This window comes from Microchirus variegatus, assembly GCF_963457635.1.
Source record: "Microchirus variegatus genome assembly, chromosome: 11".
Lineage (NCBI taxonomy): Eukaryota > Metazoa > Chordata > Actinopteri > Pleuronectiformes > Soleidae > Microchirus > Microchirus variegatus.
Window position 1 is genome coordinate 11,334,706 of NC_139812.1, and position 144,179 is coordinate 11,478,884.

The window sequence follows — 144,179 nt, forward strand, 5'->3', positions numbered from 1 at the left end:
TTAAATGGGATTAGCAGGGCTACTTGTGGCTACCACAGCAGAAGAGGTTCTTGTGTCTTTGAAAGTGTGACCTTATTGCCTTCACACTTGTATTTTCTGTTCACAGCTGTGTGAAACTCAAACTGGACTGTCAACGTTTTAGGAGAGCAGCTTGCCAGAGTTGGTTTCACTCTTCGTTTGTCGTTTATATGATAGATCAATAGACAGACAGACATTTAGGCCTCGGGCATGAACTATGTACAGTATACGTCTCTCTGTGTACTGTATTTTATTTATAAATGAGATAATGGACCCGCATCTGATCCTCATAACCTCCATCACACCCCCTCACCCATCCATGACTCCTGGCCTTGTTTGGACATCACAATGACGGTTTATGGTTTCCTTCTTGGCACCTTTCACCAGCACAACCCGGTCCGTGGCCCCCGTATGCCCCTGCAGGCCTTGCATTCACACACACACACACAAACACACACAGACTTGACCTGAATACCAAACCCTACAGACACAGTCATCACTTCTTATGTGTTTCTATTAGTATCTATTCAATCTACAGGAATATAGCCGTCTTGTGTAGGCTGTTTGTGTCAACGCAACCACAATTACAATCAGTGGTGTAGTCTATGTGATACGCAGGTATAACCACGACAAAAAGTCCAGGATCAAGGTATAACGTACATTTATACGTATCAACTGTTTTTTGACAGAATTTATACTGATGTAATGTGTTGTTGTTTTTTCAAAATAAAGAGTAGCGATGACTGTCGTTTTCATTAAAAACAATAAATACAACAAAATTAATCACGTCCATACTCTTTGTAAGTGCTGGTTTGACAGTATCCCCACTAGAGTAGACCACACTACACCACTGATTACAACGTATGTGTAACTGAAGACCTGACAGCCATCACTCCCCGCTGCTCCACCCTCCCATCACACAGCATGTGTTGTGATGCACAGGTGTAGACGTGAGTGCGTAACCAGAGCGACACACCTGGGTGCTCTCTGACATCACAATAACACAAAGGCACACACACAATAAGTGAGACCTAATGTCAGAGATGTATTGATCTCAGGTGTGTGTGTATTGTGTAGGCAAACAGAACGTCATCTGTTGTCATGCTGAAAGGCTTCGCACTGGTCCACCCCCCCCGACCATTAATCTTTCTCCTTTTACCCGAGCTGTTAAGACCAGTGTGTATTTGAGCATGGGTACTGTGGAGCACGGTGTGTTCATGTGCTTCTCACTGCCACTGTGTGCGTGCATCTGTGCTCATATGAGCACATCATGTAATATTTCACTCCTTACCCACAGGGATTAGACCATTCATCTCCCAGAGCCCCTGTGTAGGTGTCACACACAGCGTTAATGAGGAGAGGATGGGAACATGGGAGAGCCAGAACGCGAGCAGGGAAGAAATAAAAATAGATTTTCTTTCTTTTTTTGGACTGCAGAAAAGACCTGACAGTGATCAATACTTCCTGTAAGGAAATTGAAGTATTGATAAATTAAAGATTTTCATGCTGGCATTGTTTTGCGAGGGTGTGGGGTAGGGGCTGTGAGGTTTTAAAAATAAGGTGGGGATTATATTTTGTAGGCCTACAGGGAGACAAAGGGATAAGAAATTATGAGTTTGCTGAGAGCAAAGGCAGAGACTCTTCCCATAACACAAATCAATTTGCACCCGGGTGAGACATTGATTACAGCTGGCTCATACCGTACATGGTAACAGCAGACATCAAACAGACACTGTCAGGCCTGTAAAACAACACAACAGGGGCATTATCTGCCTCTGTGGGTAAGTGTGGTGTCGGTGGGGGTGGGGGGTGGGGATGCAGACCAGATATCTCTCCCCTTACCCAGTTACTCAAACAAGGGGATGGCTGCTAGGCAACCAAGCCACATCACATCACATCAGGCAAGCTGGGAGAGAGCAAGAGACAGAGAGATGGTGGAGAAAGAGCGAAGAGAGAGAGGAGAGGGAGTTTGGAGGCAGAAAATTGTGCTGGCAGTATTACATAAGCCGGCAGCACGGTCCCACAGCTCACATTAATGTGGTTAGGCACTCGGAAGTGATGTCCATTAGTCACAAGTGACAAGGCAGGTGAAGGCGCGGCATCCAGCAGTGATTTTTTAAAAGCTGTTGTTCATAATGGACACCTACCACACACACACACACAACTAATATAATAAGGCCAGATAACACCCAAGAGAGATGGTCTTCAATAAACACTCATATAAAATGTGATGCAACATGTAAAGACACACTGTATAGAAACATGAACTGTCACGTGAAATGATAAGTGAATGTCTCTTCTAGCAGGGTGGCTATATATACATATATATATATATGTACATGTACATATACATATATACATATACATGTACATATATATATATATATATATACACATATATATATATTTATACACATATATACATGTACATATATATATATACACACATGTACATATATACATACATATATATATATATATACATACATATATATATATATACATACATACATATACATATATACATACATATACACATATACATACATATACACATATATACATACATATACACATATATACATACATATACATGTATATACACATATATATATATACACACACGTGTATATATGTATATATAATACGTATATAAATATATACACATACATATGTATATATACATACATGTGTATATATACACATATGTATGTGTGTATATATGTATATATATATATATATATGTAGATTGCTAAATGTATATATATATATATATATATATATACATATATATATATACACACATATATATATACACACATACATATATATGTATACATACATATATATGTATATGTGTATATATATATATATACACATTTAGCAATCTACAAATATATACATATATACACACACATACATATGTGTATATATATATACACATAAAAGCTGTGTCAATCAAAATAAATGAACAGAAAAAAGACGAAGAGGAGGTGTTGTACATAATCCATGTATCTGCATTTCAACATATGTCACAACAACATACCATTCTGCCCCCCAAGACACAAACAGGACATCACTGTGATTCCGATTATTACTCACATTACTCACATTGTCATGTTTTCTTTCACCTGCCATTGGCTGTGAAAGAAAACATGACAAGACTTCAACTCCATGGGAGATGTACGCTGATGCAGAGCTTATAACAATATTGTTTCCCTATACGTCTGTGCAAAAAAATATGGATCCTAATCCTGATCGTTTCCATCCAAAATCGAGATGCAAGGAATGTACAGATTAAGTATTACTGTAATAAATTAGGGTCTGACAGTAATACACAAACACACACTTAAAATAACACAATTAACACTCAAAGTGAAATATAATTGCTTTCACGTCCTATTACAAAACGTCTACCCTTGAAACAAATTCAAGCAACCATAATTTGCTTTCAATTCAAATTTGCGATGAATCATAGTGGAAACCCGGTTGCTGACCTCGTATTTGAAGGGACGTCTTTCTATCCATCTGTCTCGCTGTTAATCGTGCTACTGTCAAACGGGTCAGTTGAGTGGCTTTAAACTTGGCAGGGGTCTTACTGAGGGCACCAGTGTGTGCAGTGTGGTAGAAATGTGACAGATAGATTGTTAAATGAGCTGCTTCCACATGCCTTAAGACAGTCGTGCCAAAAGAGAGGCTACACAAGGCAAAGTGCCATGCATGTGATTCTGAGTCAGCCCGAGATGCTGGTCTTGCACTAGTTAAAATAGACCAAATTAAAGCCAGGGTGTGTCAACTGCCCCCCTGGTGGCTTGCTGCAGTATAATAGAACCTTCCTGGTACATAGTAGCAGAGAGCAAGAAGTGAAATGAACAAAGTTCACGCAGTAAAAACTCATTCTCAGTGGTATCTGTCTTCTCTTCCCAAAAATGTCAAAACTATCCATCAGAGGAAACCTGTCCCACCTAGCACACTTACAGTGTAATTATTCAGGGCAATTCACTTTAACTTTAACTGAGACCACCATCACAGCCCAGACCCCTCATAGCTCTCTGGAGACGATGGTGAAGGGCCGGATGGGACAAGACGCCTCGAGCTCCAGTGCTGTTAAGAAGCAGTCGGGGGCCTGGCTGGCATTTCGAGACTGCAGCGCCTCGCCCAGGCAGCTCCACGCCTCGTGTGAGGTGCTGTGGGCCTGGACTGCATCGCGCAGGACCTTCTCGCCAAGGTGGACACGCCCACTTTTCACAAGCAAACGGCCCTTGATGGACAGATGGATAGGGGAGAAGAAAACGCAGACGTTAATTTCAGATGTCTTGAAACTCTAATTTATAAAACTACACAGTGGTTAAAATGATTTCTGTGGCTGATTTTGGAATAAAGGTATTATAAAGTTATTAAACAGTGCTTTAAATTATACAAGTATTATTTAATTGTTCAATTTGTTCAGTGTAAACTCGATTAATAAACAAAAAATATTAAACCTCAGAACCTCCTCTCTAATGCTTTTTCATTTTCTCTGCCGCAGACGGCGGCTTTTTACAAAACAAATACAAATTGTGGATTATAACGTCTGCTGCCCTGTGGACTCATTTGGTACAAAAACAACAACCATGAAAAAAAGCAATAACAGCCTAACCAAAGTGTTATCCCTAACCGTAACCATACCCAGCCCTAAACATAACCAGTTCCTCAGAAATGAGGTTCTATCTTATCAGGACACACACATACTGAGGCGGCCTGAGGTCAGACAGACAAGCCTTATTATGCTCATCTAGATTAATTGGGCTGGAATTCACATCGCTGTCTCCAGGCTCTGATGCAACTTGCAAAAAGTAACACACACACACACATCATCTAGTTTCCATGACTTCAGAGGACTTCCATTCATTTCCTGGAGACCAACTTTGACCTAACCCTTATCTCACCCTAACCATACATGTCGTCACCTTAACTTGTCATGATTAGCTTTATAGTGACTTCCCTTATTTCCCATGAGGAAGACCAGTCCCTATTATGTGACTGTGTAAACAGATTTAGGTCCCCACAACAACATGAGTAATACAAGGAACACACACACAATTGTATTTTCATATCTTAGTGAGGACAAATGCTTTCCCAAGCCCCTTACCTTAACCTTAACCATCACAAGTAAGTTTCTAACCTAAACCCAAAACCCCAAAATGTCCCTACAAAGATTTTGTTTATGTTTTTGGACCTTGCAAAGATATCAACACTCATACAAACACACACACAAGTGTATTTATGCATACATTTGTATATACCTAGTGTCTACCTGTCTCTACATCTTCATGTCAGTGCTCTCCAGTCTCACAGGTACTACACTGTTCCAGTGTTTTTAGCATGAACACAGTTGACTGTACAGTTAACACACACACACACAAACACACACTCTTCCATGTGTGCAGCAGCATGTCAGGTATGCTGGTAACCATGGAAAAGTGGATCCTTCTGGGTCAGGAGCTCAGTCAAATAAACTCCACTGTGCAGTGTATACAGTACAAGAGGACACCCCTAATACATACACACACACACACACACTGCACTGGCCACCATGTTAACACAGAACATTGTGTTTTAGGGAATAATTTGTTTTTTTTTCTTTTGAAGAATAAGAGAAGAACAATTATTCAGTTTTCATCCAACCTGGGCTCAAATTTAAAATTTGCAGATAGTAGTTTGGTGCAAACATGTGTTAACTGCTTTAGAGCTGCAGAAACAGATAGCCCGTCTCTGGTTTCGAATCGTTAAATACATTCAAGACTTTATCCATCAACTCAGGCTCTCTGTAAACATATCAGGAGAAATCAAAGCCCAGTTTCCACCAAGTGCTACAGTTCGGTACAGTTCAGTTATGTACGTTATGCTTAGGAGAAACTTTAAAAGGTTGGGTTGAAGCTCCACCCTTTAAGGAGTGCTTGGTACCCCCAACAGAAGGGTGCCAAAAACTGGGATGGTACGGGTGACTTATTTTGGTGGTACCAAGCACCCCTTTCAAGGGTACAGCAACACTGCAGTCCTTCACACCCTGCTGTGGATATGCAAGCCAGAATCATTCCAAAACACACCATAGCAAGCTGAACTGCCCTTGGTGGAAACAACACCTCAAATACACATCTATTTCTTTAAGTTATAGACAAAAAGAGCTCTACTGACCCCAAAAGTGCTTCCAATTGCCATGCCAACGTGTTGTCGTAAATGATGCTAAAGATAATATAGGTGCTGTATACAGTACTGTAAATGCAGCTACGCAGTGAACAGATAAACAAGTAGAGACATTAACAAACATTTTTAAATTCCTACCGTTTCTGGCAACGCACAGATAAAAACTGGTGTCTAATGGTTTTTGCTTTAATTACTCGGAGCCATCTGTCTCCAGTTTTACCTCAACAGATCCTATCAAGCTTGGCAGCCTGGGTTTGTTTCTTGTCATGCCATTTAAGCACGAACTGAACTGAGCCGAGCCAAACCGAGCAAGTGGGCAGTGGTGTTTCAAGTTAAATTTAAGCCGGCGTTTGAAACGCTGCAACACACACAACACCCATAGCGTTTAAGTTAGTGCAGCTCGATCGAAGAGAACGGAAGCTTCCTGAGTCATTTGTATGGGAGTAGCAAAAATGATTCTGCCTTAAGTGAACATCGTAAATGTCTCATTAACTCAAATATTGAAAGCTACGGATTGAAAATGAACCACCTAATTCTTGGAGGCACTACTGGAGAACGATTAAGGGTGTAACTTGTTAAGCAGAAGCGGAAGCAGCAGTAAACTACTTCTTTCTCGTGACAAAACATGGCATGTGGCTGCAGGATAGTGCTGTTCCTGTAATGCATGAGCATCATGCAGCTTGTAAAACAACTCATGTAGAAACTAAAACCCAGACTTGGTGATTTTTATCTATTTTTTCATGTTGCTGCAATCAGTTTTTGTACACTTTTTTGACTCTGATCTCAACCATATGTACTGTGTAAAGTGTGAATGAATGTATACGGCGTCCCTGTGACCATGTCGCGTTTGAATGTGTGAGGGGGGGAAAAAACATGTCTGTGCATCCCCGAATTACTTCCCACATACATTCTTACCATTCCTACAGATTATTATTATTAACAGATACACACTGCACGTGGAGAACAGTGCAGAAGTCGCCATGATGCATACACACTCGCAAACACATACTCACATGTAAAGAGAGCAACAGGAGGAGAGGAAAAGGAAAAAGACCACAGAGGACAGGGAAAAAGAGAGCGTGAGCAAAAGAGAAAGAGCTAAAATTGGAGCAATGAACAGAGAAAAAGAGGCGTCAAAGAAAAAGGAAAAAAATAAGTGGGCCTAGATGAGCCATACATAGCAACGGAGGCACCAGTCAACTCCCAATAGTCTGTTTGCAAATGTGTTTTTTCTACCTCTTGTCTTGTCTCTCTCTCTTTCCTTTCCTATCTTCTTCTTCTCTCTCCCTATGTATCGGTGGTTTTTGGAGGTCTTGCTCTACAGAATATAGTTCCCTGGTTGCTAGGCAATCCCATAAAGTGGCGAGAACGAGCAAAGTGTTATAAATAATGTATTTGCATTATCTAATCAGCTGACAACCACCCCCATCCACACTGAGAGAAAGTGAGGGAGAGAGGAAGAGAGAGAGAGTGATGAGGGCATTTGATAATTGGAACGCGATTAATTCAATGAGCACAAGTCCTCGTCCTTGAGAGTACGCATGCATATGTGAAGCTGCATATGAATATTCCTCTGTTCAAGAGGAGGAAAAGCATAGAGAGAGAGAGTGTGTGTTTGTGTGTGTGTGAGAGAGAGACTAAGAGTAGGCTTCACTACACAACAGGACGAATGAGATGTGGAGAGTGTTGGGAGTGGGTCAGATTCATTTCATACCATAGCCAGAAGCAAGGCTGGGCTGTGTTTCAGGATCAGCTATCCATGAGAACAGACAGACACACACACACACACACACACACACACAGACACACACACACACACACACACACACACACACACACCCCGTGCCAAACATACACACATGTCAACCAAACCCTTCAATGGGGTTAAGAGACAGACACATTTGCAAACGCTGACATGGCACATGCTACCAAAGACAAACAGAACAGACGCTTGGATCGAAGACGCGGACTGCAACAAGCAAGACATAAAATATCCAGAAATAGCCACAGTATCAGTTTCATTGCCATCATTAAAAAAATCTGCTGAGCAGTTGTGCACACGTTGGGGTCCTTGCAGAATATTAAATATACCTACTTTAATACCAAGTCTGTCCCTTTAAGAAGGTGGCCTTTGTGATTATTTATGAGAGGAAATGTGGGTAATGAAGTCTGTGAAGAAGTTGTTTTTAGCCGCAGCCGGAGAGAAGTGGAGCATGTGTGCTTCATGTTACTCATCCATATTCACCACAGTTAGTCACAGTCGGAGCAGTGAGAGGGAAGTGTATGTTCTCCACTTCGACCAGACTGCTTGTCGTTACACCACTGATGAGCTAAGCTAACGTCGCTCCAAACGCAACATCTGATGTGTGATTTTTCTCTTTTTTTTAACAGAGAGAAAAACGTGCGTGGTGACATGGTTGCGTCATGAGGAATGAGCAGGAAAGTAAACATCCTGACATCCTATTTGTTATGTTTTAATTTAATTTCAACTCTCCCTCTGAGCCCTATCCTGTCATGCATAATTTACATGGTAATACTGTATAACACTGTCCATTGTGGATGTTTTCAAAATATCAAAACATTATTGCACACACACAAATGTGTTTTTATATCTTAGTGAGGACACCTCATGGCAAAATGCATTCCCTAACCCCTAACCTTAACCCTCACATCTAAGTGCCTAACCCTACTCCTTCCCCTAACCCTGAAACCAAGCTTTAACCTCCAAAAAGGGTTAGGGTTAGAGTGAGGACCAGCCAAAATGACCTCACTCCCTTAGGTGTATAAGTGTGTTGGTCCTCACAAAGATAACCATACAGGAACACACACACACTTACACACACAGCATACCAATACCATTGGCCTATAATGGTTTCCCTCACCATCACACCCTCATCCATCCAAAAATACTCTAAAACCAGCAGCTGACCACAGCTGTGAATCTTTCAGACACACACACACACGGACACACACTTATGCTTATGTCATGCAATTTGATTATGGGCAAGAAAAATGAAACACAAAAGCAAAAACAAGCCTTACACTAGCTTAACTTTATGACAAACCTAAACGGCTCTTCAAAGTTTGAAATACAAACAAAAAAAAGGATCTCTCTAAGTTTTTGGACAGAGTTTCATAGTTGGACCATTTCTCAACAGTTTTATTGCCAAGTACTTCCGTGCAGTGACTTATCAATTTACAAATGGTTGCCTAGCAACTAAAAAGACAAGTCACTGCTCCCAAAACATTTTATTTGGCAAGAAATGTCATTCCCAGGAAGAAACTAAAAAGTTGTTTGAAAAACAATTTAGTTTGTGAGAGACATGTTGTCACGCAGTCTTCAAGATCAACACGTTCATAAAAAAATCTCACAAGAAAAACAAATCGAACGAGAGAAATTAAAGATAGAAACGTGTAATATTAAAGGAGTACTTCTTTTTATACACATGTATAACATATAGTACACTACTACCCCAATATATAGCTATAGCACACCTAAAGCATTCAGGAAAAGTACAGTATGTACTTTGCAGAATAATGGCTGTAGAGTGTAAGAATATCATCCAAGAATATCAGAATTCCCCTCAAGGCAGAGCAGAATAAATGGGCCACTGGCACACAAAGTGTCCACAGCATAAAAATAAACGCATGAAGCCGGAGCCACTGGGAAGCAGCAACTGTAAGTTGTATTCTTGCAGACGGATGCAAGCCAGAAATATGGGCAGTGTTCCAATTAAAATGTCCTGCACACTTAGGCTCCAACACAGTGTAAGGTTGCAACCGTTTACCACACTGCTTCATTAGTGACATCATATAATCAGGTGTAATGGACATTATTCCTTACTAGACATGGCACCGTCACTATGTTGTCTCGAAAGGGTTTAATCTTTGCCTTGTCAAAGAAGTGTGCCTGCCCCACACTTTAGTATAATTGGGGGAATTTTGAATCTTCTTTAGCCCTTTTGACAACTTAGTGACTACTCTATACCAGTCTGACAAATAGGAATCACCAAGAATGTCTGGTCAGATGAGTCCACATCTGTTCTGTGCTCTCTTTTGATGTAATTCAAAATTAAAAATGTGTCCATGAGACAGTAGGTGATGGCTTCTATCAGGATGAGCACCATTATGTACCTCGTAACTACTGTGAGGGCTCTGATTAAACCTCTGTACTGCTTAAAAAAGCAGAATGTCATCAGCATACAAACTGATTTTTGCTTTAGGGTAGTGGTTATCAAAGTCTGTGAAGCTGAAGACAAGGGCTCTATTCAAAAGTAGTTTAAATCCGTTTTATTACATGGGATCCAATCGGAGGGGAGCGCCCATAAAAGGGGGTTGGGCTACCATGAAGGTAGTAAAATTGTACATCTGTGGGGGTCGTTCAAATATAACCAACAAAAACCAAATTATTATAATTTTATTGTTTCAATCGTAAACAATGCAGTTTTTTCAATGTTAAGAGTATAATTTAGATGAACGTGACAAACAGGCAAAAACAATATCGCCTGTGACACAATGACTGCACTTATATCATATTATATATGATATAATGTGTGCTGCTTTTTGTGTTTATGTGTTAGAACGAATAATTAACAGTCTTAGTTTGACGTCAGTAATAAGAGACCCCCACAAAGATCAGATTATAAGTCTAACCCGGGTTTAAATACATGCTCGTCCATTGGTAGCACTAAGGTTCCAAATCTTCTGTTAATAAAAAACAAAAAACAAAAAAACAGTTAAATAACCAGAGCTAAGTTAGTGGACAAGGGTGAATCAAGTAGGAGAGGAGATAGGACATCAGCCAAAACTAGGTGAAATGCAAATACATGACTTCATGAATATGCTAATTGCCATATTGCACTTCCTCAACTACAGTGTACGATTTCACACTTTAATCATAAAGAGTTGAGCCATATACTCCAACTATAATAACTAAGTGAACAAAACTAGGTCAATAGTTAATTTAGTGTAGATTGGTCTGGAAACTTTCTGGAACAGCTGTACGTAGGGTTTATTATATATATATACATATATATATATATATATATATATATATATAAAAACAGTACTTGTGTGCCACTTATATGGAGGATGGCAGTAATTGGCAGACAATAATATCAAAACACATGTGCTCGCACTCTCACATGTATACACAGAATATACTAGGGCAGACAGCTATACTGAGAACACACAGCTGCCCCATAAGAGACCCAGAGTAGGACAATGCCAGCTGGCTTTGTTTCAACTTCTCACCCCCTGGGATTGGTTCTCCCACAGGCCAAATATGGAAGAGACACATACCACTGTTTAACCCAATCGATGTACACACACACACACTGACACACACATATTCTTGTACAGCATTTTTAGCAAGGACTCTCATAGGCATAATGCATGCCCTAGCCTGTTACCCTAACCTTAACCATCAGTGATAATGCCAAAAACAGTAAAGAGGTAACAATCACGTACACACACACACACACACACTGCTAGATTAAAAGCATTAGCCTTATGTGAGCATGCGGTTGTACCACTAATAACAAAAATATCAACCAACACATGTATAGTCACCATGGAGACCAGATTCATGTGTGTGTAAGCAAGTATCAGATTTGAGGGATTCCCCACTCTGCTCCTTTCACCATGACAACAGAAAGAAAGGTTCAAAGGTCAGAGCATCTACTGTTAATCCAGCGGTTCAGACAGACAAGCAGAGAATACGGGAGTGGATGAGGTGGGTGAGTGAGGATCGTTTGAGGTTTTGTGTTTGAGTGAGAGACTGTGAGAGAGGGTCTTCTCTTCTCAGATGAAAGGAATGTGGGCGAGTGATCAGACAGGCAAAAAGCCAGTCTATAAGCAGCAAGCAGTAAGACAAAAATCATGTTCCTGTTTTCTAAAATGTAAGGTTTTCCTAAAACAATTCAACATATTTCTGAAGATGACTGAACTATAAAGTCTTATTGTGAAAATGACCACAATCCTGACACGGTATAATCCGCATGTGGGAGAGGAAGAGAGATTATAAACTGAGATTATTACCAGCCAACGGACAGAGTTAACAGCAAACTCATTTAATAAGTGCTGCTGAATAAGAGTGGAAATGTTGTTAAAGTCACTATTGTATACATTAAAATACAATTATTATTAATTACATAAAATTATGAAGTGTGTACAGCAGGACAGAACTCGCCATCCATAATTACACAACAAAAATAGAAAATATGCAGTCAAGTATTTGAAGGTAACAAAACTGTGTGTTGTTCATGTCTGTAGTAAACTGTGAGGACATTTCAAAACAATTTAAAACCTTTAAAATATTTGTGAGGTCATTTTGGTTGGTCCTCATAACTTAAAGGGGTCTTTTAAGGGTTAAGACTTGGTTTTAGGACATACTGTATTACTGTAGTTGTAGTGAGCATTTGAGAGAAACAGCTGAGGGCTAAACCAATGACATTTCTGCGTAATAATAATAAAAAAATACATTTTAAGGCTATTTTAATGATCTTCTTGTGGAAATGTGACATTATTTTTTCCTGATTTCTACCAGTTCAAATGGAAAAACTTGGATCTTAAAGATTGACTCACATGAGATTCAACTGAGTCCGAATGAGTGTGTGTACTCTTTGTGTTCATATTCTTATTTGATCAGGAGAGCTAACAACTGAATTATTTAGAATTATTTTAGTGGATTTTAGAAAAAAAAATTATGTGTGTACATGCATCAACATGCGAGTCTAACTTACTGTAATGTTTTGAACCGAGTAAAATGTAATTTCATGACCTCAAGTGTATGTGTGCGTAGAGTTGCATAGTGTGAGCAACTTATAGCAGCAGTAACCTGATACCATGATATGAGTGGGACACTCAACAGAAGTGAATTTTATAAATTGTAAGTGCATTTAGCAGCCTCTGAAGCTTTCATCGTCTCTCACCATGTGCACCAGTATACGCTCTCCTGTGGGATGGATGGCCAGAGCTTCATCGTACAGGCCTTTGGCTTCGTCCAGTTGGCCCCGGAGCTCGGCCAGGCGGCCCCGCTGCAGCAACACCGAGTGCGAGTTGGGGAAGATTGCGATTGCTTCAGCTATGCAGAACTGGGCCTCCTTTAACCGTCCATCTGCCATGAACAGCTCTCCTGCAGGAGGAGGATGGGACATGAGGTTAAGAAACAGAGATGGGTGAGGGAGGAGAGAGAATACAGAAAAAGAAGAGAAGAGATGGTACAAGAGTTAGTTGAAAAGAGTATCAGGAAAGGATGGGTGAAGAAAACTGGAATAATCATGGACAGAATGGGAGGACAAATATCATGAATCCCCCTCAGTAGTAAGTGAAAGTAACAGATGACTTGACAGTGAGTTCAAACGGCATGTTAAAATGTAAACTGTGCAGCACTCAAACAAAAAAAACACAGTTGGATGAACGCACAGACACTGGAGGGAGTGGGAGCAAAGGAGTGCCTGGGAAGTCGAGAGAGTCTTGCCTAAATATGGCCATCGCATACTAATGCTGCCTGCTTCCTTTCTCTGCTGCTGCTGCTGGGAGGATGACGACAAACCCACCACACACACATACACACACCAGAGGACACACCCCTGAAGATGGAGCTGACCACTGCGAGGACAGGATGCTGTCATTCATTCTCAGAAGTGGATGGTGGGTTGACACAGAAACCTTGGGAAAGAAACCCCATGACCTTGTCAGAACCACTAGTCCTCATGAGATAGAACCTGCTTTTGAAGGAAACAATTTCAGGGCTAAGATTTGAATGTTTAAAGTTAAAGGTTTTTTTTTCGGCTGTGACATAATGACAGGAAGTCGACACGGTGTCCTAAGAAGAACAGCCTGTATGTGTGTGTGTGTGTGATACAGAAAGATAACTATGCAGTGAGACCCATGTGTGAGTTTGGTAGTGGATGTTGTGTTTGTTTACATGTGTCTGATGATGCACAGATGGGGAACACTTAGCGTAGGCATGTTGCCTCTGCGAGATGAAAGCCAACCATTTGGACTCTTGGTTTCAGGGGAACGAGGATTCATGGGAAAAAGGGATACAGACAGCATTTCCCTTCTGCTCACCTGAGATCTCGGAAAAAAAATTAAAAGGATTAGATCTGTGCTTGTCTATCAGTTTGAGTGTTTACATGCAGCTGAGTGTGCCCTTTTTGAAGACTGAGCGGCCCCCACCCCCCCTCCTTCTGTGATTTCATATGTAGCCAGTGAGGATGTGAGATTGAGGGGGAAGTGACTGATGTTAAGAGGAATGTTGGGAAGGAGGGTGACTTGGGATAGGACATGCGCAGCCTTTAGTGAAGGGTCATACCCCTGGTCTCTTTCTCTCTCTCACGCACACATACATTATTTTGCCTGTTCTCAGCAGAGATATAGAGAACAACCTTCAAATTACACTCGGCCACAAGGGATGGGACCTCTTGGCCCTTCCATCCATCTTATCCTATGCTGGTTTTCTCGTTGTACTACTGCCTTCACTTGAGTTGTGGTATGAATTCCAATTCCCATGCCTCATCCACTCACGCTGAGTGGATAGACGAGGAGTGTATCTCTGTGCCCCTCTCCCTTCATTTCCTGCTAATGCACAGCACACCCTGTGAACCTCCACATGCAGACTGAAGACTGCATCACTGCCATTCTGCCCTTACTAGAGCAGTCGCTGCCTTTTTTCAGTTACAGCACACGTCAGGTAGGCAGTATTCAATGGGACTGTAATGGCTCTGAGCAGTACGTTGTTTACATAGATATACAGCTACATACTTTGGGCTCACCCTAAAATGATGGCAACTGAATTTCTGTGACTGCAGCGTGGCGTGATATTTGACAAAAATCTAGTCTGAACAACTTTGCGATTGCGATTATTTTTGACAGGAAATGCGATTGCGATATGATTCGCGATATGAGCGGGAATGGTGATTTTTACATTATTATTCTCATTTTCATTCAAAAAACATACTTAAAAGGATTAATGTGTGATATTTGTGCAACTCTGTGAGAAACAAAGATGTTCTCTTCAGTCTGTAGAATAAGATGTGAATAGATTAAGACAATAATTCATCTAAAATTATATTTTGACAAACATTTTGGCTTGAACAAATATTGTGACTCCTGCGGTTTTAAAATTGCAGTAAGCTATATTGCGATAAAAAAATCGAAATGTGAATTTTAAAAAAAACGAAGTTCATAAAAATTTCGATTAATTACAATAATCCTTTTCAATGTTTTTCGAATGAAAATCAGTAAAAAAAAAAATCAAAATTCCCACGGATATCGCAAATTATATTGCAATTCCTGTCAAAATTGTTGCAATTAGATATTAATTCAAAATCGTTCAGCCTCACTGCAGTGCTCCAAACATTTGTGCTCACATAACCATCGTCTCACTCCCAAGAGAGACTGAAATCCGACTACGCTTGTAAGCAGGTCAGTAAGGTGTGTGAGAGCTTTTGTAGTAGCCTCTGCACAATACAGTCTGTACAGAGAGGAGGAGTTCCATTCAAATGTCCCAGCACAGAGTCTCACAGCTTTTTTTTGTTTGTTTGTTTGATCTGTATTTGTCTGATGAGGTCATTCCTACAGGATTTCCATCCTTTGTGAAGCCTTGAAGGAAAAAATCCCTAACCACGTGTCTGCTCTGTCAAAAGACGACCAATATGAACAGAGCAAATGTCTTTTACAATGAAAAAAAAGAACAAAATTGTGGCTGTAAACTTTCCATGTTGTTTTAGCATACGTGACAATTTCACTGATTATTTTCTGCCTTCCACTCAATGACCAGTTGTAATATCAGTGCTTACTTGCGAGATACATAGAGCTGGTATTTGCCTTTCAGAAGTATGCCAGTGTTAGGAAGGAGTAATTCTATTCTACAAAAACAGAACATGTAACCCTTTGGTTGGCCAACTTTGGTCCATGGGCCCCACAGTCCTGTCCTAAATCAAGGTGGTGATCGTGGTAATTATAACCCATGGTAAAAGTATGTCCAAACTGCATGTGTGCACAGGTAAGCACAGGGCCACAATCACAGCATAAATGAATGTTTTGTCCTCGTCTTAACTCATTGGCTGCCAATGACTATGTCTATAGAAGTCAATTCAAATACAAACATTCACTGCCAACAACATCTGATGAAAGAAGAGTCTACTTCTTTTGGTAGTTTCGGTGTTTACATAGTCATAGAACACACTGTTTTGTGGGCCTTGGAAAATCAGTCAAAATGCTGTAAAGCACTTGGCAGTATCTCTGCGCTGAAAATGGCTGGCAGCCAATGAGTTTAAAAAACCTGGAGTGAAATGATTTAACACATGAATATTCTGTCCACCTTGCACTTGCCAATGGAACGACCCATTAATTATTCATTAACATTAATAAAACCGGGACATGCAGAACCATGGAAGCCAATTAGTGCCAGTTGTATAGCCACAGCTACACAAACAGTCAGTTAATACACAGGCAGTTCCCACATACTCTCAGTTCATCTGCAAATGAACGGGTACTGTACACCGTGATTATTAAACGTTCATCTGCTGACCCCGCAAACCAAAAAAAGCGTGTGAAGAGACACTGTGTCGGAGCTGCGTGTATCATTATCATACCAGCCTGCAGCCAGATGTGCTCCAGCGTGGTCCAGATGTAGGCGGGTCCTTGGCGACGGGAGGAGCTAAGGTCCGACACCTCAGAGAGCGCCGCCTCCAGCCGAGACAGAGCAACTGACGACGGGCACGGTGAACCTGTGAAGCAACATGAAGATGTGTTGTTTTAATGCATTAATGACCACAATTATTATCCAATTATTTCCAATTAGTCTCCTTACTAGAATAAGACCTGAAAATACAGGAAATATGTATGCAGGACTAAGATATGTGATATTGTTCAGAATGAACTAAGGGCTAATTTATCAAGTGTAGGAGTCCGGCTCTCTTTAACCTACATGCAGAAGCCTAATTAATGTCATTGGTAACACCTGTGTTTGCCCTAATTTTCTGTACAAAATGGCTGCTTTAAAATGGTCTATAATGTCATGGTTTATTCAAGACATGCTTGAGCATTAAACCAACATGTTGTATGAGTTTAATTCATTGGAAGCTTGCTAATATTTAAGACCACGTTTCAGTCACGTCATTCCATTCAAAATGACAAGGATAATAGAATTTGAGATACATAAATTTATAATTTTCCATTAGCAAGGTCAACAGCAGTAAGTAATGGCTTAAGTGTATTCATATAACATTGATAATGAATAAATCTAGGTTGGCAAAGTGACGATATCATCACACAGACATAGTTTTCGCTCTATAAAAGGTCAAATACCCAGGGATTAAAAGTGACCGGCATGTTCACCGTTCTCACCGGTGTTTACCCAAAACAATAGACGACTTAAAATAATCCATTCAGTACGAAACAGTTTAAATGTGTGCAACAGAGGGTCCTCATTAAAAAAAAGACTGAAACCACTGAGAGAGCAGACCAGTGGAGACGTCCTGGAAGTCAGGCAGGGTCAGGTGGATGGAGGATTTCCTGCCTCCGGGGCTGACCTCTGTCCTCTCAGCCACCGGAATGCTGCTGCTGTCATCTGTCTCACTGCAACGCACACGCACAAGTAAAAAGAAACACTCAATTCATGTCAATTAAGGTAATAAAAATGTGATATATGTAAAATATGTACATCACCCCTAAGTATTTAAAGGTCTTATTGCAAAACATTCTATCTCGAGTGTTGCTGCCAAAGTGTGGTGGGGCAACAGTCAGTATTGGCTGCATCATAGTTGTAAATGAACATTATACATATTTACTTAATCAATGATCACAAGGTCATTTTATGATTTAATACAGCACATTTCTTGCATATAGCTCGTTTAATGCACAGCTGCAGATTGTGTGGCTTTTTGAATGTGGGGAAGTGTACAATGCAGAGAGACAATGTAGTCCATGCTGGATGTAATGAGTCTAAGATCTCACACTGGAGGTGGTCCTTCTAAAGTATACGACTGCAAATAGAGCATAATATATTGAAATGTTCACTTTTCTTCCTAATCAAACAATTTCAAGAGGAATTATTTCATTATTATTGAAATAATAATTATAATAATAATAATTATTATTAATAATAATATATAATAATAATTATTATTATTATTTCAAGCAAAATAAACAAGAAGGTCCCTAGAACACTGTGATGGCTGCAGCCACACAGGGTAATGTCTGCCCACACCCTTAGTCATTTAATCATTCTTTATAAGTAGATTTGGTTTCAGTTCAACAATAGTGTATTTGGTTTAATCTTACATTGTTGTTGAATTAAGTGCACACATCAACACTGGGTTATTTATTATTTCTTTTTTCCGAGTTATCTGGCTGGTGGGATGGTGACTGGGAACAAAAAGGGTGGCCAAGGGCAAGCAGCACCTGTATGATGATGTGATGTCATTTTGTTCATGTCTTTGTGTTTCGTTTAGTTTGCCTGAGCCAGTATTTACATTCCCTTTGTGTCCCATTTAGGACGTCTGTTGATTCAGTTGATTCACCTTATCGTTTGACAGTTTATCTGGAGTTATAATTAAGCTGACCTCTTTTAGGTCAAGTTTGATTTTGCTGCTTTTTGGGTAAAATAAAAACCCACCCTCTGTTTAAAGCAGAAATACATTGTAGTGTAGGATGTGAGAATATACAGATACATTCAACTCAAAAAATATTTCATTCTGTGCTTTTCAAGGAAAGCAATGTGTGTAGAAGTATTGCCAGATATTTACATAATTAAGGAATGTATTGAATGCTACTCGGTATTGCAGAAATGAGAACTATGAGGTCCAATATCTTACAAGTACTCGTAAAAGTTAAAATGATGGGTCTCCACCAACGCAGCTGGTTGTTGTTCTTTATTCAGAGAAATGTTATTCCTCCCAGTCCTTTTAATGTTGTGCTTAATATCTGTATTATCAGATTCAACAGGCCTGACTTCACATCAGCTGCAGTGAGTCATCGCGCAGATACATGTTTGTGAAGTGAGCTGTTCCAGGACAAATGGAAATATGTCTGAATGCAATGAGGACCAGGCAAGAGCAAATTAACCTCTGATCCTGCTGACTGCTCTGCTCTCCAGGATAACCTCATCAATATATCAGTGATGCAGAGTAAACGCGCACACACGCACACACACAGTAATTAATGCTGGCAGTACAACCTCACCCTAGAAGCTCCCCCCTCATATCTCAACACACATGGCAGTAAAAACACTTGGGCAGTGAAGGGTCACCCATCCAGACCCACAGCGATTTAGGGCGCTTTCACACCACTAGTTCGATTATTTGATCTGCACCAGGCAATACAATTGTTATTATGTAACATATGACTCCAGTGTGGTCCGCTTTCACACCAGCAAACGAACCAAAATTGGCAGATTTGACATTTCATCAATGTGTCATCTTCCGGTAGAAAAGCGCCACTTTTACAGTTTTTTACTCACTATGGAGCAACACGTTCGCACATTGCTACTTGCTCTGATCTTCGTTTATTACATTCTCTGTATTGGCCATTTTTGGCAAAATATCCAATTTGAGAATGAGTCGTGGCTGCGTCTGGAGAACAATCAGCTGATGCACTGGAGTCGGCGAAGACGTATAGCGCGTCATTTCAGGCAGAGGAGACGCGCTATTTTCATGAATGTGACGAAGATTGCTCCAAAGACCTACAAGGTAGGCTATGTCCATGGCATTTACTGCAGAATATGATTTGGACCCGAGTTCGCGTTCTCACCAGAGGGTCCGCACCAGAGTCTGACATTTGGTGCGGAGTCAAGCGGACCGAGACCCCCTCTTTTTAGCGGTCTCGGTCCGCTTGATTTGGTGCGGACCCGAGTGCGATTGATGCTTTCACACCAACGAAAACGAAACGAACTAGAGTTTTTGGTTCGAATGGATCGTTTGGTGCGCACCAACTGCTGTTGGTGTGAAAGCGCCCTAAGAGGAGCAAACCATTACAGAGACGTATGTTACATGTGAACACACTCACCTGGAGCGACCGACGTCGTAGCAGGTCTGCCAGCGTTGCAGCATCACTTCACAGGTCTGCAGAGCTGTGGCCGGACCGAACAGGGCCTCCTCAAGCTTCACCTTTGTGAACAGCAAACTATAACACACACACAGAGACACAGTACTCAATATTTTAATAACTTTGGAGCTTTTGTAAAGTTTCATTGCCATATTGTGTGTACTATGTAAAATGCCCTCATTGCACAGTACAGTATTTACTGTTTCTGTACCTGTATAGAAGTTGAACTGTAAACTGAACAGCCTCCAGAAATGTTTATTAGGAAACACAGTCAAACCTGGTCATATCGTCTCTGATGAGAACCAACACACAACATGTTTACAATTTGTGGTTTGCAAGAGGCGGAGGCCTCTGCGACCTGACAGTGGCCACTGAGCAGCGGAAACTATAGCAGATATTATCCCATAGTGTTTTGTTTGACAGTGAAAAATATAAATTAAGCAGCATGTAAAAGTGGACATTTGTCCTTCTGTAAGTGTTTGGGCTTTGACAGCGGTTGGTTAAGTGCTTGAATCCCATCAGCATCTATCTGATGCATGAGGACTGAGGTACACAGCGATCAATAGAAAGGGGGGGGGGGGTAAAGTCGGCCATCAACAACAGGCCCGATGACTGTGTGTGTGTGTGCATTGCGGTATGCGAGTGTGCTCATTTGTTGCCTCTTTAGGACCTTTTCTGGCATAAACGCTGACCTTGTCAGGACCAGTAGTCCTCATAGAGACCAAAACCAGGTCCAAATGAGCAGAATGTCATTTCTGAGGAATGCGTTGAAATTCAGGGCTAAGATTTTAATTGTGGTTAGATTAAGGTTAGAGTTGGACAACGTAAGGGATTGTTGAGGCTGTCCAAATGAATGAAAGTCAATTCAGTGTCCTGAGAAGAATAGCTGCGCGAACCTGTGTGTGTGTGAGTGCTTGCTTTGCAGTAAGAGTGTGTTGCAGAGCGTTAAGAGGCCGAAGAGTAATGCCATTGAGGGAGCAGAGTGATTCTGCTCAGCCCTTTTAGTTGAAGACAACTGGTTAAGTGATGTGGGAGTCTCTGGTGTGTGTGTGTGTGTGTGTGTGTGTGTGTGTGTGTGTGTGTGTGTGTATTTGTTTCCTCTTTGGGACTTTTCCAGCATAAACAATGACCTTGTAAGGACCTGTAGTCCTCATGGAGACCAAAGTCTGGTCCTAATGAGGCAGAACCACATTTCTGATGCTCTGGTTAAGGTTAGGATTGGTTTAAAGTCAGGGGTTAGGCATTAATTAGTTATGGTTCCATTCAGGAGTTGGATGGTTGTCCAAAAGAGTCCTAACAACAATAGCTTAGCACATCTTTGTGTGTGTGTGTGTTTAGTAATTGTCAGAAGGGGCCCTCAGAGGATGTAGTTTGCCGTCGACATCACTCTTCCTTCAGTATGACGATGAAGAGAGGGAGAGAGAGATAGAGAGATAGAGAGAGAGAGAGAAACAGTGAGACTAAGGTATTTGCCATATCTGACGCCCGTCTGCCTAGCTGTCCACCGTCTCCCTGTTGTTGAAGGCCCCTCCAATTATTCTGTTCTCTCCTGTCAGAGGGTGAGGGGAGAAGAATGATGGAGGGAGGCAGAAAGGGAAGGACAAAGGGATGGAGAGAGGGTGAGGATCGATAGCAGCGAGAGACAAGCTTGTGTCAGGGGAGAAAACTCTCAGTGAAATGTGCCTCATTACCAGCTGACTGCTTGGTGGACGGATGGGGGAAGGTGTGTGTGTAGGGTGTGAGGAGAAGATGGAGGGAGGCTGGAAAAGAAAATGAAAGTGTATATGAGTGGGAGGAAGGAGGTTGAATTTCTCTGACGTGGATGACAAGTGGTGCTGAGGGACTTTGTGTTGTTGAGGTTACGCCTGCCAGTAGGGGGTCCACTGTAGTGTGTGTGTGTGTAATTTTTTTCGTGTCTCTAGACTCCTTATTACTAGTAAGGCATTAAGAAGCATTTTGAGGGCGTAAATCAATTGTCCATGACAGTGTAAGAGTGTGTTGGTATCATTCAGTAAAAAAAGAAGTGACTTCCATCTTTGTGTCGTGTGATGCTGTGGTGAAAACAGCAAAACATAATGCGCTGTAGATTCTCAAAATGTTGATATTATTCAATGAAAGCTGCCGTCACATTAAAAGGCCTTCTAACCAAATGCATGCAAAGGCAAGATGTTCCTGTGTCATAACTGACATTTACTGTTACTTAACATGAATAGAATGTGCAGGCTATTCATTTTTCTCACATCAAAAATCCTCCAAGAAGTAAGAGAGATGCCATTTGGAACGCTTTTAAAGTCAAAACGTTTTGCATAAAGTGTTAAGATTCACTGGCCTGATATCAAAGGAAAAAATGGGAACAAGCAGGTTGCAACCGAGGATGTGCGCAGGTACTTTGAACTTGCAAAAATAACGACAAATTATTTCTGTAAAATGGAGAGAAAAATAGGAATAAAGACTCGTCACTGCCTCAAACAAAAGCCAGGTTCGTCCTCTTGATGGAGCTGCAGTTTGAGATTAAACACCTCATGTTTGCAGCTAATTTACAGGTCTAATATTTGTTAACATAAATGCTGTGTATATGATTTATTTAAACTTCCAATCTTAATGTTTCATTCTTTCCTGAAACACCCACAAAGGTCCAGAAAACTAGATTCTATCAAGGATAGCCCACTCACACACGACACTTCAGATTACAAAGGCTGTCATTTTCCAGCCTCGTGAGAATAAGCCTAGCTTGTGAGTGGAGTGTTTGAGGATGGACGGCAGCGAACAGTGAACGCTCGGCGGTGGCCAGCGAATAGTAGTGAGTGCGAGCGTAACCTCTGTATAAAAATAGCTAACAATATTCCCTTGGAAAAGTGGTAAATCTACAGTATTACTCACTCTGCACTCCCACAGATCAGTGTGTATTCACATTCTCTACAGGTACTCACACACACACACACAGGTTTGCAAAGCTATTCTTCTTAGGACACTGCAGTGACTTCCATTCACATGGACAGCCTAAACAAAGCTTAATCCCTAACCTGTTAATGCCCACTCCTAACCTTAACCTCACCACAATGTAAATCTTACACCTACCAGTTCTCAGAAGCGAGATTCTGCCTCATTCGGACCAAATTTTCTGTCTCCACGAGGACTACTGGTCCTGACAAGGTCAATGTTTCACACACGCATGCACAAACTTGTGTATGTGCATGTACTTGCTCATGCTGCAACATCCCATTAGATGAATGCAGAATCAAAGGCCGGGATTAATCATTCTCTTGAGTACAAAGTGAAGATCACGATCTCTCTCTCTCTCTCTCTGGTTTGATGTAAATCAGACACTTTCAAAAGTCATAACAGAGCGTTGGTTATGGTATGTTAATGTCAACTGTCCACTGTTGATATAATGTATAATAAATGTGTCATCTCCTCACACCCTTCCCAAAAAACCTCTCTGTTCCTTCTCTCTCTCTCTCTCAAACACACAAAAAACCCTCCCTCTTTTCCCCCACTTTCCTTTTCTTTCCTCCTCTCTCTCTCGTACGTTTGTAGCCTGAATCACATTTCACATTGAAATGCGCGGCTGTTTACTGGGTCATTAAAATTTCAAAGAAAAGGGGGGAAACGCAGACAGAGGGATAAAAAAAGATGAGGCAAGAAGAGAAAGAGGTGGAGATGAAGAAGCGAGAAGAGAGAGAGAAGCAGGGGAAGAGGATGTGAGAGAAAAGGAAGAAGGAGACATTTGGTATGCTACAGCGAGCTGACAGTTTACTGTGGTGCAGAGCATCAGTGGCTAACAAGAATCACACACATGCACGTATACCATGTATATCTCTAATATATATATAGATAAATATAGATATACATATACATACATACATATACACATATATATATACGTATACATACATATACGTATACATACATATACACATATATATACGTATACATACATATACACATACACATATATACATACATCTGCAACATGGATTCCAAAGGTAGCAATATATAGTGACCATATAGTGACCATAATGCAGGTCTGAATTGAACTTTTATTCATTAATAAAGCTTTCACTGGTATAGCAACAAAAATAATATGATTACTATAACACAGAGAGCATTACTCGTCTCAATTGTAACACTATTCTTATGCTCTATTATAACAAACAAACATAGGTGTCATTGGGAAACAATCGTGTTCTTTATTTTATGCATTTGTGAGAATTCTGGGAAGGATGTTAATTGTCATTGATCAATGAGCTACTGAACTTGTTGTAGAGATTAGAGAGATATATGTGGGCTCTTTTGTGAGAAAGCTAATTTCCAATCTATGGCAACAAACCACTCTGCATTGGGGAAAAAAAACAAGTGCTTCTCATGTTCTTCTCACCAGACAAGCTTGTGGTTCATTTTTTAGCCCTCCCTTTCTCAAGTATGTCAGGAAACTCTGGTGGCCTTTGTATCCCAAAAAGGATGTAAAGATTCTTTCCACTTCCTCCCTATGCAACTTTTATTAAAGGTCTCTATAACATTGACAGTCAATATGTATAAAAGAGTGTACTTTCAAAAAAAAAAAGAATCAACGTGCCTGCTCAAAGACATTTAAACAAAACAAAATATAACCACACACATCATTTTATGTGGCCCGTGAGGTCTATGCTGCTGTAAGGTGTGTGTTGAACAAAACTAAAAATAAACTAAATTTCCCACAATGCATGGCGATTGTGAGAAATGACCGTGAGGTGACTGCATCCCGCTACTAGTTTGCAGTCTATTATTGTATATGCATCATGCCACGGATTAAATGCAGATCGCAATATCCACAAATGATCCCAAAATATCCAGGAAGAGAAAGCTTGATGGAAGGCAGTTTCAAGAAAGATGGGAAGGCGAACACATGTTTTTGCTGTAAAGACCGGTATGTCTTTTGTGCTATGAGGCGGTGTCGGTCGTCAAAGAGTACGACCTATGTCGGCATTTTGACCCCAAACAAGGAGCCAAGTATGCCAAAGTTAGCCTTCAAGAAAAACAACAAATTGTCAAAGAATTAAAAGGCAAACTGCGATCGCAGCAGAATGTGTTCACAAAAGCCATAACCAAAAACGATGCGGCAGTGAAAGCTAGCTTTATTGTGGCTGAAGAAATCACCTGTGCTTCAAAGTCTTTTTTTGAGGGTGCGTTTACATTTTGTTACATTTATTCTGTCTAGCAGTTACATCTGGCAACCGTTATGCTTATGATGTGGCCCTCTGTGAACATGAATTTGACACCCCTGACATAGGCTAATACCATGAACAAAAAGTGATGGAGATTTCTCCCACCCAGCTGAAGTCTGGACTACGTCCGCATCCAAAGGTGGGCTTCCCCCCGATCCGCTTGTCCGAAGCCCACAGGACTCAATCGCTGCCACACTTGGAACCTCTAACCCCGCCCTCTTCGCGTCAACCAGGTACCCAACTCTCAATTAAATCAGAGAGATTGCATTATGTACACAAGCGTGCAGAGGGCAAAAATACATGGGACTTGCCAACTCCTCACAAGATTTGGTGACTTGTGATGCACCAACACATCAGCTTTTCTGTTAATGAGATTCTAGTGGCGTATACTACATCATACGTCATGTTTATGTGGGCGGAGTAGCAAGCTTTATCTTCAAAGCATGAAGCGCACACTCTCGCTTGGTTTGCCTGCTGTATAAACGTAGTATCACAAGATGGCGGCTTCCATAAAGCAAGGCCCTCACAAACATTAAAAATGCTCATTCTAAAGCTACACCAGGCAAGCAATTTTCTTTTATTTATGGGTAATGTATTCAAATTAAGCCAAAAAAAACAATTCATAAATAATACACACTGGTCCTTTAAGGGTCATGTGATTGGTCACCTGATGAATCTCCAGAAACCTAACCATGCTTTTAGCAAGTGTCCATCAACTCCTGCGGTAAACACTTGGCTACTTAGCTGCTAAATGTTCCACCATTTTCGCTAACTAGTTTCTCACGTTGCCTGATGTTTTGTGAGAGCAAAGACATGTAAGCACCAAACTAAAACACTGGAGCTTCAAGTGGATACCATTCTGTTTAAAGCTGAAGACGAGTCGTGTGATAATTCAGTGTAGATTTATCATTAGCCCTGACTTTAAAGCAGATCCATGCAAAGACTGTGACTATCAATACATAGTAAATCCTGGAGGTAATGATACAGTAAGTGGCCTTGCAGTTGCAAATCATTTGTAATTCAGCTGTTCCTTTTAGCAATTTATGGCTACCTAAAGCTGTATCTCTCTCTCTCTCTCTTCCTGACTCAACAACTGATGCTGTCTCTACCCATATGACCTCATGGTTACTGGGGCGATGGGGATTCCTGGTGCAGAGAGCATTGTGATTGGCTGAGAGTCTAAAAGAGGTTGTAAATGGGTCAAAGCAGTCAAGTGTCCCACTGGCGGAGGTGTTTGTATTTGTGCGTGTGTGTGTAGAATAATATTTTGCATGTAGACAGAGAGAGAGAACAGTTGTAAAGCAATGATCAGGAAAAACATGCAGTAATGAAATGATCATCTCTCCTGAATCATCTCACTCTGTATGTGTGTTTTTGTTTTTGCTGTCAAACTGTTACTGTGTCATCAGTTTTCTTGTTTTTTTCCATTTTTTTTTCTCCTCCCTCCTGCTTCTGAGGCATGGATGTTAATCCATGCTTGTGTGCTGGGACCATAGAGGCCAACACTGACCCCAGATGGCTGTATTATGAAATGCTTTACTGGCCTTTAAATTCCTCAGAAAGATGATGCAACATGCTTCTATGTTGTGACTAGAGTGAAATAATTAGACTGGATGGTTAATGCTGTCTATCTCTGATGCAACAGCATTTCCACTACAGCTAATTAATGTGTTTTCAATGTTTTTTTATGAAAACATTCCTGAGAGTGGAATAGGAAGATTTTTTTGATTTGATTTTACAAAAAAGTCAAGAATATTAATCTGGAGGGCAACAATAATAATTTCACTGCTGTGCCATTCCTTTGTAAAAAAGTGCTAAAACAACCTAAATATTCCCACAGTATGTGATACTATAATTCATCAAATGTATGCACATACGCAACACAGGTAAATTATAACATACGGTTAAAGAAACCAACCTAAAAGGTCACAGGTTTGAGTTCCTTCAACTACAACTGTAAAGTACACTGCAGCAAAACACTAAATTCCTGCAAGCACCAGACTCAACGTCTGAGTCAGTTTAACTGTGTTTAACCTGTTTAGCATAGCAGACGGCAGGGTTTGTGTGTTGGGACGACACACGAGTCAAGAAAGCAGCACTAGGGCTTAGGTCAGAGCTGCAAAGTTAAAAGGGTAAGAGTGTATGAGGGGCATAGGTGCTGCAATGCAGACCTCCACTGCAACACATCTAAATAAGGCGTAGAGTGTGTGTCTGCTTGGCCTCCAACACATCAGAGCTGAGATACCCAATCCCTACAGAGAGGACGAGTGTTAGGATGGTGCTGCACCACTCACTGGAGCCACCCTCACACTCACACGGAAAAACGAAATGCAAAGTTTTAAGTACAGCGATCGATTGGCACCTTCTCCTCATTTCACCAACACTTCTTCTACCAACATCTTTCTACTGTGCATGTGAGTGGGATGGAGAAGTGGGTTTTTACTTGAAGTTGTCAGGGTGCTGGCTGAGGGCCAAGCCCAGGGTTTCCAAGGCATGACGGTGGTGTTTCTGGGCGCTGAGCAGCAGGGTCAGCAGATGGAGGGAGTGCAAGTCATCCCCATGAAGAGTGAGAGCTGCCTGCAGGGGCTCCATGGCTGCAGATACCTGCCAAACAAACACACGTTCCCACATATAACTTTAAAAGAAAATTCTGCAGTTTTCTAACGATTCTCAGCTATGATCATTTATACCTCATAACATTTCTGTTGTCTGGTCATACCTGGCGTACGAGTGCCAGCTGCAGAGCCAAGTACATAGCAATCTGAGCATCCTGAAGGTCTAATGAGTGAGCTCTGAGGAGGAAAGACACATACCCATGATGTTTGTTTCTTGCATTATAGACTGTATATATGAACTTAATCTTCCAGTTATTAAAAGAGAAGCCCAGGAAGTAAAGTAGAAGTAACTTTTAGTCAACAGGAAGCATCTAAGCTAGTCGCAAAAATAACTTTCTTTGAACGGAAGTCTATGGGGAAATGAGTCTAGGTCTCACTTGATTTATAACATCGGTAAACATTTAATGGTCTCATTTGCTATTTTTACATGTTCTTCAGTAGAACATGATGTACATTTTTTTAAATTGTGTCCCCATTTAGAGGAAAATAGACAATAAAGCACAGCACAAATGAGTATGATTGACAGCTAGTATCGTTCAGTAGGTGCCTGGTTGCAGGTGATGCCTGTGAACTTCCTGTTGCAGACTACAATCCAGTTTAAGAATAATAATAATAATACTACATTTTATTTTTAGGTGCCTTTCAAAGCACTCAAGGTCACCTTGCATGCAGAGTTAAAATGAAGACGTCAAAGAGTAGTTAAATGAATAATAAAAACAAATAGAACATCCATCCATCCATTTTCTACCGCTTTATCCTTCACATGAGGGTCGCGGGGGTTGGTGTGCCAATCTCAGCTGACACTGGGAGATAGGCGGGGTCACACCCTGAAGAGTTTGACAAATATATTGTAATACATCAAATTGTGAAATACTGGGGGTTTTGAAACAAATCAAAGTGAATAGTTTTAGATGGGATTTGAAGGTGGGAAATGAGTCAAAGTTGCGGATGTCTGGTGGGAGGGAGTTCCAGAGGTGGGGAGGGAGAGCGGCTGAAGGCTCGAGACCCCATGGTTGACAGGTGAGCAGATGGGACATGGAGGTGGATGGGTGTATTAGTGCACACTTTCAAGGTTATGGATAGCCTTGAAGGTGAGGAGCATCGTTTTGAAACTGATTCTATATTTAACCAGAAGCCAGTGAAGCTGTTGAAGGAGGACTGATTACTGGAGGGAGTTATAGTGATGATGCAGGCGGCAGAGTTTATGGATGGACTTGGAAAGGGAGACCAAAGAGAAGTGAGTTACAGTTGTCAGTGCGGGATGTGACCAGAGTGTGAACAAGAATGGCGGTACTGTTTTCCATGCACTTCTAACAATTTACCTTTTCAATAAACAATATAAAACCATCATCAAGAGCTGCAACCATGTTATCTAACATTATTACAGCATAGTCAGTTGGCATTTAAAAAACAACAAAAACAACAACATTAAAAACAAATACAGCTGAGCTTCTGCGGATGACATTTGTGGCATATTTTTACAAAAAAAAAAAAAAATCATGACATCTGAGAACCCTTTATTGTAAAGAATGAAAGAAACCAGACTTACTTGCTCAGCACTTGTAGTGCTTTTTTGTTGAATTCGTCCCGCTCTGCTTTGAGGGAAGCTGCAAACGGAGAGACATATTGTACATTTTTAGCTGAAACACAACTTTAAAATGGAAGGAGCATGTGTTCAGCAAGTCACAATTGCACAAACAAAATGACCCTTGTGACCTATATGACTCATGACATATCATAAATAACAGCACCGAGACAGGAGAGACAGCTTGGTTGGCAATTCCTGGAATGTCTGCTGGTCTCTTGGCAATGCCGGTGACATCACTGTAGGTCAGCGGTTCTCAAATGAGGTTCAAGGGAGCCCTGCAGGACCGTGACACACTACTAGAGGGTCTGTAAAAGGTGTCTGAAATAGTTCATAGGTTACTTTCTAACCAATCATTTATCACCATATTATTCCAAGGGTAGCATCTGTACAAGAGAGGGTCACTAGAAGTTTTGTATAACTTTTCTTTTATCCTGTCCTTGGTTAAGAAGAATTTAAGAACTGATACCTCTAGGTCCAGCAAAACCAAAATCATGAGATCTGTTGCATATTAAGGCTGAACAATGTATTGTTATCAAATCAAAATCATGATTTGAAACAATTGCAATTAGCAAAATGAAAACATGCAATTTATTATGAGGGTTAATTTTTTACAGATCAGTCTTTTATGCAAATTGAAAGAATGTAACTTATACATATTGGAAACAGTTTGTACCTCCAAGTTCTTATCCTTGCAATCGTTGTTGTCATGGTAGTAGAGGGCAGTAATGCAGTGAATATTGGACTAAACTTAAGACTTTCATAATACACGATTTTGCAAATCAAATCACAATTGCAACATCTGCCAGACAATTAGATATTTTTGCCCAAATTGCTCAGCCCTAATCCAGTAATCCAGTAATTCATACCATCAGAGGCCTGTAGACTGTAGCAGAGTCCCAGAGCCAAGTAGGCCTTGGGTAGAAATTCTCCAGCGTCCTTCCCCATGGACACCACACTCTGGGACAGAGCTTCTGCCTCGACAAACTGGACACACACACAGTTTTTTCACATTACTGCAAATACTTCTGATAGACAGTAGAAACAAAATTATTCTGATGTTACGCACAAATCCAGACACATCATGTAACCAGTGAACTGTAATATAATATTGTATTTGTCGTTGTCAGGACACATACTACATCAGAACAAGTGCAATACAAGAAAAATGTGGCAGTACTTTTGAATGTATTCCATCGTATTTATAGTATTTAACTGTTTATGTGTACATATTATATAGTTCTTTGTTTCCTTCATTTATTATTCATTCTGCTTACTACCTCTCTTTTTTACTTGACTGTAAAAAGTCTACACAACAATTCCTAGACACTGCAACTGTGTATGCTCAAATGGCAAATAAAAAGCTTGAATCTTGCACATTAAAAATGGACAATTATGTACTGTGCTTTATCCTCTTCATGAGTGTGTGTGACATGAAAGCCTTTAACAGCAGTGAGAGGCAGATGTGGCTATAGTGCAGCAGAGAGAATGTAGCATTGATGGCTGCTGTGCCTCGTGTGAGTTCAGGCCGAGTAGATTTCGCTGAAGGGCAACACAGAGTTTGCTGAAGGACACACAACGGGGCTCTGCTCAGCCAAGGAGAAGTGTGTCACTCTGTGTGAGATGTTGCAGGTGAGGAGGCGGTCGTGTGTGTGTGGGGGGGGGGGGGATAGTGCCTTTGAGAGCATGCCAGCACAACAGCAAGTCTATCCACATCTCTTTCAAGCAACATCTAAAGCAGAACACAATAGCCATGTCATTTCAAACACACAGCCCGTCCTGTTACACAAGAAAGGATTTGTTTTTGAATTGTGTGAAGGAACGCGTCGCTGTTGCCGAGTGAAAACCTTGCGTCTGCAAAACTGCTCTTCAGGAATTTAGAAAAGCAGCTTTGAGCCGGGATTGTCAGTCGTGCAGTTTGTGTTGTGTTGTTGTTGCTGTCATATTATGAGACTGTTTCAATGGGCACAAACACCCTTTACTTAAAGTGCCCGTATAGTGATATGAAAACCTGTACAAACATAGAGATTATTCTCGACAATGAAGACAATGTCTGGTGGAGTTGATGGTGTATAATGCTGGCCCATTTCTGTAATGTTCCAAAGCACTATGGCCACAGTGTCCCATTGTGATTATGGCTGTAAGCTCCTTAGTGTCTCCGGCCTGCCATGATCTCCAGCCCTTGACAGATGTGCTCTCTGCATTCGCCTGGTAGCTCCTCTTTTCTAATCTCTGACCCCTTTCTCTCTCACCCTCTGTCTAACTCAGCCGATCCCTCCACCCTAAATACCACCGTTATACCACCGACTTTCTCCCCCCTGTACTAATCATGAACAGCAGAACTATCCGAGCGGGCCACACTTAACAGTGATGCCACAGTGCAGTAACTATCCTGAGACTTTAACAATATGCACAATGAATTTATGGATTCATGTGTACATATTGAAGTTATACTGTATAAAACCTGTCCAAAAATATAGTTTCAATCTCCAGTCAGTGCACAACAGCAATTTATGACACATCATCTATCAGCTAAAGGTGTGTAACTTTTAAACATAGACAAATGTCTGCGACATTTATACTTTTATTAAATGAGTTCAAATGATGCTGCTTAAGATCCACACAACTCTTTCTTTATTTCTCAGTATAGTTCAGGGGTCAAGTCAATTTAAATTCTGCAACCTTTAGAATGAAAAGAGCCAATTTTGCAGCTTCTCCACCGAAAAAAAATTAATCTGGAGCCGCAAATCCTATTTGACCCATGACCCAATGAAGATAATAACATGTATAAAGACTTTTATACACATATACAATATATATTAAAAAAATGATAGTTTGTTGTGTTTATGAAATTTAAGAACTACAGGAAGAAAACTGTTAGCATTTCATTGCTGTTCATACCCAACCTCTTATAAAATAGCTCATGTCAATGGTCATTTCATTGCAGCAAATAAACCCCACTTTGAAATGGAATGATAAGTCCTCAAAACAGCCTGTCCCAAGCCAAAAAGTTGAAAGATAATGTACATAACTGTAAACATAATGTTATCACAAATTCTCCTCAAGACATGTGGCGTAGCATGGTATAGTATATAATAGGCTAGTAAAACTAAAATCTAAAATATGACATTTTACTGATTAAAAATAACATCATCTTAGTCAAAGACATTGAGGAGAGACACACAATTACATTTAACCCTAACCCTTAGAGCAGCGGTTCTCAAACCTGTCAAGGACCCCTAAACTGACACAAATTAGACCACAGATTCCCATCTTTAAAGATTTACACTGGGCCCATCCATTGACAGTGAGAGCATGTTGTTCAAATTTACTGCACATAATGGGGGGGAAACAAGAGGAAAACGTCCATCAAATCCTCTGACAACTTAATTGTGATAATCACAATTATTATTTTGTTATTTTCATGATTTCTTGCTTATAGACCGTAGACTGTGACCTGAATAGAAAAATAGTATGCCATTTCAAACACAATGGTAAAGTTACTTACACTGAAATGACCCAACATGTCCTCAGCTCTGGAGTGACCCATGAACTCTGACCCATAGTTAGCGGGAGAGGAGTGGGGTGTGCCCGTCACGTCATATGTATTCCACAAGCGCAAATGAATATCCATTAGTTTGCCCTTTGTCGTTTTATTCACGCTTTTCGTCAAACATGACAACACATGGCTTCTCACTAACGCGCAGCGTGAGCTACTTCTTGATGAATGAATCCATGCCACATATGCCGTTTTATTTTCACCACAGGTGAATGACTTCAAAAGCTGGGAATCGGGGAACATGGCAGCAAAGACGTCACTTATGTCCTCGTTAGATTTAAATGAAATGTGTCTAATCACAGTGTGGACAACACACAATACCTCTGCCTTTTGGGTCTCCAGTGGTGAAATGAAGCTCGTCATAGCCGACTGAGAGGTGGCGTCTGAACCAGCTATGGCTAGCTGCTGCCATGTGTCGCTGGTGCTTTTCCTCCTTATTATGTGACGCGACGGCTTTGAGTCCCGTGGTCCCTAAATAAAATGTCTTTTTACAGACTTTCCACATTGCCTCATTTTAATTTTCAGGCTAAATACTTCCTCTTCCGTCTATTTCTCATTAAACGTGTACTTCTCCATCTTTGCGTGTTTAAGCGGCTCACCTCAACCACGTAGGATCGCGCGCAGCCCGCCATGAACGAGCGTCTGTCGCTGACGTAGTGACGTACCGTAAAACTGCTATGAATCGCGAAGTCTCTCATTTACAACACCGTCTTTGTACTAAGTTAATCAAACAAATACAAACTATTAGATGTTTTACGAGGGGCCATTGTGCTTTCCCATCGTCATTAAACGCACCATCTGAAAATTAAATAGCTACATTTACAGTAAATTTAAGACAATTTAACACCTTAATTACCTGGATTTTAATTTAAATTTAATGTTAAGACTTTTTAAGGATGCACAGGAACCCTGCATATTTCACACACAAGTTTGTCAAGGCTTGTAAATACTTGGATTTGATGCACAACATATTAACACTTTTATCGCCTTGATATCTAAATAAGAGGTGTTCACTCGCTCTAGGCCACAGGTTGCGGACCTTGCAGTCCATGCTGCACACAGGAAGTGATTTGTTTTATTTCGTGACAGACACCAGCATCAGCAACACTGCATGAAAGGTTTCAAGAGTGAATTCTCCTATTTAAAATAAAACAAGTCCTTCAGCAGTCTGATCGAATTGATTCTTGCCCCTCCTTCCCTTGTGCTGTTGGTGTATACACACAAACACTCTCTTAGTCAGGTCTGATAGTATTGCTTGACAGCACTTGTTTTCAGATAAAGCACACAGCAAAGGATAATGTTTCATCATTTCTGTTCACCAAAACCAAAAGTGGCAGCATTATAAAAATCCCCATCAACAAAAAAATCACTAAAAGTTAAGCACCGCAGCTTTAACTGAAGCCAAGGGGGCATGTCTAATGACAGAAAATACAAATAAATGTGCCTGGATTACAGAGGTGATTATCCGTAGTAATGCATTCACATGCAGATTATATCTCATTAGATCCAGATGGAGAATGGATGCTTGCTACTCTCGCTGTAATCCTGTGAAATTTCAACCTGCACATGCATCACCGTTTGGCTTTGTGTTGATTTCTGTTGACACAGACTCCATGCTTGTAACCCCTTGATAAAAAGCAAAATCAAAAAAATAAAAGAAAGAACAGCCTGCCCAGTCAAGCTCCATGGCGACATTTTAAGCCATTTACTGTTGAAGATATCAAGATATGGAGGAAGAGATCGTACCTAACTTAATAAATTAGAAGAGAACTAATGTCTTGAGCAGAGAGTGAGATCACACTTATTCTCTGTGTGTTTTTATCCAGCCTTTGTTTCCATAGACAGCATTTGAGTGGCACAAGAAATGTAGATAAACATCATTAAGTGCAGGTAACAAGGGCTGGGTCAAAATACAGAATTGCGAATTTTATGGCCGGGTTCAAATAAACTAGGGAAATTTGGGAGGAAGTTACCTGTCCGAAGAAGAGAGAGTTTACAGCAGGATCATGGTGGAGAGAGCTACGTTAAGGGATGACCCATTCACATTCAATACATAGACTTTATGCACTTTGTTCTCTATGTTGTGAATAAATAGAGAAAGCAAGAGAGAGCAAGAAGACTTTATTCTTGTCTAACATAATTTTTTTGGGAATTTTCAGTCATACTCCAACCTGTTTGCAGCTGTCTTGCTTTACTAGCACAATGTCCTTGGTGTCCGTCTTGACATAAAGTTAAATTACTCACTTCCTGTGTGCAGCATGACACAATATTTAAACAGTGCTACACTGAGAAACAGAGAGGGAATCGAGAGAAGCTAAATCTGGCTTAATTAGTATTGTGTTAACTCATTTAAAAATGGTGTGAAAGTAATGGATTTGGTTGTTGTTTTTTTGGTTAAAAAGCAACACACTGCAGTTTTTTCTTCTGAGTTCATTGTCCTGTTGAAATTATTAGTTCCACTTGAACACAGCAAGTAACTCAGTAATGCTGTAGGATGTAGTTCAAAGTGTTACGCTGAGAGAAATACTCTGGATTTACTACCAAAGACTTCAAACAAGGAGAGTGATGAGACCACATATAGGGTTAATATTGTTCTGGCATTTCTGTGATGGAGAGCTCTATGACCTGAGAAAGGCTCCTACGTTTCTCAGACCTAACCTTTCTCCTCCAGACTCATAAGTGACTTGATGCATTCATTATGATGCATCTCATGGTGACCTGCTAAAAAAGGCATAGATGGCTAGATATCTGGCACTGGCTGTCGGCATCACATTTGTTTTGGTCTGACATGTTTGCTCAACTGCGATGACAAGTGGCGCTCAAGTATTTAATCCTGGACCGTACAATACGGGTGTTTTCTGTTGTGTGTGTCTCACGGACACACACAGCACGTCTTCTCGAAAGGAACACTGGTGTGTGAGCAAGAACAGACATTAACAACAGCTCCACCTTCAGAAATGCACCCACTGAAAATGCACCGCAACATGTATCTCTGGGGAAATGTATTGAAAATGTATTAAAACAAGTACGTTACTGTTATTAAAACTCTGTATGTGCATGCGTCAGGCTCCCAGGCCGGAGACGAAGCTGCATCTGTGTGCGTGCCATGGTTATTGCATATAACTTTGTGTGGGTGTTGTGTGTGTGTGTGTGCGTGTGTGTGTGTGTGTGTGTGTGTGTGTGTGTGTGTGTGTGTGTGTGTGTGTGTGTGTGTGTATTCACCCAGTGCAGCTGACCAATGCAAATTTTAGCAGCCAACAGGGGCAGGGATGGGTCTTCAGGTCTCATCCTAGCACACTCTTTAAATACAGACACGGCACCAACACCCTGAAAGACACACACACACACACACACACACAGAGAAACACACACACGACAAAGTGTGACTCGTTTGAACACAAGCTATTATGTTATTATGCAAGCGTATCAAACACACATCAACTGTCCTTACACAGCCTAATAGACCCATTTAGACACAGAGACACTTAATACATGTAGGTCAATCATTAATGGACCATGTGCGCGCACACACACACACACACACACTGGGCATGCCCCTAAATAGAAGTGGATATGACGACACTGAGGCGGCCCCTTCTCCTTCTAGGGCACAGCCTATTTCTGGAGTTGTCCATTGATCTGCAGTGTCACTTCATCCTGAAACCCAGATTAATTTCATTGTCACACACACGTGGGCGCACACACACATATGCTCTCACATACTTGAGGAAGGGATTGAGAAGAGAGGGAGCTATTGCTTTGTTCCTCTCAAGGATTCCCATCATTACATCATTTATTTAGCTGCAAACACATTAAATATTATTTCCCCTTATTAGATTCTTGGTAGCATTTCTATGAGGTTGATACGATGGGAACTTATACATATAAATTGGTGAATGCCAAAACCAGATTTGTGAAATTCAACCAATGCGCCTTTACTGGCACATTTCAAATTTAAGACTTCGGTATGAATGCAATGTGTCGCATGCCTGGGCACATGGGTGAGGAAGGAGCACCACAGAAGCACGGCAGATGATGGATGTCTCCTTTGGGCGTGGTGTAACGTGGTGTGTGTGAGGGTCTGTTGCTGGTATATAAGGAGAAATGAGCTCACCTTCCCGGCTGCCATGAGTGACAGGCCCAACTGGTGCCAGAGGTGAAACTCGTTGAATGAGAACTTCATGGCTCGCTCCAGACACTGCAGAAGAAGCACACACACACACACACAGACGCGCTATAATATGTGTGAGGTTATGTAATGGTAGTGTGTGTAGAACGTGTAAGCAGGGTTTTTCTGTGCGGAGAAGAAGCACTGAACTGAACAAACACTGCATGTTTACATTGTCCTAACACTAAGCCAGCAGGAAAGCAATTTTTAAGTCAGGGTGATAATGTATTCACTCGTTCCTTCAGTCTGTCTTCTTTACAGAGCCACTGAAATGACAGGCCACTCTCCCTTCACTCTCCGTCACCGCACACCACCCACTCTGCTGTGTTTCAGTACATAATGATGTGATTGATGTGTGTGGATGAGCAGAGGGTGACATGTGGCGCTGCTCATTCAGATGTTGTCAGTCATGCAAAACTGAGCTTAAACAGGAGAGAAGTCTGTCTAATATTCTGAATAAATAATGAGCACTGAGGAGGAAGTCAGCTAGTGAGAATGAGTGATGGTCTGGACTAGGGCGGGGTTTTCGATACGGTTTCAATATCTGGACTGTAATTATGGTAAAGTTTTAGGTTGTTTTCTTGCACTTAAACATTGGAGCAGCTTTCATATGTATTCCGTGCACATAAGACCTTCTTGACGTACCTTCATTCATCAAACAAGCGACAGCTTTTCAAGACACAACACACACACATGTATTGATCCCCGTCTTCCTCTCTCCCTTTGGGGAATGAGCTCCATCTCTTCCTGCACGCCTATTAATATGATACAGGTAATACAGAAGTTTGATACCCAGTCGATACTACAAAGGTATTGAAGTTTCCACACCCAGTGAACTCCTCCGCTCACCCCTACCTTATACTATCTGTGTCAGGAAACTATGGAAATGTTCTTGGAATGCTGTGTTCTTTTTCCACCATGCATAACGCCCCTTGTTCTGCCCAAATTTTAGTTTCATCAGTCCACAGCACCTTATTCCAAAATGAAGCTGGCTTGTCCAAATGTACTTTAGCATACCTCAAGCGACTCTGTTTGTAGCGGGTGCAGAGAAAAGGCTTTTTCTGCATTACTCTTCCATGCAGCATCTCCTTGTGTAAAGTGTGCTGAAAAGTTGAATGATGCACAGTGACACCATCTGCAGCAAGATGATGTTGTAGGTCTTTGGAGCTGGTCTGTGGGTTGACTATGACTGTTCTCACCATCTATCGCCTCTGCTTATCTGAGATTTTTCTTGTTCTGCAACTTCAGGCCTTAACTAGAACTGTGCCTGTGGTCTTCACATTCTTCACAATGTTCCTCAGAGTTGAAACTGAGAGCTTAAATCTCGGAAATAGCTTTCTATATCCTTCCCCTAAACCATGATGTTAAACAATCATTGTTTTCAGGTCATGTGAGAGTTGTTGCCACTCTTCAGAGAAGATACAAACACTTACAACTGACCTCCTTAAATACCATTTCTCATGATTGGATTCACCCGTGTATTTAGGTCAAGGGTCACTGAAGTTACAAAACCAATCTCCAGTTCCAATAATTAGTGCTAAAGGCATTGAAATCAATAAAATGACAAGGGTGGCTAAATTTATGCACATGCCTAATTTGTTTAAATAATTCTTGCAGACTTTCTGTAAATCATATAAACTTTATTTCACTTCTCAAATATCACTGTGTTTGTCTCCTACATGATAAATTTATATGATAAATTTAGCAGAAATTTCTTATCCAAACAACCAATGATTTATAATGGAAAATCATGAAAATTTACAGGGGTGCGCAAACTTTTGCATACCACTGTGTGTGGACAAACCAAATCGTGATATGAAAAGGGTTGTAAAAGGAATTTGGAGCAAGATAAAGACAGCAAAAGGTTAGGGAAGAAGTAGGCAAAAGCCAGACAACGCTGAAAAATGAGAAGAGACAGAAGTAAAATGAGAGAAAAAGAAAACCCATAATCCCCTCGCTCAAGGTGACAAGGACCTTAATTAAAATGTTTGTCAAAGGCAAATCTCTCATTAACAAATCTCATCAACCTCTCTGTCGCTCCCCTCCCCTCAGACCTTCATCACAAGGTGTGTGTCTTGAAGTTTGTGTGTGTGTGTGTGTGTCCATGAACACCTCAGACAGCATGGCATACTGCCCCCTCCTGGCCAGGCCCATAGTGAGCAGATCATAGACAGAGGTGGCATCCTGCAGACTGGCCTGACGAGCCTCGGCCTGGTCAGGCAGACGACTGATCACCGCGTCCCCGCTGGCCTAGATGAAGACAGAGAGACTTAGTGAAGAGGACGAGGACGCAGTAGGAGGATAGGGACGAAGACTACGGAAGGTGTGTGTGTGTGTGTGTGTGTGTCTGTGTAGCTCACCATTGACTCTATGATGAGCAGCAGCAACACTGCTTCCTCCACCACGTCCTGAGGACAGAAGGAACTGCCAGGACACAGGAAACAGGAAATAAGAACAGGAAGTTCAACACATACACACACACAGCTTGCCTTGAGGTAGATTGCCAGGAGTGTCTCGTTTCTGTCTCACCTGTGGAGCTGTAACACTACACGGACCACCATGAGTGTATCACTGTACAATACTATCTCAGATGTCTCTCTCGCTCTCGCTCTCACTCACTCACACAAACACACAAACACTCGTCTCTGTCATCCTTTTACATGCCTCTCTTCCCTCTCAGGTCATCTCCGCGTCCTATTCAAGGACACGTTTACCAGACAGAGGAGGTAATTAATGACGAAAAACCGAAGCACAAGACTTCCTCAGGACGAATTCTCCCGTTCAACCTCCCCTTCTAATCTTAGACACGGATTTAGATCTTCATTTATGATAGTGTGGGCAGGATTAGTCATGTGGCAGTGACTAAGTATGGCTCACAGGGCCTGAACAACAAGCACAGGATACCCGCAGAGTGAGAAATGCAGAGACAAGGCAACAAAATGATCCAGATAACCGGTCTGGTCTTGTTAAGACTGTACAATGGATATTGATGCCCTCTGGTGCCACAAACCTGTCATACAGATGGATGTTTGACCTCAGTGAAATCATGGCTTCCAGTGGGAGCCCAAGACAAATTTAGGGGGCCTAACAAAATCCCAAGTGTACAAATGTTCAGCTGTTTTTCTCTCTATTAAACAGTGTTTTCTGAATCTAAATGGGTGGAGGTTTGTTTAGGTGAGCTCTTTCTTAAGTAGTTAAAATCTGTTTTCTTAAGCCTCTACATAAACTTAAGTAAGCGTTGATAGAGTTCTTTGTTCACAGCTGATGTTCAAGTTGCAACTGATTAGAACACGTCAGGCACCAGCCGGCACGTTCAAATGAAAAACATTGGTTTGGAACCTGAAAAGTTGGTTCTCAGCTGGAACCACATGGGCGTGAGTAACGTCCTCCCACTTTAGTTTCTCTTAAACTAGTTTGAATGTGGGCTGGTTTGCCAGAACCAGAACTGTGTCTGTTTGAAAGCACTATCAGAGTGTTGATGACTCTTTAGTACATAATAATCCAAGAACCATTTTAACAAAGAAAAGATGGACCAGATTCTGAGAACTAATCTGGGTGAAGGACAAAAGTGAAACACTTCAGCTGAAAGTACAAGTAGTGACAAAGGAAACTAAAGGCCACATTATACTTCTCCGACTGCGTAATGCGTTATCCGACTGCATAACCACGGAGACCCCTCAAGCCTTCATAGTTCTCCGTCATGGTGCCGGATACGCATTGCAATTTTCCGCCCGATCAATAGGGGTCGCTACTCAAGGTTGTCTCACATGAAATAAATATTTTCTGTGTCCCGGAACGCAGTTTTAAGATCATTTGAGGCAAGAAATTGGCCATTTAGAGTCTAAACATGTGGTGTGTGTATTAAGATCTGACGTATTTATAGTTTGGCAGCGACGTTGTCATCGGTGATCAGCTCCGCCTCTGTGGATGCTCGGTGCGCACTGTGGCCGGCACAGAGCAGCGTTAGCTCGGCCTGTCCTGAGGACCAATAGCAGCCCTTGCTGTCTCCTTGTCCCTTGACGGAGTGACGGACACTTAAAAAATATTTTGTGCAGCCGGAGACAACGCAGAGACTCTCCGGCCACGTAGAGGGGTCTCCGTAACCTACGCAGAGCACTTTACGCAGACGTATACATTGGGCTTTACACCTGCAAAGACTGAGCCAGTGACAGCTCATCTGTTCAAATTATTGATAAAGACCAGATAAGATATGCCAGATAAGACCAGATAAGATATGCTACCATGCATTACATTAAATAAAATAAGTCAAACAGAAACAGGGAGAACACAAACCCCTCCATGCTGTAGCGTTGTGGTGGTTTAACAGTGGGGTAGATGACGTCTTTGGGGGCAGCCGCTCCCTCTCTGTGGAGCCAGGCTGAAGGTGGGGGGCCGAGTGGGGGCCAGTAGCTGTCTTCACTCACTGAGCTCAGCAGCACCTCTGCGAGCTTCCTTGCTGCAGACTTGGATGAAACCATAATGCAACAATTAATTGATTCATTTCAATGCTGGCTAGATTGGCGTGTTAATGAACTCATGGTTATGTATTGAATCAGTAGTTGTTGTTTTGTTTTTTACCAAGTACCACCTGAGAAAATATTGAGCTCTTGAAGTAACACCATTATCGCCAACGTTAAAACACAGTGGTGTAAATAGGCCGAGAAAAGTCAGCTACAGTCTTTTCACAGGAGGCAGATTTATTTCCAAGATAATCATCCTTTTCTTCCTCATATATACTTCACACACTGGTATAGTGACATTAGATTAAGATGGAGCGAGAGATAAGGTGACTCTTATCATAATTTATTTTTGTATTAATTTAATAAGAAATAATTGTTTTCAATATATGAGACAGAGAGAAGGACAACTCACCTTCCTGAAGCTCTGAGACCCTCGTGACTCCACCACCCTGAGCACCCGACGGAGCTGGTGAGCACCCTGTGCAAGATGACTAACACACACAGTGGGAGTATATCAATACCATATTCATGGTTTAGTGGAAACAAGAGCAGATAGCATGGTTCCTACTGTGTACAGCAGGGATGATATTCCACTTGTTAACTTTCTTTCATACTAAGGGCCACATAAACTGTAAAGTTCAGTGACTCTAACATAGTTTCTGCATCGTATGCATATCAAAAGAATTTTGTTTAAAAATCATCACAAACCCTTTTACAACACAGACTACAGGCTGTGGCTATTCAGCAAGATTATTGACAGTTGTATTGTACTGCAATAATATTTGTTCAGTGTGGTAAAAAACTATGCAACAATAAATAATACAACATTGTTAAAATATGTTATCACCCTAAAAAAAAACAAAAAACAGACAGAATGACCCCCCATAGGCCTGTTGAACTGTGACTCATATTTTTTTTAAATTCAAGAGCAACACTGACTCCTTGTGTTCAAATTTGTAAATGCATCTCTCCTGCACTGGGGCCATGTACAGTATATTACGTATTATGTATATAATGTATTATTATTATTTTGAATATTACTGTATTATTATACAGTAGATACACTGTAAGAATATCTGACTGTGTTAATGGGCTATGTGTTAAAGATGGCATTTAAAGGTGCATTATGTAATAAATCTAAAGCAACTGGCCATAAAATCCTCTTAATATGTCACAGAGTCTCAGGAATAATGTTCATATAACAAACTGAACTCACCAACAACAACAGTACAGCCAAAATATTAAAAAATATATTTTGCAGACTGCAAATCATGTTTATGTTTTGAAATCATGTTTTGGCATGTGGCGCCACCTACCGCCGTCTACCAATCATTGCAGTCAGTAGAGTCTCAGCTGCCGAGCAACCACGGGTTGCCAGTTACGTCAGAAAACGAAACCTAAAAGACCTCTGTATTTTGAATTTGAATGTAGTAACCGTTTTTGCCCTTATTCTTACATATGGCAACTTTAAAGATCACAAATTGTGTCACATTGAAGAATATGGTGAGGATTTTGTTACTGTTAACTGGTAAAGTGGTTTTGGACACTGGGGATGTGTTATGTGTTGTGTTGTTAGCAGACTCACCCCCTGTGCAGCAGACAAAGGTAAGCACTCTGTAACGCAGCCTGAAGAAAGTAGCCCAGTTCTATGTCCACAGGTGGAGGAAATAGAATGGATTTGGCAGTCTTGGTGTGGGGCGTAATTACTGTCTGTAAAAACATGCAAAACAAAGTTTATATTCAATGTTTTCTTTCACTCCGTTTAGGATTACATAACTCACATCTACATGTAAAAAAAAAAAAAAAAAAGTCACCTTATCGAGCTCCTGCAGGAAAGACAAAGCAGCATCGCAGGCCCGGAGGTAACACGACAGACTCTCCTCCTCCCTTTCTAAGAGACGAATCCGAGACACAGCAGAGACCGTCTGGTGGTCCAGAGACAGACCTGAAACACAAGGATGACATCACCACCACATGAAAACATGATCATCTGGAAAAGTTGAACTATTCACAGTTTTTCCTCAGTCGCTTTGGTGCTTTTCTCACACCACTATTAACATTTGCACAGCAGTGAGTGCATTTCTCAAAACAATAAGTGCAAACTGCAAAACCTAGTGGATAACCTGCGAAAGCATGTCACTTGCTCAAAATGGATAGTTCATTCCTCAAAAGCCAGTATTCATGTCCATGAAACTGCCTGTGTCATAGTCAAATGGCTTTGTCATGTTTTCATTACGACAGTTTATTCTCTCAGTGTTTTCCAATGCAACAAAAAAAGGTCAGAACTCGGTGACACTACCTGAAAAAGGTCAAGACAGCAGTACTACATCATCACTACACTGCTGGAGCAAATGAAGTTAATCTTGTCATTGCGATGTTAAACTGATACACTGACTGCACAGTGTAATGCTGATGGAAAAACAACTATATCCGTGTTTATATTGGCTTTTTCTTTACTATTTTAGGTCAGTTCTCTGGAGAAAAATGGCGATTTGATTTACAACACAAAGGAAGTGCACTATTCTGTTTACAAAACAATGACGGCCCACTAGCTATGGTGCTTTTCATGCAGGAGTGCTTATTATGACACAACACAACACTGGCACTTGATAAAAAAGCACCTGCACACACCACTGCATCTTCATGACGGAAAATGCTACGGAAGTAATTTGAAGTGGTTTGTGTGACCTTTTCCACTTTGGAGCCATATCTGCAGCAGTATGAATGGCAAAACTTACCTCTTGATTAAAAACATCAGTCAACACTTTTCTGGGGAGGTCTCAATTAGCTAATGGTCTCAATTAATAGTTTCGGGTGGATTTATCAATAGCACACAATGTGAATTTTATAAATTACGATCCATTTGGAGCAGGGGAATTTGATAACCATTTGCGGGAATCTTCACATTAACCAACCATTTAATGGTTCCCTTCACAGTGAAAGTTACATACAAGTACACTGTTTAACAATAACTTTAATGTCATTGTCACAATTAGCCACACAGGAGTGAGCAAATTAAAAAAATCTGGAGTCAGCCATCATAACAGGAGATGAATGCATGTGTCTGTGTGTCCCTGCTGGGTTGCAAAAGCTGGATTGACTCTGGTTTCAAAGCGCAACACTTAACCAGCTGAGCTAATGAGGATGACACATAACCTAGGCTGGTTTTCTGTCCCAGTCCGGACTTTGGGACATGCCTAATTTAGAGGAAAATGCTCCATCAAGCGCACAACATGTACAGTGAGTGGACTCCGGTGACCAAGTATTGTCCATTTGGTTCCTGGCTGAAACTGATATGGCACCGGTCAAATATCGCATATCTTGAGGCTTCGCAATTTGTTTTGAAGAAAGTAGCCTTGGTCATGTTTTGTAAAAAAAGTAGACTATGTCCACTTTTTATACAAAGTCTATGGTTGTGGATAATAATGTCAAAGTAAATGTAGACTGACTTATTGCGATGCATGTGCAGCAATGTCCCTAGCATCTCTTTATTCATCATAAATGTGACATTATTCTACATTCATTTAGTGCTGTGCAGATGTATGAATACAGAGGAAGTGGTGAATGCCGGTAAAGACGTCTGCTCTAAAATAAACAGATGGAGGAGAAACTTTTCTAGACCTGTGCCTGTGATGCACAGCAGCCTCAGGCCAGATGCCAGTCCTAATTGAATAAGCAGAAAGCATACATCATAAACCAAATATTCCCACAACAATATGCAATACACACACTATGCAAAAAAAAGAACAACATGGGAATGAGCTGTGTAACCCCCACAGGACCTGCTCCATTTCCTCATGAGAGTCGTCCAATAATCCACAGTAAATATTATTCAGTGGGTTTGAAAACAATCAAAAGAGAACCCAAAGCTGTCAGTTATGATCATAAAATTAGCCTCAGTTTAATGAGCATGAGCTCATGTCCGATTATCAGGAAATGGGGAGTGTAATGACATGATGATAATGATGCGCATAACAAGATTCTCCAGAGCTCCAAGGAAAACAGGCTGTGCAATGTGCTTTGACTTTTGACTTTCACAACGCTCCATTAAAACAGAAATACCCAAGATGCTATCTTTTTGCGTATCCCCAAAATCTGATTCAGCTTTTGTGTGTGTGACTGAATCACAGGTTACTGTACGACTCACACTCAGCATCTGTACAGTGATCTGTTTTACACGCGCAAGACTTTATGTTGTTACTTCACACTGTCCAATGAGAACCGCCCAAATGCCTAAAGAGAAAACACAAAGGCTGTCTTTGTCGTTCACAGCGATGGACTCATTTTCACATGTCATCCACAAGCTGAGGTTACATTTGAGTACAGTGGGAGGTTAATGACACAACTATCTGTCTCATAAAGCTGATGGTTTCCAGCTGCATTACATTTATTTCCACAGAATTTCACAGAATTTCATCTGTCAACCCCCACCACGTCCAAACAAGGTCGTACCGATTTTAAGACTGTAATAACTCCTCACAGATGGGATTAGGAATGAACGAGTAATGAATGGAGTCGTGAAAGGAGCTGTTCAGTCTCGCTTGCGGTGTTTTTCAGGGAAACATGGCAGTCACCACTCTGATACCTCTGATTATTAAAAAAAAGGCCCAGGGTGACAGGTAGGAGATGTGCTGTAAATGTTAATTGTACGCATGGGCCACATTTTCTGTGAAGAACCACACATTTCCCATTGGTTATAAATCCCAAACTTTCCGTAGAAAGCGGCATATGCCTTCTTTTGTGCAAAGGCAAACTTTATAAATGAAGCCCCTGACCATTTACTGTATTACAGCAGTTCCCTGACCTCACCGTCTCCCTCACTCAACAGTCTTCACTTTTATTCGTTATTGGGTCACGTTTGTGTCCGTAGACATGTTCAGGGTCGGTCTCTTGGGTCACATATAAAGTTTTGAGGCAATGGTCAATGAATGCCGAAGTAATAGGGCACTTCCTGTTTCGCGGGCAATGGTTGAAATTCACCAAAACTACGATAGTTGCCGTGGCCACAGCCTTTTCAATCCGCAAAACCTGTCAACAACTTTTTTTTACCTTTGATGTGTCTAGTACAAATTCGAGTTTGCTCATTTATGTAGGGTGAAAATGGACGCCAAAATTCCAAATGGCCGACTTCCTGTTGAGTTGAGGCCATGGTTACGATCGCCTTTTTTGTTCGTCTTGGGCTGTAACATCTTCCCACCAAGTTTAGGGCGATCCGGTGGACCTCAATTTTGGCTCTGTTTTAGTCCGGGCACTATGCCAATATCGCAGTTTTGCCAGACCTGACCTCTGTGCAGTTTTAAGAGTTTTCATGCACATTAACCCTAACTCTAAAAAATGACAGCAAAGCCACAGATAGAATAACAATCTGAAGGAGCATGCTCAGGCCTCAATAAACCAAGTGACTCTCTAGGCTTCAGGTACCTTTCATGACAAACGCCTCAGCCAGCAGTCGCAGGTGATATGTAGGCTGGTCATCGAGTGTTAGATCCTCCAGTCCCACCCTGGCACACATTCCCTGAGCGTCCCAGTAGCGGCCTTGCACATAATGCACTTTGGCCATCAACAGCAGAGCCTCATTCAAGAACCGCGGCTGGAAGACAAAACAGAATAAATATTTAGCAGTGGCTGGGGAACACAATGGTGTACATTCTGTCACAACACGCTATCATGTCATATTACAGTAAACAAGCAGGTCTGACACACATAGGAAGATGAAAAACAGGAAGATAAGTGGGCCAGATTGTAGACGCAGGTATGCATGACAAGCAGGGACAGGCAACACGGAGCAAAAGTAAGAAGCAGACATGAAAGAAGGTGATAGGTAGGCTAAGAAACTGTTCAGGAACAAAGAGAAATAGATTGCGTGGCTGAGGATAAGTGGAACTCAGTGTGAAGCAGGCAGGTGAATGAAGACTGAGAGGAAATTCTATTGGCGAGTGAGTGACAGGAGAAAAGAATTATCATTAAGTAAAACTAGACTCTATATAAAAATGGATGTACACCAAAAATCCAAGGCTTTAAATTCCCATCCAAGTTCCACAATTTGACTTATGTCCACTCATATGTTGCCATCCTTTATCTCTAAATACAGCCTAATTAACAAAATTAACATCATATGCCAATGAAGAAGATCTGAAACTATTATATGAGTAACACAGGTTAGACTGACTGTGAGGCGGCCTCGGCTCAGGATGGTGTTGAGGTGACCTTTGGCCCTGCTCAGCCTGGGCTGGGTTTCTTCCCTCAAAGGTGTCGCACGCCGCAACAGGTCCATGTTGTCCTGCAGGCACTCCTCCAGCAGGGCCTCCGCCGTCAGCAGGGTCCCATAGTCATCTGGGGGGGGGGTGAGATTTGAAAAGTCAAAAGCGAGCACATGTTATTGGCACAGGTCTGAGTTCAGGGTCACAGGGGGTCATGTGTTTCTGGAGCCAAAGCAAACCTTGCTCAGTCCATCAAAAGCAACAGTTCCCACCGACTCAGGGGGAGCAGTTCAGCTACGCTACGGCAGTTTAAAGGCTACGTTTAACCATGTCTCACATACTTTCCTGAAATAGCTTGAACATTGTACCTTCATTGGATCACGATACATTTACTTTAATGATAAACTAACCTGTCCTACTGTGAAAGTCTCAGTATCTTCTGTTTAGGTGTTTCATTTTGCGTCGGTGAACAAGAACATTTTTCATGACATTCAGGACATTTTGGTTAGTCTTCATGTTCTGTCACACCTTAGTTGGGCTGTGTGTGTGTGAGTGTGCTTATATTTGTTACCTCTTTAGGTCCTATCCTGGTGTAAAAAGAACTAGTTGTCCTTCTAGAGGCTAAACTCTGGTGTGTATATGATGTGAGCTGTGTTTAGACTCTGATAAACTTGATATTTGGCAGTAGGTTTTATCAGCACAGGCTTATCCCCTCCACCGGAGCTTTTGAATGAATTCAAACAAGTTGAAGGTCAGACTTTGTTTGGACAGTTAAAGCAACACAATTTTACCTTTGTTGAAAAAGCAAAAACAATGTTTTTTTTCCATCTGTGTCATAGAATACTTTGCTTTTCTTTTAGACCCCCATTGTAAGGTATTAGAGCGTTGGCTCTAATACCTTAGTCACATTTATCATGAATAAAGAGATGCTAGGGACATTGCTGCACATGCACCGCAATAAGTCAGTCTACATTTGCTTTGACATTATTATCCACAACCATAGACTTTGTATAAAAACAGTAGACATAGTCTACTATTTTTACTAAACATGACCAAGGCTACTTTCTTCAAAACAAATTGTGAAGCCTCAAGATATGCGATATTTGGCCGGTGCCACATTACCCACAATGATGCTCTGCTTTCTTGACAAAAAAGCTCTGGCCTTGAACAGTATCTGTGACCACAGTTTTCAATGTCACCATATTTTAATGAATACGTCACAAACATGACTCTTTCAAAGTAAGAGCACTGCAGCATTTTGGTTCCGATCAGGACCGAGTCCTGGCATTTATTTAGTTTGAGTATCAAAGGATATTTATTAGTATATTATTCATGGAAAAATTAGGTTGAGTTGACCCATGACCCTCAGTTAAGCAGTATTTGAATTAGCTGGTTCTGGTTCTGACAGTGTGAATCACTCACTATTATTGTTGTTCTTTCCAAACGTACACAGTGCAGTAATAGTGGTTCAGAGTGTAGAGTGTGAATGACATTCTCCCTTTTTAATTCGAAAATACGGAATATTTTGATTATTCACTTCACATCGTTTTTGTCTTACTCATCTTTATGTCTTAACAATGTCAGAGTGCTGTAATACATGTGTGTGTGTGGGGGGGAGGGGTGAATATAATGGATATTTGTATAATGAGTCATTTATAGTGACACATAATCTAATGCTGGGAAAGAGAGGAAATGAAGATAAGGAGATAATTACATGCAAACATGGAGGTAAACACTTTGCTAATGTTTAATAATCCTCTGCATTTTGATGAGAAACACAGATTGCGAGCAGAATATTATGTTTTTTTGGGTTTTTTTTGGAAGAAAACTAAATACCTGCTCCAAAACAAATACTCCAATCAGCCACTTTGATCTTTAATTGTTGAAAATGGTTCAACCCACACATTTCCCCGTAAAAACACAGAGGACATGACCCATCGTTCCTTAGGCGGTAGCCAGGAATGATTTTGGAGTAATTTGCATGAGCTACTGTACATTCCACTTCTCTCTGTTTACTCTGTGAGCCTGATTTACACCAATGTATTACTAATATTACCATAAACCTGACAGCTATGCTATCCAAAGCCGAATACTTTGTAAAAGTAAGAAACAAACGACCTAAAAACACAGTCACGTTAGCAGCTTTTTGTTGTTTTATAGTCAGGTGGATTTTTACCACTCTTACTTAAAACCATAGGACTTAATGACTGATTTAATCATAACATGCTTATGTTGACTTGTCCTGGGTACATTTCACTTAAAGGTGGCTGTGTTGAAATCTCCTTTTCGATATGCCCTTGAACCAGCCATGTATGCTTTATTTGGCACATATCTAATCATCCAGTCACACGGCAGGAACTCGGTGCACTTTACGGAAGAAAGGTGATTTAAGTGAATTTGAATGTGGCATGGTGGTTGGTGCCAGGTATGCTGGGTCTGAATCTTTCATAAACTGCTGATCTACTGGGATTTTTTTAAGAAAAACATGGCAAGGTTTTACAAAGAATGCTCAGGACATAAAGAGAAAATATCCAATAAACTGCAGTTCTCTGGGTAAAAATGCCTTGTCGATGCCAGAGGTCAAAGGAGGATGGCAGACTGGTTTAAACACAACCGCGACTCAAAAAGGAACCAGCAACAATTCCCGCAGCAGAGTCCACAGAGAAATTCTGCATTTTTAGCTCACGGAGACATGGGAGCTCCTGATTAACTGCTGCCTTGTTTGGTAGGATGATGTTGCCTGTGTAAATCTGAACGAAAGGTTTCATGACTTGTCTGGTTCAGCGTTGACTACGTACAACTAGAGCTGCAACTAACTATGATTTTCATGCTCGATTAATCTGTCGATTGTTTTGTTTTTAATCGTTTGGTCCATAATAAGTCAGAAAATGCTAAAAAAAATAAATATGTTGATCAGTGTTTGTTAAACCTGGAAATGATGATGTTCTAGATTGTCTCATTTTGTCCAAAAACTAAAACAATTCAGTTTTTAATGATTTCTTTGTTATGTGGAGCAAAGAAACCAGAAAATATTCACATTTAAGAAGCTAAAATAATCAGAAATCTTGTTTTAATCATGCAAAAAAGCTCCAAATTGATTAATCGATTATCACTGAACTAAGCATTTTAGGAACTGTGATGGAGAACTTTGACCTAACCCTATTAATATTTACTATATTGCTGAAGCTTCAGTTCTAAAGGCTTATGAATAACAACAAAAAGGGCAAGGCCTTTCAAACCCTTGCATTTGAGTCACTGCGCGGCTTCTGAGATCATGAGGGTGATTAGACCCACATCATCTTTCTTCCCAGCACTCAATACTCCCAATATAGTCTGCTTATGCCACATAAGTCAAACTCAAGGCCCGGGGGCCAGATGTGGCCTTGCCACGTCATTTTATGTGGCCCACGAGTGGTTAATAAGTCTTAAAAATCTGTGTTAAAAGAGGTCTATGCTGCTTTAAGGCGTGCATTGACCATAAACTACATTTCCCACAATGCACATCGATAGCGTAAAAGTGACGGCATTACCACCGCGGGCCAGGTTACATCTATAATGCATCATATTTGTAACTTGAATAAGTAATAAATACAGAAAGTGATTTAGCAATATGTTACGGGGTAGTTACCTTTATTTTACATTATATTTGGTTACATGTAGTTACATTGATTCTGTAGGACAGTTACATCTGGCCCTTTGAGGGCAACCATTATGATGATGTGGCCCTCAGTGAAAATGAGTTTGACACCCCTGGCTTATGCCGAGGAGTTATCCTGACCAAATGTCTTGTGTACCTCCCTCCTTTATCACTCCGCTGAACGAGCCTGTCAGATGAGCAGGCACCATGCTGATTTAACACATGGCTGCATGTGCAGGCAGGGAGAAAGTGCAGCTCTGCACTATCAGTCAATTAAGGGCCCCGATCACCGCAGACGTGCAGTCACATCGCCTGGAAATATATTTACTTTGCTAAGGTGAGAGAGGTGGCGGCAGACACATTAGTGACTTACCAAATTTAGGCTTTTTATGAAGCACAGGATGATGAGTGTGTTTGTGTTTCTTTGAGCTGCATGGAATGACTTTGAGGGTTTAAAAAAAGGCAGGCAGTGAATAGTTCACTGGAAAGTCTTGCTTCACATGGGAAACAGCAGGGGGTTCGTCCTATAGGTCTATACATACAATAGGCCTACATGGATACCATTCATCATGCACACAGTCTTTTATTGTGTACTGTAAACATCCAGCCAGTGACATTTTACTCTTGGGAGGCATCTGGCAACCTCTCTGTGACCCTGCTCTAACACACACATGTAACTAAGAACTCTTTATTGTTGTTGTTGTTGTTGGTTTGTGGAATATCCCACTTATTTTAGGAGCAACATTTAGAAGTTCACAGACTTGACTCACAAGCCAATTCACAATATAAATATGGACAAGAGCAAATATGTGCCATTTCTGCTATTTTACTGCCATTTCTGTCTCACAAAAACATACTTTTTTGGAACGTTTTTTTTTTTTTAAATCCTTCACACTGTCTATCATCTGTTGATAAATGTATTTGCATTGTTTCAGTGCTCGACCTATATCAGGCAAGAATGTGTCGCCGAAACCTTTGAAATTTCTTTTTTATCCTGTTCCTAACAGTGAATAGTACGGAGCCCCGAAGTGACATGAGAAAAAAAAAAATGATGAGAAAAAAAAAATGACGGAAAAAAAAACTTGAAGTCGAGAAATTATGAAAAAAAGGAACATTTTATTTTTTGAAACTCTCTTCTGAAAATCTCGACTTCCAAACCCAATATTTAAAAATAAAAAAAAATAAAAAAATGTTTTCATAATTTTTTGGAAACTCGAGATTTCAACTTTCAAACTCGAGTTTTTAAAAAATATTTTTTTGGAAACTCGAGATCTCGAGCTCGAATTTGAAAATTGAGATTTCAAGTTTTTTTATTTTCATTTTTTTTCTCGTCTTTTTTTTTCTCATGTCACTTGGGGGGCTCCATAGAAAAGAAAGGAAAGCATCAAAACAAAAACAATACTGTAAACGGGAGCTCTTTCCTTCCATTTCTATGAAGATTCTTGATTTATTCAGCATCCATATAAATGTTTTTACCCGAAGTGTGTGTAATTTTTCTGTTCCTGCCATTTCTGTAAAACCTAAAATTAATATCAATGTGAAGGTAAAAACTAGGGCTGCACAATTAATCAAAATTTAATCGGCCATATGGCCTCCTGCAATTTTACAAATTGTGGGAAGTGTAATATTTGTTAAAGACAAAATGTGTCAAAATATAATTTTGTTCATATTGAATTTAATTCATGATTGAAATATCATGAATTACTGTCTTGATCTATACACATCTTATTCTACAGACTGAAGAGAACATCTTCGTTTCTCACAGATCTGCACAAATATCACAGTAATTATTAGAAATATGTTTTTCGAATGAAAATGACAATAATTATGTAAAAATGTGTTAATTCCCTCTGAGATCGCGAATCATATCGCAATTATATATTTATTCAAAAATCGTTCTGCCCTATAGTAAAAGCACACATTTTGATATATGAACAACAACACATTTTGCTAACATTATACCTAATCATATATTATTATATATACAAAAAAACCCAGCATACTTATTTGGCTAACCCCCAAGAATAATTGAGAATAGTTGTGGAAACCTGTAAGAACTCAGTCTATGTAGCTGTGAGTCCAAAGTCCAACTTGTACTGTACTGTTCCTCTCTGCTGGGAAAGAAAATCAAGAAAAGTCCACTCTTGAGAGAAATAAACATAGTCTAGGAATTAATTCAAATAATTTATAAACATGTAGAGTGGGAGAGACACAGTCAATCCTAATGTTTTCATAATGCAGTGAATTAAAGAGCATTTCTGTAGCCATTGATTTTTTTGTTCACTTCCTGAAGTGAAAATAACTTCACTGCAACAACTTTTGACAGAATCCTTCAAACAACCTGCTGCATGTTCTCAAACATGACTTCTTTACTTCTGTGGTGACTTCTGCAGTTTGAACCTCCTCAAAACACCTCAACATTTTAAACACCCCCCGACCCCAACTTCACTCCTACGGGGTGTGTGTGTGTGTGGACGAACCACTTGCTCACCGTCTTCGTGGAACCTCGCAGCCTGCATCTGCTCGATGATCGTCGGCATCTTGTCCCACTGGCACTCGGCCCGGCAGCGCTCCACCTCGGTTTCCAGCCGGACCTGGGTGAAGGAGACCCGGGATGCCATCGTCGCTCTGTCCCGGTGGTGACTGAACTCCCCGGACACGACTGCAAACTGAGGAGGGAAATAAACGTGTGTTTGAGTGCGGGAGGATGGAGGGAGGAGGGAGGAGGAGGGAGGGAGAGTTACTACAGTCAGGCACAGGAGGTCAGGGCGAACAGAAAGGTAGGAATTATGATTTTTTTTTTTTCTCCAATTAATCAATTTTGTGGTGTCAACTCGACCAATATTATGTAAAATGACAGTCTAACAACATTTCGCATTTGTTATTGTCTTTATTCGTTATTATTATGATTGTTATTATTCTAGTTTTACTCTGAGAATCTAGGTGTTAAAGTATTGTTTACGGTTACCCTTTCTATTAGGGGTTGCCAGGTCTGTGTTTTTTTCACGGTATTGATCTGTACTTTTGACCTTTTCTTGAGTACTATACCTCTTAGGCTGACACAAAGTATACAAACAAGTGATAATGAAGATTGTAATAAGTTCAAGAAGTTTTTATTTGCTGGAAAGCATCAGGCTCGGCCCTCAACGAGATAAACAGGTGAGTAAAATTCTGCTAGCTAGCTAGCTAAAATCTGTCCAGATTTATACATTAATGATCTACTATACACAAACAGATAGCACTGAAATTCAAATATGCTGTCCCTATGATCCCAATATTCATTTATTTTTATAAAATGAGCTGGAGACAATTCCAGCCAACAAACAGCCAAAGACAGGTATATACAGTAGGTCAATATTGATAATTTGACGACTATTTGGGCCATAAATCAAAGATTTGTATTATATCGTATTTTATCAACACATATTTTGATACATTTTATACAAAAAAAAAGTATATTAAATGTGTATCAATTAAATGGCTAGTACTGGTTGGTTAGTTTGCATGTTTCCCCCATTTGTGTGGGTTCTCGTTCCTCCCACAGTCCAAAAAGATGAGGTTAAATGGACACTCTAAATTGACTGTGAGTGTGAGAGTGAATTTTTTTTGTCTCTCTCTGTTTGGATGGACTTGCGACCTGTCCAGAGTGCAACGCCACCTTTCGCCCTATGTCAGCTGGGATTGGCTCCAGCTTCATCCCTCATGTGGAGGATAAATATGTACACAATTAGTGAGTAAATGCTAGATGGGAGGATTTTTATAGTTCAGTCTGAGGCACACCTTGTGACACCTCCAAGCCCCACCAGAAGGTCACGTCCCACACTTTGGGAAGCACTCGAGTAGTTAATGTTCTACTTTACACCAGCAGCTCCACTGCATGTGTAAACCACTATCTTGCTTACTTTTTCCTACCTGGATGATGCATATAGTAACTTAATGTAATGTTTCAAAGCAGGAAAGAGAAAAACAAAAACTAACATTTGAGTTTACTTTTCACACCAGTGAATTGTCACACAATCAAAGAACTATTAACACGTGGTGTGTTAAAATTCAAGGTAGTTTTAGGACCTTGGTTAAATAGCTGTAAGGGGTAAACTGCTTTTACTGCTATTTGTGTTGTCTTTGTAGACATGCCATATTTGTTAATGATAACAATGTTTGTTATTGGGCTGGCTTTATTACCACCGGACTGTTTTTTGTTTTTTTTCAGGTGTTATAAATATTGAAAATGACTGCACACTTGAAGGTAAAAAACTAGAAGCTTCTCCACTAAATAATATAACCTATAGCTGTCCAAAAGAAGACTCTCATCCCTATTCCTTTCCACTAACTCTTTAACTGGATTAGGTGGGCCTTAAGTATTAGCAGCCAAGACTGCAAAGACTGCTGGAAGTGTGCAACCAAGCTGTTGTGCACGATATTCCGTATATGGTGCTGCTGTCGAGTGTTCATTTTGTAGATGTGCTCAGTGGATTTAAAAAACAACATTTGTAACTGCCTGGCGTGCTCTGATCTGTGTTCAGCAGAATTGGCAGGTCAAACTTGTGGCTCAGTGACAAAATATGACATTTGTCATTCGGCACTGTATAAAGCCCAAGGTTGTACAAAGACAACTCAAATTAACTAACGCTCTTCAAAGTACAAGGACTGATAGGGGAAAGGGAGAATTAACATAACAAAACCACCAAACTATTCCTATGAACCACAGGCCAAAATACACACTACATTGAGATGTGTTTGCTTTTTACTGCAAGTCTATAACAACTACTGTGTGACATCAAATATAACCTCGAGCCTCCGTAACAGAGATTTAGCAGCGTCATTTTCTCTCTGGAAACTTGACATTTGTTTGACACACGTCGATATTCCCCTTCGTCCACAACACCAGCATACATACAGTATGAGTGTAATGTTACTTTTGCTGCTGATCTCTCTCAGTCGCCCTCCCCCTGCTGACGTACCATGGAATGCTTTTTCTCTGTCAAGATAGATCACGGCCATGTGGTATAACGCGCACTGTATGTATTTTCTAGGTATTTCAGTGTTTTCAGTTCATTGTTCATAACAACGAATGTAAATTCCCTCTGCAACCACCCCCTGGCATCGATACACAATCTCGTAACGTTAGCTAAAATGTTCTATTTTGTCGATGAAATCATATATTAGTTTAATTTCGACTTCCGGAAACACACTGTTGAAGTCTGTGGCTTGGAGACGGTGCACTGAACTATCTCGCTTCGTGTGTTGACTCTCTGATTATATTAACCAATCATATTGAGCTGTCGTGTCCAACAGGGGCTACGGCAAGCGGCGTGGCTCTGACAAGCAAGTTGTGACTCAGAGTAGTCAGTTGTCATCTGTTCCAAACAATAACTGTCCACTACACGGAGCCAGGCGAGGAAACGCATTACGTGCATGTAGGTGACACAGTTTATATATTTTTTTCTAACTTAGTCTTTGACAGCTAGTGGTTTGCTTGTCTTCACGAAGCTTGTTTGAAATCTTAGCACAGCTTCTTAGCTAACGCGAATGCTTTAGTTGAAGAATGTATAGAATAGAAAATGTTACAGGAGGCTAAAGCTAATATTTACACAAACAGTTTACCGTTAACTTAGCGACATTTTTGCCTCTGGTACCTTTTTACGATTATATCAACGTTCACAATTTTACATATATGTATGGGTTATATATAAAGGTTAGATATATACATTTTATTTGACCAGGCAATACATTAAGAAATGAATTCGTATTTACAATATTGACATGGCAAGTGACACACGTAACACACATGGAAATTAAGTCTTTAGAAACTACAAATACAGTGTCAAATTGTGGTAAAACATTACCCGACACATGACATTGTCATAAAGAGCAGAGATAATAATAATAAAAAGGCATTTAAAAGCAGAGACAGAGAGAAAAAAACCCCCCAGTTTAAGTGTTTTTTGTTATACGTTTAGTGCAGCAAATGGAAAGTACAGGTGTTCAAAGATAAAACACTTAATCTATTACAATTATGAGACAATAAAGGAAAAAAAAGATAGAAAAGAATAGAAGAAATAGATTGTTCTGTATATGTAATGTGTAACACATGTTACACTGTGCACTGGTCTTTTAACTCCACCTGTCTATCTGTCTATATCTGATTCATATAACCTGATTCAGCATTTCCAACTAGTGAACCAAGAAGAGCATCCATATCTGTTTTATCTGCCCTCTGAATTCACTTCCTATGGAAGAAAAATTGCAGAAAGAGTTAAATATTTAAAAAAAAAAAAATTAATAATAGCAACAGTGTCCTGAGTGAGCCAAATGTTTTGATATATGAATTGTTGAAATCAGCTGAAAATGGACTGGACTCTCGACGGTAATTCTACTAATCTTACCCTATCTTATCTAACACATTTCCTATTTTTCATCATCTATCTATCTCGTCTGTCTTGTCTCTCACCTCCTTTGTGCAGAATGAGTTGCAGAAGATCTGGTGTGCAGATCTGGGGGAGTATGCTCCTCCTCCTGTCCTGCTGTCTGCTCGGTGTTTCTTCTCATTCAGAACACCAGCAGCAGCAGCAGCAGCAGCCACTCATTGTAGAGAGCGCAGCTCACATAAGCCACGGTCACGGCCGCCTAGATAAAAACATGGTGCAGGACAAAGAGTGAGTGACTTTTCCTCATTTAAATAGGTTATCCGCATACACTGTACAAACAAACCGTAAACACAGCCGGCAGCGTTCAAACTCTGCATTGTGCTTTTTGACCTTTGTTCGCCAGTCACATCATGGAGCATCTGGATGGAGTGATAGACAAACCAGAGAAGGAAATGACACCCCAGGAGCTTCAGCTGCATTATTTCAAAATGCACGATTATGATGGAAACAACCTCTTGGACGGGCTGGAGCTTGCCACAGCGATCACACATGTACACAGAGAGGTAGGTGTATTTACTGTGTGTGAACATGAAGCCTATTTACCATAAATACTGATACTTCATTATTATGTTGCAGAGGCTCAATGAAAAATGTGGTGAAAGTCAAGCAACAAACAGATTGTTACCTTATATTGAAACAGGAAGTGCAAAAGTAGTTTGTTTTGATTTCTACTTGTTTACAATTATGTCTCAATTTGGACCAAGCTCTAACATGTGCAGGTTTTCTCATTCTTTATTCCTGTGATTATTTTACTTTTTATTTAGTCTATTTAGAAAAGCCTAAGGCAACATATTCAGAACAGCTCAAAAACCAAAGATAAAATCAGTGATAATTATACAAAAGAAAAAGCAGCAAAGATTCACGTTTGAAAAACACACATCAGCAATGTTTTTACTGCTTATCAAAGCTTATCCGTTTAATAAAATATAAATACTGTAGCTGTCCTGATGAATATAATGTATTGTTGCCACATGGTCGCTCTTGTTGTGACAGTTGTGCTTTCTGTCTTGCGTTCTTCTTCTAGGAGAGAGGAGAGGACAGCCAGCCAATGAAGGAGGACGACCTCATTTCACTCATCGACGATATTCTGAGGGACGACGACAAAAACAACGACGGTTTTATAGATTACGCAGAGTTTGCCAAATCACTGGAATAGGAGTGTCACGACATGTATTGTTGTCCACAACAACTGCAAGGGATCTGCAGAGAGCAGTGGAGTCGTTAGTGGACGTACAAGGAGGCCAAACTGTGAAGCTGCGTTACATAGAGGATATCTTTTTCACTCACAGTCAATCAGGATTTCAATCAGTCAGTTTTTTTTTGTTCTATTAAGGTTTGTCGTAGTCCTTTATTTCAAACTGGAAAGCAGCAGTAGTTGGAATACCAGTGAATTAGTCTAAAAGGGCTAATTCACCCAATTATAATGTCAGTTCTATATTATAGTTTTTCTGATTCTTTGATTCTTGTCAGTGACCTGATGCAGTAAGGCTCAAAATTCCCTGTAATATTCAGCTGCTTCATAATACTGTATGTGGACGACACAGTGTTGCCCACAGGTGAACAGAAGTGTTTTTTTTTTGTTTTTTTAGTGGTGCTACTCTTTAAATTGGACCCGTTTCCATTTCAGACTGTGGCTTGTAAGAAAAACCGTTGGGACCAAATGATTCGGCCTGTGATTTCATTGCCTTCGCTCTTTGCGACGACGATGAGATGAACAGGTTTTGTTCTCATGTGAACAGAAAGTGACCTTGCTCAGACGTTATCGTCTGTGATGTCGTGTAGAGTAGAAAACCTCGTTGAAGTTACGAGGTGGAGACGAAGAGCAACAAAAATCGTGTTACCGGAGGAATGGTGTGGCACGTCGTCACATCACCATCCTCACGTTTTCCTCTTGAGGTAACTCCCCGCAGTAATCTTCAGTCTCCATCTCCTTTCCCGATATTCTGTCAGCTCAGCAGATCCTCACCATTTTACCTGTTGTCATAAAGTGAATGTAAATCAGTACGGTGCTGTGCTGCGCTGTGCTGATTCTTTATCACTGGATAAGCTAGACATAAAGCACACTGGTGGATGCTGCCGTCGCTGCAGCTTCACAGTTTTGTAGGAAAGCGTTTGTATACTGCTCGTCCATTAGTTGCCTTTGAAACGTACAACTGTATTTGTGTCTGTTTGAAATATACCCGTTTGGTGTGTGTTGTTACAAAAAGAATAGCTTCACCAGCAAAAAGAGAAGTAAAAGAGAAAAACAACATTTCACAGTTGACACTACATCCCAGGATTTTCAAAGATACACAGATCCTTGACGAGGATTAAATGAGCAAAAATAAATAGCTGGACAGAGATTTTTGTGTTTATTAGCACTGTACGAATATAACATTTCAGGTCTTTAGTGTGTTTAAATCTGTGATTTCTCAACTATTTTTTGTATGGATGAATTCTATTTTTTGCCATCCAGTATTGGTTCTTCAATCAATTCAGGTTGTTGAATGCAAATGTTTAAAAGAAAAAAGTATGTGAGAAATTAAAAATAAATATATATAGATCAATTCAAGATCATGTGTTGTCTCTCTTATGGATTATGGTGTGTGTGTGAGATCAGAAAATATGAATTTTCCTGGCAGATACTGTGAATTATCTGAGTATTCAATATCACACTTGCTGCCTTTGATCTGCACATAAAACACAAATGAGATGGTGGCCAAAGCATCGTGAATATGGATTAAAGGTAGGCAAGGGCAGCGACCATCTTGATTCATATTTAATAACTACAATAGAGAAATTGTAACTGTGTCTGTGCGCTGTGAACAGTAATGAAGATGGAGAATGTCTAACTGTGAAGGGGTGGTGGAGGGTCTCCAAATGGCCTCTAAAGGGATATAGCAAATCATTTTTATATAAAACTGAGGAATAAAAAAACTAAAATAAAACTGTTTGGTTGATGAGTAACCATCCTACATTCATTAATTTAATCGTGTTATGTATATTAAAAATGCATATTTAATGCAGCAAAACCTGTGAGAGTTTGTTGTTAATAACTAATTTAACTAATAGTTTTCTGGAATTTTTAAACAGTTTTCACTTAATATGATTAAATTGCCACGGAATGAATGAGTGTGCAATTTAAAAAAAAAACCAGTAGAGGGGGCTGGAAGCTACACAACAACATCTGAACATGAACTGTCAAAACTGTAATGAAAGTTTTTACTTCTATTTCCAAAATAATAATAATAAAGCTTATAAAAATGATAAAAAAAAAGTTTCATGCTCAGTTTAAAGAAAATGTAACAACATAAATTTCAGTCTATACTGAGATGTCTGCAGCAGAAAATGAAGGGTCTTGTTTGAAGCTACAGACTAAATCAATCGTTTAAATGTATGTTTTATTGTAAAAGCAAAAAAAAATAAAATACACATTCAAGTGGTTACATCTTAGCTCCAGTGAGAGGTTGGGTCCAGAGGCTGCATGGAGGCCAGTGAGAACATGGTAGAGGAGAGGTTGCCCATCAGAGGGCTGTACCAGTCATCGTGCTGGCGTTGAGAGGCCGGCTGAGTTGGGACACTGGGGCACGGGCACTGGCTGACAGGACCTGGGTGTGCGGAGTACGTCCCCGAGGACAACATGGGGGAAAGGCGGGGGATGTGAGCAAGCGGCTGGGTGTAGTACTGTCGGGCCATGCTGGAGGGCTGGACGTGCATGCCTCCCAGCAGAGCCCTGTGGCCTGACATCACACCCACCGAGAGGATCTTCCGAGAGGCTCCCTCCTGCTTACGCTGCTTGGCTCTTCTGTTCTGAAACCACACCTGTGGGACCAGGAACATGTGTTGTTATATAATGCAGTTCAACATGGGTTTGTTTTTTGTGTTTCCTTATAGTGCAACATTGAACGAAATGGAATCATGATAAAAATGGCGTTTTTTTTCTTGTGCGTAACACTTTATTATTAAAGGTGCCATATGTAAGAATGTGGCCAGAAGCGGTTACTACATTCAAATTCAAAATACAGAGGTCTTTTAGGTTTCATTTTCTGACGTAACTGGCAACCCTTGGTTGCTCGGCAGCTTACTCTACTGACTGCAATGATTGGTAGACGGCGGTAGGTGGCGCCACATGCCAAAACATGATTTCAAAACATAAACATGATTTGCAGACTGCAAAATATTTTTTTTAATGCAAATATTTTGGCTGTACTGTTGTTGTTGGTGAGTTCGATATGTTATATGAACATTATTCCTGAGTCTCTGTGACATATTAGGAGGATTTTATGGCCAGTTGCTTTAGATTTATTACATAATGCACCTTTAAAGTACACACTATTAAGCATTAATAAATATTGAATTCATCATTTATAACGCATGAAAACTCATTAGTATGTAGTTTTTACTGAGGAACAGTCGCTCAGCACATGCCAACACTTCAGCACACGAGTAAAACATCTCTAAATGCGTTTATAAACTACATACTAATGAGTATGCATGCGTTATAAATGATGAAGTCAATATTTATTCATGCTTAACCAATGCTAATAGTGTGTACTTATTATTATATAATATATATATATTATTAAGTGTTACAGTGAAATGGTCAAAAAACAATGAATGATTTGGTCAGGGATCTCAAGTGAACTTTTTGAGAAAAAGACATCAAAATAATAATATTTCGGATGATATTTCACGTAATTTCAAAATAATAGTGTTTATTTTGATACGGATGCATAAAATTAATTGGGGGGCTGCAAATTTGAGACCTCGTGACATAGTGAAGTTAATTAACCCCATGCCTTTTATCAGGCTGTTTTAAGGACATCTTACCTGTATGCGAGCCTCGTTGAGTTTGGTGATGCGAGCCAACTCCTCTCTGTAGAAGATGTCAGGATACTGGTTTTGTCCAAAGGCCACTTCCAGCTGTTCCAGCTGCTTGTGGCTGAAGGTGGTGCGGTGGCGTCTCCTGGCTGGGGAGGGGTAAACCCTGCTGCGTCGGCCGAGACCAGCAACCATGGAGGTCTCACACAATGACCCCTTCCTCACTGGTTCTCCTATATCTGTTTTCAGGAGGAGGGGTGAAAGAAAAGGTCAAGGCGTGTTTGCTGAAAAGACTTTTCTCCAGTTTCTTGACATCCTTGTGTTTCCCAGGTTGGTGTGATAAAAACGAGTGTCCCTAAATTCTAAGAGCAAATTTCACCAGTGACTCTCTGAAAAAGGAGGGATTACAGTGACTTAATGGTTCCCACTGCCATCAGGCAACCTGAGAGCACGAGAGCTTTAGCTGCCAAAGACGAGCTCGTGAGAACGAAACGCCAGAAACGGGAGGATTTCACGAAGATTAAAAAGCACAGACTCGAAAGTGACTAATCTGCCAAAAAGGTGGACTGAAGTATTCATATGAGCATCGCTGGAAAAGACAAAAAGTGCATGCTGATTTGAGAATTGCTGACCTGGCAGTTTGTCAACCGTTCAAACTGTCTCAAAGTTATAAAATAAAAAAAAATTATTAAATCTATAAAAAATGTACTAACATAAAATATAAAGCTCTAAATAGTGGTGGGAAAAAGAATTACGCGCTCATAATTAGCACATTTTAATATTTTTGATATGTACATAAACACATCCATGTATAATTTCTCTTAAAACAACTCACTCGCCAACCACCTGTGTATAGCACCTTAATTCTAACTGACTGTAAGCATTGCTGAACTAAAATCTTTTTTTAAACTAATCTAAAAAAAACAAAAAAAAATCATTTTGAATTTAAAGAGTTATTGGACTCACCTGCACTGGAACTGACAGTTGCCATGTCAGAGTAAACCTCCTCACAGTCTCTCACAGCATCTCTTGCTACTTTTACCTGAGCCATAACCGCTGCTCTGCTCTGCTGTGTCTGATACACGCACACAACTGACCATCAAGTCACATGTTGTGCCCACGATGTCCCACCCCTGGGGTTTACCTTTACCTACCTGCAGGTGTGCGACGGTGATGGGAGTGGAGTGCATACAAAGACATTGCACTTTTGTGTGTGTGTGTGTGTAAAGTAGGCTGTGAGGACACATCTTTGATTCAAACCTATCTTTGAGAGGACCTTCTGACCTTGTGAGGACATTTTGGCTGGTCCTCACAACTTTAGAAGGCATTCTGAGGGTTAATAATTGCTTTTAGGGTTAGAGTTAGAATTTGGTTTAATTAGGGTTAGGGTTCCACACTTAGTTGGGATGATTACGATTAGGGTAAGAGGTTGGTGAGAGCATTATGTCAAAGAGTATCCACAATGTGCTTGTACTAAATTGACTGTCGACTTTACGGACCACTTTTGAGGTGCATCGGATCAACTTATGATGATTGGTACATGAATTATTAAAATATGACAAAAGCTTTGACAAACAAAAAAGCTTTTTCTGAACAAATACAGCATTTAGAACAAACATCCAGAACAACTGTATATCACTTAAGGGTGTGAATGTGTGGAACAGGGTTCAGAATTAAAATGAAGTACATCCCTATTTGAACTCAGGAAACATTTCAATGAACACACTATGAACACATATGACGATAGATTAAAATGTCTTTTGGAGATAAATGTATGTTCTTATTTTGATTGTAAGGGTTTTTGTTTTATAAATCACACATCGACAGTCAGGAACATAAGGAAAATAATCTTGAGCTTCAGAATGCACCTTTTCGGTCTATTTCTTTGGTGCAGAATGCTGCCATTTAATTTATAACAATGTGTGTTTACTTTGCGTATGTATGCAAATGTACTTATTTGTAAAATACTTGTGGCCTAATGTTACGAACCCCGTACAATCCAGGGGATGCGGGGTACAAGGTAAAAACTTTTGGATATTTTAAAAGAAGAAAAGCAAAGAGGCAAACAGAACGTAATCCGTATATAAAAAAGTTAATTTACAATAAATAAAACATAATGTAAACTTAAAATGAGCTGCTCCAAAAGTAGCTGTTGGGTCTACAAGAGAGAGAACAACACAATTCAAACCAAACTTATACCAATGAATAAAAAATACACTAGTATCCCACGTACCTTTGGTAATAAGAAATAAGGTTGAATGGCGTACACACACAGCTGACCCAGCTTTTCCACAGCTTTTTAAGTCCACAGCTTAATTGCTGAATTGGAGACACCTGTAAAACAAGCAGAAATGGGCGGACCCACAAAGCACACACTCACAGGAAAAAGGTTGTTTCACAGCAACATGACACGTGACACCAAAATAAACTCACTAACTAATCAACATCAGATAAAATTTGTGTATTTGAGTTATTTTATTGAAATTAGGATTTGGTCTCATGACCCGCTATTTGAGAAACACTGCCTCTAAATGACTCCAAACACAAGTACACAAATAAGAATACACAAAAATAGAATGTCATGACATTTGCTCAGATTCTTGATGCATTTGTTTATGGAATGATTTGTTTTGCTCAAACCCAGTAGTCCAGTGTCACTTTGTCACTCCTATTGACTACAATCTCAGATTGAGTGTTTCAACTCACGAGAGTCATGGAGCATGGCAAAGTGGTGGTCAATATGTGTGACTAGTACACAGACACTCCTTATGGTCTGGTCAATAAAAGGGCACACCAAAATGTGGACTTTTGTCACTTGTCAATATGCCACAGATGTCACAAATCATGAGGGAGCGTGACATTGTCATGCTGAGTGCTGGGTTGAGCGTTTACAGCTGTGGCAACACAACTGAATGTGCACCATCCTTCCAGGCCACGATCGACAACCTGGTGATGTCCATGCGTCGCCGGTGTACCGCTCTGCGTGAGGCTAATGGTGGACACACATGTTATTGAAGTTTGTGAACCTGGATCATCAACCCACATTGTGTTCTTCCTGCCATTACTCCAGGACTTTTGTTTTGAAATCCTAATGCTCGCAAATTAAAGCCACTTTATTGATAAAGTTGTACTGTTATTTTTGGATAGTTACTCTGTTTTGTCACATAACAATAACTACAAGTTTTTCTTTGTGCGTTTATATTTTTGTTGAGTGTATCTTTTCACCCTTAAAGGACCACTTCACCCGTTTTTTCCTCATACTAATTTCCAGAGATACATCTGTTATTTATCTTATCACCAGACAGTGGTCTCATTCCCACAGCAGAGGAAGTTGGGATGGACTGACAAAAGATTGACATATACTACGGCCTTCCTCCGGGATGCAGTCATCCACTACTTCAAAGGAAAACTCCAAAATTCCGATGACGTGTAATTTCTTTGTAATTACGTCATTTAGAATTTTATTACAAATACGCCGAATAAATGAAGGTGAAAATTGGCAAAGGAAAGGCAGGCGGAAATCCCAACTTCTGCAAAATGCCCAGAATAAACAAACAATGCCGAACTAATTAAAGTAACATTAAAAACAGCACTACAAGGATGTTCATCTTCCCTTACAGTCAACTGAAGGTAGACCTATACATGTGAACTGATGTTCTGCACTGCAAGTTTTTTTGTGTGTCTTTCATATCTGACTACTTTTTTTTAATTATTTGTAACAGAGACAAAGGCAGGTGGATATTGACCTGACAAAATCGACAAACATCTCTTCATCTTGTGCCACAGAAGATAAGATCCAATCATGGTTTAGTGAGTCCGACACAGATGACAGCAGCCTTGAATCCGTCCGCAGTGTGGTGGAGAGAGTCACAAGATGCATTGGTGTCAAATCGCCTAGCAATGACAATAGTGAAGAGGAGAATCCAGAAGCTTCTGCTGAAGCTAATGGTTCTTCAAAACAGGTCAACCCAGCTAGACATGGCATGAGTAAATGTAATGAAGATCTCTTCATTATCGGTGGGAAAGTTGAACCTGGAGTTGCCTTTGGTAGGAGGTCGTCTGTCCCCAGCAATGATGCAACATCTGGGTTCTCGTCATTACTGCCTCTGAAGCCAAGCTGCCACAGCCTGCCTTTGTCCATGGTCAGAGTCAGAGGCAGGCAAAGGTGTGGTGAGAGGGTGGACTTCCCCAGCAATAAAAAGGAAAACCTTGAAGTTGCTCCTGAGCCTAATAACTCTTTGAAATGGCAGTCATGCCCGACGAGGCCTGGTGGCAGTCGACAGGCAGAGCCAAGCTTATCCCGTCAGACATCAATGGCAAGACCAAGTTCTGATCCTCAACCAGAAATATTTAGATGTAACCTCAGGAAAGAGCACATGAGGAACATGCTGGTCCTCAGCGTGTAAGTACTGGGGTTTAGCATCAATTGTTGTTTCCATAAAAAATAGCTCATTAGATGGTGACGAAAGCAATCTTCACACTGTAATCCTCTCTTGTTGTGTTTCCTAGGGAAGAGGGGGCAAACCTTCAGCAGGACAGCCCAAAACAAAAGAATCTAAAGTCCGAGCCAAACTTTGGCAGATCAAGCTTCCTTGGACAATATCAAAAACGACATATCCACAGACAAGAGTTACTCTGCCTCGGGTAAGTATTAGAAAAAGAGGCTTGAGCACTGTAACTGTAGATGTGTCCTTGTCTTTGTCCTCTTATCTGGGTTTGGGTCAGAGGGCAACAATCTAAGCAGGGTTTCCGAGACACTCCTCCCAATCCATTCCAACAACTTCAGGGAACACAAGGTGTTCTCAGACTGGCTGAGAGATGTTATCTCTCCAACATGTGCTCAGTCTTCCCTAGGATCTCTCACTTGGTGGGAGTCAGCTGAGGTGTTTTGGGGAATCTGCTGAGGATGCCTCCCAGATCCCAAGCCACCTCAACTGGCTCCTCCTCAATGTGGAGGAGCAGTCGCTGTACTTTGAGCATCTCCTGGAAATCTGAGCCCTCATAGCTTTGAGGTTGAGTCCAGGAACCCTGCAGAGAAAATGAATTTCTTCTTCCAATAAGTTCTGGCCGGGCGAACACTCAACTTCTTTTAGTCATTACCCACAACGTGTTCACCTTCATAGGTGAAGGTTGGAACCTAGATTGACCATCTCCATCTAGCATCAACAAGTCTTGAATCCAAACAGGCCTTAGCTGTTTGGATTCCATGTTGTCCACCACCCGCAAGATGTGGTCAAAACTCTGAAGACCAACCTGAAAGGAACCCCAACCATACATGTATTCCCAGCAGACCCTTGCTGTTTGTGTTGGTCTGCTGCATCTGTCCAACATCCTCCCCTGAGATCTGATCAAATTCACCACCAGGTGGTGATTAGTTGACAGGTTTATGTATTTTGACATGTAAAGCTGTGTGTGCTGAATAGGTGGCCTCATCCATCCATCTTCTACCCCTTATCTGAGGCAGGGTTGTGGGGAAAGCAGCTTGAGCAGAGAAGCCCACACCTAAAAATATACTCCATTCATCATGAAATTAATACATTCAAATTCTGAACAATTCTAAAATCATTCATATAGTGATAAAAAACAATTTCCAGACTAATGTTATCTGTTGTTTCATTGAAGGTTGCCCAACCTGGAGCAAACTTGCTATATGAACTCCACTCTGCAAGGCCTGCTGAATCTGAAACTGTTTGTCCAGGAGGTTCTTAACCAGAAGGAGGTTTGGAGTAGTTGTCCAAACTCTAAAATCATGAGGTACAACACTGTACAGACGCTCACACAGATCATAAATCAATGTTGCAATCATGATATTGAAATCACATTTTTCCCTTTTCTTCTGTGATGTTTCCAGTGGGTTTGTGAAGGTTGAACTTTGCCGCACCTCAAATAACGAGACAGAGAAGACCTGTGTCCTGGCTGCCTTCAAAGACATTATCGCTGAGGTTGACACAGAGTTTGAGGATGACGATCAGAAGGTGAGTACACTTTTTTAGTGAGAATGCACTGAACCCTTTTTTTTTCCCTCACTCACATTATCTTATGTTCCTTTGCAGGATGCTCACGAGTTCCTCAATTGTGTGCTGAATACAATGGGCTCTCTAACAAATACACTCCAGACAGCAGCGGACATCATGGGCATCAACTACACCTGCCCTGTAAATGCTCACATTGCCTTCCAGATGTTGAGCACCAGGACCTGCGGAGGGTACGTGAACGCTTCGGACAGTTTACCCAAACGTTAACCACTGAGATTCAAATGTCTCTCTGTTATTTTATGATTATGTAACTTTGTTTTCATTTGAATCGGCAATTGATTATCTAGATGTTGTATGGAGTCAGCTATATTGGAGGACTACATAAACCTCTCCCTGGACCTGGTGCCTGAAGGCTCCACGAGTGACTGTCTGGAGGAGTACCTTAAAGTAAATCAGATATTTATTCAAACACATTTATTTCCACCAATACACACTTAAAAACAGTTTAAACGTCCTTTATTTGTTTCTGTTGCAGGAGAGTAAGCTGGAGTATAAATGTAAATGTGGTGCAGTGGAGTCAACACAGAGGTCTTCGTTCTCAAACCTACCAAAGTAAGAATTATGACCTACGACCCATCTACAGTCGTGTCTTCCTTTGTCAGTTTGTGATGTAACCGTCTTCCCTGTGTCTCCTCTGCCTGTCAACAGTGTGTTGATCCTCCAGTTAAAGAGGTTTGCATACACTCCACTTTGTAAAGAGATTAAGTTGGACTACCCAATTATTCTCTCACGGGAGCTGGAAGTGAATCTTAATTCTCCCTCTACCCAAACCTGCTACTCTCTGGTCAGCATCATTAGCCATTTGGGTAGCACGTCACACTGTGGTGAGTACTTTGTTGTGCTCACAGATTGATAACAATCCGTCTCAACACTTGCGCCATTAACAAGTGTGTTCACTCTCCCACAGGCCATTACATTTGTGACGGCGCACAAACAGAGACGTCGGGCGACTTGAGCGACAGTTGGCTGACGTACAACGACAGCAATGTCTGGCAGACATCGGGAAAGTTTGTCTGTCAACAACGGCAGAGGACGGCGTACCTGCTCTTCTACGAGAAGATGCCTCACCCACACAGAAACAAATAAGTAACTGGATATGGCGCCACCAAGGGTGGAGATGTGGGGCAGTACACTGGAGTTCCCTGACACACTCGTGAGTGGAGGAGTCCTCTGTTTGTTGCACTCTGCAGTTTCAGCATTAGATGATGGACAAATTGACAATTTACTTGAAATATGAGAGACAAAATGTTCTTCCATAGACTACGGTGACTGTCGTAGGGCAGTGTTGCACTGAAGGAAGATGACGAAAGAGACTCACACCCAGTTTCAGCCACCCACATATAACACAGGGGAGTATGCAAAATGAATGAACTGCACGATTTATAAAAGGAGACATGCAATAAGAGTAGGGTTTTCAATATAAAAAGTAAGAAATCACAAGGCCTTTCTTTTCCAAGGATCTGTGTGGAAAAAGTCAGTTCAGAAAATGAAATGTTCTTACCTGGTTAAGATAATATTGTGGAGAATGTCAACTGATTTTAGTCTTAAAAATGTCTCAAACTAGATGCTGGATCTGTCTTTCTCTAACATCACACACATGATGCCAATAACAGTTTTCTGTTTAAATATTTCTATTTGCAGACTTTTAAACTACCTTTTTGGACTGCCATTCCACATTTGGAAGGTCTCTTCACTGCCTAAAGACTCACCTGTTTCCTTTGCATTTGAGACGGTCTCAGTGTTTTGTCATTGTCTACGCACATGTTTTTTTTTTGTTTTTTTTTAAATCTTTAATGTTGTTTGTTTTTATGTTTGTCTATTTATTAAATTTTTACTATTGTACAGCACTTTGGTCAAATGTTGTTGTTTTTAAATGTGGTTTATAAGTAAGTTGGATTCTTTTCTTTAACACTGTCTTCAGAATGTATGGCTGTGATTCGTATACATTCATGTTTTCCCTGCTATGGCTACATAGCACAACATTTGAGAAAGTTCTTGGTGAGTTTAAGAGAATGAGATTGTATTGTGAAAATATTACTTATGACCATACTATTATTACCATGTTGCTACTTTACTTTAAAGTTGGGCTGCAACTAATGATTATGGTTTGAAGGAGAATGACCTGGTGAGGTAATCTGAGGTAGTTTTTATTTTGTTTTTTTTTGCTTGTTACATTATTTGCCTTTTTTTCAACAAGAAAAACAAATACACATGTAAATTCCACATCCATTAACCCATTACGGGAAACCACACCTCTGTCAGGATATAAATGGAATATAAGCGCAGGGCAGAAACAATAATGGGCTGATGATTAATGTCTTCTAAGATATAAAAGTAGAGAACATAATTAATTAAATAAATAAAGAAAGAAAATGTAGGATCCAGTCGACAATCTGAAGCAAAGACACGGCTCGGAATGTTCAAGAGTTCTGGATGCTGCTCTGAGGGAGCTGCTGTTGTTTCCCGAGTCCACTGGGTGGTGCTAGAGAAAGGCCACTAAATCACACTATTTTTGTGGGAGTAAATCAAGTGCAGTCCACACCCTAAACGCTCTAAGTAAACCATAATTATGATTCCTGTCACACAAGGGGATGCAGTTTAAGGGGCTTGGTCAATTCTTACATTTTTAATTACCTATAAAGAAATAAAGAAATCAATAAATGCATGTTTATACCGTGGGTCATCAAATTGGTCATAAAAACACAACTAAAACTAAACTAAAAATGTCACCATGCCTCATGCATGTGCATACACTCTTAGAAATGAAAGTGTTAAAGCTCACATAGAGTGGTCCTGTTGCACATAATATATGTTAGTTATGGAGGTCTACTTACATACATTAAATTGTTTTTATGGTCAAAAACCTCCTAGTTGCTGTAAACGAGCCGATAGAAAACCTCTTTTCTGACGCTGTTCCCCAGCTGCGATATTTCAAACTCAACTCTCACCCCGGCTTTCCAACTGTCTTGTGATTGGCCAGTACCCGGAAGTGACATATTCAGCACACCCGCATTGTTTTAACAACGTTTAAAAATAGCTTCGTCATGACTCCCCACCGCAGTCCCTTTTATGACTTTGACCTGGAGTCAGACCCAGAGTCAGAAGACACTGTCGCTCGTGAAACACCTCCACAACGGACGTTATTCTTCTTCTGCGGTTCAATGTACGCAACCGGATGTGCCCGGACTAGTGCCCGGAGCAGGACGATCTGCGATCTTCCGGAGAACCGCTGTTAACGTAACCGGACCGGGTTTTTTCAGAGATCTCGCTGAGCCCGAGATTACAATAAAACACATCGTTCTCAGCAGTGGCTGAACTGTTTGTTTAGAACCTTCAGGGCTTCTTAAACAAGGTCATGATGCAGATACACACTAAAAAACAGCGTTAATTGGAACTTCCGGTCTAGGTCCGCTTTAAGTAGAACCATATAAGGTTCTTCAGCTTTTCCTCATAGGAGAACCCTTTTTGGCTCCAAGTAGAACCTTTTTATAAAACCTTTTTGGAGGGTTCCACCAAGAACCCTTTTAAAACCCTTTATTCAGGAAAGGGATTTTAAAGGGTTCTATGGATCAAAATGGTTCTTACTGGAACCTTATTGTTACTAAGAACCCTTGAAAAACCCTTTCAAAGGGCAAAGGGTTTTTCAGAAGCAAATGGTTTCAGGTAGAACCTCAGCCCTTGTAGAAGGACGCTTTTGGAACCCTTATTTCTAAGAGTGTAGAATGTGTATTTTGAGCATGTTTAGGTCAGTCCCTGGCTTAGTACATGCTGACTGACAGGGCACCCCGTCGACCTGACTGGATTAACTCAGATGAACTCCTGTGTAACCTCCCAGGACCCCAGCTGCTATCAGCAGTTCCCATGATGCTAATCTCAGTCCAGGGTCAATGATGAGGAATGGCCCTTTCTCTCACACTGCGCAGGATACTAGGAAGGGACATACTAATGTCCAACTCAGCACTGAGTCATGACAGGAGGCCGCGCTGTAGGCCACTGCATAGTTGGACAGCAGCAGTTGGCTTTTTATCAGCAATCGAACAAGACACTAATTCATCATGTGCTAAATCTGGTGGACAAAGCAGTTTGCTTGTATGTGTGTGAGTGTTTGTACTTGGAAAACCCTGCACATGTTGGGCACATGCTTCTTATTCAATTCAGGGAGGGCAGCTACTATATCAGATTAGAAGGTCTTTGAGTAGTGACTGGGTTAGTGTTAGGTTTAGCGCTACAGGATCTTTTTCTGTGAAAGAGTAATTGACAAAAATGCAGTAATTGAATGACATGGTTTTAAAGCAGCCCTGCTGGACCGCCTGTTCTGTACCCTGGAGATTGTGCGGGACCAGTGGTATAGTGTCGTCTACTGTAGTGAGTGTACAGTTGCACCGCCCCGGGCCGCACCAACGCGCAAACACACAGGCAGGTGTTGTGTTTTATTCGGAAATCTACAGGGAGAGATCATGTTAATACTGTGCCTGCAGGGTTTACCAACAGAGAAGGGTTCTACACCCTAACACACACTTCATAAAAGTTACTCCTGTGATTCTGTCCTGTCCTGGAAGAGCGTTACAGTAATACAGTCACATTATTAAGTGTCTTCTTTATGGGGACATTAAGCAACTTGTTCAAAATTTATAGAGTAATATTTATGGATCTCTCATGACAAAGTCAGGACACATTTCTGATCACACAAGTCCTTAGCTCTGTACACCTAAGATGGCAAAGCTGCAAAGTCCTCTCTATACAACACCTATGCCTATGCATGTCTTTACTGTCAAACTTCTACTTTTGATAGTCTTAGAGGACAGATGAATTATGGGACAGGTGAATGATGAGGACAGGTTTATGAATGATGAGGACAGGTGAACGATAAGGACAGGTGAATGATGAGGACAGGTTTATGAATGATGAGGACAGGTGAACGATAAGGACAGGTGAATGATGAGGACAGGTGAACGATGAGGACAGGTGAATGATGAGGACAGGTGAGAACAGGTGAATGATGAGGACAGGTGAACGATGAGGACAGGTGAATGATGAGACAGGTAAACGATGAGGACAGGTGAATGATGAGGACAGGTAAAGGATGAGGACAGGTGAAGGATGAGGACAGGTGAACGATGAGGACAGGTGAATGATGAGGACAGGTGAATGATGAGACAGGTGAACGATGAGGACAGGTGAATGATGAGGACAGGTGAGAACAGGTGAATGATGACAGGTGAATGAGGAGGACAGGTGAATGATGAGGACAGGTGAGAACAGGTGAATGATGACAGGTGAATGATGAGGACAGGCTGATGAGGGCTGACATAGGGTGAAAAGCGGGGTCCCACCGTAGACAGGTCGCCAGTCCATTAAACACTAAAGTCAACTTAGAGTGTGCAATTGACCTAATCCCCAAATCTGCATGTTCTTGGACTGTGAGAAGAAACCAGAGAACCTGGAGAAAACCCACGCACACATGGGAAGAGGCTGATTTTAAAGGAATGTATAGAAGTTTTATATCTCAAAATGAAGACCAGATTTCACAAAACCCACAGACTTCCTGTCTCAAAGAGGAAGTGACCCTTCTTTTCTTGGCCCCAGAGGACGGTCCATTGGGGGATTTGGTCGAAGGTACCATAAAACCATAAATTGCACATCTGATATCAGAGTACGGGGGCTGAATTAAGAAAAAACAAAAAAAAACGTGGCCTGTTACTTTCTTCTCTGGCTTCAAAGAACAATGAAAGCTTTTCTTGCCAAAACCGTGTCGCCTGATGGAATGCAGTGATTGTTTTTAAAGATCGGCTTATGTGTATATGCCTCCTACCGCAAAATGGACCCGGTTATGACACTGTTAATGTATTTTAATGTTGTTTTTAACTTAACTTTGGCTTCACTTACTATGAGAAGCTATATAAAAGTTACACGTCCCTTTGACTGCAGCTTCACTCTGCTCGAGTATGTTTTAATGTCTGTTTTTTTCATTAGCCAACTTTACTCTTTTTATTAATCATATCATTAAAGACACTGTACGCTATCACCAGCCACCCGACAATGTAAGCGAGCTAGTTAGCAGGGCTTGATGTGAGCCAGTAATGTCCAGTACTTCAGTTTATTTCGAAAGAGATTATGATTTCCAAGGGTGAATAACAGTATATGTGACATGAGAGTCGAGCGTTTGTTTCTAGTGTCTGGACTTTTTATTTATTTATTTATTTATGTATTTATTTATTTTATTGTTAAGTGTTAAGTGTTTCACTAATTGTCACTAACCTTTAGTTATATTCACTGACTTCTTGCCACAGGAACAGCATAATAACAGGAAAAGGACCCTCCGGTGGGCCGGTTCTGTCGCATTGGCCGTACGTCTGACACCCCTGGTGTAACACAAGTCCAGTTTGTAGTTATTTTAATATGGACGGAATAAAACATTTAAATAAATAAATGACTACACAACATGTGTAATGCAATGCAATGCTAATTATTTAGTAATACTCACAGACATAAATGGCTCATATGGATAAGGGGAGTACCGGCACTTATTTTTCCCACTTCACACACATTCTGTAGAGACCAAGAAAAAAAGAAAAGTGGATACTGGATTTGCATTAACCATATGGTTAGACATATGATTTGAGATTCTACTTTGTTCTCTCTGTGTGTGTGTGTGCAGTCTACTACAGAGTAAGGATGTATGCAGCCCATAAATAAATTAAAAAACAATAAACTAAAAGAAGCTAAAATGTGGAATAGGAGAACTGTTCTACATTATAAAGAACACAATTCACTTGAAACAAAGTCACATAGTTAATTGTTGATAAAACAAAAATGTTGATTTATGTGGCATATTGCAGTAGTTATGCACTTAAAACACACACACACACACACACACACACACACACACACACACACACACACACACACACACACACACACACACACACACACACACACACACACACACACACACACACACACACACACACACACACACACACACACACACACACACACACACACACACACACACACACACACACACACACAGGAAGACCCTAAATTAGCATTAATTAGCAACTGATGTCTGTATGAGAAGTGAACAAAGGCAACACATTTGGTAAAGTGATGACACTGTACTAAAATGCTGCATTAAATGTAAAAAACATGTTGCAGAGATGACGTGAAACTGGTATGTGTGTGTGTGTGTGTGTGTGTGTGTGTGTGTGTGTGTGTGTGTGTGTGTGTGTGTGTGTGTGTGCGTGTGTGTGTGTGTGTGTGTGTGTGTGTGTGTGTGCATGTGAAATGGCCTGTGCAGAATTAAGAGGCTGATTTATTGCATCATGTTTTATCTGCAAACATGTCCTTTTTTTGTTTGTGCGCTCTGCGTGATCCGTGTGTGTGTGTAACGCAGCACAAAACAACAGTGCAGTGCGCACAGAATAACTTCATCTCTCTATTATTAGTCTGCAGTGAGGACTGAGGACCTGGAAGCTTTTGGTATCGCTCATCATTCACAGTATAGGTTGTTGTGCAGGTAAGTGCTCGACAGCACAGGGTATGCAGAGGTAGGGCTGTGTGCTTTTTTTTTTGTTTTTTGTGATTTAATTCACTCTTGACTGCAATATTTATATGATACTGCAGGATATATGCAGTACTCAAAACTTTAAAACTGGTAACCTGTACATACTATGTACACGACACACCAGTTACTGAATACAGACAGGCCTCACAATGGAAGACATGATACTCGACCTCCATACTTTATAGTGGGCAGTCTTGTATAAAGTACCTTAAAGGGATACTTGAGTAAAAGAAGTGTCTTATCAGAAAATGATTTTGGTAGAAGTTGAAGTCACTTTTTATAATATTACTTAAGTAAAATTCTTAAAGTATATGACATTTACTGTACTTATGTATCAAAAGGCATTTTCTGATCAGGATTAAGCCATGGTCGTTCAGTGGTAGGGTGAGTTGTCTCAACTGGAAGGTTGTGGGTTCAATTCCTGGCTCTGCTAATCTAATCTATGTGTCCTTGAGCAAGACACTTAGCCCCATGTTGCAGCTTGTGAATGAGTGAATGGCAAAACTAGTGTAAAGCAGACTAGAAAACCGCTATATAAATACAGAGCCTTACCAACTCTTCTTCTTCTGATTTTATTTGGTGGTAACGAGTTACAAAGGTAGTAAGAGGAAATGTCGTGGAATAAAAGTAAAAGTTGCAAGAAATATAAATAATAAAGTACAGGTACATGTATTTTGGTACTTTAGCAGCTACGTATGTGTACTTTGTGAGACTACAACATTGATTGTGGGTGTTACACATGGTGCTTTAAGATGTTGAACTAAATACTTACTACAAACTTGCTCTCATCAGTCCAGAGAACTTGTCTCCAGTCAACATAGGTCCAATTTTTCTGCCAACCCATATCTCTTTTTCTTGCTCTGTGGACAAAGTTTTGGCAGATCAGATCAGAGCAGCCTATCGCAAACGTCTCTTCACAGTTGTCAGAGATATGAGAGTTTTGCGGCGCTGTTTTTCGCTGACCTTTTCCATCATCACAATGTCGAGTTTCTTCTGGTCTCTTCAGGGTGTAGTGGACTCCGTTTGTTGGACACCATCAGATCCATCTTTCCTCAGTGTACAAATCTGTACTCGTGTTTCATTCTCGTCATTTCTGTGGCAGTTTGACAGAGATATGAACACAGTTAGGATTTATTGGGATCATTTGCGTGCCAACTCTTAAAAGCCAAAGAGTGAAAGTGAATAATGCAAACTGTGATTTGTTTTTGTTTTTTTAAACTTTTGCACTGAAGTTGTGACTCCCTAAAACTAAGCCCTTCTTTTATTTTGTTAACATTTAGTCAGCAGCGGTCTGGTAACATCAATGTACTGTATATACCTAAAGGTAAATTGAGGAAAATAGTGCAAGTAAAGTCTGATTATGGAGGAAATACATCTCAAAATCCATATAATTCATACTGGTTTTAAAATAAGGCATTGGGAACAGAAACTTGAAGCCTGTATTGGCCTTGCTTCCAACCTTCTCCTGTAATATAGTAGTAAGAAAGTTAGTTTCAAACAGGTTTGCACAGCTTTTCTTTTTCTAGGACTCTGCATTGACTTCCATGCATGGTGACAGCCTAAATAAAGCTTTAACCTTGACCTGCACGTCATTCAAATCTTAGCCTTCAAATCAATTCTGCCTCATTGGAACCAGGCTTTGTCTCCATGAGGACGACTGGTCCTGACAACCTCAGTGTTTATGCCAGAGAAGGTCCTACAGAGGTAACACACACACACACACATGCCCTGGGTGCACACAGGCCTCAGTATGTTCGTGGCCATGTCCAGTATGGACACAGAGGAAATTCTTCCCTCCCAATTTCCAGGGACTGAACTGGGAGTGACCTGGTTGGCAGACACACAGCCCCGATGGAAGGAATGTAACTTAACTCTCCCCTCCTCACCCTCATCTACCCCCCCCCCCCCCCCCATCCATGCAGCAGTCCACTGGCCCAGCTGTGTGAGGATAGTGAGAGAAACTTAGTACTGTTGGGTAAGAGGGATGTGTTTTATCTCGAAACGCAGTATATAAAAAAAGCAGTGAACGAGAACTCAGAAAATACCCTTCAAAATAATAACCATAGGAGCAGCGACAACTGTGAGAGCACTAAGAGTAAATTGTGTCGCACTGAGCAAAAAAAGTAAAAACAGAAGCAGTAATAATAACAAAACGCAAGGAGAGAAATTCCTCAAGGGGCAGCCAAAACAAAAAAGAAACAAAAGAGACCATATATAATCATTTTTACGTCTTGGCACCGATAAACAACAGCAGATACAGTAAAAGAAAACCAAATGTTAAGTTTTAGCACTTTAGCTCAAGACAAAGCTCATGGTTGATGTTAAATGAAGCATAAAACAGTCCAGAAACACGATTGCAAACAAATGCTTTACGTTCCTTCACGATCCTTCATCTATAAACGGCCAATTGTTTGCACAACATGTGCCACCAGTTACTGTATATAAAGATAGATGACATGACAGTTCCCCTTTAAAAAAAAAAAAAAAAAAAGAAGACAAAACATCTTGATCAACCCTGGAAGCTGGCTGCGGTATCACGTTAAAGTGATAGTTCATGTTTGGCTATATTGACATAATCGACATTTCATCGTGTGCAGAGAACCAGCAGGAGAAAGACATGCTCCATTTGAATGAAAATAAAAACATGGCTGCCAGATAGACACAGCACCCCCCCCACACACGACCACCGGATCCAGGATCCAGCAGGATCCAGATCCAGTTTCGCGGCTACAACTACTTTCTGCTGCCACCAGCGAACGGGATGAGGCCAGGACGGAAACGAGGACTCATCCCCAAGTCTCTGACCACAACAGCCTTCGCTACAGGCTGCGACAAACCCACTGATCCAGATGGATCCTGGCATTTAAAGACTTTTTACTCTCTATTTTTTTTATAATTGTGTATTGTATGTTTTGGGTAACATCTACTGCACATCTGTCCGTCCAGGGAGTGGATCCCTCCCTAAGGTTTCTACCTCTTTCTTTTTCCCTGTTACCATGGTTTTTTTTTCCTGGCAGTTTTTCCTTACCCTGGCTGAGGGTCTAAGGACAGGTTACCAACCCTGTGAAGCCCCCGTGAGAAAAACTGTGTTTTGTAATTGTGGGCTATATAAATAAAATGTGATTTGAGCAGGGACACAAAGAAAAGCAGATTTGATTCTACACCTGCCTAATGTTCCTGCACCAAAGTCCACAGAAACAATCTGCCATTTTAAACCACAATACTCACATCTGAACCCTCATCAGTACGTTCTGATTCCTATAAACTTCACTGTAGGAGAGCGAGTGCCTGACAATCTTTTGTTTCCAGTCAGAAAAAGGATATTGAATGGAAAGACAAAGCGACAAAGATATTCTCAGGACATCTGAAACCTAAGCAGGGATAGATTTCATTGGTTGCACCTCTTTTGCGAAGTCATTAAAATCTGTTTTTCCCTTTGTGTCCCAGTTGTTAGTCATTTTTTTTTCTGGTGAGGGGAAGCACATGCCTTCCACGTGTCATTTGTGTTTTCTAATAATTTACAGTCCTATTTTTGAGGAAACTTATCCACTTTAAAACTGTATTTTCCTTTTTATTTACACCGGTTTACAGTTTTTTTTTTTTTTAGAATTCAAAGCAAAGTGCGTCCCCTTCATCTCATCTCTGTCTGGTTATAGCGTCGTCTGTGTGACCACCAGGCCAGTCTGCAGGCAGCAGTGGGAACCACTGCACCCATTATGACTCAGCAGATGGTGTGGTATGCTACACCACCCTCTCAGTGCCATGTGCCTGCCTGCGGCAGCACTCTGTGTTCTCTAATGACATTCTACTCATCTAGGCCATCATATTAGCCCGTGCCTTGGGAATCTCATCTTTCCCAGATACTGTTATAAAGCCAAGAATGTAGAGTTTGTACAGGACAGGTTGTCCTTGCTGCAAAGACAGCAGCAATTCAGCAGGGAAAAGTCTACTTTTTTTGTATGGGTTTAACTGTATTCTATAGACGCATGTATGTGTCCAGTAGTTTCTGTCATACTCGCATGAAAATGTCATCTTCATTGTCGAGGGATTCAGATAATGGTGGCGTGTGGCAGCTTGCCCTGCATGAGGTTTTTGAGGTTCAGCTGTTTGGCAGGGAGGGCCGGTGGATTTGCAGAGCTGTTGTCTGGATGCCTCCCCCCTGCTCCAGACTCCCTTGGTGGTGTCTTCTTTCCCCCCACTGCCAGTCTTTTATTGGCTCCACGGGCAGCCTGTGGTCCCCAAAGGCACTCCTCAAACTCATGCAAGATACTCTGTCGGCAAAACCTGCCCTATCTGATGCCAAAAAGGAGATAACCTGCATGATATAATTATCTTCTTTCTCCATCTCTCTTCCCACCTTGGTTTTATTTACAACACATCCCATGATACATTTAAGACTGGACTTTGCACCTTTAAAGGGGTCAGCGTACTTAACGGGGGCCATCAACTCACTCAGAGCAATGGCAAAGATGTCGAGTAATTTACCACCGCTAAACCTGCTTATATCAAATGATCAACAGACGCTTTAAAGTGGCAACTGACTGACAGGATATTATTAATTATTTGTTGTTCTAACTGACCATTTGCTAAGCTGCGGTTACATCTGGTACTATACTGCCATGCCTAATCCCTGCGAGTGGACATTCTCTGTAGTCTTTGAGGCAATGGAACCTTGATTTTTAGCCACATAGAAAAATTATATCACATACAATCACAGGAAGCTGCAGGCAGCATTGGACAGGCCCTCGCAGCCGCCGTGCTATGTGACTAGTTTGGACTTAGTTTTCATGATCCTGATGCCTGGGTCTTTTGTATCACTTATGAAGTTTTGTGCAGATCGGTCAATGTACGGCAAAGTTACAGGCCAAAATTCCAATGGTTGCCGTGGCCACGCACTTTAAAGCTCACATAGAGTGGTCCTGTTGCACATTATATGTGAGCTATGGAGGTCTACTTACAAACATTAACTTGTTTTTATGGTCAAAAACCTCCTAGTTGCTGTAAACGAGCATCTGTCTTTTCTGACACTGTCCTGAGCCGCGATATTTAAGACATAAATCTCACACCCAGAAGACAGAGTGTGTTGTGATTGGCCAGCCAGCGCAGAGCCTTCCCAACTGTCTTGTGATTGGCCAATACCCGGAAGTGACAAATTCAGCACACCTGCTCTCAGAAGTGCAGCTCCCCCCTCTGGAATGGTGGATGCACTGCAACTCATTATCAAAAAAATTGTTTTAACAATGTTTAAAAATAGCTTCTTCACGACTCTCCGCCACAGTCCCTTTTATGACTTTGACCCAGAGTCAGACCCAGAGTCAGAAGACACTGTCGCTCATGAAACACCTCCATAAAGGACTTTATTCTTCTTCTGCGGTTCAATGTATGCAACCGGATGTGCCCAGACTAGTGCCCGGAGCAGGACGATCTGCTGTTCAGGAGTACCGCTGTTTATGTAACCGGACCGGGTTTTTTCAGAGATCTTGCTGAACCCGAGATTACAATAAAACAGCGTTCTCAGCAGTGGATGAACTGTTTGTTTAGAACCTTCAGGGCTTCTTAAACAAGGTAATGACGCAGATACACACTAAAAACAGCATTAATTGGAACTTCCGGTCTAGGTCCGCTTTTGCAAGACCTTTTGATCGCATCACATCATGTTTGTTTTTGCTTAGATGAACAATTACCTATTGAAACAACAAAGTCTTTGTCATGTAGGCATCATTTAAACCAGATTCTCAGACACAAATTTGTGCAAAGACCCTTTTGTTATCCTTCAGATTGTTGTCATTGCGGTGATTTTTTTGGGGGGGGGGTGTGCATAAAAACTCTTGAAACTGGCGAAAATGGGATATTAGCATAGTGCCCGGACCCTAAAGCGCCCCCTAAGGTGAAACGTGGATGGTGCAAGCCAAGTTTAAGTTGCACCGAATTTCATGAAACTTGGTGGTAACTTTTAATAGCCCAAAGGCAAACAAATAAAGTAAATTGGGACCACGACCTCAACTCAACAGGAAGTGGGCCGTTTTGAATTCATAAATGAGCAAATTCATGTGAGCGCTATTTTGCTTCCATTTTTTTTTCACATGGCCCTAATCCTCTTCCATAGGTTTGTAAGATAGTAGGTGACACGGGCTAATTGTTTGTGGCTCAAATTAACACACAAAACATTAATATGCCGTTTAATTAAAAGGCCCAAAAAAAGATCAGCCCTTTACGAGACACATGATTCACCACAACCGCACCATGCACACCACTGAAACACAAGGTGAGACTGAAGTGATGGTTGCTCAGTGAAGGTTATATAGAATAATTTATTATACAAGAAAATAGAAGCCCAACTGGTTCATATACAATATTCATATATATATAAAGTTTTTTTTTTTTTTTAAACAATCTTTAGCCTGCTATGAGGGCTTTTGTGCAGCCTGGACTCTCAAAGTCCTACGTAATATTCAACCACAAGCCTCATGGTGTGTATTTTGCTTGTGCAACCGTGTTTATGACCATCTATTTCCATTGATTGTCAAGTTCTTCCTCTTGTGCAACAAGTTGCTTTTCACAGACAGGGTGTGCCAGCATCTTGGCGGTGGTGACCATGGCGACTGCTGCTGGTTTGAAAGCGCTGCCTGTTGCCTGCCCCACATGCCTGTGTGACACTGTTATATAATGGCCATTGGTGCTAAGCCTGCGCTGACCCCCTGGCACACTACACTAACCTAGCTGGGCAGACGCGTGTTCATCGCCAGCCGACTGTGGACACACGCACACATACTTACATTCATGTCGACATGCATGTTTTCCAACTTCACACACATGTTAGGCTATATTTCACCTCACAAATTCACGAGCTCTTTCATCAGAGAGCGCTTGCTTTGCCCCGACCTCTAGACTTACATATAGCTGCTATAAATACGGCGCATGCTGTAGTCTCGTTTGCAGCTATTTTTAGCACAAACTATAAGCTAAAATATGAGGACGGTCGGAAGGTTTTCAAAGGCTGTATGAGACATGCTTCGCCTCCATAAATCAACTCAAACATCTGTTGCAACAAGACAAATCTTCATACTGCCTTAGTCTGTTTCCACTTTTGGGCCAAATGCATTGATCATCTGCAGCTTTGGATTGAAGGATCTCTGAGGCAAAGGGTGATGACTGCTGCCAACAATGTACACTATATTTACCCGGGAAGACAATATGTTATCAATGTACTAGAGCAGGGGACTCAAACTCGCGGCCCGTGGGCCAAATGTCCTTATTTTTTTAAGGAAAAGCTCTTTTTTCAATGAATATAATAGAAATACACTCTATACATTGTTAATGTGGTAAATGACTATTCTAGCTGCAAACGTCTGGTTTTTAATGGAATACATAGGTGTATAGAGGCCCATTTCCAGTGTTCTAATGGTACATTGTGTTAGAAGGCTATTGGATGATTAGAAAACCCTTGAAAACCCTTGTGCAATGATGTTAGCACAGCTGAAAACAGTTTTGCTGGTTCGACAAAGGGGCACAATTATTATTTTGAATAAAAATCATTATTTCTAATCTTGTCAATGTCTTGACTATATTTTCTATTAATTTTGTGTGAATTTTAATGGAAAACACAAAATAAAATGTATCGGTGACCGCAAACCTTTGAACGGTAGTGTACATCTTGGTCTAGAACGTAAATATGGCTTCACTCACCACTGCATTAACCTGCACGCAGTTTAACAGTCACCCTGTTGCTATTTCCAGGACCGACTCTCCACTCGCTGACTTTTCTCCAGCAGTCAATTAATGAACACGGCATCCCAGAGTTTGTGGAGGTTTCTCATGGTGCCAGCAGCAGCAGCAGCCGCGCCCAAACAGCTGGAACGAGGACAGAAGTACACAGCTGGGAGGGAGAGGAGGGAGAGGAATGAGTGTCGGTGCAGCTTTACACAGCTTACACCACCAGCACAAATACAAAGAGAGACGAGAACACATACAGCCCATAAGAAGCTACAGTAGCCTGGGTGGCAGCAACGCACCGCACTGTGGCTGAGTGTGCACTTTTAAACGAAGATTTAAGGGCACATTACGAGTGATTCTAGAATAGTTGTGGAATAAAAAAAAAAAAGCTTTAGTGTGTGCACACAAGTGTGTATGTGTGGACAGGAACAATGTGGCCATTTATGGGTGGGTGGGGGGGTTAGACTTTAACAAGGGCCCTCAGCATATTAACCATGTGACCCGCTTGAGCTCAGGAAATGTCTTATTTTGATTTTCCATGCAAGATTTTCTATGGTAAAAATATAGACTTATTGGCCATTTTATTAGGTACATAGGACACCTGCGTCACCAACGATGTGACACGCAGTGTTGTCTGGTGCATCTGTTCAATCTGTTTAACATTCAGAGACAGAAGTCACTTAAATTTATTCCACATTGACCATTTCACCATGTCTGAACGCATCGTGATTGGCTGATCAGATAACCGTTGAACAGATGTTCCTCATTAAGTGGCCAGTATATGTATGATGTATTTCTTAACCCTATTTGACAGAATCTGAAACTTCATTATCCTATGCAAAAGTGTTCCGTAACATTACATCGGGTCAATCTCAGTTGTCAAACAGGAGGCGTTAAGTATGCATGAATGAGTGGATCATTGCGGATTTGTGACCTACGGAGCGTGGATCTGTCCGTCCTTTGCCCCATCGGGGCGGTGATGTCACCACGAGTGCAGAACAGGCAGTGCTGCAACAGCAGAGGGCCTGACAGAAAAAAAAAAAAAGGACTGAGGAACACAGTCCAGGAGAATAATTATATGAGAGAGGGAGTGAATCAGGAAATAGCTCTTGGTTTGGGAAACTCAAGAGATTCAGGGAGTGCTGCCATGTACTAAATGAAAACAGCATTTGAAAAAAAAAAAAAAAAGAGTGCAAGAGAATGCAAAAGAAGTGAAAAAAGTTATATTTTTTCTTACAGCAGGGTGGCAGGGTAGCCAGTGGTCAGCACAGAGAATATCCCTCAACCTCCAGCCCTGATCCTTCTTGTCCTTCAAAGTTGCTTTCTACTCTCCCACCCCTTTTTACCCTCCTATCCATCAACCTCCTCCTTCTTCTCCTCCTCTCTGCTGTCTCATTCTTCGCTGGCTGGCAGGCTCTTTACTTATTCCTCACACATTTTAATGGGTATCTTCCCGATCACATTTTTATTGCAGGAAATTTCAGCACACCACATTGCGTGAGCTGGAGGAGCGCTCCATTCTTAGCTCGGCACCACGGACGGCTAGGGTGTGTTGAGCTTGCCAGTGTGTGTCTGAGTGGGGTTAGGGAAAAAAAAAAAAAAAGGAGAAAAAAAGGGGGGGAGGTGAAGTGGAGTGGCACTGGTGTCATTTTGATGCCAAGATCCACCCCCACCCCCCCTTCCTTCTCCTCTTGGTAACAATAGTGAAGTCATGGCAGGAGACGGTGGAAGCCTGTTGCAAAATGAATTCCCCAAAAAACTCCTGCTGCTGAATCAGTGCAGTGGCATGAGCTCTGAGAAATATGACTCAGAATCAACTCACCTTTTAACCCACTCGTCACCACCCCCAACTCAACCTTCAACTCCATTTGTGAGAGCTTCAACTCCTCACCTCTCCTTCTCCCCACTTCACTTTTTTCTCTGGCAGCCACCTGGGTTTTTTTTTTTTTCCCTTTTCTGAAAAGAAGGCCGTAGTTCCAGGCCTGTGGTTTAATTGAAATAATATTTGCTGTACTCCGCTGCCTCCCCGGCTCTGTTCTCCCTTAACAACGGGCATTATTTTTAGCCACTGTGCTGAGTTCTGTCATTTCCTGTTGCAGGGCTCGCTGTACTTTTGACCACAAGCAGACTCAAACACCCTGAGCCTCTGTGCTTGGCTTTCACCACCGCACCATTCCTCACACACCCAAGCGCGGCCTCGTCTCTCTCTGTCTCTCTTGCTGAACTGTCCTCATCTTTGTGCAACATCCACCGCAGAGATAAACCAGCAGACACTTGGTTTGTGGTTCACTGCTGCATTTCTTTGAGGATGACACCTAAAATCTTTCGGTCTAAACAAGCAACGGGGGGGGGGGGGGGGGGGGGGGGGAAATGGGTCTAAATAAACCTGCGAACAGTCTTTGGTCTATTGTCTTATCCTCTGTAACACAACTTTAACTCCTAACTGAGAACTACAAAGACTTCACACACAATACACTATTCTGATCCAAGTCACCATGACCTCACATGCAGAGCAGCAGAAGACGAATCGTGCGCGGTAGACTATACACAGATCGCTCCACAAATATACATTCAACAGGGAGCAGAATGGCTATGTGCATTGAAGCAGTGTCTCTAACAGCACGGCTGCAGCTGCAGAGGGAGGGAGGGTCAGTGACTGACCTGCACATTGATCCACCACACCATCTGGGACTGAGTACATCACGAAATACAGTGAAATCAGGTAACAGCACTCATGGAAAAGGCTGCTGTCAATTCAAAGTAAATGACCCGTTTAATCTATAGCTCTGTAAAATTGTATTACATTTGCCTCTTGAACCTCCTGAACACAAATGTATTACATGTGGCAACCAGTCATGGCATTTAAATTCCCTGACCCTCTTTTTGGAAATCTCTGCAGTTACAAGCTCTATCTTGATATCAAAATAAAGATAACACTTGTGAGATTAAACCAGAGTTTAAACCAAGTTTTACTGTAGATGCCACTGTGTCAGAGTAAATACACATGAAACACAGCATAAATAGGAGCTTAAAACACATGAGCAACAACAATGTGTAACAACAGAGTAAAATGACAGAGGTTTTAGTAAAGAGATGTCGAGGCGTTCTCTCGTTTGGCACAGTTTGGCACCATCTGTGCCATTTGAGATTCCTTAGGTACCAATTAAAACCCATTTAATTTTATATACGTACGAAAACTGGCTGTAAATCGATGCTCCCTGTGCCGAGAGTAATAACAACTCTGTGACTCTGCAGCATGTTCAGTTACACAGCGCCATAGCTCTGGCTTACATCAGACGATTTGGGTGATTGACAGCTCGTTTTAATCCTCTAAACCGATAGAATTGGGCCCCGGTGTCCAAACATATTCATTAGCGAGTCAAAAGGACATAAATGCGTATGACATATCTGTAGATTAGGCTACGCCAGGGAACACCTCAGTGTTTATTATACTATAGGTCAGGTTTAACTCATATTGTTGACACAAGCACATTATGGGGAATTGTCTTCCTTATGAGGACAAAAAGCAAGTCCCCAGGATGTAAATGTATTACATATTAAGGTGAAGACATGTTAAGGGTAAAGCTGGGAACAAACTACACAACTTTCACCGTCTTTACCGATTTTGAAGACTGGTGACTGGAAAAATGTGTGCGTGTGGTTTATTAGTTGAGACAAATGTTCGGAAAAAGGAATGTGAATGGGCAAATAAACACATAGTGATGTATTTTACGACTATTATTAGATTATTTATTTAACCTGTGACACAAAATGTCGGGGTGGGGGGGGGGCTTGTCTCCTATTCTGCTCCCCTGTAATTTGAAATGAAAGGTTAGGTTAAGGTCAGGGTTAAGAGTAAGAGGAAAAGAAAGGTTTTGTAGACTTTGTGTATATACTGAAATAATATATCAGTGATTGTTAGTAGGGCCAATTTAGTGATTATTGACAAAGAAAATATATACACAGTCACCAGACTTGAACCTGTTTGATCTTTGTCAGTTTCTGCTTCTTGGCCCAGTGAGTGCTATTACTAAGAAATAAGCAAACACTCTAAGAAAGTTGTGAAACTTCAAACAAATAGTTAATTATTATCCTTCCAAGTTGTAATTATTCTAATTTAGGAAGAATATGAACATTTGCATATTCATTTTTAAATGAAGTATTTTTAGTCTAACTTTGTAGTTTGGTAGATAGAGAAGGTGTTTGTTTGCAGGTTCACATCTGCAGATGCTGCTGAGTGAGTTACCCAACAGCTCTACTGGGGTTGCTCAATGACCTGTGGTTGTTCTGGGCAGCTTCCAGATTTGGATGTGAAGGCGATCCTCGCTGAGTGAAGAGCAGGGAGATCCAAAAAAATGTTTTCTTAAACAAAGATTAGAGGAAACGAGGCACTTTAGTCACATTACTCAGAATTCCACTGAAACAAAATATTGCAGCGCTTACTTAGAAGGCTCCTTGACAAAGGATCAGTTTGTGGCACTTTAAAGTTTAAGAATAAGGTTGTGTGTGGATAATGGAGTACACAGATATGAAGTGTCCCATAAGTATAGTTAGACACAGCAACAATGTCCACAGAGAAGTAGCTTAATATCCATGGAGCAGACAAACCTGTGTAATTATCAGTCATGTCAGCAGCATGTAAACAGCATATGGAAAGTTACATCTAATCCTGCCAGAGAAAACATGTCATCACACCTGGGTGGGTCATGGTCTTGTAGCTGGTGCCCGGTGGTGTGACGACAGCTGTGTGAGTCACAGGGAAACAGAGTGAGCGGCCAGTGTTACCGATCCAGATCCTTGGGACTTGATGAAAAACGTCTGGGCTCCTCTCTGGTCGCTCACCCCGAGCTGATTCGCTCCTCTGGGGAAAGCTGGATCAGAAAGGGAAAACTGTAAAAATCAGCCTTATTCCTCGCTGTCTCACTGATTTATCATCCTCTTTGTCTCGTTTTTTTCTTTTCTTTCCTGTTTGTTTGTCGCCATGGCTTGAAAACATCATAACAAGGCCGCGAATGAACAGAACCTCTCTGTGCTCCTTCAGCATGTTTATAGTTTATACGTTTAATCGCATTTTTTGCATTGTCAGAAAGATTTTACGTTATTAATGAGAACAAGAATAATAAGGCTTTGAAGACAGAAAACAGAAAAACATCATAATGAGAAAGTCGTGCACGCATTCCCGCTGAATTAAGAACATGAGAGCACATCGAGCAGCTCTCCGAGTTCATACTTAAACACATATTAGGGCAATTTAAATGAATAAATAAGCATATGAACAAACAATATGAACTATAGAAGATACAAACAATGTAACACCACACATAAAAATACCATAGAAAGTGACATAATCATAGCTTCATACTGTAGATTCCTGGCATTTAGTTGTGTACAAAGGGTTATTTAAAAAGTATTTATGATAGTGTAGATTATTTTAAAGGCCAAGTATAACACCTACATTACCGTTCAAAAGTTTCACTTAGAAATGTCCTTATTTTTTAAGGAAAAGCACTTTTTTTCTATGAATATAACAGAAATACACTGTATACATTGTTAATGTGGTAAACAACTATTCTAGCTGCAAACGTCTGGTTTTTAATTGGAATATGTAAATAGGTGTATAGAGGCCCATTTCCAGTGTTCTAATGGTACATTGTGTTTGCTTATTGCGTTAGAAGGCTATTGGATGATTAGAAAACCCTTGAAAACCCTTGTGCAATGATGTTAGCACAGCTGAAAACAGTTTTGCTGGTTCTTTGACGAAAGGGCAAAATGATTATTTGGAATAAAAATCATTATTTCTAATCTTGTCAATGTCTTGACTGTATTTTCTATTCATTTTGCAACTCTTTTGATGAATAAAAGTGTGACTTTTAATGGTAAACACAAAAGATTAGTATAGGTGACCCCAAACTTTTGTCCAAACAGGTTTGTAACGGGGTCTGATTTATACTTATAGCGCTACATGTGGTGAACCATTATGTGTGGTAACTCTTCTATGTATTTTTTATGTTTTTACGTCAGGCCAATTGTGTGGGACGGGTCTAGTTAAGAAAAGAGCAGTCTCAAACCCCCCAATTATTTTCTCTAACCTCCACTGAAAACACCAATACCCAGGGGAGAGGAGTAGCTTTATCATAATTCAATTAATTACAAAGTGACCAGTATTACCAGATCCAATGACCCAGGCGAAACCCCGCCATAAGAGAATACAGCTCCACCACACATCCCATCGTTTCACCACAAGGCCCAGTCAAACCCCATCGCTTTCCTGTCCCGCTATACCTCCATAATGGTGCACCAGCCACCGCAGAGGCCACGGCTGCAGCTCCAAGCCGCATTGCTCCTCCACCACACTGCTCCTGCCTGCACGGGCAATGAGGGATTAAATATAATACTCGCATGTCAAGTCTGCGACGCAAGAGAGGGAAGCGAGGAGGAAGGAATTTGTCAGAACTCCACAAACACATACACAGATCGAGTCGTGCCAATGCCAGCGGTCTAACACAAGGAGAACTTTCCGGAGGCTCTCCGAGGCAGCGAGGAGGCCGAGGGTGAGAGCAAGCATGGCTTCTGAGAGAGCCCAGGGTTTACGCAGAGGCCAGCCAAGCAGCAATGATACACTGCAATGGAGGAGAAGGACACAAGAGAGAGGAGGAAAAAAAAAAAAAACGAGAACCAGAATGAAATGCAAGTACGAGGGTAAAGAGCATACTGATCTGAAGGCCTGTAGTCGGGACAAGACATTACTTTGATATGTATTCCCAGTATAATAAATACATCCATAAATATGGAGAGTTTGAGATAGGATCAGGGAGGGAGACAGTAATGGAGAATGAGAAAAAGAGGGGGGGAAAGATGGAGGAATTAACAGGACATGCCCACTGAAATTTTCCAGAGACTTTGCCAAAGAACAAAAAAAAAAGAGGTCAGTCCAGATGCCGTTCGCTGACTGTCCAACTTCTCTGGAGCAAATGGGTAGAGAGATTGTCGAAGAAAAAGAGAAGGGGCTGTTGAAGGAGGTGAATGAGCGTATTTTTCGTTGGGGGTTGACTTTACTGAGATTATGTGAAGCAGAACGTGGACTTCTTTTGGCTATAGCAGATGTTGGACAGGTGGGGAGTGAACTTCCCAGGAGGTCTAAGAATTCCTGAGGGGGGGGGAATAAAGTCCAAAGGCGAAGCTGCCACTGACTGTAACCTGATTGGCTCTCATGATAAAGATCCAGCTGTGTCAGATCCAGCCGGAGCCTTCAGGGATGTGCCAAAAAGAATCGCAATTCTCATTTACTACGATTCAGAATCGTAAAGAGGATCGAAATTTTTTTTTTTTTTTTTAAAAGAGGCAATTTTATTTTTGTTACTTATGCTATATGTGATATTGCTTTACAACAATTCCATCCAAGCATGGATAAATGTTTAAAACTTCATAAATCTGAAACAACACTTTAAAGGGGCTATATTATACCCTATTTCTCCAAGTTAAACTAGTTCCCTGGTGTCCTAATGAACATGTCTGTGACATGCTTTGGTCAAAATACCATAAGGATGAAGCACCACAGCAGTTCAATCACCCTGCCAAAACAGCCCTGTTCAGAACGCTCGGTTTAGTTATATCTTTTTAGGTCCACCTTAAAAAAAGTAAAACGAAACTTAAGGGACAGGAAATGACATGAGCCATCATTTGCAGGCTCTAGCAGGCACATTGCTGTCATATATAACATGTATCCACTGGACAGATAAATCCTCTGAGGCTGGAAGTTTGTGTAGAACTCTGTGCTGCACTGTGGAGCCAAGAATAGAACTTTTCGCAGACTTTGCGGACTTCCAGTTTTCGGATACCGTTGCCCTCGCCTGCACTCTCGTGTGTTTTACGGACAAAGCGGAGCTCCGCGAGAAAACATTTCCAGGTATTTAGCGCATTGTGGCGTCCCAATGAGCGCGGAAGTCAACGTTGCGTGTTTTATCTTAGACTGAGGAGGACCATAAAAACTTGAGTGAGTCATCTTTTTTCACACTTTGCCGACTGATAGGGCCTCCAGAGTCCCAAATATAAGGATTTAAATGATTAAAAAGTTGATTTTGCATAATATGTCCCCTTTGATGTCGCCATTTGTCATTCTGTCTTGCAAAGCAGACTGGAGTAGATCATCCTTTGCACACTTATAGATCGTAGCCCCAAAAATCAGAATCGAATCGTGAGATAGTAAAAGATTACCACCCTTAAAAAGCCGTTATTGGTCAATAGATTTGACGAGCTGCACGGCAAGTCAAAAATGGACTGACAACTCGCCCGTCCCCCCTCCGTAGCTGCCTCAATCACTCTCTGCTCCAGATGATTGTGCGATTGGCCGTGTTGCTCTTGGCTCAGCGCGTGGAAGAGGAGCAGCTCCATGCCTGGCCCTCGTCAGCCCTCTCAGTCACTGGGAGGTGAGTTCTGCAGTTGGTGTAAAATACTGTCGAGCGGATATATTTCTGGTATGAAATATGGATGCAAGCCTTGTGTGAGCGTGTGCCTGTCTGTGTATGTGCATCCGTGTAAGGTTAACTGGAGGTCAACGCTCACTCTGCCGCCACAGGCTTGGCAGACCTCCAAGCACTGGGGAAAAAGTAGCAGCAGTGTCTGTTACTTGGTCTCTCTGTCCGTGCTCCTGCTCCTCATCCTCCTCCTCCACTTGCCAGTGACTGTGAGCAGATAACACAGACAGGGAGCCATGTAGTTGAGTGTATGTGTTGAGCTCTGGGTTTAGCGCTGTGTGTGTGGGGAGAGAAATGTGGGCTCAGAGCACGAGAGGAGGAGGAGGAGGAGGAGGAGGAGGAGGAGGAGGAGGAAATGAAAATCCTAACTAGTTCTCAAGTGAGACAGGAGGTGGAAAGTTTCTCCTAAGCTCTGCAGATGAGTTCAGAAAATAGGGCCGTAAAACTGGCCTCACCGGTATTATAGCTATAATAAAAGCCAAAAATACTACATTATACTGACATCATTACAATTAAAGTTGCAATTAAAAGACTTAGTTCTGCATTTATTTGCCTGGTGAGAATCTAATTCTCATTTCTGTACGCTGTCGAAACACAATTTGACTTGGGAACCCGGTGTTCACACCAGTTGAACAAAACCATAGTGGGTGTTGCTCAATGTACAACAAAAATAAATACAATCGTGGCAAACTCGGGTTTATCTTCCTCATGGATGTATTATATGAACTGGATAGAGCACCGCCCCTTCGCTTCCGTTCATTCCTATGAAGCTGCTCACCCAGCGCATATGTCGAAAAAGTTTTTGACTTTGTTTATTTTTGCGTATATTTATAGAGCATGCGCAGTAGTGTCACTACCATATAAAGATCTATAAAAGCCTGTGTCCTATCTTGAGGTGTCCTGTGGACACTTTTACAGGCGTCTCTTTTACTATTGCGGTCAATGTGAAAATTGCTTTTGGGCTCCATAGGGTTTTCTGTTGCAGTACCCACAGTGGCCACCATGTAAAAATTGTCTTCAAGGCAGAGGGGGCGGTGCTCTATCCAGTTCATATTATACATCCATGATCTTCCTCCATAGACCACTGCATGTCCTTGCCACTTCCTGTTTTTTTTTGTGGGGGGGGGGGGTCCTGCAGGAAACCAACTTTTCAGGTTCGGAACTGATTTATTCATGTGAACGCTCCAGCCGGTTAAAAATTTTGTTTCGCTCTAGATACTGAGGTCTGTGGCTCATGGGAAGATTGGCGTTCCTCAGAGGCAACTATGAAAACAGAAATTTAACATTCATGAATTATTCTATTGCACCAACAACATTTTGTACTTTCCCACACACTGGGACAGCAAATGAAGTGTGTAAAGTACACTGCGTGTCACTCAGAAGCAGACAGCTTAAGTGCATCGCTACCGTTTTTGTGCGAACCTCATTTAAAAACCTCTTGGCAAAGAGCAGTTTCAAAAACCTTTATCTTGATAGCAGAGCGACTGTTCTCACCCTCGACTTGTCTTTTGATGCAGCTGCCAAAAACAACCGCTTATTGCGGCCGCAATGTGCAGCCGCAGAGATAGAGCAGCGTGTACAGAGGAGGACGCGGCTCACTGGGACGATAAGGAGGCAACCAAGACACAGCGGACTGGGACACATGGAGATGAAATCGACTGGGTTTGGCCTGGTGATAAGACCTTCATCGTACGCACGTTTATCCCCCTCCTCCTCCTCCTCCTTCCATCCACGCAGCTTATTGGTAGAAAATCGTTGCTGTTGTATGTTTTGTGAGCATGGGTTTTTCTTGTACTGCAGAAAGTGAAGATGGATTATTCAGTTCGGTCGGTTCCTCGTGTTCAGGGCCAATAGAAAGTTTCCTGCCCTGTGCAGCAGCTCGCCCTCATCCTGGGTCAATGTCAATTATTCATAAGCCTTGGGTAGCTAACTTGAAACCGATAACCCACATGCTATTTATACTTCATTTCAAATGAACAAATACTTAACTGTGAAGTTCCAGGCAGCTTGGCCGTGTCTGTCTGCAGCGCGGCTGCTGGGAACAGTGAGGGGAGTTAGACTGCGGGCACCGCCGAGCAGGTGGATGAGCGGTCAGGAGGGATGCTGGGGGTGGTGGGTCATCTGTTTGCAAGAAAGGTTAAATCAGTAACTGCATATTACAGGTAACGGTAAAGGGGCTGGGTTGGAAAATACTGAGGGGCACAGAGTTGTATCGTTTTCATGTCTAAATGTGTATACCATCTATAATCACACTGCACTAATCATAATACACAGGCACAAAACAAAAATCCAACATACTTAAATGATTGAACTTAACAGGTAGAGGCCATGCATACTGTATATGAAGCACATCTTACCTTTTGGAGTCCAAAGGCAGAGATCCTTAGATTCCCTGCCGATTTCTGGGACCTGCATTCCAGGTCACATTCAATTAAAAAATGACAGTATTTGCTCACACGGTTTAAGTTATACTCAACGAAAATATAAACGCACAAACTTTAAATGGTGAACAACAATAGAATGTCATGACATTTGCTCAGATTCTTGATGCATTTGTTTATGGAATGATTTGTTTGGCCACTCCTATTGACTACAATCTCAGATTGAGTATTTCAACTCACGAGAGTCATGGAGCATGGCAGAGTGGTGGTCAATATGCGTGACCAGTACACAGACACTCCTTATGGTATGGTCAATAAAAGGGCACACCAAAATGTGGACTTTTGTCACTTGTCAATATGCCACAGATGTCACAAATCATGAGGGAGCGTGACATTGGCATGCTGAGTGCTGGGTTGAGCGTTTACAGCTGTGGCAACACAACTGAATGACGCCGTATTCACCAGACATGTCACCTATCGAACACCTTAGGGATGTTCTGTATAGGTGTGTCCGCCAGTTCCACGCCTTCCAGTTCCAGTTCCAGTTCCCCAGAACGGCTGCCAACTTCAAGTGGCTCTGCAGGAGGAATGGGACAACATCCCCCAGGCCACGATCCAAAAACTGGTGATGTCCATGCGTCGCCAGTGTACCGCTCTGCGTGAGGCTAATGGTGGACACACACGTTATTGAAGTTTGTGAACTTGGATCATCGACCCCCATTGTGTTCTTCCTGCCATTACGCCAGGACTTTTGTTTTGAAATCCTAATGCTCGCAAATTAAAGCCAATTTATTGATAAAGTTGTACTGTTATTTTTGGATAGTTACTCTCTTTTGTCACATAAGTTTTTCTTTGTGCGTTTATATATTTTTGTTGAGTGTAATTTAGTTAAAGCCAGAGTTTTATTTGTATTAATCTTCATGTATTTTTAAGTTGCAAAGTAAGTGTAATGCAAAGTTTCAAAGTGTTTAAGTGGATTTAAGGTGGAAAAGTATACTAAACAGAATGTGGTGCCACTGAATTGTATAATATTTCAGTCCAGTTATATGGAATATAGGAGTTTTTTTTTTTACAATTTCCAGTTTCGTGACAGCTTTATTAAGAAAACGAAGTGAAAACTTTGCTGTACTGTGCTGTTAAAATGATTCAAATAATTTAAGTTTCTGGATGCTATGAGTGAAACCTGATGTTTCAATTTCAAATTCTTTGTTATCTGCCTGAAGAAAAGAATGTTTTGTAAGTTAACAACAGATGTGGAGGGACCAGCTAATTACATTTTGATGAGAGCATGATGTTATTAACACGGTAGGAGAGGAACATCACCACGTGAACCGAGACAGGATAAAAGAAATCATAAAAAAAATTACATACTCGATATTATATCATGGGTCAGTGTGGATTACACTTAAGTTTTATTTGGAATATTAAGACAATGAAGCATAAGCCAAGCACCAAGAGTGACAGCTACAAGTGTCGCACCATACGGCTCTTAAAAATGAACAGGTTATACTGGAAAACAACTGTTTCGCTTTGAATGGTGAAGCAGATACACAGAACAGACAGTGAGATGTGAACATGATTATGCCATTTACATGCTCCAAATCCTACCTGACAGCAGAAGGGGGAAAAAAAAAAAGAAAAGATAAAAGAAAAATGCAAGGGAAAGCAGAAGAGATAATGGAGCAGAAATATTCGTCTGACTACAGATCGGTCAAGCCGATGGTGGTGTCGGCTGCAGCCACGGTCTAAAGAGGGCTCCTGCGATTGGTCAGAACAAATAAGGCAGTCTGGGAACACGGCAGCGCTGCAACAGAGTGACAACCATTAGTTCCCATCATTGTCAAGTCCTGTTGCCTCGGCACCCACATCCGCACAGCAACCAATGTGCACATACAGCATTAAAGTGACAGAGGATTGCAACCATTGTTACACTACACTCCATTGCATATTAGGGAGAAGTAATAATGAAAAATAATTCTTTCATACATCTTTTCTGTTTGCATATAGCACTTAACCCAGCTTTGTAAAATATACATGGGAACATGAAAACATTTTATGCATTTTTTTTTTTTGCCCTCTTAAAGCTGAAACCATGGGTCGTACCGTGGTCGACATACAGGGGTGTTGTTTTAAAAGGGGACAGCGAGCAACATGATCACCCTGTCCCTCAGTCATGACCCAGTGGTTTCTCGCAAACAAATGAGGACCCCAATAGTGCAGCTAAATGATGTCATACTAATGACAATACAAGGTCAGAATAGTTTAATTCATGGACTTTACACACATAAACACCCATCTTTGTTTTCTCTCTTGTGTGTGTATGTGTGTTAGATGGTGGTCGGGATGGGAGGGCAGGGTTTATAAATGTATTTAAATATGGTCCATTCACTCCCCTGGGTTTAGTGTAGGCTGGTGGTTGGTTGTGGTGTGTGTGTCGTTACCTGGGTTAATGTAGGTTGTAACTGTACGCGTTCCAGACAGATGATACACCACAGAAGAATATGTTTTTCTCCTATTTCATCATACAATATTTTTTTTTTATTCCTACTAAATCTATGGGATATATGGCAAACATGTGCTACATTTAACATCAGATATTTCCCATGGGGAAAACTGGGTTGAGAGGGTCCTGGGACTCTCCTTGCAATGGGCCTGCCTGAGAATATCGGGGTGGGGGGGTTATGGGTGGGCACTGGGACGGGGGCAGAGAGGCATTTGTTCACTGGAGTCACCGTGATTACCCCTCACATTCGACTCTGTATCCCCTCCACTGGATCCCTCCAGGTGGCTCTGTCCATACACTAATATACTACCACTCAACTCATCACACACATGCACAGAGTCTGCAGCCTGGCGGAGAATACAGCTCCATTAGAACACAGTGTACAACACCTGAACGTTAAGTGAAATATTTCAGGACCACAAGCGTTTTTTTTCTGTAAAACTCACACAAGCCACGCCATCTTGAGCTAATACACGTGCAGTGCTGTCTGTTGGTAATTGAACAGTTTTGATATTTGCATTGTTTTGACTCTGTAGTGCAGCTCACGGGAAACGAAACAACAGCTACGAGGTTAAAGTGCCGACTCCCAGGTTAGTTAGTGTTCAAATCCACTTTAGGGTGAACAAAGGGTGGAATACCTGCTTTTTATGTGCAATGTTGGGTTAAAGCAGGCAATCGAAATGATCTTAAAGAACAGCCAAGAAGGGTCAAAACAAAATGTTCTGACTTCAGTGCAACCAAGGATGTTTTACATAGTGATATTAAGAGTGAAGGCAAAATGTGCTCAAATCTACACTCTTAGAAATAAGGGTTCCAAAAGTGTTCTTCTACAAGGGCTGAGATTCTACCTGGAACCATTTGCTTCTATAAAAGGGTTTTTCAATAGTTATTGGTAACACTAATGGTTCCAGTAAGAACCATTTTGATCTAGAGAACCCCTTAAAACCCCTTTCCTGAATAAAGGGTTTTAAAGGGGTTCTTGGTAACACTAAGGGTTCCAGGTGGAACCTTTATAAAAGGTTCTATCTGGAACCAAAAAGGGTTCTCCTAAGAGTACAAGCCTTAGAACCTTATATGGTTCCACTTAGCACTTTTATTTCTAAGAGCGTAGCAAGAGTCAACACGACTGCAGTTACAGGCCTATGTCAGAATGTCGCCACAGCCTTTTTGTTATACACCTTGGAAGTTATTGACTTCATAAGTTTCCAAACCAAACACAAAACCTGGTACAATTCCTACCATGTTCTCCCAATAAGAAAATAAAAGTTTGGGCCATAAGTTGTCACAAAGCCCAACTGCAATTTCAAACCTAACAGGGTGGAGTTAAAGAGCCAATACAATGCAATATTTGTCACTGTCCCAATACTAGCAGACTTACACTACACAATACATAGACACAATTAAAGTGCAATTTACTTCAACAAGTCCATAGTTCTCTCTGTGAGCTCTCAGTGATCCAGCTCTCCTCTTCCTCCTAAATTTGAGCCAAACATCACCCTAACAGGTTTGGAGAAAGAGTCGAGGGCAGGACAAGTAGACCTTCAGTTATTTCTAAACCAAGCTGATGTTGAGGATATGGCCAGAGGGGGGATTTTTAAGAGTTGGATATCATTTTGAAAAATGGCGTCCCTTAGTTATAAGGCAACACTGAGTGGCCTTAAAGTACACTGCAAGATTTATACCCCAACTCTGTAAAATTAGCCCGTGATTAGTGCCTGCAACTGGGGTGGGGCACAGTTAGGAGTTGTACGCTACCGTTAGTCAGCGGCGTGATAGGAAGGTGGCAGAGAGCAAGATGGAGGATAGTGTAATGTGTTTGAAGATAGTGTAATGTAGTGTTCTTTTAAATTGATAAAATATCCATTACTGTATTTCTTTCCAAACTGTAGCCCTGTGTATCCTGTTTGCTAAATGTGAGATGTGTGTGTGTCTCACTGTGAAACAAATGAACTGACTCTACTTCTTTTAGAAAGGCAGTCGCCTGTTTAGGAGATGCAATTGTGTTGAGATCGACTATTTAAAACAACCTGTTAAATAATAAATAAGATCAATAAAATTTAAGAAACTAGAAACCAACAGAATTCTCCCTAGAGTTAGTTATCCTGCCAAAATGAGAAAATGAACACAAAACAGTTTCTCATCCAGTCTGACACAGCAGAGGGATAGAAGACTGTGTGACTACTATTTTTTCTTAATCTATCTGTGATGTTTCCACAAATGTAAATTTCATGATTTTCTTTTGTGGCTGCTCTTCTCTTTTTTTTCCTCTCCAGGGGTTATGATGCGAGGGTCTAAGGAGAGAGGGTGTCTCTTTATGCAAGACTGTAAAGCCCTTTGAGGCAAACTGTATTTGTGGTATTGGGCTTTTTAAATAAAAATTGACCTGACTTACTTGGCAAGACAGAAAGTGAATAAAAAGTGAATAAAAGATTTCCAGTTTTTTTTATATATATTATATTAATTTATAGGACTTTGTCATTATGAGTTATGGGGTAGAGGGATGGACAATTTTATTATTGTCATTTCAACTAAATCTACAACTCAAAGTGTACAAAAACTAAGGAGGTGACTTTTCTAAAAATCTAATTCAATTAGACAGTAAACTAAAACTGAGAAACGTAGCATGGATGAATGCACCTTAAAGGTCAAGAAACATCCGTCTGATCCCCCTCCTCCAGTCACTCCTTCCACTGCAACACATGTAGGCGATTTAAGAGGTCTAACTCACACTCGGTGACAACAAAGCGCAGGGTAGTGGAAAATGTTTCAGTCTTACAATGCAGTAAGAATTGGGTAGTGAAATATAAAAAAAAATATTCATATAATGAATACACGTGAAATACACGGGATGATTATTAACTAGTTGTGAGTTAGACATGGCCAGGTACTCCCACTGTACCAAATATTTTGCAGCACAGACAAGCAGTTTCAATCTAACAAAATATATTTCACTTGTTTGTATAGATGAAAGATAATCTATTTTACTTTAAACATGATTTTCTGACGAAAATAAGCATTAGCCCAGTAGTTAATGCATAGCTGTGTGCAAGAGGTTTGGTCACAGTCTCAGATACTCGCTGGGTAAGAAAACGCACTGACATTTGTTCATGATTCATTCTCACTGATGAGAATGTTCAGTATGTGCAGGCTGATAGACTAGACAAAAAATAACTTCATCTCCAGATTAACCTTTCTAGGAATCATGAGCTCATGCATGTTTCACATTTAAAAATGTCTTTGTTGTTGTTTTACACATCAGGGGAACGGTTTTAATCTCCAAACTACGTAATTGTATTTTAATAAATGTCTCTTCTTACAGTTTCCAACAGCGCTGCTGGAGGCTAACTCGGGGCTCGGTCATCAGGAGACGGATTATTCTGATCAAAACGGTCACAGTTGAGACTTAACCTTCGCGTTCTTTCATTTGGATTTGTTTGCCAAGTTGCAGGAAAGAACCTACGCATGTGGCAGCCAAACAAATACCACGCACTGAAATAAACGACAGCGGGGTTTGCATCAGACCCACTTACGACGTATGCATGCATTCAAACTAATGTAAATCTTATTTCCATAACCTGCCACGTCAAAGCACTGCAACAATTTTTGTCCAATTCAAAGACTTGTGAATGACCTGCTTCACCTTATTCTGTTCTTCAGCATCTGAATGCACCTCAGCTATGTCTGGACTTCAAACTGGTTGTATAACAAGAGACATGGTTCTCTAAAAAAGGCACACCTTTCTGTTGAATGCTTAAACACAACAGAAATGACCAGTAGTGTCTATGTTCCAACACAACAAAAAATATGTTAAATTACTTAACTAAAACTCTCAAGTGTATGCTGACCTTTAAAAAAAGTGAGTGCAGCCCACACTGTAAATTAATTAGGCAGTGAGGGGATTTTCTGGGGTCGAGACCTCAGTGTAATAATATAAAAAGTGGGAGAATCAAGTCCTAAGCCCACACGACAACTTTCCTATTGATGACAAGACACGTTGCTCTCCAAAAATAGACATTTAACATTATTTTTAAATATAATATAATTCAGGAGGACTGTAAATATATCAGTGGGGATTTTTGTTCAGTGTCACTTTACGTTATACATCCCACCCATTGTTTTACTATATGGTAACGTCTATGTGAGAGGCCCCAGCCAATTAAACCTCACTTTTGCAAACAGAAAAAATGCTTGAATTTTCCATTGATTGCCTTCACCCACCACTTGGCCTTACAATCATGCTCTGCTCATCAGAAAATGCATGTTGGCATTCCTTACAATGACTGAAGTGCACAGCTAGGTGCACCAATGTCACAAGTGTCTGGTGAAAATTAAATAAAATAAGCAACTTAGACACAGATCTTTCTATGAAACCGAGCGCCACTGTGAAGTGCAGATTAAAGGAGACAGGTTTAATATGAAAACCAATAAAACCTTAAGTCTTAACCTTCTTATTATCCATTACTGCTTAATAAGGAACCAGTGTTTCTAAGGACTTAACTTTTATCCTTGGAAAATCACTTAATTTCCCTGATGTGCTGTCCTGACTGTATGGACCCCCTAAAAATCAGTCCCCGTCTCTGGCTTAGTTGATAATCACACGTGCAAAGAAATGGCAAAGAATGTGCCTTGTATAGCTTGATCCATGGGACCAGCTCTGACTGTAGTAAACCACAAGCACCTCCAGATGCCCTCTCAAACCCCACACCTTAAAGCCCAGTTGGAAAGATGTTCCACTAAGTGCTTTGACAAGCTAAAGGAATTAAAAAAAAATAAGAAAGCACAAAGTGAACTGTACAACATACCTATGTGGGCCTATATAGCAATTTGGGATGAACATGGGAGGCATGCAGGCAGGTCTACAGGGTGATGTGGGATCAGGCAGACATTTAGCACAAGCAGGAGGGAAAAGACACAAAGCATTGATAGTTGTGCCTTTCCTTCCTATCAAAACAACCTGTTCAACACAAAAACATGTGTGTTTGCCAGACAGCATTATACTGAATATAATTATATGTATTTTCTGTGATGTAAGTACTAACTAAAACAAAGATTAAAATGAATCTTGTATAGCTTGTTACATTTAAACTCCATCCCTCACCAGAAAAATAGAGCCATGTCAGTAAAGCCTCTAATTAACTAATGAGGAATTTCAAGTTCATGTACTGTGATCCTCCTGCAGTGTGTATACAGGCAATGGAGAAGCCTGCCCTACTTGACCTTGAGTGGAGGTTCCCTCTCCAGCCAACGTACTCGTACTTTCTGTTTATAGTGATACTCTTTGAGGAAGTCCTGCAACGCAGGAGGCAGCGGCAAAGAGCCTATACCATCATATGTGGTCCAGCGGCAGATGGCAGCTCGTGCCAAGTGCTGCAGACCAAAGGGGAAGGTTCGATGGAGAGGTGCTGTAAGCAGGGGTTCAAAAAACATGCAGGCGCTGGGATCCTTGTAGTGCTCCAGCAGTCCTGTGACGGTGGAAGAGTGGAATACACAAGGGTCATGAGCATCGAAGCTGAAGTTGTGGTTCCATTGCTCTATGCGGGCGTGCAATGAGCGGTTGTAACGACGGAAGCTAACGGAGAAGAGGTAGTCCTCCTGAGCTGAATCACGCAGCAAGAAGGTGCCTTCTGGCCGTCCATCCAGAAGAGCCTCTGCTTCGTAGCGGTCCATCACGCCCCAGTAACAGGGCAGTGCCGTGATCTGCATTAGGTCCGGCACTAGACAGTGGATGTAGTCTATTTGAGTATGAACCTTCCAGGGCCCAGGTTGCTGCCGGCTGAGGTGACCGTCCCCTGAAGCGTGCCTCTGCTTGGGCCTTCTGGCCTGCAGACAGAGGGTGGTCGAATCCTCCTCAGAATCACAGTCCTGGGCAGAGGCCGACACCCCTAGCACCTGGCCACAGGCCCCTGATGATCCAGCACTCGCAGAGCTGCCAGATCCGGAGGCCCGACCATCCCCAGAGGCCTCTCCAATGCCAGGAGCCATCTTTGGTCCCAGTTTGTAGAGAGAGGAACCTGGCACTGAGGCCTCCAAGGTGTGGATCTGTGCATTAGGTGGTGGGTCCACACCTTCCTCGATGCTAAGTCTGCGGCGCTCACGCAGACGTTCCTCTTCGTCCTCAGGAGATGTCTGGGCTGGGTCAAAGGCATCGAGTAGGGCAGTGGAGGAATGCGGGCTGACGGGTGCTGTATGTTGCTTGATCAAGTGCCACTTGTGAGCAAGGTCTGAGCCTGGTGGGAAGGGGCAGGTCTCCAGCATGAGCTCTGTGAGGTGAATTTTACGTTTGGAGGTAACAGGGTTCTTAGCTGAACGGGAGCGTCTACGAGTAGGCAGGGGTAAGCACAGTCCTACTGTATCACTCAGCCGCTGGCGCAAAGAACGTGCATTGAGACTGCGTCCTCCAGATACTGAGTCGTTCATCTCCTGGAAGGAGCCGACTCCATAACGCCTGTCCCTACGGTTTCCACTCCCCCGTAAACGTCCAGATCGCCTATCTCCCTCCAGAGAGCTCTGGGTTTTGGTGGAACATGAGTGTTTTTTCTTGCCCCCCCATGGAGCATGACGGGAATAGGAGTCCCTACGGGCCAGGGGTACACCCCCTGACCCTCCTTGTACATCCTCAGTGTCCTTATCAATACTGATCTCTACTATCTGAGGGATGTCTGACACGCAGTTGTGATGGCGACGTCCTGCTGTTACCATTGGCACTGGCAAAAAGCTCCTTGAGGGGGTGGAGGCTTCTGATGCATGTGCATCACCTGAGCTGCCTCCTTGGCCAAGATCCACCACACAGTGGACAGCATCTGCCTCAACCCTGCTTTCACTGAGTCCTGAGCTGTTGTTATGAAACAGTGTCTGGCATTTGCTCTTCAGGTTGCTCCACATGTTGCCCACTTTCTTCATCAAAAGGAGTCCCTGGGACCTGGAGAGCACAAGAGACAAAAAGTCATGGCTGGAAAAATCTTACAATGGCACCAACAGTTAACACGAAGGTACACGCTATATAAAATGGTCCTACATTTGAATTCTCCAGGCTACTGTGTATCTAGTAATTAGACATGGTGTGAGTATAACGGGGCCAAAGTGTCTGAGGTGGGAAAGCTTGAGCAGTTGAAGCAGCAGACTTAGAAGTTGCCAGGCAGACATGCAGGAACACAAGGCCACAGCTATAAATGAACCCAGGATCTGCTCACAGCTGATCTGCTGGTATGTACTGTATTACAGAGCCAGTCTAGACCTGACCAAAATCTTTCTCTGTAACAGCAGCAGACAGGGTACATGCAGATACACACTCATGTATGCCACTGATTTATCACTCTGCTAGAATTTGACAGGGATCTGGAAGTAGTACCACCAAAATGTGTTTGTATTTCACAGCAAGCAACGTTGCCACAGGTAGGTGGTCAGTCGAACACAAAGCATTACATAATGCACCATTTACCTCGTTTCTGACAATTACTCTGGAATTTATTGGGGTATGCATTTTGGTGCAGCAAATGACCTGAAAACTTATTCGAAACCAAGCAAAGGGTTTTTAGTTCTTCATTCCTCACTTACTGGTCATTTGCTGCTTGACTAAATTTTAACTATGAATGGATGGATTTTTAAATCCAGCCATAATGCATGCTAATTAAAACCAAAGTATACATTAACTGATACATTATATTATATCACATGTATTATTATTGACTAACCCCACAGCAAAGGATGTTAGTCCATCTGCGATTTTTCTGCTTCACTTCCTCCCACTTCTTTTCTAATTTGATGAGCTAACCCAATATGCTCATGAGTTAAAAACTGCTTCATGCTAACCCTCACGTAGACTTTGCCTCCTAATATTGATAAAGACATTACGGATTTGCACAGTCATCTGCAACAGACCAGGCTTGTGTTGTTGCACAGGAAACCAGACTGGTCTTCAGCACATGACTGATTAAGATGATTTGCTGAGGGCAGTTCTAAGGCCATCTAAGGCTCTCCAGACATGGGCATAGATATCCCACATACAACAGGCTTTATACTCACAACAGACAACATCATCTCTCTACTTGACAGTCATCGATCATGATTAGCAGCAATGAAAAGATAATTTATTCTCAAAGCCAAGTTATATCACTGAATATGACTTAGCTATGTGGGGCCTGTTCACACAGAAATGAGCGTAGGTGAATAGGTTTTTTTTTTATCATGTTGGTGTTTGGAAACAGGTAGGAGATTAGGAAAAATCTCAAACATTCATGTCCTTATCATGTAGACAACGAATACGCTACTTTGGGAAAACGATGATGTCATAGCGCCACCTCTGTCTTGCGCTGACATTCACTGCCCCCATCTTTGATGTTAATGTCGTCATCATAAGCGTCGTCTATACACTTTTGGAGATTGTTTAATGTGGCCTTAACTACGGTTGAGCCACATTATACTTCTCCAACTGCGTAATGCGTTATCCGACTGCGTCACCACGGAGACGCCTCGAGCCTTTATACTTCTGCGTCGTGTTGACGGACACGCGCTGCAATTTCCCGCCCGATCAGTAGGGGTCGCTGCGCAAGGTTGTTGTGCTTCTGGCTACAGTGAGCAATGGTGTCCGAGAGAGAAAGACTGTTGTTGAAAGAGTTGCCGTTTCTCACTTTTCTGTGTGACGGAACGCAGTTTTAAGATAATTTGAGGTGACAAATTGGCCATTTAGAGTCTAAATATGTGTTGTGTGTGTTAAGATATGACGTATTTATAGTTTGGCAGCAGCGTAATCGGCGGGGATCAGCTCCACGTCTGTGGACGCTCGGTGCCGGCACAGAGCAGCTTCGCTCAGCCTGTCCAGAGGACCAATCGTAGCTCTTGCCGTCTCCGTTGTCCCTTGACGGAGTGACGGACACTTAAAAAATATTTTGTGCAGTCGGAGACGACGCAGAGGCTCTTCGACAGGCTCTGCATCGACGCAGAGGACTTTGCGTAACCTACGCAGAGCACTTTACGCAGAAGTATAAATTGGGCTTTAGTGAAACTAACTCAACAGCAGCCTGTAAAGACACTTTATATTGCAAGAACATATCGAGTTTAGACAAAGGAGTGTAAAAAAGAATAAGTGTTTTAACATTGACAGTGAAACTGATCATCAGCTGCACTGCTCATCCGAAGCTTGATCTCGTCTGTCATATGTGCAGTCACACAGTGCTTCTCTCTCTCCCTCTCTGTGTCTACAGTCAGACCAAGTCTGAAGTAGAGCTAGACGAAGCTCACTTGTGCGATAGAATTGGTGAACTTCATCTCAAAAAAAATATGCCAGAAAGCCTCTAGATTTGTAGTTCATTGCCTTTTTGACAAAAAGTCACCTGGGGTCTGTAAGTTGCTAAATAGGAACAAGTAACGCTGTTGTTTGGTCCGTTTGCGAGTCGTTTTGGGGGCTTTGTGTGGATTAAGTCTTTATTGATTTGTTCAAAAATTATAAAGAAACAGATTATTTGCGTTTCATTTAGTTTTTGTGTGGATATGGCCTTAGATAATGTCTGATCTTTTAGACGCGTTCCTCTTATCTTAAGCCATAGTGTAAAAACAAAAATACACAAAAACCAGCCACTTCATGGTGGATACATGATCCAGGCATCGGGTTGGGCCCAAAAATGTTGAAATTATGTTTAAAATGTTCATACTCATGTCTATGCCTTCCAATAGGCTGTGGACATTTGACTAAGGTATGTTAAACCTACCTGCCTATATAATGGCTATTGGCTAACTGATGGTGATTTACTTACAGAATGCCCACAGGGGTAATCAGGGTAAACAGACAAACTGTGACCATGGTAATAAAATACATGCACACAAACACAGTGCATCTGACCCAGGCTGGATTCTCATATAATAGACCGCTAGGTTCCGGTAAGGCAAGGTTACAATTCTGTCATCACTGTCTCTATTTTGCACTTCCACTCCTAAAGCCACTGGCTAAAGATGGAATATTACATGACTGACTTCCACACATGCCCAGGTAACTAAACCTAACCATTAACTTATTTTTTTTTTTTTAACAAAATAGCCCTTGCTGATAACTAACATCAAAAGTACATGTACTACATGTGTTACCCTGGTAATTTACTCACATTTGCTTTTAAATTAACTATGGCTTAATTAAAAAAGTTCTGTTCATATTTGAGTGTTAGCATTACTGTTGCTAATTAATGCACTGTACTCATACTTGTAGATCATTATGGATAAGCTTGCCAAGGACCTTAAGATTATCAATGGTCATATTATTTAATTATAAAAAGGATCATAACATTAAAAAATCATGTTTTTCTCATTGAGACCTTATTAAAAAGTACACAGTTAACATTCTTGGCACACACCCGTTTATATAACTGTATAAATATATATATATATATTAAAAAGAAACAATAATCATTTTAGTGTTGTGATTTCCTAACACCAAGCTTACTTCTGTTTTTCAAAATTGTTCAAAGTTATTCAAGATATATTCAATAAATCTGTTATTTCCCATGTTACAACATATTGAAAATATGAGGATAGCACAATACACTGTGTTAGATGAGCTCAAATCTGCAACACGTCATAGAGGTAAGAAATACATCTGCTATTGTGCTAATTATATTGTGCTGAATGGAAAACCACTGGCAGTTAGCCATGAGTAAAGGCATCAACAGTGATTCTTTGCATTATAGGAAGCATCATCACCTTGAAACTCAAGTTTTTCTACCATTGAGAAAGCCAAGTACAACTTGATTTACTTTTTTAACCTTGATGCGCAACAACTGATTAATTAACAAGCCAATAAAAAAAGTTAACTGCTAATCATTTTGATGGACTTTAAAGTGACAAAAAACTGACCAGATGTCCAGATTGTCTAATAAGACAATTTGCTGCACTTCTTGGTGTTATATTGTAGTACACTGAATATTTTGTAATTTGGACTGTGGTTACACATAAAGACATTTACTGTTGATGCAATGGTGGAAATGTTTTACTGTCCTCTGGGCCAAATATTTGACATACCTGACAGGAAGAAAGAACAAAAAAAAAATCCAATATTTTTTTGCAATCCTTGTTCTCAGCAGTGATCGAACATTCAAAATCCTAGCAAAATCATGTTGAATATTGTAATAATTCAGTCCGAAGCTACCCACTGAAGCCAACTACAACTGATGATTTATTCAATTTATGATGATGCAATCCACTACACATCAGAATTGCATAGAGACAGAACCAACTTTCTGTACATCGATATAATATTGCCAAGATATGGTGCAATACATGCAAAAATGTTGGCTCAATATCATACTACTACATTGAACAGACAGACAATCAAAGGTTTTGACAAATATTTAGTTGGATCACAAAGTCTTGCCAAGTGCCAATCACAGCTTACATTTGTTAGCATTTATCTTAAATCTGTAACTGTACCAACAGAATAAAGACCCATGTCTCCGTACTAAAACCACACGTTCACACCCTGCTTCTTCCCCCTTATGAACTGGTATAGCAAGATCAGCATTATATCAGTTTCATCTTGAGAGGCTGGATTTTCCATCCAGGTTGGCATGTTTCATCCCTCAGCTTGCTAATGGATCATAATATATAAGTGGCCAAGATATTTTGGCTAAAACGACCACAAACTCCAAAACTTTGTTTAAATGATGATTAAAACATGTAAATAATTTAGCAGAATACCTCTCATCACAATTCAACAATAATGTATTGGGTTGGGTTTAGAAGCTTATTCAGATAAGCAAAGATAGAATGACAGAATCTTGGGAGTTGAATCAAGAAAATACTGTGAACCTGCCAGAATGTTGGTTAGCTTATCTGGCTTGTGCATTTATTTAATGCAAAGATGGTAAAGCTTGTGAGCGACTTGCAACCTAGACAACATTTTGCAGTAAAGCACTTTATAAAGAACTAAGAACACTGTAGTGACAACTTTACAACCAAGAAATTGAAATGTATGCGTTAAACATAGCACTCCTATATAATTCTCAGGAACAATTGCCACTGATAGTCATGGACATATCAACCGTGCAATCCAGTTTACAACCATTTTAAGTCACCCTGAAACAGAACTAGGCTGCTTCTGCTCTCTGGCAGCCTCACACACCCATTCTCCTGGGATCACACTGATCTAAGAGAAGGCTGGAGAAAAGACAAGATTAAGGGAGGGCGCTTTTTCTCTGCTCAGATCCGACCAGAGTTAATAAAATATCTGTAGCATCTTGCATTCTTAAAGATATGTGGGAGCCATAGAGCCATACAGGCTCTGCAAAATACTGATAAGACACATTGACTCTTGCTGTCATTACAATCTAAATATCCCTTATATGATGATATAGCAAGCTATCCACTTTTGACCTCCACAAAACAGAGGCAGATCATTCATTATCTCTTGAAAGGGATAATTCAGGTTTTTGAAGTGCGGTTGTATGAAATATTGACACATTATCAACACTGACTTCAGCAGGCACCCTGTTGTGTCTGTGAACCAGCATGGGACCTGGACATTTGCTCTCACTGATAACATGGCTGACAGCAGGCACAGACAGAAGGAAAAACTGATGTATCCTCTTAAAAGGCTCACCTAATAAAATATACACCTCCAGTATATTAAAAATAGGTCTTGTGCATTATCTCACTGTCAAACAGCTTTTTACAGCTAGAAGTCTGCATACCCCTCACTCTTCCACACCAAAGTGCACCGAGAATATCAGCATTTTTAGCTTGCAGGGACAGGCAAGATTGTGTCACTAATACGTTTAATTTGAACAAAGGATTTCAGCCACCAAAGCCACATTTTGCAGTTGCAAATGGAGGTAGCAACCCATAGAGCTCTCGTCAGTTGTCCCACTGAATTTCCTGCAGTCCTATGTCTAGAAAAATTGACAAACATAATCTAAATATATCTACTTAAGGAGGTGTGAATTTCATTGGGTGAGCTTTGCGTGAACTGGTTTAAATCCGCATTTTCTTCTGTAACTGCTGGCAGCCATTTCTCTATCAAAGCCATTGATCATATGCATGATCATAATCAGGTTAAGGTTTTCAACAGGCCAGCCCACAAATTTCCGTTGAGCTGTAAGCCAAGGATGCAGAGATGTTTTACAGTTGGCGTCTGCAGAAGTTTTGAAAAGTATTTAGTGACAAATCACAAAATTGAGTGCAGGCTGTGCGCACAGGGATGCAACAGTGCTCTGCTGTTGTGCCCCAACAATGCTGAAATTTAAACGCCTTTTCATTTTAGGCCATATTGAATCCCTCAGGGTTAACTACAACAACTGCCAATAAACAACTGGTAAAACAACTGACCGGAAGTTAACAGGCTGTCTTGTAATTTAGCAGAAGTTGAAAGTGACACTCTTCTTGTCAATTTGATAAATCCCAGAGAGAACAGAACCAGTGGTGCACTCCGATTGCATGATAATCCTCATACAAACACACTTTAAAAAACCCTGAGCTATTAATTTAATGTAAATCATTTACACAAGTGAAGTGAACTATTCCCTTTACACAAAAGTCAATATAAATAACTGCAGTGATTTATTTTTTTCTTGAGAGTGCACAATCACTGGAATGTATGGATTACTGTTTCAAACACATCAGAAGTGAACCTTCGCCACCTAAAGAGAATGCCATGTTATACAACCATGTTTTTAACAGACAAAAAATAAAACTAAATATCTTTTAAATTGAAATGCAACTTAAGGCTACCACATTCTTTCCTATGCTTAGGAGGGAATGATAAAGTGAGAAGTATTCAGCTGCAACCTGCAATTTCAACAGATGTTGCTAAATCCTACACACTGTACATTTAGCTTAGAATACGATAGAATAGAAGACCATCAAGTCCAATTATGTGTAAAAGGCACAGTCCTAAAACAAACACTGTTTATGACAAGTACCATAACCTATTCTTACAGTAATAAAAACCAGCCTTCATTTGAATAGCATACAAATCAGATACAAGTGGACCGTGTGGTTTATTAACACTACCAGGCACATTTACAGCAATGTCAACAAATACACAATAACCGAGCATATAGCTGGTTTACAGAAACGAATGAAAGGCCGTTACCTTTCTGGAGGCCCCACTTTTCCCTGGACCCAGCCAACTTAGCTTACATGCTAATATGTTAACCATCCACAGCCAGACCCAACGCACCGCTAAATGTATCTTAAGCCAAGAAGACAACGTTTGTCATGCTCCTACGGACCATTTTAAGAGAGTGTCTTCACCGATGTGTAGAAAATACTAAAACTGCTTTATTCCCAGTAACCAACACACGACTAAATTGCGGTTCGGGCTTGCGAGCTGTCAAAAATGCTAACGGTTAGCATTCACGAGAATAGGGGTTTCTGGTACTGTAGTTAGCTTTGGCTAGCCAGTCAGCTAGTGGTGTTGCGTGTTAGCTTGTGAAAAATCGACACATAAATTATAAAAATCAAACCAAGTGGTGATTTGTTGCTTTAAAAATGCTACGTAGACACATGTGAAATGTTAAACAAGCCATGGTTTGTTTCCAGAATTCATATCTTACCCGTGTGCCTTCTGAAAGCCCTACTCAACAGCTCTCTTTGTCTGCAAAAAATGGCTATTAAGAGAAGTCAGGCACATATCCCCTCTGCGGACCACGGTGTCGGATGAAAGCACGAAACGTATGCGGGGAACTGGAGGCATCATCCCGAATATGACAGCATCTGTACGTCAAATATTACTTATATACTATATGTATTAAAGTTCAATCAATCCTAAACCACCAAGATAGCCCGTTCGTCATGGTGGGGGTCTTCGCTTCAGCCGTGGTCGCTGCTGCCTCTAGCAGCCAGTATGACGGCGTTCTCAGCAGACAGAGAGCCGGGGAGGCGGACTCTGTTCAGCGTGACTTAGCCCGACTGACAGCGGAGTAGTCCAATGGATGAGGAGTAAAGGGCGCCGACTTCCGACGGAACGTGCGGATGGGGAATGGCCCGGTGCTGGCTCCACATGATGGGCGTTCTGTATCTCCAATGAACTGACAGACAGTCCGCTGGCAGCTACATGGAAACGTGGGTATGTGCAGTGATGCTGCCTGAAGGAGTCCCAAAGCAGGCCGCATCTCTGACTCGCTGATGTCATCCAGGTTAGAGGGCCAGCTGAGCTTTGGCTCGGTGTGTTACCATAGGGCCTTACACAATCACAAGTAGCTTCATTTTGATTTCATTTGGGTTTTCAAGACATAATTAAATATCCCTTCTGTTTCCATGCATAGTGAGTTACCTAAAGTAAGCATCTGGTCTGCGAACTAGAAAAGCCCAAATGGTTTGTATTAATTTAACTTGCATCAATAAGGCAAAAAGTAACTGATAATAACAAGTGTTGTAATCTGTGTGACCCGATCTTTCACGGACAGCAGAAATATGAGTCTGAATGCACCTAATGTGGCTGTACAGAATGTATCCTCAGATCCAGTCACATTCATAGGTGGTTACATGCATATGGTCACATTCCTGACCATGTATTTTTACATTAATCAGTGCTATAAATGTCAATTTTATTGTAGCCACACAGCAATATTAACACTGACCTTATCATAAATAAAACATATTTGTGAGTTGAGCTTTGTCACTCCCGCACACACACACGCATGCACAACTTAAACAGCAGATGCGTCTTTATTGACTGGCTTTGTGTTTACAAGACTTTCAGGACGGCTGTTAAAGGTGCCATATGTGAGAATGTGGCCAAAAACGGTTACTACATTCAAATTCAAAATACTGAGGTATTTTAGGTTTCGTTTTCTGACGTAACTGGCAACCCCGTGGTCGCTCGGCAGCTGAGACTCTACTGACTGCAATGACTGGTAGACGGCGGTAGGTGGCGCCACATGCCAAAACTGCAAAAATATTATTTTTTAGCAAATATTTTGGCTGTACTGTTGTTGGTGGTGAGTTCAGTATGTTATATGAATTATTCCTGAGTCTCTGTGACATATTAGGAGGATTTTATGGCCAGTTGCTTTAGATGTATTACATAATGCACCTTTAATTACCAGGGGCCTCATTGATAAATCTTTGCATGACTCACCTGAAAAGTGAGTCATGCAGAAAACACATAAATATTCTGATTTGTAAAACCATGTCAAGTCCCATGCCATGTTTGCACCTCAAAACTGGGACATACATTTCTATTTATTTACTTACACTGGGAGCTCCTCCAGAATATATTGCAATGTTGCAAGGAGGCAGAATAATTTCACCTGAAGTAATGGTGAAGTTAGCATTCCTTTTTAAGAAATCCTCTCTTGTCTCTGAGAGAGTATATCGTCAAGGAGTTTCTCAATTAGAGCCCAAACTCTAAACCTGGTCACACTATACAGTGCATACAGTACTGTGTGCTTTCAAAGAGGGTTTAACTCATAAAACATGCACAAGCATGTCTTGAACAAACCTGGCATAGTATTAAAAACGAATAATTCATTGGGGTTGCTCTAAAGACTTTTTAACAACACACTTTTGAGCACGTTATTTCCACTATTTTCTGGATTTTTCAAAAAAGTGGTTGAAAAATAATTGCTAAGACAAGAAGTTAATGGTGGCCTACGACATTTGCACAGTGCCATCTATCAAAAACAACACTGACAACCTTTCACAAGTGATGTATTAATCTATGTGAAATTAATTCAGTTCGAGGGGCACATTTTTTCTACCATTAATTGTAATAATACAATCATGATCTCAAAGGATCTTAAAACTAGGAGAACTGGTGAATATAAAGTCAAAAATTATTATTATTATTGTATATTACAGGACCTGTAGGTTTTAGTTTTCTGGTTAAGAGCAAACTGACACACAGCCTCCATCATCTCTACAAAACAAGGCAGAATTTGATAAGTCACAAGAGTGTAACAAGTTATACAAGTAAACAAATTATAAAAAACCTCAGGTAGCTCACCTGGTCAAGCGTGACAGGTCCTCACATCCAATCAGGGTCCACCGATGGATGCCCTCCCTAATATATACCTGCATTTCCTGTTCTACACTGACAGTTACAAGCGATCCACTCACTTTGTGCCTCACTTTGCCAGCCATTTGGGATGATGCTAACTTCAATGTCTTGGTTGGCTGCATGAAAAACTGTAAATCTCCCAGTTGCTTAGAGAAACATTCCTTCTGATTCTGTAGCCTCGCCACAAAAGATCCTGTGCTTAAACCCTGATTTTGCTAAGCATGAAATCAATACAAGAGGGTACACATCACTCTCCAACTCCTGGAATTCAACCCACAGAATAAAGGTTTTATTTTAAATTGCTTCTCTTCAAAGTAACAGCACAGGACTGTTGGATGATAAATAAGAAGAGGAAGAGGAAGCAATCTGCGGTCATCAACTGAGCTGATTCAAAAACACCTGCGTGAAGATGCACAGGTGTGTTATAGGCCACCAATCAGTCTCTTCTTTATGCTCCTTCTTCTTCTTCTTGGTTTTTTAACAGCAGCTGGCCAACAACATTATGTGGCATTACCACCACCTACTGACCCGGGGTGTGGGTCTGGCTCCAATTTCCCCTCCTAAATTTCCTCCTAATTATTAAAATATATACTAATAATATGTATATATGTATATATCTATATATATATATAGATATATAGATATATACATACATACAGTACATATACATAATACATACATACACATATCTTTATGCTATATCCACAGTGTCTTTTATTCTGAAAATTACTGTTTTAGGTACTTTTATTTTGAAAGTATGTATGTGTATAGAAAATATAGTATATAGTATAGTATAGTATAGTATTTTAGTGTGGATATAAACAGGAACTTACTTTGACTTTAAAAACTGTGTGGTTGTCTCAGTTTGGACAAACACTGCACTCGTCTTTAGGTCACATGACCTGGAAGCCATGAAGCTTAATTAATTGAATAAACATAGGTGTGTCCTGACTAGGCAGTCTAGTACTATGTTTCTGCACTCATTTGGAGTCTTTAGGTCACCTAAATGTATGACTTTATTCTCCTAAATCAGTATAGCTCCATCCTTTAGGTGCCAGACCACTGCTTTGGGTACTCTAGCAGATGGGTGCCAAAAATGGTATGGTATGGATCTGTTGTTTGTGCATCTGTGGCAAAGAGATTCACTCAAAAGATGTTGTTGACATCTAAAGATTGTTGAAATCTACACATCTTTAGGTGTAGATTTTATAAACTGAGCATTTTGTTATAGGTGAAGTAAGTAGTTTATAGTGCCATCTAGAGGAGAGGCTGATAAAACTGCTCCTCTGCTCACCCTCTCCCTTCCCTGAGCGCTACGGTATCCTCAGCCGGTCAAATGTCGTCCTCGTCGTCTTTCTCCCTGTCAGCAGATGAGGTTAGTGAGGCGAGGGAGAGGGCGAGCTACCACGGCCGTAGCAGACGAAGGAGAGGAGGCGGGACTTCCGCTACATGTAAAGAGACGCTTGATTTCTTCTCTCGCGTTTGTCTATACAGGCTCCCGTAGAAACATGGCGTCGTGGCAATGCAGTAGCGGCCCGCGACCATGTTATTTTACATGACTTTTTGAAACACTACGAAAATGAAACAAAGAATATTATACAGCGACTAGACAATGCAGGAGCACATAATATGTATAAAAGAGTGGATTTTGGGTCATATAAACCCATAAATACTACACAGTGTCCCTTTAAATGGCCAAAAGTGCTGATAACGTGTCTGTATTATGAATTGTCTATTTGTGATGGCTCATCTCTTGGTCCAGTGTCCACACGCTATTTAGTTTAAAATTTTAATTACAATTTTGTTCTTTCTTGATGCATTTTTCCAACCATATTTTGTATTCAGTTAAATCACCACATTGTTTTTTTTGTACTGGGCCACTTACATTACACAGGATGACTGTACATACAAGCTTTCCTGGAATTGGGAGATAAAGTGTCAAACACTTATTAAATCCACCCTCTCAAACCTCAAGTGCTATACAATTAGATGTGGCGTGAAATAGCCCTCACCAGTGAATATATGTACCAAAGTAAATATTAGCACAATTAAAAACTCTGAAAGGGCCATTCATAGTCATTCGCCCCCACACATGAGGTAATCTCCTGGAGGCACATCACTCATGTGCACATGACACGAGGCATAATGGGAAGTGGAAATGGTGTGAGTGTCGTACTGTAGTAGCTGGCCGGAGCTGAGGCGGGGTTCAGGGTTAATCACCAGCACTCTGAAAACATAGGCATTTACATCTTCAAGATATAATCTGTGCTCAGAGAAGGAGAGGAAAGGATACAGCCAGGTGTTATTCACATGGTTTTAGACCTCTTACCATGAAAATGCTGCATCATTATGCAAGAGTCAACTGAGTGTTACTAACTTGGATCGGAAAGAAAAACTTCAGATGACAATCACAACCGTCATGTTATAAATAATAATGAAAAAACTGTTGGAATTACAAGAAGTGTCCCATCCTCCACCACTAACTATTTGTAATGTTTGCTGTGTGACGTCTTGTGCACCATATGCAGATGATTAAAGGAGCAGGAGGTGCTGTTTCATTTGCAGGGTCATTTGAAAAGAATGTGTTGGCAAAGTCTACAGTAACATTTTGATTTAATCTGACAATTGCATTGGCTAATACAAATCATAAGAGCTGGGAGACAGTGGTTGGGCATGGACTGCCACTCAAATAGGTCTGGATGCAGATCAGTGGGATGATGGTGGTTTGGTAGAATGTTAAGTCGTCGATGTTTTGTTTCCTAAAAAGATGACCTGGAATAACTTATGCTGAAATAATGTTCAAATGATACACTACTCAAGTAAAAGCTTCACTGTTCTGTTTTGCAGATTGAGTTAATAAACTGATTTGGTGACACTTTTTGTTGGCTTTTTTAATTCTTCTTATCTCATATTCTTTAATCTGACCTGTTCCAGGATTATTTTAGGACTGCTGATAATGTGTGTCCATTTTTCCTGGCTATGTAAATAAAATGATTTCTGTAATGTGTGGGTACCTCCTTTATTGTAACCTCAACTCACTTAATGTCACAGAACTAATGCCATGAATGGAATGATATTATTCAAGAGTGTGTTGTCTTACAATATTTGTTGAAATATCTCACAGAGTGGAATAAAAACCCCAAATGATCCAAACAAAAACACATTTGAATCTTTATGTTCTCTCAATCTCAATGAATTGTCTGGAAGTTGCTCATTTAGAGACAAAGGCAGGGTTGCCATCTTGTGGCAACAGCATGGACTGCTCCAAGAGCAGAATGAACTCAATCTGTCTGATTTCAAACACAACTCAACATTAAGATGATTTTTTAGGTCTTCCATTTTCCACCTGTGTGATTAGCTCGGTCATGAGTTTTATTCTTCATATTAATTATAATTCACTGTCTGCCACTTTTATCCTCCACATGAGCAGAGGCGATTCTAGAGTCTGTAGGGGCCTTAAGCAAAAATTCCCAGGGGGCCCTTCCAACCAGTGTTCATCACCATTATGTTATAAATAATCCGACACCAACGAAAAATGTATGAGTTCAAAATATTATTTTTTCCCGAAATGAATGAAATAACATGGAAAAACCTTGTAATTAAAACGTATGTGAAAATATAAATGTAAAGAACAATAAAATACTGTAAATAGCTTTAAAAAACTATATAAATTGTCAAATAAAATAAAAAATACATTACATTGTAAAGAACCCACATTCTAAAACAATATAAATATATAGAACAATAAAATACTGTAAATAACTGAAAAACATATATAAATTAAGTTAAAAAAAGATGCATTACACTGTAAATAATCCTCTTCATTTTACAACTTGCAGAACGATAACTTCACACAGGTTAACGTGAGGTGGGGCCCTTTAGGGAGGTTTCCTACTGAGATGTCATTGCAAATCGCCCATTGTTGTTTAAGGGGGACTGGGAGGTGGCTGCTCACTGCACATTTCAGTAAAAACAGCCCTCAGGCTCTGAGTGTCGGGGGCCCCCCTATCAGCTCGGGGCCCCAAGCAGTTGCCTGCCTTGCCTGTTCATAAACTGCGCCTCTGCACATGAGGGTTGCAGGGGCTGTCGGAGATAATCCCAGCTGATAAGGGCCAACATACAGAAGCATTAAACCTACAGGCAATTCAGAGTGTCCAATTAACCTCTTAACCCCTTTTTGGACTGTGGGAGGAAGCCGGAGAACCCGGAGAAAACCCACGCAAACACAAGGAGAGAACATGCAAACTCCATGCAGAAAGGCCCTGATTCCCAAATTGTTCAATTCAAAGCCTTGAGACAGAATTTACAAAACTGACATCACATGCTATTGAAGTAGACGACCAGCAATTGAGACAATTTCTGTCTCTGCAAAATGTTTACAAATCAAGCGAGAAGCAGGCTCATGTTTATATACTGTAGACAGACTTCCAAGTGGAGTTTGGGCAGTTTCAGGCTTCAAGAGGAAAGACTATGTTAATTTTTTATATACGGGCCATGGTAGAAACACAAGAGTGGGGCAGCACATAAAGAGCAAATAAAGAGGACATTAATCAATGTAAGGGAGTTAAGAAATAAAAATGACGACATGATTGTGAAATCTGGCACCAGGCAAAGAGCTTAAGTACCATGAAGCTCTACAGCTGTGAAAGGAGGTGATCACAGTCACCACAGAAAGATTTACAGGGTGACATGAACACATCTCAGAGCTCAGAAAAGGCCACGTCACTTATTTTCAAATTCATTGCTTGTTTTATCTTGTATGTAATTATATGTACAAATAATAAAGCAGAGGCACAGATTACACTTAGAATTAAAAGTTAAAATCAGAATAATAGTAGAGTTAATCAGTGAAGCAAGATGATACACGTCTTTCAATAAAATGAGAATTAGAGGCCTAAGTTTTTCTAAAAAGGGGAACAAAAAAATTCCTTGTAACAAAAAGAACACACACTCATACACGACTCAAACCATGTAAACTGTGGAGAATCTAGTTAATCCATGAAGCACCAGTATGACAAAGATTGTATCTGAAGTGGTGCTACAATTGATATCACATGGACAACATTACGTCTCTGTTCTGCTGGCTTCTCCACACCAAAGGAAATGTCACATCAGGTTTCAGTAAGATGGGTGTGAATGATTCTTCTTTATTAGGCACAGAAGAATCCACAGGAGAGCAGTTGAAACTTGAGATGAAAATACATTTTTATCTACCTATGTCAACAGTATTGTAGCCACATCACACGAATCCTGTCGCCTTTGGAACAAAATCCCACAATCGATGATTCTGACTCTCTGCCCATATTTAAACTTTACTTTACTTTTTTACCTTTTTGTCAATACTGTTTACTTGTTTGCTGCTTGTTAGGGCCTGAGCATGAACGCTAGGGGCCGAAACTGCTCCTGGTACGAATTTGTGCGAGGAACCCATTGTTATCCTTCAGATTACTATTATTATTGTTCCATGTCATTTCTGAGGGGGTTAACATGCATAGAAACTTTCCACAGAGGTCACGTCTGGCCAAAAATGCGACATCGGCGTAGTGCCCGGACCCTTGCGATGCAACAGGGCTCGATAGCGCCCTCTAAAGTGAAACGTGGATGGACCAAGCCACGATTAAGTTGCACCGAATCGCACCGAACCACGGTGGGAACGTGTTACAGCCCAAAACTAACAAAAAAGTAAATTGGGACCACGGTCTCAACTCAACAGGAAGTCGGCCATTTTAAATTTGCCGTTCATCTTTTGACGATTTGCACGCTTCATAATAGAAGGAACTCGTCTGAGCACGTTTATCGTACGACATTAAAAAGGGGCGTGGCCACGGGCAATCATTGGAGGTTTGGCGGATTTCGACCATTCGCACACCAAACAGGAAGTGCCCTATAACTTCGCCATACATTGACCGATGGCCTCGAAACTTCATGCGTGACACAAGAGCCCGACCCTGAACACGTTATTATTATTATTATTATTATTATAATATAGTTATGTGACTTTGCAGTCATATTTGAGGGGATTGCGAGGGGGACACGAGGGCCCTTTCAGATTATTATTATACTTTTTGTTTGTATTTTTATTAATAATTAATTATTATTAATTATTAATAACTTTGAGTGTTGTGAAAAGCTCCCAATAACAGTTTTGGTCTGACTGTTCACGCTGTCGCCCTCATGACCTCTTGATCTGTCTTGAATATCTAGCTAGCAGACTTGATTTGCAGTATTTTGTGAGCGATCAATGTGTATTTTTTCCAAATTATTTTGGCTGATGCGTGACAGGAAGGGGACGGTGAAGGGTAGTTAATGACAAGTCAGCAAATGTTGCCTCCATCTTGTAAGAGTTCTCAGTAAAATAGCAGCTGGAACATGGAGAGCTTCTAATAAGATCTCGTGCTGAATTAGACGCACAAGACGACTGAGATTACATAGAAATGGATTTGTGCTTTTTCCGATGATGCTGACCGACATTAGATTTGCTCCGATACTACAAAAGCATTAGCTTTGTGCAACATTCCTCAATAGTTTTCATATGATCAGTCTTGTGATCAGTTCCACCACAGTGATCTTAGCTCAAATCATGAGACCTTTGATCATCTACAGTACACATAATGTCACAGGATGAGCCTCAGCTGCGAGATAATTTGATATTGATTTGCATGCTGATCAGATGCCTCGTTGGAAAAATGTACGGTTCAAATAAGTCGACATCCAAGATTAGTACAATATACAAATTAAACCTTCAAGGAAAGTCATCCAAAAGTCAAGAATGGGCAAGATATTAATCAGGAATGAGAAATACGTCACAGTGAGGTGTCCTAGACTTGGCTCAGCACATGGTGCAAACTCAAATATTCCCAAAAACTAAAACAAGTAAAATACACAGCATCACAGAAAATGTGCAGTAATGTACACATGGATGAATGGATGCATATCCAACACATCCCCAACCTATTATGGGCTTATGTTAGACCCATACTCCTGACTTTAGGTAAGCATCACATGCACTGTACATCTACACAGTGTCATACCACGCATAATTCTGATTTATGTGCCTCCCCCAACGAAAGTTGGGGAAAGTCTTGTGGCTCCATCATTGTTTGCTGGAAACTCGTGCCTGGTTGTCAGAAGCTGCACGTATGCCCCGCTGGGTTCTCGTCGGGCTTTAAAAACAGTGGGATCGCCCTCCCAGATACTGTACTCTGTGACTGTAAGCGGGTGTGTTTGTGTTCCACACAGCGTCTTTCATCGAAAGCATCAGAATGGAGTTTCACCACAACACAGAGATGAACGGAAACGCGGACGTGGTCACTAAAAAGAGCAAGTGCATGGAGTGCAAACACGGTAGTTTGTGCAAGGAGGAGAAAGCACCGAAGGAAGCTGACGTTTCCACCAAGTTGTCATGCATAGAGAAGGCGTACCGCACCGTGCTGCGCGAGCTTGGAGAGAACACGGAGCGCGAGGGGCTTTTACGCACACCTCTACGCGCAGCCAAAGCCATGCAGTTCTTCACCAAAGGCTACCAGGAGACGACGCAATGTAAGTACGCAGAGGATGATCGGGTGCACTCATATTCGCGCTTACACTTTGTAAATAAGAAAAGGAAACACCTCTCTCTTTTTTAAATGTACACAGCTATCTTGAACGACGCGATCTTTGATGAAAACCACCACGAGATGGTGGTTGTCAAAGACATCGATGTGTTCTCTCTCTGTGAGCATCACCTCGTGCCCTTCTTTGGGAAGGTAATGTAAACACAGACCTGTTCATAGACCTGGAAATTAGCCTTTGTTCTGCATCGGGTTCTTATGGTTTGCTTTGTTTCACTGCGTCAGGTTCATATAGCTTACCTGCCCAACAAGAGAGTGGTGGGTCTCAGCAAGCTCGCGCGGTAAGTGATGCACACTTACACGCACGCACGCGTGCACACACACGTTCTTATTTGATTTCATCCATAACCTTAACCCATAAGTCATGGCTAACCCTAACCTTAATTCAAATCTTAGTCCTAAACCTCATATAATTGCAACAATTATTACATTACATCCACTATTTTGCATTTATGTGAATGTGAATTCCTGGTGCCTTTACTCCATTTGACAAAGAAATCATTAAAATTATAAAATATTTTTTAAACCAAGACATTTGAGAACATCATCATTTCCAGCTTTGGGAAACACCGATCAACATTTTTCAACAATTTATGGCATTTTATGGACCAAAAAAATACTATATTCATCGAAAAAATAGTCAACAGATGAATCGATTATTAAAATAATCGGGAGTTGCAGTTCTTCAAACATCCTTCCTAAGAGATGTCTCAGGTTTTGGTCTCCACATGACTACTGCACGAAGGACACTGAATGCCAGAAAAGGTCAACACACTCACATTCACTGTCTTGTAGTGAGGACACTTACAGACAAAGTGCATTCCCAGACCCTAACTCTTAACATAACCACTTCTCACTCAAATCCTTAAACCAAGCCTAATCCCTCCTCAAAGATAGGTACACACATGCAGTATCTCTGTCTCACACACACACAAATTAAAACCATGTACTTTGGTTTCTACTTCTCCAGAATCGTTGAGATCTTCAGTAGGAGGCTTCAAGGTAAATATTATCAGAATCTCTCTTGTTTTTTTCTGTTTTTAAATATTCTTTTGCATAAACTGGGTTATTTTTTTCACCACAGTTCAAGAGCGACTAAACAAACAGATCGCATCGGCCATAAACGACGCACTGGAGCCAGCTGGTGTGGCAGTGGTGATTGAAGCTGCGTGAGTCTTATCTTACACCTTTGCTATAGGTTTACATGTAGTTTAAAACAGGTGCAGTGACACAAGTGGATTTGTACTAACCTAACAATTTGGAAAAACATCCTCCACATTTGTAAAAAGTGCATTTACATACAAATAATGTGATATTCCTCAACAGGGTAAAATGTCATATACTGTAAGGCTGTTCTTGTGTTATATATATAGTGTGTGGAAAGCTATAATCGGTGTAAATCACGTTTTGGACTCGACGTTTGACCGTCTCTTCTCATTTCAGTCACATGTGCATGGTGATGAGAGGCGTGCAGAAGATGAACGCTAAGACTGTGACAAGTGTCATGCTGGGAACGTTCCAAACAGACGCCAAGACCCGGGAGGAGTTTCTTTCTCTGACAATGAGGGACTGAAGTGTTTGGATCTCAGAAGGCAGGTCCACAGGGAGATCTCTTGGATCTCTTTGCAGTGTTGTTTCATCTGTCTCCATTTGGTGACGGCTGTAGTCCTAAGTCAGCTTGCACCTTTTTGTAGGTACCCAGCTCTGTCATACAGTTGAAATGTAAGATAGAGGGAATCTACAAAAATAATTATCTACTAATGTAATGTAAGAAACAGAAACACTGCAGCAAAAATCTAATATTTATACACTCTATGGAGTGAAGCATGGCACTGCTTTCAGACATGCACACAACTGGAGATTCTCCAGAGATCGTGCAGAAGGGCTATATTTCTATCTTTGTGTTAATGTAATCTTTGGTATATGATATCATATATAATGTTTTTATATAAATTAAAATGAGTTTTCATTACATTTAATAATGCAAAAGTGTATTTTTCTTTGTTTTTTAAACCTTTTTGCCACTGTTAAATGTTGAAATTAATTATTGAAAGTAATATGCAGTTTTATGCTCATGAACATTAAATCTATACTGTGTCTGTGTTTGGTGCTATGCGGTTATTTGGTACTGTATTTGATTATGATGGATTGTAATTTCAGCCATTTTTTAAAAACATTGTGGAGCTAGTTGCCTGTTGAGTAAAAAAAATATACAAACCAATAAAACTGATAACCCTTTCTGACTTCCTTGTTCGTTTTCTGAGTTCATGCACTTCACATCCAAACATTGGCTCAATTATCCATCCTTCCTTCCATCATCTACCACTTTATCCTCCACCGGAGGGTGATGGGGGTTGCTGTGCCTATCTCAGCTGACATAGGGCAATAGGCGGGGTACACCCTGGACAGTTCGCCAGTCCATCACAGGGCCACATATAGAGACAAACAACCATTCATTCACACTCTCACACCTACGGTCAATTTAGAGTGACCAATTCACCCCTAATATCCCCAAATCTGCATGTTTTTGGACTGTGGGAGGAAGCCAGAGAACCTGGAGAAAACCCCCCCACACACACAGGGAGAACATGCAAACTCCATGCAGAAAGGCCCTTGTTCCAACCGGGGCTTGAACCCGGATCTTCTTGCTGCAAAGGCAATACACCAACAGTGGGCCTGGCCCAATTATCCATTTCACAGGAACATCACTGAACAGTAGGACAGTATGTACAAATATCAGCCTGCAAGTGGCGCCAATGCTCCACAACTCCCCTATCATAGCTGAGTAGAGGTATTTGAAAGAGTATCACCAAATTTAAAAGGTTGGAAATAAAAGGGTTTCTGGGCGCAAATAAAAACCTAGACAGTATAAATCAAGATATGTATTCTTTCTAAACTTCTGCTGACCTGCTGTCTGAACCATTATGAACACACATTTCCACTGCAGATTTACAGCACACACACAAGTTAAACCCTCTACGCCGACTTATTATGCACAGTTAACACATTTATTGAGAAGAGAGGAGCAATAACAGGAGAATGCATTGGTGGCTGTGGCACTTCGGTCCTGGATCCTGAGGCTGGACCTTCACAAAACATAAGCAAGCAAAAATAGTTTTATAAGAGAGAAGGCTGTTCACCCTGCAAATTCACTGTTCTGCTCCAAAAGACTGGTATGCACTGCAGGCTGGGACAGAGAAGAAGAGGAGGAAGAGGAGGAGGAGCACCGTTTACATTAAAGCTTTTTTTCAATCGTCATGTCTGATTTTGAACAGAAGAGTATCAAGAAGCAAGAGTTGGCACCTTTAATCAATGTCACCTTTTTGAGTTCTTTAAAAAAAAAAAACAAGAGGAGCAGAGATGTGTGGCGTACAAGAAAAATGTTCCATCCTCAGCTCGAGTCTAGCATATTTCATCTCAACTTCTGTGACTTAATAACACAAATATTGGATGACTTGTGTGTTCAGTGCATGGGCGCAGGTCAAACTAATGTTACTTCCATTATACAAGTTACATAAATGCTATGTCTTTATAGCTTAATGCAGAATGGGCTGCACCATCTACCTTTAAGAAAACACAGTTTAGAGTGAGCTTTTTATTTATTTATTTCTTCTCACTGAAGAGTTTTTGTCATTTAGCCTAAGTTATTGGCATCGTAATACTATTTTATGGTATTCAGATTTCAAACTATTCATAAAGTGTCAGATCATATTCCATATTTTTTCACTTTTGGCACCACTTTGTGTGTAGATGTCCACTAAAGACTCACAGCATCACCACAGTAAAAATTGTATCTACAGACACAAGAGGTGCAAGTGACAGGAAGCCCTTCTTGCAATTTTTGAAATCGGTGTATTTCTCTGTATTTTTGTTTGTTTGAAAAGTTCACATTTGGCAGGTATGATGAGGCGTTGTAACAGGATTTGGGAGATGAGACGTTTAAAAAAATGTGCCGTTACGTAGACCAGTGTGCATATTCTGTGCTTTCAATCTGTCCTTTTTAAAGGAGACGGAGCGGTTGGTAAAAGAAAAGCAGAGGAATGGGCTTTGCTGTGCTTGGGAAGATTGAGCGGCGTAACTGTGCTTAATGTTGTGCTTAAATGTAGTCTCGGGGTCACTTCAGCAAGCTTTCGGATGAAAAATATGTGCATTTTGATTCTTTGGGATGTTGGATATGAATCCGTTTCACTTCTAAAAACGACATCTCTCTTCTTCGCGCTTTGGAAAAAAAAAAAACTTGATGAAAACGTGATAAAAGGAGAACACATTCTTTCCAAACAAAAGGTTAAAATAGGTGAGGCTATTTGTAGACAAAATAAAATTTTGCACAGTCTGGATGAACTGTTTTAGAGATACAGAAGCATAAACTCTGGATAATATACATTGTAAAAATGGATAATAAACCTCTTCTCTGGTGAGGCTTCTCAACCCCGCACCTATTTTTACAGTATGTTTTGGCATGCCACACTATAAAATCATTGTTTTTTTTTTTCTCTTTTTCATAAGGCAAACAACACAAGACTTTCAAACTTTGAAAATAATACAGTTCTAGGTCCAAAAATTCTGAATTTTCACTATCGATTTGTGTTACCACCTACATACACTATGCCAAGCATTGCATGTTTCATCTGCAGGTTCTCACAGTCGTTTGTGGGCCAACAAGGCTTTTGTAGCGAGACATAAATCAAAGAGGAAACTGGGTCCAGAGAAACAGTACGTCCTGATGGGCTCCGTCACAGTGTCACATTAAACAAGCAACTCATTATTAATCAGCTGCTGTTTTTTTTTGTTCCCCCCCCCCCCCCTTAATTTGGACACATATCAATACTCTATCTTTCAAAACCATAGAAATCATATGAACTCCATAAATGTAGCATTTCTATTAAAAATGAATAGCCATTGATAGTTTTTTTTTTTGTATGACAGCATACAACAATTGTGTACAGGAAAATGATTAAAAATGGCTATAAAAGAAGGTACTCTTAGGCAAAAAGTCTTTAAGAAGAAGAAGAGACTGACTTGGGTTTTGTGCTCCTTTGGTAGTAAACTGCATCCTCAACCCCAGTGATGGACAGCAGGAGAGAAAGATATGGCCTTTCAAGAGCATTGCAGCTAAAAGTAGCTCTTGTTTTTTTGTTTTTTTTTGCCAATTTCAGTCCCATTTTTTTTCAGTCTCAAACTCAGCCGTCTGCATTTCACTTCTGTTGCCTTCGGTCTCGGTTTGGTTCATGGTTGGCTGCTGACCGATCTCTGGATTTATGCATCACGTGATCAGGCAGCAGTTAATGCAGCGAGGTCCCAATCTCCTCTTCAGGGTTCCCTTCTTCCTCTTGGGAGTCAAGATGGCAATGATGGCCTCGTCGAACACCGTCTTCAGGCCCTTCTGGGTCAGCGCGGAACATTCAACGTAACAACACGCGCCGATCTGACGACAAACAAGGGACACGACATCAACGGCGAATACAACAGATAGAAAATGTTAATAATTAATGTTAATCATTTCAATATATGCCAATCTACACTACCTTTCAAAAGTTTGGGGTCAATTTTTTTAGTTTTTCATTAAATGTCACACTTTTATTCATCAAAAGAGTTGCAAAATGAATAGAAAATATAGTCAAGACATTGCCAAGATCTGTTTTCAGCTGTGCTAACATCATTGCACAAGGGTTTTCAAGGGTTTTCGAATCATCCAATAGCCTTCTAACGCAATTAGCAAACACAATGTACCATTAGAACACTGGAGAGATGGTTGCTGGAAACGGGCCTCTATACACCTATGTACATATTCCATTAAACACAGACGTTTGCAGCTAGAAAAGTCATTTACCACATTAACAATATATAGAGTGTATTTCTGATTCATTAAAAAAAAAAGAAAAAGAAAAAAAAAAGACATTTCTAAGTGACCCCAAACTTTTGAACAGTAGTGTACAGCTCTCTAATTAGCATTCCTGCAGTGCTTTTGGCATTGCACTAAATTATAGTGCGTAACATTTAAATATAAACAAATGTCCATTGTCAAATTAGTTCACATAATGCTGATTAATAATATAAAAAAAGTATGAAGCACATAACAACAAAGAACTCACAAGTCACTTCACATGAATTCAGAAAAACTGTACAGCTAGTGCCTTGGCTGTGTGCATGTGTGAGTGTGTGTGTGCTGAAGTGTGAGCAGTGTGTGTGTGTGTGCTGTGGTCGCTAACCGGAGGATTTGCAGAACGGGTCACGCCGGGGGGGCCCCACTTCTATGCTCCAGCTCCCAATGTGGAACAATAATGGCTGATGTCGGGCGTTTGCTGTTGGCTTTTTACAGCCGCTTTGTGTGTCTGTCCGACACAATGCATGGGACTGTAGCGTGCTCTCACATTAGGTGCAGCGGGCCTGAAACTGGTTTTCAACTGGCTTCAACCACTCACGGAAACGTCTAATCGAATCCTCACGCAGCCAGACTGGCTTGTTGGTTGTGCACTGATGCATTAGTAGTTATTGGCTCCATGTTTGTTCCATTGTTATATTACAATAAGTCAATTAAAGTAACGTTCATCAACTTCTTTTTTATTTAAGACCTTTTTTAAAGGCCTATAATTCAGTTTTATTTAAGCCCCTGCAGAAACCCCGTTATCAGCTCCACGGAACGCTCTCTGTGTTTAGCTCTCGTGTTGCCCGGCAACGTTGCTGCACAACACACAGGAAGTGATTGATTTTGAGTCAAGACTGACAACATTGTGGTAGTAAAGTGATACCAGGTTGGAGTAGGACAAGAACAAAGGAGCGTCGACAAAAAGTTTCAGAAATGTCCTGCTCAAAAGCAGTTTGAACAGATAAATGCTTCTGAACAGAGGTAGAAGAATAACTTAAAGACCAAATTGTCACAGGCTTTAAAGGCGCCATATGCAAGAATGTGGCCAAAAACAGTTACAGCATTCAAATTCAAAATACAGAGGTCTTCTAGGTTTCGTTTTCTGACGTAACTGGCAACCCGTGTTTGCTTGGCAACTGAGACTCTACTGACTGCAATGATTGATAGACGGCTGTAGGTGGCGACACATTTAAACAATTTCCCCACAGGGATTAATAAAGTATTCTGATTCTGATTCAGAAAACATGATTTCAAAACATAAACATGATTTGCAGTCTGCAAAATATTTTTTTTTTAATGCAAATATTTTGGCTGTACTGTTGTTGTTGGTGAGTTCAGTTTGTTATATGAACATTATTCCTGAGTCTCTGTGACATATTAGGAGGATTTTATGGCCAGTTTCTTTAGATTTATTACATAATGCACCTTTAAGAGCCACATTAAGTAGCAAACATGCTAAGCAGTTGCACACACTCAGACAGTGAGTGTGCTTCTGTAACCTGCTGTGTTTGTATATGGTTAGCATTAGCTTATTTGCTTTGGCTGCGGTTGATATTATGGAGTAACATTAGCTGCTAATGACGAGTGAGCAGAGCTAATATTGGAATGGCATTGCTTCAACTTAGGAAGCTGTTTGTTGTATGCTGTAATCGTACCTCGTCGAGTAAAATCAATGTAAGAAATTTATAGATGTTCTTACATGGAAATCCCTCATTTAAAACCTATTCTTTGTTGCCAAAGCAGCACGGATATCTGATTTCAAATGAATTCAGACTGTAAGGCTTGACATATTCTTGGTTTCTGTCTGACAGGAACCATTAATCATAGGCCACATTTTGGTGTTAGCAACCTCCCGTCTTTGGGCTCTGCTGGACATCCACGCCGACCCTGAACGCGCCTTCATTTCCAGGCAAAGAATGTGCAGGCGTCCGATTCGGAGAATTTCACTGTAGAAAGTTACATTCATACAGAGACAACTCACAGGGAGCAAAGTGGACGTGACACCTCGATTCTGCAGCAGAGGCTTCTCCTCTCTTTCACCAAGACCAACACTGCTGCAGTCACACACACACACACACACACACACACACACACACACACACACACACACACACACACACACACACACACACACACACACACACACACACACACACACACACACACACACACACACACACACACACACACACACACACACACACTATACCTCCTTTGCCAGTTTCTGTCCTTGCTCTGTAGCGATTGGCTTCTCTTTCATGTCATTCAGTTTGGCGATGGTCTTGGGGTCATCACGAAGGTCAATCTGAAAGACAAACAAAATATTAACATTTTAATTCAGAATTATTACAATCTGCAATCATTGATGCAACATACAATCAATTAGGACTTTTTTTATTACCAATTGTATTATTTCCTGATGCTTCAGTTTGGTCAGAAAACAGTAATATTCAGGAAGGAGAGGAAAGAAACTGATTATATTCAAATAATTTACAAAGGTCTTTCTCATCAGTCGATATTGATAATTGCCACAATAAATGGCAGACAAATAAAGATTGATTCTTTTACTCCTGATTAGCGTTTGATAAAAACAAGCGATTTGTCGATTTGAACCTTTTTATGACAGAAAAAAAAGAGAAACATTTAAAAGAATCAAAGGATTATGTAAACATTATATCGATATTAGGGCTGCAACTCCGTAAAGATATATTAATTCATAATATCGATTGCTTTGTTATATCCCAAGATACATTGTTATTGAATAACTATTTTAATAGTAAGATGAAATCAGACTGGAATTTATAATATATTACCAAAAATAATTGTCAATTAATAATAGTAGTCAATGAATAACTGGTTTATTGGTGTAGGTTTATTTCATGTGTCTGATTTGTTGACATAGAATCAGCTATTACAGCGTTTCTCTGAGTTTATGATGATAAAAATAGCCCCGAGTTGAGTCATAGGACCGTGTAACTGACAGTGTCGTCTCATTTTGAAACAAAGCCACGTCCATCCACACACTTCCTCCAGTTCTTGTGCAAAACATTTCACCACACGAGGTTTCCGCACCGTTTTATTCACGGCGACGCTGCGTGAATGTGTGTCCACCTGCACAGGGAGCAGCCTTAATTAACCCTTATCTTAATTGCTGTGATTTGTTTGTGTTTGTTAGTGATGACGGGAGCAAATAAAAGAGTGGTAAACATCAAGCTCAGGCAAGATAAATCACCAACAAGACACCCACTACACCCTCATCACCACGGAGCCATGACTGCACAGGCTTTTGGTTTCTCGGAAACACAGACCACAAAGCTCTCGATCTTTAAGAAGGCATATGCTGTTGCTTTTAAGGCTCAAGAAACAGTTTAACACTTCAGATTAAAGTAATCTCTTATCAAATTAATTCAGTGATATGTCCATTAAAGATCACGAGCACCTTTGCATTAGTAAATGCTGGTTTAACATTTAATTGGCATATAAACTGGGTAACACTAATAGTAATAATAACACATATCAAGTTAAAATAAAAAACAAGTAAAAGTGGGAGAGAGAGAGTTTATGGGGGATTTTTTTGAGGATTTGTATGCACTATCTCTATAAAAAAACAGAGACAAATGTTAATTTGTGTGCTTACATTAATCAAAATGTTTCCATCACTCTTTAAATTTACAGACACCTGTATTCTGCTCAATGTTATTGTCTTTTATTATTATATTTTTTTAGTTTGCATTTGTACGTAAGGTGACCTTGAGTGTCAAGAAAGGCGCCAACAAATAGTCACAAAACGGCTAGCTACGCTAATGCTAATCGTAGCCTCGCTAGCTTACCTTTGGAAACAGGTTCGCCAAGTTAGCCGCAAAACAGTAGCATGCTAATGCTAAATAAACAACATATTCTGCGTTGAATCGTGTGAAAATGTCGAATGCGAAAGTGCAACGAGATAAATCGGTGAAAATTTAAATTACGCCAAAAAACACGAAAATCAAGGATGCACACCATCGGGCCATGCTCAACCCATATCCAAAATCTTAGGCCGATCTGACTGACCGTCAGCAAGATATGCCCGTCACAGACACACACACACACAGACACAACTGTGTCTATTACTGTTAGACACAGTTACTGTATTACTGTTATTCTGATTCAATGTTACCGACCGTTGCATTTAGGTCACCATCTAATGACATCACCCGCTTTATTACAAATGCATCCCACACTGCTGCTTTCTGACATCATCTCTTTTGTTGTTGTGCATTTAAAGGGTGTGTTAACAATGTAGAGTATTTTTCAAGAACAAAATTATAAAACTACAATATAGATTGCTATAATCTGTCTAAAGCACAGTGAAGAGATATAAAACAAAAGTATAATAGGCAACTGTTAACTCACGCATAAAACATAACAACTTGGTGAGGTAATCATGAGTCAGCTTTTATTATCAGCTTGTTCCACTGCCTCCAAAGATGCCAAAAACACTAAAGCAAGATTATATCACTTACCAGCTGCTACTACTAATACTAATACTGTTGTTAAAACTGCCAATGTTTGTCCCTGAAGTAAAATGGTAAAAAAAAAAAGACTTACAAGTCAACCTTCCTTGAGAAATTGCAAGGCTTTTATTTTTAAAACTGCTCATGAGGATGAAGGCGTGTAACTGAGATACTTCAAATCATATCATATCAATATGAATTCCATCATAGGTCTTACTGGATGTGTCAATACCCCCGACTTCTTCCATATACGACTTCCCATTCCACATTGGTTGGGGTAATGGCATACAATGTCCATTTAAGTAAAAGAACGCTACAATAAAATAATAATAAAACAGAAGAAATCATATAGTAAATAAATTGTGCTTTTCCTTCCCACATCACAGCAATTGCTTGTAATGTTGTATATAATTAACTGCACGAAACATTGCTAGATTCTGCTTTCCTTTCAGTTTTGCTTTTGCTGGCTGTATCAACAGGGTTCCCACACCTTGGCTGACATCAAATTCAAGGACTTTTCAATGACCTTTGCAGGACCAATTCCCTCAAATTCAAGGACAGAATATGCTTTACACACAGTTTAAGATGGGAGGGCAACTTGTAAGCTTGTCCTTGGGATCTTGGACAGGTTGGAATTTTCTTTGGTGAGCCAGAGATCACGGAATTTGCATTTCCCAGGCATCACTTCATTTGCTCTTCCTTACTTTACGTTACTTACTCATTGTTCAGAGAGACAGTGTGTTGTGTCCACAACACCGCTAGTAATTCCAAATCTACGGAAAAGGGCCTTTCACAAACTTTGAAGGATTTTAAGGACCCATGGAAAGCCTGTATAAATCATGATGTGCCAACTGGGAGTTTATTGACAGGAGAACAAGATTTTGCTACTTTTTTATTTTTTTATCAATGCTAATGTCCCTCAGGGTTTAAAAACAGAGTCATGTGACAAAACCTTCATGGATTGAATGAATTTCATTACATTTAACAAACTGCAGGAAAATTCATTTTTACACTTTCATGATGGCTGAAAGTGCAGGAAACAATGACAATAGCAGTCAAACTTAGGGTGCTTTCACACCTACAGCATTTGGTGCGCACCAAACGTGTTTGGTCCCTTAGTTCGGTTCGTTTGCGTAGGTGTGAATGTAATCTCGGTACTTTGGTGCGCACCAATTGAACCGAATCCGAGACCTGCCTGAAGGGGTGGTCTCAGTCCGCTTTATCCACCCTACTTTGGTACGGTTCCTCTGGTGTGAAAGCAAGCAAACCAAATGGGATGAAACGGTCTAGTTTAATGCATTATGGGTATGACATACAGGATAACCCCCGGATCTCAGGGTAGTCCGGTTCCGGTGCTGATGGTCTGCGCGGTCTATTTTTGTTTGTTTAGAACGATGCATATGTGAAAGCAAACTGTACCTGTAAAAAACTGTATATCTTATTTTATGATCTAGATTTAAACTTTAGGAAAAATCAATATGTGAGAAACAAACGCCGGTACAGATTATTCAGACATTTTAACATGACATCACACGATTCTGTGGTGTTAACTGTGTATCAAGGACTAACCTGGGTGCCAATGAGCAGGTACGGAACACTGGGTGCATATTCCTGCAACTCAGGCACCCATTCCTCTCGCACATTCTGGAAACTGGCAGGATTAACCACAGAGAAGCAGATGAGGAAGACATCGGTCATTGGGTAGGACAGCGGCCTCAGGCGGTCGTAGTCCTCCTGCAAGAGAATGGGACACTAATGGTTAACAATGGGTTCATGAGAAGATGTGAGGTCAGTATAGAGAGGCACGGTGCACGTTAACTCATTTCCTTTATCTAACATATGAGAAATTATTATTCATGAATTATTAAAGCTTATTAAAGAAAATGAGTTCCAAATGCAGACAGACTTTTACTCCTCGCAGGAGCCAGCAGGGCTAACGTTACACTGCACTCACAGTAGAGCGCTCCTCTGCTGTTTCATTCAAATGATGCAGACCATTATGGTTATTGTTGAGTAAAGAAAACGCACTAGGAGATGGAGCTATGAAGAGAAAGAATGAGGATAAGTCTGTCACATGAGAGCGCCGACATCCTCACAAAAAGAGTCAGGAGCTTATTTTAGAACTGAAGAGTGTAACATTTAACTTTTCATTCAAATCATTGTCAAATGAGGTCACACAGTGCTGATTAAGCCCATCAGCTCTCAGCGTAGCAGTGTTTTGTCCGTGCTACACACAGGAAGTGATGTTGTAAGACAAGAGAGACAGATATAGGTCTGTGCGATATGGACAAAATCAACATCTCCTGATATATTTTGACTGAAAATACCTGATACATAATCTTAGACAACCTGGTGACTGTTTATGAGTGTGAGTGTTTGTATGAGAGGAGAGAGAAAGAAAAAGTTGAAAGTTGAAAGTTGGGTTAGGGTTAGCAAGTTCCACTAATCATTAATTGTTAATATTGTTGTGGCAGTGGCGACAAATAAAGATTGGGAGCTGTTGGAGTATGACTGAAAACGCAAAGACGTTTACACAAAAAGTCTCGGAAGTGAATTCTCTTGCTAAAAAACCTGCTCATTCAGCAGCGCTAGCAGTTAATACACACAAACTGTCCCTCAGTCAGATCTGATAGTATTGCTTGGTTTCTGTTCACTTCTGGTGCTTTTAAACTACAGTTCTAGTACAACTCGGCTACAGGTTTTTGGTATCAGACATGTAGTTTTCCATTACTATAGTACCTCATCATACACTCTTAGAAATACAAGGGCTGAGGTTCTACCTGGAACCATTTGCTTCTGAAAAACCCTTTCCGGAAGAAAGGCTGAGTAAATCAAAGTTCCACAAGGACAAGCCGAAGAACCTTATATGGTTCTACTGAGCACTTATTTCTAAGATTGTAGCACGACTGCATCAAACTGCCGTGACAATGCTTTATATGCTATACACACAAACTAGAGACTTGTAAAGCAGCTGTTTTCGATGTGCTGAATCATTAGAACCAGTTAATGAAGAAGATTATTTCAGTACTTCCTGCATGACCGGAGCACAGGCTGCATCTGCCGGTTTTCGTGCTATTACTAAATACACCAGGCTCCTCTGTTAAATATTGAGATTTTATCTTTTTCTTTCCTTTCTAAATGTTGGAGATTAACACATGTTTTCCGGATTTGTAAGTCTTTTTAACTGACTAAAGTTCTACATTGTTCAGTTTGAGTCCTGTGTCGGACATCGCACTAATGACTCTTCCAGTGACGACACTTTCTGACCAATCAGAGGCGTGCAGTCTGTCAACATCACAATTTAGGGCGCTTTCACACCTATAGTTCGATTGGTTTGGTCCGCACCAGTCGTGGGTACGGTTTGCTTTCACATATGCATCGTTCTAAACGAACCAAAATATACTGCAAAGACAATCGGAACTGGACTAACCCCCGATTTCCACCGGGCGCATCACGGCCAAGGAACGTAAGCGTCGCGGTCACCGGAACTGATCGCTGCCACTCTATCAATGTGAGCATTTCCACCGGGCACACCGCTGCTTCTTGTGTGAATACGGCCGGTGGGGATTGAAGCTGGGCACAAAACCAGAGAACGGCGCAAAACTGCGCCACTGAGGTTCCGAGGCGCTGATGCGCCCGGTGGAAATCCGGGGTTATCCCGTATCTCATATCCATAATGCATTGAACTAGACGGTTTTGTCCCATTTGGTTTGGTTGCTTTCTCACCAGAGGAACCGTACCGAAGTAGGGCGGATAGACCACCCCTTCAGGCAGGTCTCGGACCGGTTGATTTGGTGCACACCAAAGGACCGAGATTAAATTCACACCTACGCAAAAGAACCGAACCACAGCATTTGGTGAGCACCCTTAGTATCGGCTCAGCTCATTTGGAAAGCACCAGCAAAAAGAACAGTACAGCCGAGTTGTGCTTGAACTGTACAGTGGAAAATCTCTGTAAGACTGAACAGAGGCACAATAATGACGTCAACAATAACAGAAGTCATCTCAGGTTACGCACTGCAGCTTTAACATCTGCAGTCCTTTAAGGCAAGCTAAGCACAAGGCATCACCACAAGTCTCTAAAAAAAAAAAAACCCTGACACAGTGCCATCTCTGATATTTGTGTGGATAATTCACAAACCAAGGCTGCCCTTTGTGCACCCGATCAAATGACGCCTTGTCCCCCAACCAAAGATAAACCCTTTTTAAAGAGTCTCGGACTCGCACGCATATAAATATTCATCATGTCTTCTTCTTCAGATGACACACGGTTTTCTGCCGCTAGCTTGAAGACACAGAAAATCTATGACTTAATCTCAATCGCCAGCGATTAGACATGACTCAGACTCACTCTGGTGTGTCGTGGAAAAACGATCGTCCACGTCGCTGTAATCGGAGCAAATTAGACACACAACATCCCACTGTGCCAGAGATTGTTGCAAGAGGACAGAGAGTCTTTGACTGCCAAACACACACACACACACACACACACACACACACACACACACAAACACCAGTACCGACCCGAGAGACTAGGCCTCCTCACACAAATGGATTAAACCGAAATGATTATGAAAATGTCAGAAGATTCTCCAAACAACAGCGACTAGAGTGTGTCACTTTTTGTTGCACGTTAAATTCATTTAAGGCGTACCGACTTTATATGACATTTAAGTAGATTATATAAACTCTTCACCCCAGGGTCGTATTGCAGATGACTCGACTCCATCTGGGTCAAGTGGATACAGTTTAAAAATGTATGAGCTGCTCATACTCTTACTTCCAAATGAGTGCGTGATTTTACAACTCCACTGGTAGTGATTCTTCAAGGCCTTGTGGTGCCAGAGCGTTGCGGTTTGTCACATAATGGGATGTCAACCGACAGCTTACCTGACACTCTCGGCTCTTTGCGATGTGATAAAGCTCTGATGACAACAAACCGTCTGCTGCCTCGCGCAAGCTGAGACAAATGATTTGCATGAAGCCACATTTCACACGTGTGGGTTTTGAAGCACAACCACAGCGTTAGAGACAGACCGTAGGGAATGTACGATCCATTGTTTTGTAGTATCTCACTCATTCAAAGCATCTCAGCCTCTTTGAAAACCTCTTCTAGTCTCTTGTGACTAGGGCTGCAGCTAACGATTACTTGCATAATCGATTAATCGTTTGGTTCATAAAATGTAGAAAAATGTTGATCAGTGTTCTACAAACCTGGGAAATAGATCTCAAATGTCTTGTTTTTATCCACATGACATTAGTTTGAATGATTTCTTTGTTATGTGGAGCAAATAAACCAGTAAATAACTCACTCACATTTAAGAAGCTGAAAAATCACACAAACTTTGCTTAATTAGGAAAAAAAAACCTCAAACCGATTATCAAAATAATTTAGATTAATTAAGTCATCGATTAATTAAGTAATTGTTTCAGCTCTACTTGCGACCGCCTCAAACTTAAAGAAAGAAACGACAGAATATTAAGTTGCATTTACTTCTAACGAAAAGACTTTTAAAGGGATGTCCTCATTTACAATTTAGAGTTTATTGCAGCCCTATTGTTTTTAAATAATTTCTCGTTCTCTTTTCTGTGAGTATACACTACTGTTCAAAGGTTTGGGGTCACATAGAAATGTCCTTATTTTTGAAGGAAAATCACTTTTTATATAAAACATTAAATTAATCAGAAATACACTCTATACATTGTTTGTTAATGTGGTAAACGACTATTCTAGCTGCAAACGTATGGTTTTTAATGGACTATGTACATAGGTGTATAGAGGCCCATTTCCAGCAACCATCTCTCCAGTGTTCTAATGGTACACTGTGTTTGCTAATGGCGTTAGAAGGCTATTGGATGATTAGAAAACCCTTGAAAACCCTTGTGCAATTATGTTAGCACAGCTGAAAACAGCTTTGACGAAAGCAAAGTTTGAAAGGAAAAATTATTATTTTGAATAAAAATCATTATTTCTAATCTTGTCGATGTCTTGACTATTTTCTATTCATTTTGCAACTCTTTAAAGCTCCCATGTAGTGGACCTATCGTAATTATATGTGAGTTATGGAGGTCTACTTAGATACATTAACTGTCAGTTTCGGACTGTGTTGTGATTGGCCAATACTTAAACACATATACTGGTTATGTTTTCCCATTAGTAATTAATATACATTTTTCATTTTACAAACAAAGAATCTCAATATGCAGGTATATTACAGTGTTAAAATATACATAATACGGTTATGTGCAGCGTTTTACAGTTACAGAGCATCTGCCATTACGTTAGAAAATTATATTCACGCGAAACGCATCATTAGGTTAATGAAGCCTTAGTGAGGATGTTAGCACATGTTTCGTGCTACATCACAGAGAAGAGGCTGCAGATTCTCATCTCGTGGTGGTAACTACATTAGTGGCAAGATAAGACACATCAAGGTCTGTTTGATTCAGCTCAGCGGGGGTGATCGATCACACGGCTTCACAGAAATGAATCAGGGCAGGTTTGGGAAACACTGAAAATGTTCTGGAACTATATTTAACGCAGTATATCTGATATATTCTAATATCAGCATTTGAATGTATACATACAAATGTAAAGCTACAGAAAAAGATAAATTCATCACAGTGATATAGCAATGCAGTTTTTTCAATGTCAGATACAATTGTACTTTTATGCAACTCATTACAGTCACATGAGATCACGTCCACTCTGTATTTATGACTTCTGCTTGCACTGGCGAATCCTCCAGCTCCCCAATGAACCACAGACATAAAAGAACTTCGTGTAAACCACTCAGCAGTTTACAGTAAACAGGCGTGGAGCTTCTGAGACCCACCTCGGCCTCTCGCACACTTTCCTCAGTACACTCCTGACACATTACCAGAGACACTTTGCCCTGCAGCCATTCAGTGTGTGGATGCACCGAGGCGCATATGGCTTCACTGCTCAGTCTTATGTTTGAAATGTTAAGACGCTTTTTGTGTACATCACTGACACGTTGCATAACAGTGTCTCCAAGGCAGTGAGGACTGCAGAGTAAATATTATGATCCAGGAAGAAAGGAATGACAGAGACAAGGTGGCTCAGTGTGTCTCTTTTGAAATCCTAACACTAAACTCTGTCCATACATTTCCATCAGGAAAAGACTTCATTTGGTCGCGCCCTCAAGCTCCTTTGTGTGACCATCTCTGTTGACTCCGTGACATACGAGTGCGATGGTATCAGTGAGTCATTCTCGTCTCCGTCGCCCCCTCCTTCTCCCGCTCTCTCCATCCCTCCTCTATCTCCTCCTCGGGGCTCCATAAACTGTCTAAGTCAACACAGCCAGAGACGGCGGTTCTAACATGGCGGCTGGATGGGAACGCAGGACCCAGAAATAGACTCTTCTATTTGCAAAGTTTTGTGTCTGATCTGAAATCTGTCATTTTTTTTCAAAACTGGATGAGAAGAGGAAAAACATTTTTTTGTTCATGCTTGTTACTATTTTACTGGCTAAGGTATATGCAGAATCCTGAAGTTAATTTCAATAAGTTTTTAAGACGGAGACCCCTGTGCCTTCATAGTTCTCCATCGTGGTGCCAGATACACACTGCAATTCCCCCCCCACCCCCTTCTGGCTACAGTGAACAATGGCGTCCAAGAGAGAACGACTGTTGTTGTTGCCTTGGCTCTGTACCAACCACACCTCAAAACCTGTACAGCTAAAGGTAGTGCCACATACACCAAGCATACCTTAGAACATTAGAAGCTTGGGATGCACCATATGATATTATCCACAGATATTGGTTTAAAATGTACTAATCGGATAGAGTTGGGAAGACTAGTCGACTTCAAAAATTCAATATTTTGCGTCAACGCTTTTTTTCTGTTGAAGCCCCGTTCCAAACAACCTACTAGATGAACTCTCACTCCAGTCCAGTGGTGGTGGTAAATATGCACTAGAATGCTAGTCACCACTCGCGGAGACGCGTGAGTTTAAAACAGAAGAAGAAGAATTCAACAATGGCAGCGGCAAGCTGCAGCGGGAGTATCGAGGAATAAACAGCAAAAAACACGTTTACGGTCTTCAAAAGCGTGGGAATTGTCTTACCCATAACTCTTCGAACAATGTTTTGCAAAGTTTGCAGACTATGCAAATTTACTTTGGTGTACCACAGCAGTACAACAGCAATGCACTAGCATTTGAAATGAAAAAAACCATGGATCGCTGTTTCATGATGACAGCAAAACTCTGTATGCGGTGTTGATTTTCCCCGCCCTGAAATGTTCGTTTATCAAGCAGTCGCAGTAGTAAACCAAAGATAAGTCATACAGACAGACACGCAGGCGCGCATACACATACACACACACGGACACTCTAATCATAAAATTAGTCGTTAGATTAGTCGACTAATCGAAAAAAAAAATCACAAGATTTATCGTTTGAAAAATAATAGTTTGGGACAGCTCTACTATTGGATATCGGCAACAACACACCAGGATCCGCCGATATGACTTCTATGCTGCCGCCCTCTACAACTATCATTTGTTTTACCTTTATTTATTTTTGCTCAATGAATCATCTGCTGCGACATGAGTATGCAAAATATTATGCAAATGCATAATATGCAAAATGACCTCTGCAGTTGGGCACACACACACACACGTATATATATATATGTATATGCATGTATACAGTCCAATATTGTGCATCCCTATTTTAAACATCCTCTAACACTGGTTGATTGCAACATAAGGAGAAGGAGAAGTGTAAATTCAGAATTTAAAAGTGTGAGCTGAGGGATATTAAACGTTTCTCTGATTCTGAGCACCTGAGTAATGACAAAATTACAGCAAGGGGAAACTCATTTCCAATCACCACACTCCAAACCTCGACCCTAAACCCACCTGTCACCCTCTCATCCCCACTGCACTGTCGATGGATCACTCTGGGTTGCTGAGTCACAGAAAGACTCATCAGACTGTACCAAACACCGCAGAGCGAGGGGGTAATGGATGAGGTGAAGTGGTAAAGGTGATTGCAGGGCGCGTAGTCGAGTGTCAGAGCATTTTATGGCCTGAGCCAGTCCAAAAAAAACCAAAGTGGACAGGACTGCATGTCACGGAACTCACAGGGTCGCAACTCCAGAGTTCCTCTACCTAAATTGTTACCATGGTACCACAGCACTTAGCATCCACTTCCAGTTTCCTCCTCAGGCAACAGCAATGTGAGATTTTCTTGAGAGCAGCATGGGCAGGAGAATGAATAAGTAAAGACATTTCCCTCTGCTCCCTTATTACATTCGGCAAAACAGACTTTGCAGACATTCCATATGGAATAATTCAATATACAGCGCCTGGCGGAGCAACGTGGCAGTGTGTGCAGACAATAGCGGACGCAGACAAAGCAAAGAGGCACTCAGCTAAACGCTGTATCCTGACTACGTGGACTGACATGCAACACTATTGTGACGGCGCCCAGAGTCGCGTCCAACGAGGGCAGGGTGGCAGCAGCACGTATCTGTAACGTTGCTGATATGCTTATGGAGCAGCAAAGCATTGTGGGAGCTCCAGCCATGCAAGGAATATAAATGTTACAGGGAGCGTGACGCTAAATTGAACATGTGTAGGACGGGCCAGACGTGAAGATAAAGGTGAGAGAGAGAAGGAAAGAGAAAGTAAAACTGAAGAAAGACTGAATTAATCGCATTTCTGAGCAGTCCTAACCCCTTCCTCCTTCCATAACCTCCCCCATCTTTCTCTCTTCCTCTTTCGGTCTTCCTCTCACTCACTCTCTCTCCCCCTCTCTCATTGGGGCGCCAGGTCTTTGATCAGATGCTGAAGCTATAAACATTACCAGCTGGCCTTGTGCTCCACATAAGAGGTCAGGCGAGTTGGGGGCGAAAGGGTGGGGGCATTTTCAAGAGCAGTAATTCTACCCTCGGCGGTCCAGCAGCAGCAGCAGCAGCAGCAGCAGCAGCCATGGCAGACATCTGGGAGAACTTCTCCATTTCAGAGACGCTCTGAATCAGCTAAAAACAAACCGTCCTCTGACAAACAAAAACCCCATCGCACACGACAGAGTAGACAATACGCTTGTGTTCCTCTTTTTTACAACCGAGTGGCAGCACTTCAACCATCTGCATTCTAGAAGGGGGGGGACGGAGACTAACACAGCCACAGGTAGCTGTTTAAAGGCCACATTATACTTCTCCGACTGCGTAATGCATTATCCGACTGCGTAACCACGGAGACCCCTGGAGCCTTCATAGATCACCGTCGTGGTGCCGAATACGCACTGCAATTTCCCACCCGATCAGTAGGGGTCGCTACGCAAGGTTGTTGTGCTTTTGGCTACAGTGAGCAATGGCGTCCGAGAGAGAAAGACTGTTGTTGTTGCAGTGGAATAAAATTTAAACAGTGGCCGGACCACAGTTTTAAGATCATTTGAGGCGAGAAATTAGCCATTTAGAGTCTAAACATGTGGTGCGTGTATTAATATATGACGTATTTATAGTTTGGCAGCGACGTCGTCGGCGGTGATCAGCTCTAACTCTGTGGATGCTCGGTGCGCACAGAGCAGCATTAGCTCGGCCTGTTCTGAGGACCAATCGCAGCTCTTGCTGTCTCCGTTGTCCCTTGACGGAGTGACGGACACTTAAAAAATATTTCGTGCAGCCGAAGACAACGCAGAGACTCTGCGACAGCCTCTCCGACGACATTGAGGGGTCTCCATAACCTACGAAGAGCACTTTACGCAGGAGTATAAATTGGGTTTAATGTGCTGTCAGGGTTCATGAATGAGCAGCAGAGAGAAAACCACTCAATATTCCCCAGGTGACCTTTCAGTGCAGGGCACCGTTTTTGTCTTTTCTCAGGAGCAGCTTGCATTACAGATTGTGACTCGTTCTGACTTCACACAGTTAAATCTGGTCAAAGGGAAAGAGTTATCCATTCAACATAGTCAGAAACGAAGGGTTAAGGAGCCGAGGATAGGTGCACCACGGTTGATAGGCCTTGTGTCCTTATGGTTAAAAATTGTGTTGAATCCATATCTTTGCAATTGGAGTTGTGCAATGTTTACATCTAGCTTGGAGTCGTCATTGAAAGCTCTTTTGTTTGTGTCTTGGTCATGAATTTACTGCTGGCAAATGTCAACCAGATAAACAGAATCAAATGTGATTGATCTGTGTCCTTGTGCATCCGTGTGTGTGTGTGCACTAGGAAAGTAACGGTTACCGGTGTCAAGGTAAACCGCAATAAAATTTCAGATGGTGAAGGTTAGGTTACCCTTTTAGTTTTAATTACCATGGTAACCGCTGTAGATAACCACGGTGTGGAAAACTCGCAATATAAGCACCCTGCCACTGCAGTATCGTGCTGTTCATTTGTTATGTAGTTAAAGGGGACATTATACGCAACTTTTTAATCATTTTAATACTTATATTTGGGACTCTGGGGGCCCTATGAGTAGGCAAAGTGTGGGAAAAAAACCCTCATGTTTTTGTGGTCCGCCTCAGTATTTGTACAGGAGATAGAACACGCAATGTTGACTTCCGCACTCATTGTCCGCGAAGTGTTCTATTCTTGGCTCCACAGTGCAGCACAGAGTTCTACACAAACTTCCAGCCTCAGAGGATTTATCTATCCAGTGGATACATG

The 144,179-nt window shown here is 41.0% G+C and overlaps 6 protein-coding genes across 7 annotated transcripts in view; 2 read left to right on the top strand and 4 right to left on the bottom strand.

Moving 5' to 3' along the window:
• Positions 1-4,060: 4,060 nt before the first annotated feature.
• Positions 4,061-56,532, bottom strand: ttc7a (tetratricopeptide repeat domain 7A; the record flags this gene model as incomplete). The annotated part of the gene is made up of 21 exons (XM_083898193.1): positions 4,061-4,279; positions 13,137-13,339; positions 16,809-16,943; positions 17,681-17,793; positions 20,221-20,337; positions 27,907-28,067; positions 28,183-28,255; positions 29,628-29,685; positions 30,533-30,650; positions 36,445-36,549; positions 37,337-37,420; positions 39,503-39,640; positions 39,751-39,814; positions 41,684-41,853; positions 42,263-42,341; positions 43,436-43,560; positions 43,665-43,795; positions 47,272-47,440; positions 48,020-48,183; positions 54,179-54,356; positions 56,476-56,532. The coding sequence occupies 21 exons, from the start codon at positions 56,530-56,532 to the stop codon at positions 4,061-4,063; spliced, it is 2,661 nt and encodes an 886-aa protein (XP_083754319.1).
• A 512-nt stretch (positions 56,533-57,044) lies between these two features.
• mcfd2 (multiple coagulation factor deficiency 2, ER cargo receptor complex subunit) lies at positions 57,045-60,619 on the top strand. Its single transcript, XM_083897207.1, has 4 exons — positions 57,045-57,104; positions 58,152-58,343; positions 58,459-58,618; positions 59,140-60,619. Exons 2-4 carry the CDS (start codon positions 58,153-58,155, stop codon positions 59,269-59,271), a joined length of 483 nt encoding a protein of 160 aa, XP_083753333.1. The 5' UTR covers positions 57,045-57,104; position 58,152; the 3' UTR covers positions 59,272-60,619.
• Positions 60,620-61,544: 925 nt separating this feature from the next.
• On the bottom strand, positions 61,545-64,042 carry prop1 (PROP paired-like homeobox 1; the record flags this gene model as incomplete). The annotated part of the gene is made up of 3 exons (XM_083897236.1): positions 63,882-64,042; positions 62,925-63,154; positions 61,545-61,916 (listed from the first exon to the last, which is right to left on the bottom strand). The coding sequence occupies exons 1-3, from the start codon at positions 63,964-63,966 to the stop codon at positions 61,545-61,547; spliced, it is 687 nt and encodes a 228-aa protein (XP_083753362.1). The 5' UTR covers positions 63,967-64,042.
• Positions 64,043-102,796: 38,754 nt separating this feature from the next.
• socs5b (suppressor of cytokine signaling 5b) lies at positions 102,797-112,207 on the bottom strand (the record flags this gene model as incomplete). Its single annotated transcript, XM_083897534.1, has 2 exons — positions 112,123-112,207; positions 102,797-104,507 (listed from the first exon to the last, which is right to left on the bottom strand). The coding sequence occupies exon 2, from the start codon at positions 104,486-104,488 to the stop codon at positions 102,797-102,799; it is 1,692 nt and encodes a 563-aa protein (XP_083753660.1). The 5' UTR covers positions 104,489-104,507; positions 112,123-112,207.
• A 153-nt stretch (positions 112,208-112,360) lies between these two features.
• Positions 112,361-123,752, top strand: LOC310934332 (GTP cyclohydrolase 1-like; the record flags this gene model as incomplete). The annotated part of the gene is made up of 7 exons (XM_083898027.1): positions 112,361-112,463; positions 121,809-122,108; positions 122,205-122,314; positions 122,405-122,460; positions 123,150-123,181; positions 123,264-123,348; positions 123,623-123,752. 7 exons carry the CDS (start codon positions 112,361-112,363, stop codon positions 123,750-123,752), a joined length of 816 nt encoding a protein of 271 aa, XP_083754153.1.
• Positions 123,753-125,172: 1,420 nt separating this feature from the next.
• LOC310934058 (rho-related GTP-binding protein RhoQ) overlaps positions 125,173-144,179 on the bottom strand; it is a 22,317-nt gene continuing 3,310 nt past the window's right edge. Inside the window, exons 3-5 of one of the 2 annotated variants that reach the window (XM_083897683.1) lie at positions 134,108-134,272; positions 130,255-130,350; positions 125,173-125,265 (exon numbers count right to left, since the gene is read on the bottom strand). In XM_083897683.1, coding sequence (XP_083753809.1) covers positions 125,188-125,265; positions 130,255-130,350; positions 134,108-134,272 — 339 coding nt within the window. In that variant the 3' untranslated portion in view covers positions 125,173-125,187. Of the gene's footprint in view, positions 125,266-126,972; positions 127,605-130,254; positions 130,351-134,107; positions 134,273-144,179 lie in introns of those variants that run through there. The other variant, XM_083897682.1, reaches the window with a different exon arrangement.

What these genes read in the sequence shown, in the direction of transcription:
- mcfd2 (XM_083897207.1), top strand. Translation starts at nt 58,153, where the DNA reads ATGAGTTGCAGAAGATCTGGTGTGCAGATCTGGGGGAGTATGCTCCTC. An exon ending in AACATGGTGCAGGACAAAGA is followed by an intron (nt 58,344 to 58,458) that starts GTGAGTGACTTT and finishes TTTGTTCGCCAG; the next exon opens with TCACATCATGGAGCATCTGG. An exon ending in TCACACATGTACACAGAGAG is followed by an intron (nt 58,619 to 59,139) that starts GTAGGTGTATTT and finishes TTCTTCTTCTAG; the next exon opens with GAGAGAGGAGAGGACAGCCA.